Source organism: Drosophila miranda, chromosome 3 (genome assembly GCF_003369915.1).
Source record: "Drosophila miranda strain MSH22 chromosome 3, D.miranda_PacBio2.1, whole genome shotgun sequence".
In the NCBI taxonomy this organism is placed as follows: Eukaryota; Metazoa; Arthropoda; class Insecta; order Diptera; family Drosophilidae; genus Drosophila; species Drosophila miranda.
This window is the reverse complement of record NC_046676.1, coordinates 22,430,877-22,555,923: the sequence shown is the minus strand read 5'-3', so window position 1 is coordinate 22,555,923 and position 125,047 is coordinate 22,430,877. Positions and strand designations below refer to the sequence as shown.

Genomic DNA, 125,047 nt, shown 5'->3' with positions numbered 1-125,047 from the left:
TGAGATTCATAAATGGAGGATACTTTACTGATTTGATGGCTAAATTATTTAGTTTCGGCATGGCATTTCACTGAGAGAAAAATGGCATGGTAAAAGAAACACACTCCTATTTAAATTAAATGTTCACTTTTTCACTTTGATTACATCTTGAGGATTTACAATCACATTTTGTAGCAAGCATAAATATATTCATTTTAATTACTATATATATTAAAAAAATATGTATATAAAGACACTTAAATTTAAATTTTTCCACTCTCGTGGCAAATATAATGGCATAAATATTTCAATTCAAGTTTCACTTTTCGAGGCTCAGCGCTGTTTTTCATTCCAGAAACGATTTCCCGTATGCCAATTAAGTTTTAACAATTGTACAATATCTGTAAGCCACTTGATGAATTGTTTCTTGAATGATGTTGGTTGGAGCCATTTCCTCTCTATAGATTTGTATGCAGGCTGAATCAAGGACGTGAACGAGCCCCTCCGGTCACAGATGCTTCCTTCACTGCGTGGCAATCATCTGATGGTGTGACCACCCTCAGACTCAGACTAGGGAGTTCCATTCGCATAAATAAGAGAGAAAGAATCTAGTCTGGAAAATCCAGTGCCCAATTAGTTAAAGCTGTTTCATTAACTACTATATTGTACAGATAGCTTCTCAAAATAACCTATCTATATAGAATATGAGAGCTTTTAAATGTATTCCCTTCCAACTTACTGACTTGTCATTCGCATCAGAATGTAACAATGATGGGGTCGGACGAATACAATCAGCTTACATGGCTTGTTTTCTCCAATATTGCATTTTCATAATCAATGAAACACCATCTGCATCGATACCGGTACCTGTACCCCACCCCAGTGGAGCTCCAATGGCTCTTGAATAAATGTAAATACTTCAGATTTCATGGAACTCAAGTGCAGGTAGCCAGCAAATAAATAAAATTCCTGGTAAGGCACACGGACATAAGAACAATGGGCGCACATGAACCGAAGCTCGCCACAAAATAGGGGCGCGGACGGGGGCGGGGACAGGGGCAGAAGGAGCTGCTGCCACTTGCACAATTGTGTCGCTCTCGAAGGCTCCTTGCTGCCGCAGGCCACCATTTTAATCGATGCGCAGGGCACCTTCGCCTTTTGCCATTAGTTACTTTTTGTAGCCCAAGCGGCGCTTTGGGTTCTTACGCCCCTTCCGTTTTTGAGTTGTATTTTTTTCCGTTTCACTCGTTGCACAGCATACGAGTGGCACACCAACACCCACACCCCATTCGCGCTCTGACCCTCGGTAATGGGGCGAAACTTCTGCCATTCGCACGTATACTTCACACGTCGCCCTCATACCTCATATCCCACATTCCATTTCCCGTCTCCCGTCTCCCGCCCGAGCCTGCCATCGTGTCGTTCCGTCCCGGCAAACGTGTCGCATGCTCGCTCTCATATTCCGATCATTTTTTCACACGCAAATTCTTATGCTTATTCTTTTCCACACGCCGCAAGGACCAATCGCATAATGGGGGCGTGGTGACGACGACAGTCACGGCGCTCGCTCTCAATTTGATGTTGCTGTTTATGTTTCGCTATTGCGCAGCGACAAAACCAGGAGCAGCTGAAGCACGGGGCGGGCATCAAAGTCGGCGTCGGGCGGAAGGCGGCGGAATTTTTCTTAAGCAAAGCATAGTTTTCCCCGTGCCCAAGCGTTCGTTCGTCGTCTTCGTCTGGGCTTTCGTTTTGGCCGCCATTTTCCGTCTGTCTGGCTCCTGGGTTCGGTTCGGCTCTGGTTTCATCTCAGCCGCCGCCATCTGCTCCACTACCTCCAAGGCGCGATGCCAGTGGGGGAAAAAATGTGTTTAACAAAGTAGCGAGCGGGAAAAATCAATGAAGTATCTGAGTCAGGACATTGCGTATACGCATGGAGAACCACTCACAAAGGCCACGCCACTGTGGCGCAGAAAAATCAGACAATGGTCTTAACATTATTAAGCTCCTGTTTTATGTTTTTTGTTTTTAATCTGTCATTTTCTCTGCAGCTGTAAATAGCCCCAAATGCCAAAGCTGTTTAAATGAAAAGCGATGGCAACAAGGCAGTTACATTTCGAAAATTACGCAGTACTTTGAGAGTACAAGGGTATGTTGTGTTCCTGTAGTTGGAAGCACTTACGATCTTGTAAAATTGATATATACATATTTGGATAATACGTATCTGTAATAGGTCATATTTTGATACGAAATTCGTCTGCAACTTAGTTCTAACTACCAGTTCGGCAGTTGAGCTTGATGTAAACTTTGCTCTTGTATGTATGTATGTGCATACATACATATAACCCTCGATATATACATTTACTCATTGGAGTACTCCTTAGAGCTCGTATTTAGGGGAGGCTGCAAAAAGCTACGCCTGTTCCCGGCTTACCCCACAAAAGGCAGGGCGCATTATTTGCCATGGCTGCCGTATTCCCCCGCTCGGTTATCGCTTGACGATTTGCACTATTGGCTACAATGCAACCAAATCCTCCAAATCACACGCACAAACAAACAGTCAGTGCTCGGGCGGCATTCACCGTTGTCGCCCCCCACTTTTGACCTTTCATAGCGGCCATTTTTGATAATCGCTTCGATTGAAGTGCGACAGCCATGGTCTGGGGACCAGGCATGACCAGGACGCGCTTGTATTTGTCCATCGGATTATCCCTTTGCCGTCAGCTGAGGTCGCTCGCTGCTCAGATACACATATTTGCGAGGCGCACTTGTTGGCAATGCGCATAATCATTAACCATGATGAGCACTTGGCTCGTGTTGGGCTTGGCTTGGTCTGGTCTGGTCTGGTCTGGGACCGCGATTTCGTTTGTGCTCGCGGGAGCTTGGACCCCTTGAGTGGTTGGGCCTGCCTGCAACCTGACTGCACGGATGACTTATCCTGCACCTGTCAGGACGTCGCGACGTCGGTGTCGATACGGGGAAACTCCATCCGTAAGAGCACAGACGCCTTTTTAAATGATTTATTTTAATTTAATCAGCTGCCAAACAGAGCAATGATAAGCACCAAGCAACCAAAGGCGCTCCTCCAATTATAGCGTGCAAATCGGCAGCAAGAGCCATGAAGCAAATACAGACATATGTTGCACTCGGTTACAAAGCCGATGCCGATGCCTATGCCGCAGCCGCAGCCGAAGCAAGGGAAAGGCGTGGGCCTGGGCATGGGCAATGGTGGGGCAGAGGCAGAAATGGCCACATAATTGAGGGTTCAAGTAGCGTGGCTCAATTTGTGGGAGCGTTTCGCTTTATTACACACTTTCGACACGGCGACACAGCACTGCAAACCCCGCACAGTACACAGTACTCACTCAACTCAGGCTGTGAGCAAGCCAACCGTACACCATACACCCTCTGTTGCAGTGGCAGTGGCAGTGGCAGTCCCAGCTCGGGCTGCTCGGGCTGCTCCTTCTGCTCTAATGACTGCCTAATAGAAAAATTCGCTCGCTGGCAACCAAGTCTTTGTGGAGGGATGGGGGTTTCGTAGGGACTTTCTTTGACTTGACGTGCGCACGTTTCTTACAGCGGATTGTCGTAATAAACTTGTGTAATAGAATAAACGCCACACGGCACAAACAAACTCCCCGTTGAGCTTGGGCTCGGGTGCGCTCAGCTGCGGTGGGCCTTGCCACGTACGGTGCATACGTCAGCCTGTGTACACGTGCGGCTTGTTCTCATCGGAAAAATCTTTGCTTTGAGCACGTGCACGGGATTTTACATAATCAAGAGCCGAGAACTTCACCAATACTTTGATACCCGTTTGAGGCTATGCGGAATATTTGTCAGGATGTGTGTGTGCTTGGGTACGGGTACTCGTATGTACATTCGTCAGAAACAACATCGACGTCAGTCAGGCTATCATGTTTTGAGCAAGCAGCTTACACTCCACTTCACTACACTCCCACGGAGCACCCCACTGAGCCACCCGAGCTACCCGCTGTGCCTGTGCTCGGCCCACCTGAGCTCGACCTCTGGCCAGAGCTTCTGTTTGCTCAAAAGATGGATTTTGACTTTTACAAATTTTCGCACAAGCAGAGGCCGCGAAACCACCCTTGGGTCCCAGCATGTGACCGTGTAATAGCTCTGGTGGGGTGGGGTTGGGTTGGGTTCGTTCTCGTTGCCAATACCGCCGCAGGTATTTCCACGGATTAAAGCACGCAAGCCGTGTCATTTGACACCACTTGGTAATCCGAAATGCCGCAGCAGTCATCCGGCCGGGGATCTCATCCTGCCGCCACCGCCACTCCCACTCCCAGACTCAGTCCCACGCCCACTTACTCCCAAATCGCAAACATATTTATTTTTAATGACGCAAATCTCAGTAGCAATAAAGTTGAATTTTGTTTAAATTCAAATACAACATCCCCCTCTTAGAGTCTCTGCTGTCGCATTTCCAGTCATCAAATCTGAATGTAGCACATATGTTTTTGTCTTCAAGATATCTAATACAACATTGGTATTCTGGTACAACCACAAAACAAAAACCTAAAGTATTTTCACTTAGATCTAAATATTTACGAAAAACATTTGCAGCTGAGAGTGGAATATGTATTAATACATATTGAAAAATATGTTTTTTCACTTACATTTTTATGATATTTGATCTAAATACATTTAATAAATAAAATAAATGTATTTCATATTTAAATTAAACACATTTCCGTAAAGTTTAGACTTAATATGGGCCGTAATGAAAAGACTTTTTTAACCATTTATATAGTATAATATTTCAGCTGTGTTCTTATTTTCCGGCCAGAGCATTTGCTCCTCTGATTACTTTATATTCCTTGTCGTCTGCTACAGGAACAATCTTGTTGGACTTTTTCCAACAGACCCCGATTTCGTAGATCATTCCAAGCGAAAGTACACAATTTGTTGTTCGCCTAAAAATGAACATCCAGCAGCAGCATCCGGCCCCCACCTCATTTGGTCCTCGGCGCAATCAAAGTGCCATCCGTTATGTGAGTCCATCGTTTTTGCCAAATATGGCTGGCAATTTTTCTGCAACTGGCCATAAAATGACGCATGCAACGACCATTACTGGACAAGTAATGCCCCTTGAAACGAATTCACGAATAAGGCCCATCTTCTGCCCATTTTGGTCGTGGCCTATCGTTTCTGCGGCCTTTCTTTTTTTTAAATAATTTGATCCCCTGGGTCCTAATTTGTGACTACTGTGTTATGTTGTTGAACACGATGTCCATGCCGATGCCGATTGCCAGCTCAGCGGTTGCTGGCGGCAGATTGACTCTGTGTCCTCGTGGCACGGGATCCGTGTACGCAGCGACAGCATAGAAACAACAACTGATTTTATGTGTCCCCAAGGCTTGCTCATATTTCTTGCGGTGCTGTCATAAAAAATTATTGCTGCACACGTCAGTCGGCGAGGACGAGGGCGATGGCGATGGCGATGGCGAGGGTCCTATGTCCCAGGATATACTCGTAGTTTTTTTTATGCACTCGTGCCGAATTTGGCCAAGTTTTTGGCGGACATATGCTCACCTACTTGATTAGTTGATTTAACCCACTCCGAGCTCATCGCCAAGTCAACGAGTTGCTTTGTTAACAATTTTCCATAACATAATGAAGTGGTCAACACTTGATTTGCTTCATTACGGGTTCGGGGTGCGACCCGTCCATGCCCATGTCCTCTGGGATCCCAGAGCATCACATCAAATAGAGTTATGACGGCGATAATGCGCTCTAAAGCGTGCCGAGACCGCCCATGCGATGAATGCGTCGGGTGGTTGGGGTAAGTTAGAATCAGAGTTCAGGATTGAGAGACCGAACAACCCTAATTGAAATTATGCGGTGTGTCTCTGCAGCGATTGCTCGTTTAGGCTGGTATTCCGAAGGGAGTACTGCAGGATTTCATCGGGCCGAAAGCGAACCTTTTGCGGCGGAACTGATTAGCAGACAATATGTCAAAGCTCGTCCTGGGAGAGGGTGGAATCGTGGAAGCATAGCTTCAGCCCTTGGCTCCGTCGAGACTGGGACGGGGACTGGGACGGGGACGGGGACCGGCTTCGAGGGTCGGTCGATAAGGGAAAAGTCATGACAAATAAACGGATACATGTGTCGGCAATAGTTTTGCTCATTGCCGCGATAATAATCGACATGAACAACAATGGCCTTTGTCCTGGTTCTGCTGCTGCTCCTGCCACTGCTTGGGTGCCCATAAAGGACATTCGCGAGCGCGCGCCCAACAAAATTACAGGATCGCTTTTGCTGCGAGGGCAGGCGTTCGTACACGTACACAGGTCTCTTGGTAGCAACAGCCCGGAAACAACCCTGAGGCGATTATCTCAAGTGCTTGCCGGGCGGCATACGGGTACGTACGTACGTATTAGTATGTTGCCACAGTGTACCCGTGTACCCCTGTTGCTGTTGTTGCTGGTGTTTGTTGGTGCTGTTTTTGTTTGCCTGCAGATGCTTATCGATTACACGGCGCGCGATGAAATCATTACTCCGAATTAAATAAACGTCATACTTGCTTTTCGTCAAGCCGTCTTTGACATCTCAATAAACGTCGGTGGCGCGGGAGGCGGGATGGGGGGCGTGCATTTGCATTTTGGATTTGTTTGGTGCCAACAAGCTGTAATTAGTTGGCTTAAACGAGTGCCACCACAACACCCGCTGGCTATCTGCTGTCTGCTGTCCACCGCTCCAGTTCCAGATGACATCACTCGGCGAAGGTACTTTCTAGCTAGCCGGATGGGTGATGGGAGACAGCAGCTGCCTGCAAAGGCCCAACTCTCGCTCTCATTGTCCGAACCGTACTCGTATTTGTATTTGTATTTGTAGTGTGACTTTGTTGTGATTACGGGCGATAAAGCGCTTCAAAGAAAAGTAAATCACAATAAACTGAGGCCCGGCCAAGTCCGACCGAAAGGTTCGAAAGAAAGTGTGAATAAAGTCGCGGACAATACACAATAACAATGGGGCACCCCGACCAACAATGATGCACGTACATACATATGTACATATTTCTGTAAGTACACATCATGGATGTACGAGTACTCGCTTGTGCATGGCCATAAAAAAGTTATAAGCCATAGAAACAATAATTGTGGCCGCGTCATGGGCACGTCAGGCCCAACCAAGCAACAATTGTATGACACTTTCTTGGGTGTCGCCCCACGCTTCCACTGCCACTGCCACTGCCACAGCCACAGCCACTGCTGCCACTGCTGCTGCTGGTGTAAATTAAGTTACTTTGTAGCTGAGGCGGAGTGGTCGGGACGGGCCTTCTTCCGTTTGCTACTGGTCTTAGGCCCTCAAACCAGTTCCAGCTCCAGTTTCTGGCCTTTGTCCATCATCGGTTTGTGGGCTGCTGGGTCTTTGCATGCGTCAGCGTTAAATTAAATCGTCAACATATCATTGATTGTTCGAACTTCGAATACAAATTCTGCACGATCACTGCCGGCTTTTGGATCCGTGGCCATTTCCTATTCTCAAATTCGTGGGATTTGGTGGAGCCCCCGACCCAGCACACGGAGATGCCATCACGTATGAGGGGAGGTTGGGTTCGTTCCCCTTGCGTTCCTCAAAAATTATGGAAGAGCATGGGCTCCAAGGAAATCCTTTTCATCGTAATGACATTGATGCGTTAGTCAAATTGCCCGCCAAATTATAGGAGACATGAAATCGAATTACCTGTCGGGGGCAGGAAATGCGAAATTCGGTAGCCCGTTTATTAAATACAAAAATATTTCACTCGAATGTGTTGGCAGGACTTGGGAAGCGAGACACAGACGCTCCAGCCAGGTCCTGCTACCTGCTACATGCCACATGCAGGCCGGGATGGGTTCTGTCCCGAGATCACACGAAATAGGCGTAGCCATAAATTAGATGCTTATCGCGCTGCTGTAGGGATACGAAAACAAAAACCTAACGTGTGTCTCAAGCTCTGGGTGGTTGTCGTTGTCCCATTTGGGGGCGATCCAATTAAGTGGTAATTTTTAACATTTTGGCGTCGCTTGGCCGGCCTGGGCCTGAGCCTGGGTCCAGCGCCGATCCGCAGCAATACTGCGGAATATTGCCTGACAAACGGAAGCGATATGTTGACATTGTTCTGCGTAAAAATTCCTGGGTCTTCTATCTGGAACTGGGAGTGAGACTCGGTTTGCGAACACTTTTACCTTGCCGTCTTTGAGGAACGTTTCTGTATCCTATTCCCATGTGTTTGGTTGACTTTTTTGTTTTGACGGTGAGTTCATAAAAAGTATTTAAGACTGTGCTGTTAATCAGTATAGCATATAAATCGAGCCCTTTTGTTTGCATTGATTATATGCATACTACGGAAGCACCATGGTGTAGGCAGGGAGGCAGAGTCTTCAAGGCGTAGGTGAGAGTTTTGTTCATTGCAACACACACATTGTTTGCCAATGGCGTCTGCCCCGTCCCGTCTCTTTGTTCGTGGCTGGTGTAGGCGAAACGCCAACGCAGCGTGATACTGCGGCAAGACTGGCGGCCCGACCGCCTCCATGGCCTCATCATTTGGAGGCGTACTTTTTGGGTATGCTCGAGCTTTGCCCAAGGCATTAGCAGCCCTGGAATCGGTATTAGGTGTGAAATACTTTGATCATATTCTTTAGGGTAAGTACACAGACACAGAAACCCAAGACCCTATAAGTCGGTGGTAGCACTCGATTATTGAAAGAATAAAATTACTTTAAATATTTTGTATTCGGTTTTTCTATACTGCATTGATTAAGGTACACCATTGGATCCCAAATAGCATTTTTCTAACTGATCGCTTTTATGAGCGAGTAATTCAAAATAAGAATACTCTTCTGCTTTCCGATGCAATCAGGGCTTGTTACTCTAGATCTTTTAGTTTTCCAAAATCCAGCTTATTAAAATAGTCCTATGAATGTTAGATATTTTTATTCTCTACAAATGTTAGATCACGACTTTTATTAATTTTCATTAGACTCAGATTAAAGAGAATTGAAACTTTCAAATTCATTATCAGTACTACTAGTATTGTATATTTTGAATACTCGCAGTGAATATTATATTAAGTATTCTAGTAAGCCGATATGTACATACATATATCATATCCATTTTTCTACAATGCGCAACCATTTATCTGTTATTAAATATTGCATTACTCAGTATAATTCGGTGAAAATTTTTAAATTGGGACGATTCATCTGCGAGAGAATCAAAAGTCCTCAATTGCCATAGTGCGATGTCTGCTTGGATGTTTTAGTAGAATTAAAGAGGCTTTCCTACTTAGATGTTTGCATCGATTTCAAAGTCCTCGTGCTACCAACACAATACTACAAAGAGAATATTTTGCATAATACGTATACAAATATATGTATTGTATTAATGCACTCAACCACTCGACTATGTTTTCCACCACGTGCCATAATTGATAATCTTCAGAGAGTCGATGGCTTGCCGCCAAGGGGTGGAGCGGGTGGTCGGGTCTCGGGGCATTTCAAAGGTTAAAGCAACAAACAGCGATACCACTCGACTTCAACTCTGCACCACCCACCAATGACAGAGGTCCCTGATTACGAAACTGATAATTACAATACGCTTATGAGCGTTAAATCAGGGCCAGGATCAGGATGAAGGCGAACACGGCAATTCTCCCCTCTGCTCTCCTACCTCGCTTCACCTCACCTCAGCACAGAAACCGCAAAGCCCGTTGCGCCACAAAGCTGCATTGTAGTCGGTATCAGGCGGAGGTGCACGCGCATCCCCAACCTCGACCGCATCCACATCCACATCTACACGGTGACCGCCGGGGAGTGGAAGTTTAACGAGACTGACACGTGCACGCCTTTAATTTGTTTACAAATCACTTCAGATGCGTTACACGCACGGGTACGCAGCGGGGCAGTTGCCAAGGACGGGAAGGGGGTGCTCTCTCAGCCTTTCTCCATGTCGGTTTCGGTTCGCACGCACACCGCGGCCATAGATGTAATTTTTTGACCATTTACAGAAGCTTAACCCGGAATGGAATACAGCGCACGCTCGTTAAACTTTACCTATTATAGCCGGGTCTAGGGCGGAGACTGTCGGCATCGGATTTGATTTGGTTTTGTCAGAACTAAGGGCAACATATCGCGTTTCACGATCTTCCTTGTTATGATCTATGAGCAGCTTACGTGGATTTAAAAAGAAGGCCTCGGTCACGGGTTTCTAGGATATTATGTACTAATTAATATTTACAGTCCTTAGTGATTTAAAATATATTTAATTTAATAAATTTAAGCTTATTCGTGGGACGACACTCTCAGGTTCCACAGCAAGTCAGTAAAGACACCTGGATAAAGCTGTAATTAGTACTAGACTGTTAAAGTCTGACAAGTGACTTTGTGAGAATACTTTTTTTTTAACATTTTTGGAGCTAATCTAAGATATGTGGGTAGATATGTAGAAACAAAATAGCTTAATATTTATATTTCTTAGGATATTGCCACTAAACTCAAACAGCTGTCATTTTATTGGTTATTTATTCTTGTCTAAAAATCGGACTTCATTGCCATATACCGACTTGCAAGCTTTAGCTATGGCCTTTTATTCTTGTTTCTTGATATTCTAATCGTTCAAAAACTGATTGGATATACCGCTTATAATTGATATACATACATACATATATACATAAAAATGCATATTCATAGATTCATAAGCATGTTGGCTACAAAGGGCCTTGCGGATTTATCGAATACCGCGATTCCAGCCGTAGTACATAATATTGTGTATACGACCAGTCGGAAGAATTTCGTAGTAGAATGTAAATATAAATAATCTGAAACAGCTTTAGCCGTCTCTTAGAATCGAATACCCAAAATAGCAACAACCACATAGCTTTAAATTATTTTTCAAAAGTCTTAATGAGTTTTTGAGAGATATGAGATGGAATAATCTGTATTAGTTTATTACGAGCTAATATTATTAATATGACCGACAGCCTTTGGCAAATTTAGCCTCGCATTCTCTTCGCGCCTCCCCATTTCAGATCGGATCCATCAACCACCGAATATTACGTTATTATTGGGTCTACAGAAACAGAACCCCCTCTGCGGCGTCATGTGTTTCCCCTCTTCGATGATTGTGGACCAAGCACTTGGGACCGGGACCGGGAACGGGACCGGGACAGGGACCTGGACCGAAGGCCTCGCCTTTCATCGCACACTTGTGCGGGCTCAAAGACACACGCTCTTTGCCTTTCAGTCGCTCAGTCAATGATTCTAGGCAACGAATTGAAAAATCCGGGCTCAGAAAATTGTACACAATTTTCTGTCTATTTAACTTTGATGGCTCTGCAGGCAGTTGGAGGTGGTGAAGAAGAGTCGAGATGCAGGGCGTCGGTAGAGGGGAGCGTGAGTTGGAAATCCTTTTGCCAGCGCCCACATAAAGAAACATAAAAACCTTTTCGCTTTGAAGCTCGGCAAAAACACAACGTTAGCGCGCAGTGCTTCTCTTCTAGTCTTGCTCTGTGCCGTGCCTGTCTCTGTCTCCCCCATAAGCCCCCACAGCACCAGCCCCCTGACGATGCACACCGCTGTGTAGGATGGCCTTCGGGCTGGCTGGAAGACGGAGATTGGCGAGGACCTGCTCAAACCCTCACTCCCTTCGGCCACCCGCCCCTACCGCATCGGCATGGCTGTCAAAGTTTACGTTTCACTTCGAGTGCGGTGTGCTGTTTTATTTGTTGTTGCAGCAGCTGCTTTGTGTGCGTAACGGAGCAAGGGGTCGTTGGACAGGAGAGGAGTGGAGCTGAGCGGAGCGGAGCGGAGCGAAGGATCACAGGGCAGGACTACCACAGTACGAGTCTGTGTGTATGGATGTTGGTATTGGTGTGGGTGTGGGTGCGGGTGTGTCCCACAAAGCAACCTTTTGGCATTCCAAAGTACACAGAAGAGCAACAAAAACTACTGCGATGGCAATGGCGACTTGTCGGCTGGGCGTGAGGTGGAACCACAGTTGCGTAAATACGAAAATCCGATATTACGTTTCCATTCGTCGGGCTGTATGTATGTTCATGTGAGTGCAAGTGTGAGAGTGTGTGAGTGTGTGTGTGTGTATCTTGTGTGGGTGTGTTTGCTTGTTACACAAGTGCTGCGCTTTGGCACTGCACTCAAATACTCGTAGCAGCAGCGGGACAGCAGGAGGATGAGGAGGAGGAGCGGCAACAGAGACTCTTTGCACGCAAAACTAGAGCCCTCGCTCCCGAAAGCCTTTTAAAAACAGCACAACCCGAAAACCCAAACGTGAGGAGCGCTACTAAACAAAAAGTTGAAATGGCAAATTCAACGCAAAAGACAAGTAAACTCAAGTCTCGGCCTCGTTGTTCCTCGTATGGGTGTATGTGTGTGTGTGTGAGGGGGAGGATAGCGATGGGCCAGGATGGTTGTGGGTTCATCCAGCTGCCACACCCAATACAAAACGGGCCAGGAAGCTGCTGCTACTGAATGCCAGAATGCCAGAAGCTCGTTCCCCAGAAACAAATCAAATCTGTGCCTGAGAACCCGACTGCTTGATACCCAGTTGTTAGCTCTTAATTTTGTAGTCTTTCAGATATTCGAAAAAGTCAAATAAAATAGAAAATATCCCTAAAAGGAGGTAACTTCCGATATACTTGTTACATTCTTTGTATTTTGCTTCAATAAGTATGACTGTAGATTGTTCAAAATCCTCACTAATAGATCATACTCCGAATACCCTGTTATGCAGGGGGTATGGGCAATAAAAAATGCAGACTTCATGTACAGCAGCGCGGCACAGAAAATATTGAAGAGCGTGTCCCGGGGCCAGCCAGTCAGCAATGGCGACGGCGGTGGAGAGGCTGAATGCTGGGATGGATGGGGATGGGGATGTGGATGTGGACGTGGACGTGGATGTAGATGTGCATGCCGAAGGGCCGGACGGGACAACGGCAACGTCGCCGACAACACCACCTTTGTATCTTTCCGCAGACATTCAACACTTTTAAGCTGCAAGAAAAATGTAAAAAGCAACTGCGAGTACGAGTACGAGTACTAGTACGAGTATCTGAAAGAAAAGGAAAACAGAGAGAGAGAGAGAGAGAGAGAAGGAGGGAGCAGGAAGAGAGCTTGCAAAGGATTTCAGCACATTGTTTTTGTAGGATGTGTGTGTTGTTGTACTCGACAATTGCCGGATTGAATGCACACGGCACAGGGGCGATCTGAAAGTTCTCCAAATGTCATATAAGACCCCTCCTATATACATATTTACATATTTATACCAGTCCATAGCACGCAAATTATTAAAAATTATATAAAATAGGTGTATAAAACTTCAATGTACTCGTATAAGTACAGGTGAACCAAAAAAACCCTGTAAAACATATTGTCGCTGTGAAGATTTCATTTAAAGTCCACTAACAGGAACAATGCATCAGTGTTTAATTTTCCATGAAAGTTTCCAGATGTTGGTACCTGAAAAACTACATTCAGAGCTCCCAAATTTATAACTCTAGATTTCCTAGATTGCCTAATGAAGGACAATCTTCGAAATTGTGTATTTTTATGGATATTTTTCCATCACATAGTAATGTTCAATGTAAGACGGATTCAATTGTGTGCAGGGATTCATTAGAATATAATGAATAGTTTATTCTTCTATGAAACATAGATTATATTAAATCAAAAATTGAACTAAGCAACTTTTAATGAAATATAAAATTACCAAGAACAGCTCCAATTTGTGGCTTTCCATTTTAACAGATTCCACTATAATATGAACATACATTGTTTACACAAATGAATCAGCTAGCTAGGATAGAATTACAATACATATATGTATAAATAGTTGCGTTTTCCCCTGGATACGAGTATACACATATGTATGTACATATGTACATACAGTGAGGCGGCAACATGGTCATATGGATACACAAACACACGAACCAGGTGCCCCTTTTCCTGCTCACCACTCATTCCCTCATTCCGCGAGGCATCTTCAGCAAACATCCACAACACATCGAGCACTTTACTTTTGAATTTTTATTCTGAAATGCGAAACTCAATGACAGCCAACGAGAACGATGCCAGAGGCAGACAAGGCGCACCATCCATATCCATCCCACCTCCCTCCCCAGCGACAACTCAAGCTTTCGCTGCAGCGGTGCCATTGTGGCATAAAAATCACATTGTCAACTTGAAAGCATCTATCAACTCGTTTAATTGATTTTCTTCCCTTTGTTGCTGCTTCGGTAAGACAATGACGGGGACCAGGCCTCAGATGCATTCAGTCCATATGAAAATATGAAATATGAAGAGCACTCTCATACTACATACATATATGTATACTTGTAAGTGGTCTCCACACACACACAATTAGTTTATAATTTAAACGTTTTCACCTTGTGGCCGATAGGAGGTCCATCCGCCCTTCCATGCATCACAACCATGGACATTACAAGAAAATCGGACAGAGTGAATCGGTCAACTATATCGCAAAAAAAAAAATCAAAAAAAGAAAAGAACCAATGCACATGCTTCCTCTCCAACCTTGCGCGTTTTTTGTTAGCCTTCTTAAAGCAACGACAATGAAGAACAGGCAGAAACGACTTTAAGGCCAAAAAGAAAAATAAACACATAAGTACAAACAATAAAAAAAGCAAAAGCGCTCAGAAAAAATCTAAATAAATAAGACCTGCTCGATTTTCTTAAAACTTTCTGCCGTTTACAGCAGTGGCGGCGGGAGAAATAGGAAGGTGGGGCTATGGGGAAGCCTCCGGAGACCCCAAGGCACGCACACACAAGCCCCAACAACATTAACAAGTACAACAAAAGACACAGCAGCTTGTATATACATACATACATATGTATGTATATAAATATAATATATATATTTATGTATATACTATAGATGAGTGTGAGTGTGTGTGTGTGCAGAGTATGTTTGGATGTAGCAGTCGAAGGAACATCTTTTGCGAGCGCAAAATTGCTGTCATGGGTCCGGGTCCCAGATCCAGGTCCAAGTCGAGGTCCAAAAAAGTGATGGTGCTGCCGATGCCTTCAGCCTTTACCATGCCACTTCCAACGTCTCACAGTGGGGACTTTACCCTCCCAAAATCATAAAACCTACGGTATTAAAGGTATAATTTATTGTTTCATTTCGTTTGCCACATGTCCGTTGAATTTCGGTTTAATGTTTTTTAAAAATATGCTTCAATAAAATTGGATATTTGTAGATCGGTAGCTAATTGAGGAGAGATTACAAGAATACATTTTCGAATTATTCGAAATAATCGGGAGAAAAATCCCACTGTACGCCACCGACACCGTCACCGCCACCGTTTGTTGCTTCTGCTTCAGCTTCAGCTTCTGCTGACTGCTGTTGCATTATTCATGTTTGGCAGCCAGCCATCGTGCCCCAAACACCGTCGCAGGCCCACTGCGCAGAGTGTGGGGGGAACGTTGACAACACACCACGCCCTCTCAGGCAGCGGCAAATCACAAATCAGCTGAGAGCGCCGCCATTTGCTGCAGAGAGAGCCGCTTCCGTCGAGAGGGAGTGCGAGCGAGCAGGCACTACTCGCACACAGGCCACCGCACACACACACACACACACACAGAGACGAACGCAAACGTCTCTCGCACACATACGCGCGCACATTCATGGGGAGGTTTTTGAAAAGCAGTTTTCCTGCTGTTTCAGTTCTGAACAAACATTCCCAGTTACGCAGCTCCGTTGACTGGTTGTATATTTTGTATTCGCGCGAGTTAGCTGTGCTGTGAGCTGTGAGCGCACCGCACCGGATTGAGTGTTCGAGTCGAGTCTGATTCGATTCCGAGTCGAGTTTTATTTCGTCGCTTCGCGTAAGCGGCACCACACTTTAAAACTGTTCCGGCCGCGGAACGCGGTTTTCTTTTTGGTTTGAATTCATTTTGCGGCTAAACATTGCTTTGGGGCCTGCTCCACAAGACGTACAGACCCATCGGGATCGAGCCGCCGGAGCAGCTTCTTGTTTTGTTATCAATCTACAACCACAGCAGCAGCAGGAGCAGCAGCAACAGAACAACGACAAAAAACAGAGAAAGAAACTAACAAAAACTAACATTCGATCGGGGATTGCCCGGCAGTAAAGAGCAAAGCAGAGAAGCCGAACGAGCGCATCCGCCTCTTGAATGCCTTATCAGTAGCACGGATCTAGAACTGCCGTAGGAACACACAGGAGAAGGTCCGACCCCGACCCCGACCCCAAACCAGGCCCAGGCCCAGGGCAAGACCCAGACCCAGGGCAAAAACCGACCACTACCACTCAATTTGGATTTGGAGTGCCATTCTCGCGCTGTCTCGTAAATTAATGTCATAAATTAATTTGGAACTCTGCCCGTCGTTGACATTGCAACCGGTGTCGGCATCTCGTTGCCGCTGTCGTCCCAACATCTACATTTCGGTTACGCCTGTGCGGCCAGGAACGCGTCCGTTTGGAAGCCATCGTCGTGTCTCCCAATCATCCTACCTGCCGAAAAGTCAAGTGTGAGTGTGTTGTGCGTGCTCGTGTGTGACCCTAATGTTCCTTAAATTACCTTCATGCTGAAAAAAATAGATAAATTAAATAAATAATACCTACAAATATAAAAAGAAACGTATTTAAGGTTTTAAATTCGTCATAGTAGATGCATACTCTTGAAGCAGCCTCCTTGCTGACGACGACGCCAACGGCTTGCTTACGGATATGAATAATATGCAGGCAAGGTTTTCTTAAGTGGTTGAACCTTTGGGTGAACAACACAACGTTCACAGTGTTCTCGACTGCCAAACCGATCGTAAATAAATGCCAACAACAATCACCCACGTCTATGCGACAAGTGTCCAGTGTTCTATCAAGTTCATGTGAATCATAAATACCGTAAATAGCTAAGCGCAGAGGACTACCCAGGACCAACGTAGCATCGAAACTTCCTCCGTCGGATTGCCACCAGATAGCAGCGACAGAAGGCGGAAGCAGAAGCAGAAGCCAACGGACTACGAACATACAGTAACAGCAACATACCACGCCAGACAGAAATCATCCTTGGAAATAGACCTCGTGTCATTCCAAAAGACGCACATGGGCGTCTGCACCGAGGAGCGCCCTGTGATGCATTGGGTAAGTTCTCAGCTCGGACCACGATAAGGACCATTGGACTGCACTGCAGGTTCACTGCGGCTCAACGATAAGCCTGACAAATTTACGAAGCATTCGGTTCCAACTCATCCTAAGTTTCTTTGAAGTATTTACTTCAGTCAGGTCTTGGGAGCGCTGATTAATTTTTGATTTATCGCGATTCGATCCCGGGTTACTAGGAGTTATCAATGCCAGACCCGACTGAAAGCTAGCTGGGCAGACGGCTTCGGAGACAACGGAAAACAGACGACAGCAAAGGCCAAAGCCATAGCCATAGCCATAGCCACAGCCGTTCTATGGCGATAAGAAACCCCTTGCCTTGTGCACTTCGCTTTAAAATATATGTACATATTTCACAGAATTCTCGATCTGTGGGTAGTTTTGTTGTTTTGCAGTTGCTGTCATAGCGATATGGGAGATCAGATTCGATGAGCTTTACATACCCTCCGACTAGGGCACACTTGGGCATATTTGGTACCTACAGCGAATGATATGGTGCACTTTTCATTGTAGCTAATAGTTTGTTCCTTTTGATAACAAAAATATGTACATATATACTTTTGTTGATCTATCTTCTAACCAATTCAAATCTAACTGAAAGCGCACAATCTATAATTCACATAGTTTCATCGGTTTTATTATTGATTCCAATCTTGATGGGATGGCAGCTCTTTAATATGATTTTAGTGATGATCTAATTTCCCGTGTTAATGTACACATGCATCTGCAAATTATTTCAATAATCTCAAGTAGAAACAAACAAGTTTTCTCACAAGGACTTATATGGATTAATTAGTATGTTGTAGTTTAATAGCTACGAATATGATATGGTGATATGATCTAGGTGGTTTCGAAAATTTTGTAGACAGTTAGCATCAAAACTGATGAAGTTGTTTGCATACAGCCGGACTGGATCAAGCTGATCAAGAGAATATATTCATTATTTATACGGTCGGAAATGCTTCAAAGTTGCATGCAACTCGCCAACATCGTAATACCCTCTGCCAAAGAAAAAAAAGAAGACAAATATTGCTACTATCTCTAGGATTATGGACCTATTTTTAGAACGACACATAGTCACCTAAAGGATTATCAGTATCATGTTGTGACTCATGCGGGGTGCCAGTCCAATCTGAATTCTTTGCTGTAGCAAAAATGCTGATGATGGCACTACGAAAATTAAGTTAAATCTGTTGATTTTTACTCCCAGCTTGATGTTTTTTCTTCCGTTTTATATACATAAAATATCTGCACTACCTTCGGGAACTGTCAAATCCTACAAACGTTTGAGAGGACATACCGGGTTGCCTAGCTAATATCTCGATCCAATAAATCTCAATCATTATTTTGGAAAATTTTTTATCGTTAGAATCGTTAAGATGTGGCTTTCAAAATTTTATTTCTCTTTCAATTGCGAAGTTACTTACATCATTTTTGGGGAAACCTTAAAACAATTTTTTAAATGAAAAATTAATAATATACTTACGACTGCAATCTAGATTAGCGACGCCATTTATGGGGATACCAAATATATCCATACCACAACTATTACAACTATTGCAGGCATAGTTCTAAGATGCAGCCGCTGACGTTAGCTCTCATACAGTTTTGTATAGGTATTCATGTTTCGTTATGGATCATAATCCGTTTTAAAAGACAACTTAAAAACTCCCTGCATACTCTTTAGATTAGGTTTAAATTGCTTCAAATATTTGAAACTTCTCCTTCCATTAAAATCGAAAATTCCTTCAGCACCAATAAAGAAATCAAATCAAATAGCAACTTCCGTCGGTCTATGGGATCTCCTGGATTTCAAAAGAACCAAATTTCCTGTTCAATGGCTGATGCTTAATATGGATGGGCAATCGCGATATTATATTTTGAATATTCTACGGCAGAGCGATCCTACGACTGTGTTTCTGGGGGTTCCCAAAAAACGTCATAAACTCTGAGAAAAGTGGATAAAATGTATTTTTAATATAGAATGGAATATATGTATGTACATGTACTTTTATAAACTTCATTGGGAAGGAAATGCTTTCTTCCCAAGAACATATTTAAAATTCCTTTATTTGTGCGCCACCTTTAAAATTCAGCTTTCAAATTAATGTTTTTGATCACCGAATACTCTAATTAGAATATGAGTTTGGCTCAAGGTTTGTGAAGAGTATGAAATCGGCCTCAAAGAAAACGATTCTTAATAAGAAATATTGTAAGAATGCAGGAGTCGGATACATCAAAAAAAGCTGTGATTGCAATCTGTAATATAAAAACGCATCTTCCCAAAAGGATCATTGGATTTCTGTTACGTGCAACGAAGTATTGCACATCTGTTAAACTATATAGTAAGGCCATGCCAGGGATAGTTGTATCAGTACATATATTTTGTTACGTAATTATTACGAGCCCGATTGGCAAAAAATCGAGCCAAAATGGCAATCCGAATCGAGCACAGTGCATGTGAGTTTTCGCATGGGCATCGTTTTCCCCTAAAGGTAACAACGTGTTCCTAAGCAGTGCACAGCAAAATGTTTGTAAATTTCTAAAGAAAAACAAATATCTAGAGGGAAACGCGTTGAGGAAAAATGTGATTCGTATATGCTGCAAGGAAACCTGTCATCCTTCTAACTCTCACTGCGGCGACACCAACAGAGAGAGAGAGAGAGGCAAAGAGGGAGAGAGAGGGGCAGTGAAAGAGGGGCGTACGGTCGCATCTATTTTCAACTAATTAATCAAAAATAAGTAAACTGGAGCATCGATGAGTCGTGGCGGGGCTAGGCGAGGCGAGGCGATAAGAGGTGCGATGGGGCGGGACGTGGACGTGGACGTGAGCACAACAGAGTTGCCTGTATGAAATCTTTTGCTTGGCAGAGTGCGACACGATGTCTGATGTCTGATGTCTGGCCTCCGCTCGCGTTCGGTACTTGAGAAATGTTGTACGAGTATGTTTTTCAATGAAAGCACTGCCATCTCACTTGGTTGTCCTCAACGTTAGCTCGGGGACGGGGTGGGAAGAGATGGAATGGGATGGGATGGGATGGGAGCTGACTTGGGTTTCCCTCACATGTTAGGGACTCCCAAATGTGCCGCAACGTTTTCTGCGAATAAAGCGGAGAGTCTTTCTTTTTAATTGAAACGATCTTTGGCTTTGCCTTTGCCTTTGGCTTTGCCGCAATTCCCATTGAAAATTAAATGCTTCATTTATAAGCCAGCACATCCTTTAATAATTATTTAGTATTTTAGAGCTGGTCCGCCATTCTGAATCCCTTTTCTCCACTGTGCAGCAAACCCATTAACATGTGCATAAATGTGTGTTTATTTTCCTGCAAATTACAGCAGCAGAGCGCAAGATTTCTTGGGCCCGGCGCAAGGGAGAAAAGTCCAACACCACCTGTAGCACATCAGGGGAGCAATCAATGTGGCAGTGCTGCAGGTGCAAATAACAATCACCCATTGTTTCGCACATGCTCCTCATCCTCGTGTCCAGATATTTGTGATCACAGTACAAAGCCATTCGGCAATGCATACGGCACCGAGTCATTTAGAAGGTAAGTCCCATTCAGCCATATCCAATCCGTCCAATCGAAGTCATTGTAAGCCTCTTTGCCAGCTATGAAACCGCCGATCGTGCCACCTTCGAGGACTCCACGGCCAAGTTCTCGATTAGTCGCAGTCGCACGGACTGCACTGAGGTCAGCGACGAGACCACATCGGGCATTTCATTCAAAACGGAACCATTCGGACCACCCAGCAGTCCGGAGTCCACGAACGATAGCAAAAACACGCGCAATCTCGATGATTGTGCAGGCTGTGGGCGGCAAATACAGGTAAGATAATGGTGCTCTAATCTACTAGCTATCAATCAAGCCTCGTTAAGGCCTAGTACTCTTTTCGTGGCCACCAATCAAAAGATAGTTTATAGATGCATTTATAGGGATCCGACATTTAATTAATTTCTAAAATAATAACAGAGACAGATAAATTTAAAATGCCTATCTGTCAATTATTACACAGTTAATGAAGAAAGCTAGTCGATATGACTTTGTCCGTCTGGATTTTCATATACATGGGAACCTAGAACTTGGAAACTGTAAAATCATTATAAAAAATCATTCAAATTCGAAAGCAATTATACGAGTAAATGTAGAAATCTTCTAAATAAAAGCAAAGTGGCTTTAGAGATACGGATCATTTCAGACAAACTGCACCATAAATATCTATCTATAAATAACTATTTATGTTTATAATTTATAACCCCCCCTGTAAAACACTACAATAATGCATCATTTTATTCGAAATATGTCATTTATGGAATGTGCCCTGACCTTTCTCCGCAGGATCGTTTCTACCTCTCCGCTGTGGAAAAACGCTGGCACGCCAGCTGCTTGCAGTGCTACGCCTGTCGGCAGCCGCTGGAACGGGAATCCTCATGTTACTCACGTGATGGCAACATTTATTGCAAAAACGATTATTATAGGTAAGTCCGTGGGCCAAAGCCAAAGCCAAAGCCAAAGCAGTTCAGTCCATTCAGAGAAGTACTGGCTGGGCACAATTACTACGGGAGAAGCAGAAGCTCCTGGGAATCGAGTGGCGGGCTGGGCTGTGCTGGGGCTGGGGCATGGGTCTGATGAATCAGATAAAGCCCCGACTGCATGCCAAGACATTGACTAGAAAATGATTTCCAAACACGCGAATGAAATATTTATGCATGCAGCTTTTCCGAAAGCCGCCAAGCCCGTCATTGTTTTGCTCCACTGTGCGAAGGCTGAGCGAGTGCCAACGCGAACGCGAACGCGAATTCGAATGCGAGAAGAAGCAGACCGCATCGGAGATCCGATACCAGCGGACCGGGCGGCTCCGCTCCTCCGCCTGACCTGGCTGGATGGGCCTGCGTGTGTTCTGCTGCTTGCATTCCGCCGCATTCTCAAGAACGCTCGCTCACCTCGCTGCGGCGCACGCTAGCCTTAGACCAAGACCACGATGAAGACGAAGACGTCGACGTCGACGTAGACGTGGACGTGGACGTGGATCGAGGCGGATTGGGTTGACAATCTTCGCTTGGGTGGGTTCCGGTGTCGCCCCCTTCGCACTGCCTAAAAAAGGAAGCTGCAATGGAGCTATTTCACGCGCCGCAACCATCACGCGAGAACGGTGCATGTGCATCAACAAAATGAAACAGAAACAGGTTATAATTATTCCAAAATTCAACCTGCACTTGCATATCTCATACTCAGTGCGAGTTTACAAAAGATTCTTCAACTGTGTGGCAGATGGAGAGGGACAGAAGGCCTCGCAACACCTGCTTGCCACAGCGTAAATCAAAAAGTTTATCATTCACGCCGCGCGGAGATGAGCAGCGAAAATGTTCAATTTTGCCTTCTTCCCAGGCGCAAACATAAATCCAATGCAAGTCACGCTCGTCACTCGTATTTCCTCTCAAATGATTCTTGTGACATTTATTACCGCTCCATATTTCAAAATACCCAGCATCGTAGTCGGATTGGGAGTCGCAGGCGGAGCCAGTGTCAGTGTCACTCTGTTGGCAAGTGCGGCTGGTCCCTACGGCAACGCCATCGATGGTGCGGGGTCTGGGTCTGGATCTGGATCTGGATCGGGGGTCTGGTCTGCTGTAGCCCTGCTCATGTCCGGGTATTCGGATCTGTGTCGGTGTCGGTATCGGTGTGTTTGTGTCTGTGTCTGTGTCAGTGTCTGTGGCTGATCCCCCCATTGCAATCAGCGCAACGGAGCCGCCGCGCTCCGCTGGCACGCACACAGGCACGGCACTCTAGCACACAAACCGATGCGGGTCGGATCTGTCAGCTTGTGTTCCGTGAATGCCGGGAGTGGGAGGATGGGGATGCGCTTGGCGGTCGCCATGTCATGTCGTACACAATCCATTCCGCCGTAATGTTTCATTTCGTTTCATTCCGGCGGCTTTTGCCGCCACTGCCGATGCCACAAACTGCCGTCGCTTCTGCTGCTGCTGCTGCTGCTGCTGCTGCTGCTGCTGCTGCTAGTCATTATCAATCAAATCGAATACCGCGCTCGCAGCCCCTCCTCTGCAATCTACAAGCGCACACTCGCTCTTGATTTATACTGCAGATGTCAAATATGACAACGGTGGCTCCCGGATGGAGGGGACGAGTGGCGGGGAAGGGCGACAGAAGCGAATTTATGCCCTATGCACCGTTAACTCTACGTAAATCTTGTGGGTGTTTGAGTTTCGGGTCGCGAGCCTGTCGGGTGAGTCGGGCGTGTCGGGCTGTGAATCGAAACTCTAACAAAAAAGAGATCCGGCGCATCCAATGAAATAAATTCATGTTTGGTCGCAATGAAAAGCAAATATTTTCCACCAAAAATACGACGGCTGGATGAGAGGAAATAAAATATCCGCTACAAATGGACGTGTGTGCTTCCAACCTTTCAAAACGATATATATTTACACACATCATTTAAATTACATCGAAGGCACATCAATTGACTTGTAACAAGCTGTTTACCTCATCGGTGTGCCTCCTGTGAATGGTTTTTAATTAGAGATGATGGGCTTTGGCCTTTGAAAAGGACTTACAAGTCATTTCCATAAGGTTTATTTCCTTATATGAAAATATACAAAACAAGAATATATTCGTGAATGGGCCAAAACGTTTTTATCCAATAATTTTGTATTTCTTCTCGCGAAAATAGGTATTTTTCCCATCGAGTTTTGTGACTTTTTTCAGCACTTGTGGACAGTACAGGTCGTCAGCAAAAATGTAGAATAATTTATTGATTCAATGACTACAAATATTCAGCAAAACGAACTTTGAAGCGTCGATGATTGCGCACCCTTGAAGTTCGAAGACTAGAATATGTTAGTTTACCTCATATTCTCTTCATTAGATGATATAGAATCGATTTGTGTGTTTCCCAAAAAATCTGGTTCTAACTGAAACCACTTTTTGGACAAGAACTTGGCCATTAAGGAAGTCTCAACTATCGATATCACACAACATTTTGAAAACTATAAAAAACAATACAAAGCATGATATATTTTTTATTTCCCCGAACCTAATCAAAACAGTGCAAACATCAAACCCCGTCATTCATCTTGTAGATTTGCGAATTATCTTAGTCTTCCAGTGAATTTCCCGCCCCCATCCACAGGCTTTGGGGCGTTTGTTTCGGTGCCAATTTTCGGAAAGCCCCCGGTGTGGACTTACAAAAATATCCGATAAGCCCGAAACATATGTTAACCCAGCTACTGGTTACTTAGAGTCGTTCGACGACTGCGCTAGATCATAGCAAGGGGATACTCGTGCATATAAAAGACATATATACATACACACGGGGAACTAATGTTTTTGTATCTCACTAATCTCGTCATCAAAACACATGTTTGCCACTGGTTCCGCCTCCTCGGCCAGCACTCCAACTGCCGAACTGGCGCACTGCCGGCACTAGGATGGGATTCTGACTGGGCCTGAGAGCCGTTCATAATTCTGTTGCTTATGTTTTAAGCTCTCAAGCAAAGCAAATAATTGGATTGTTGTGGATTATACGACACCGTTGGCTTCTGAAGCTGCTGCTGTCTTGTGACTGTGGCCATGGTAGGCCATGTAGGTTCCACCATTGTCCCAGACCAGAGCCCCTCTCAGGGGTGACATTTTACAATCGGGCAATGTACCTGTTTGGCTTGGCAATTCTCGTTTTTCCGCCAGTCGGTAGAAGCGGGACGAAGGAGTGCAAAGTGTATGCTGTCACCTCATTTCTGCATATTTCTTATCCCTGGCTGTGGCTGCTGCTGCTGCTGCTGCTGCTGCTGCTGCGACTGTCTATCGTGATAATGTTGTGCTGATGGTACAACGGATAAGACCAGGCGAGCCAGCGAGTGGGTATCAGATTGGGTCGCTTAGTACGGGCCGACCAGGAGGCTTCTTGGGCAGCCATAAACAGTGTTTCGGACCGGGTGTACAGTGTCATAATTTTAATTTTATGTGGCCCGTCGGAAGAGCAGGAGAGCAGGAGAGCAGGAAAGAGACTGGAATTGGCTTCGTTATCACTGAAAGTGTGTGTCAAAAGGCTTTGCTTCAGTGAAATTTCTGTGGCCAGGGAAATGTCTTAATCAGCGACCAGGGATGCGCCCTGCTCCGGCCACCCCACTGGTGACCACAAAAGTAGGCAAGTGGAAGAAAAAGTTTGGCATAAAATGTTTACAGTTTTAAAAGTCAGCGAAGCGCGACCATTTAATTGTGGCCAGTGAGCAAGAGTCTGACTCGAGCACCGAATTTATGGCCCCTCTGAAATCGCGGGTTATGCAATAAAATAATTTCTTCTCTCAGCTCTGCCTGCCAGTCAGTCAGCCAGGCAGCTGGAGCTCCAAGCTAGAATCATAGAAAGTATAACGAATATATTAAACGAAAGCGTACCAGGGAAGCCTCATAAAAAAACCATCTGCGTGATGGAAACTAAAATCTACAAGAAACCAAAAACTCCGGACCAGAACCGGCCTGAAGAAACCAACATTCAAGGGATTGGATTCAATCTCACGTTGGGTTTTTATGTTCTAGTCGCCGCCCCCAACGGTAGGCATCGCTTCGGCCCTGCCCTGCCTCAGTGTCTGTCTGTGGCCTCATCAAAGAGTTGAGCAAAAGTTTAATTTGATGACGGTGGAAAGAGCATGCAACCAGTTCAGACCCACGGAAAAGGCTGAGAAAGAGCGCAGTATTTATTTTTTATGAGCACTTGTCAGCGACCTCATGTAGCGCCACTCTGTCGTTCGGGAACCACCAAACCACCGTGGGCACACAACCAGTGAAACTGTCCGATCAGAAAAGCCGCAACAAAACAGTATCTGGGGGGGAAAACTTGACAGATATGTAGTTTCATAAAGGTACATTATTTACATAATTTTTAAATGAAATATATTCAGTTTTGGTTTTCAGATTTGTAGTTGGTTGTAGTGTCTCTCGATTAGGATTGCAGCTTTTCATTTGCAAGCGAAATCTTTAAATTCACCCACTGTGCTCTCGGCTGGTTCTGGAAGGTGCCTGCACTCCTCCATGTCTGATCCGGAGGTCGCTCGCTCTGCTGCACAATGCTCTAAGTTTCAGTTACCGCCTGGACCCTCGGTCGACAAGGTGTAGAGGGCTTAGAAGAAGAGCTGATATAAGCACAGGGGCAGCGCGATAATTAAAATGTTTAATGGGCATCTTAAAAAATCATTTTACGCCGAATTTATGCGACGGAGAGCCCAGACCCCGACAGACAGACCTATAGGCAGAAGGGGGGGGAGGCACCAGCGGTCCGTTCCAGCGGCAGCCGACTAACAATGGGGCGCTAATCTAATCTGCTTACCTATAAAATTATAGACAGAATCCCATTGAGCATGGGCTTGCGTTTCTTGGAAGCCGGAAGAGTCCTATTAAAGAACGCTTAGAAATGCAAATGTAAATGTTAATGAAACTATTAAGAGCGGCGTTGGAGTTGGGCTAAGTTGTGGTCTTAAAAAGGGGTAGTTGGTGGTCGGCACTGGTAGCCGTATCGGCTTGTGGTCTAAGCGGCAGCCTACCGTACGCACAGTCCAATAGACAGCAATCCAAACTAATTTTCCAGCGCATTTAACACGTAAAAAACACAAATCATCCACAGAAAACTCGTCGATCGGCTGATACGAATGGTGTGTAGTCACAACAAAACCAAACCCCAAAATAAAAATAAAAATGCAAATACTCGTAATTATTGTATACGTTTAGGCAGACGCCGGACGAGGGCCTAGAATCGAATTATCACCATGGGACGTCATCGCCGGCAAAGCCCAGAGTGAGAGGCAGAGGAAGACACAGGGGGAGAGGCATTGGCAGAGGTAGGAGCTGCTCGTTGCGCTCTCACGAAACCCGGCAGCGAAAATTTTGCGAATTCCGTGAACGGGGAAGGTTGGGTCGGGCTGATGTTGCTCCTGAAGCTGGTGGTGGCGTCTGGGAAATCCGCTGCAGCACAGTTGTTTCTATTGTTGTTGTCATTGTTGTTGTTTCGGTATACTCGAACATACACTCGTACACGTGTAATCGGAAGAGCCAGACCCAGCGGGTGGCACTTGAGACTTCATCGCGCAATCCCGATCCCTGTGCGCGTTACAAATGCTCTCACGTTACAAAACGTGGCCAGGGGGACGGGAACGCCCTGCCTGTCCTCGTTTTCAGCCGTGTCCCGGCCTTCTCTCAGCGTCCAGTCGGACCACACGTCGGTTTACACTTCGGTGTGCACAGCGCTCCGCTCTGTAAGCATGTATGGATTTCCGCCCTCCAAACAGAGCCCGCCCGATCCGTCTCTTTAGGGTTTCAGCCCATCCATCGCTATCATGGGGTCGAGTCGTCAGGGCATCGAGTGGCCGCGAGTGGCCCGAGTGGCCCGAGTGCAACGCTGCGCCACTTGGCCACGATTCCATTCAGCTGTTATCATGGCAGCCTCCAGTAGCCCATCTCCTCCCTGCGCGATTTAATCTATTTGCGTAATCAAAGGAAAGACTTGACTTTTTACTGTTTGCCGTGCAACAACATTAAATATGAGCCCCAGCCAGCAAGAGCTACATATGCTGGTGACGCGGACGTGGCTATCGTGTTGTATCAGCGTTGATGATCAGCAGTTCCCGCACATGCACACATGTCCATACGAGTACGAGGCGACACAAGCAGGGCTACGCCTTCTTTACACTCTTTTCGGGGCAGAGCGAAACAAGTGCAGCGTCACCAGGATGCTGAACGAAGCGATGCAATGCGATGCGATGCGGTTATCTCGCAGAGGTAGGACACAGGGCCTTGTCGGGGATTGATGGGCGCCGTGTGGTGGGACACAGTAGTGTTTTGCCAGAAGCCGAAGCGGAGACAAGTGCATATCCGCATCACAAAGCTTTCGATGCGGTTGTGTTTGAGGTTGGTGGTTAGCTAGTTTTGGCTAGAGAGCGAGGCTAAAACTGGAACTGGGAACGATAGCGGGACCGGAGCGGAGCGACCATAGTGTTGTCCGCATCCAGAATGTGTGTGAGAGTATCAGATTTCGAGCCCTCGAAAACATAATCATATATTAGGCGTTGTCACTTTGACATTTCGCCTGCTCTTTTACATGGCAATAATCATAATTCATTTTTCTCTCGCTCCCCAGCCGGCCGGTCTCTCGGCTTTAGGGCGCAGGAGGGCGTGTCAGGACGGTGGAGCCCATGAAATAAAATGCTGTGGAATGAACTCTGCTGAAGCTGACGCTGACGCTGAAGCTGTACGGGTAGTCTGAAACAGTTTTATGAGTTGGTAGCAGGGACTCCGCCGCGCCGCGCCGCGTCTCGTCGCCGTCCCCGTAGTCTGCCGTAGCTGCCTGCATCCATGTTTAATATTATTTATGGGGCTCGCGTCTCCCGCAGCAGTACAAGGTACACACATATACGTATGTACATCTGCATACATGTACATACGTACATACGGCCTGAAGAACGAATCCGAGTGAAAGATCGGGTGAGAGTCGCCGTCGTCGCGACTCGTGTAGCGACAAGATGTGCGACAAGGCGAAATGACAAAAATCTCGGCGTCACATCCCAAATAATATTCAAGAAAATGAAAACACAGATGGAGAGTGGGAACTGGAACGGGAACGGGAACGGGAATGGAGACGGAGACGGAGACGGGAAAGGGAACAGGAACGGGAACGGGAATGGGAGCGAGGGCCTGTCTTGAAGTACGCTCTACGAGCATATGAGTATGATAAATTTATATGGAATTGTTTTGGTGTCTACATTGGGTGTTTTATTTTTGCCAGGAGCCATCTAGCACTCCAAAATGTGAGAATGAGTATGTTGAGCGAAGTTGAAACTGAAGTGAAATGCGCCAATTATTTTGATTAATGTCAAAGAAATCGCGTGTCTTGCGCATTTGATGTTGCATTTCCTTTCCCCTCTGCTGCCAGGAAAAAGGCTGCCTGCCACAGTCATCCGTAATGCGGGCACTCCGCTCGTCAATTTTGGCACGAAACCAGGAACTCCCCAATGATTATGGTGTTGCTGGTAATCTTTGATCTGTCATTTGCGAAAGTGAAAACAGTAGCCAGGCCACAGATCGAAGCCCAAAAACGAAAACGAAAATGAAGACGAAGACGAAGACGAAGACGCAGGCGTACACGATGACGATGTCGATGATGAGTAGGCGTTTGAGTTTGAGTTCGAGTTTGAGGGCCACTCATTGTTGGGACTTGGTCTGATCCGTCTGGGTGCCCGTGTCCGTGATTACGGGGACAGCAGACAGTAGCCGCAGCTTCCTGCCAAACATATTATTAGTTATGAAATTATAATTCTGTTGGGGAAGCCGACACAAATATACTTAGCATGATTTTTATAAATATCATGCCGAATAATTGTATCGAGTTGCCGGGTCGGGGTGTGCGGAGGAGTACAATATACATACAATACGTTGGTAACTTTCGTGGTTTTGCCAATTCCCATAGAATATAGAGGATTAATTCTAACAAATATGTATGAATATATTATTTTCTTACAGTTTTTTCGGTACTCGCCGTTGCTCCCGCTGTCTGGCTTCCATCAGCTCCAATGAGCTAGTGATGCGCGCACGGAACCTGGTCTTTCATGTGAATTGCTTCTGCTGCACGGTCTGCCACACGCCCCTCACCAAGGGCGACCAGTACGGCATCATCGATGCACTCATATACTGCAGGTAAGCTTCACTTCGCCGCTAGACCGCCTTGCTTTATACGCCAATAACACTTGATTGTCCAACAGAACCCACTACAGCATAGCGAGGGAGGGAGACGCCGCATCGTCCAGCATGAGTGCCACGTATCCATACAGCTCGCAGTTCGGCTCGCCGCACAATGACTCGTCGAGCCCACACTCGGATCCAAGTCGGAGTATTGTTCCTACGGGCATCTTTGTGCCCACATCACATGTCATCACCGGGTTGCCGCAGCCGGCGCGACAGAAGGGCAGGCCGCGCAAGCGCAAGCCCAAGGACATCGAGGCGTTCACCGCGAATATAGGTATGTTGGCTATGGTAGGCCATAGGTTGTAAATTCCGAACTGTTTCGAGGTACGAGTGGGGGCCATAAAAGTAGCAGCATGCAGCGTGCAACATGCAGTCCCGGTCTTTATGGCCACTGGAGCTGGATATTGGCGCCATTGAGGCATTAGCAATGGCAGAAGCAGCTTTTATGGGTCTTCGTCATAAAACTCGGAAGGAGCTGTAAAAGTCTACAAGAGTTTCTCGATTGATTGCAGATCTCAACACAGAATACGTGGACTTTGGCCGAGGATCGCACATGGGCTCCTCGTCGCGCACCAAGCGCATGCGCACCTCGTTCAAGCACCACCAGCTGCGCACCATGAAGTCCTACTTTGCCATCAATCACAATCCCGATGCCAAGGATCTGAAGCAGTTGTCGCAGAAAACGGGTTTACCAAAGAGAGTCCTACAGGTGAGTTGGCGCAGCACCACCTGATGACAGTTTCACATTTGCAACGCTTCCCATTCCTAGGTCTGGTTTCAAAATGCCCGGGCCAAATGGCGCCGCATGATGATGAAGCAGGATGGCAGTGGCATGCTAGAGAAAGGAGATGGCACCCTGGACCTGGACAGCATCTCGGTTCATAGTCCAACATCGTTTATAATGGGCGGACCCAATAGTACGCCGCCCCACAACATGGACTAACATCTGCTCAGGGAAAATGGGAACGATGCTACCTTCAACATGGAGCTCGTGGGCCTCCGCCAAAGCTGCCCCTGTCCCTGTCCCTATCCCTGTCCCTGTGCCGGTTCCTTCCGGGAACAAAGCCTATTGGTGGACCTGTTGAGTGGCAGTGACAATTAGATCGTGTGGGACCCGAATCGGAAAAGTCCACGCATGCATGCATGGACATACCATATTCAAAACTTCAAATATACTACCCCTAGAGAATGTTGTTAGACAAGCTAGCTAGCTGCCTGCATAGCTGTTGAAAAGCGTATAACTTATGTATTTTTGTAGTCGCTTCTAGCTCGTTGCCAGCACTAAATATTGACTGGGTTTCAGACGACAGCTCTCAGCTCTCAGCTCTCAGCCATGACATGACTGCTCCAAGGCTTAAGGCTTTCGGTAGTTGGTATTTTTGCGCTGCAGGTCATCCCCGTGTTGTTTCTGTTTCTATCGTTCATTTGTAAATATGTACTGAAACCTTATAGCATATGTACTGGCTTAGACACCGGATATTGTTAATATATTAATATTATTTATAGCGTACACTTCATCACATATGTATATAAAATGCATATATCTATATACATATGCCCACAAATACGCATAATATATATTTATATGTATTTAATATTTATTGCCCAAATTTAAATAGTTAGAGATGAATTTAGTTTAGCGAGAAGCGGTCTATAAAATATAGTGCATATATCGTACCAGTAGAATAACTGTACTATATTGTACTTTACAAGCTTCAAACGCGATGAAAGTTATGAAAGCAATGACATATAACCGAAGCAAAGTGAGCAACAAGAGATTTGTACTTACAAATAGTTAACCATAAGTCGTACCATAGAAGCCAAATAAAAATTATTAAAACAATCGAAGATACATATACACTTGTTTAATCTAATCTAATATCTAACACTGGATCACTACTTTGATGGAAAATTTTTTGAATGGAAGATCATTTGGCCTAACTACATATATGACCAGATATTTTTTTTTTGTGTGCTAAGGGTTTTAACGATTAAATGGCCATATAAAACCACCGTGACAGGCAAGTACTCATAAAATGTATTTCTTCTTATTTATGTATGTACCACGTACTTGAAGAGTAATTGAAGTGAGCTTTAGCAAATCGAAATTTTCCAATCAATACCGACCCACAAAAAATGGAAATATTGGTCCGGACAAGGTGGGAGTCGAACTAGTACGTACATGTATTTTATGTCGCTGAATCCGAGGTTCATTTTTGCAGAATAAAGCTGATCATCTGGTATTGAACAATTGGAATACCCATCTTTATCCTTATCTATGGGCTCAAAATCCAACAGACATTTTTAAACTAGAGATTAAATCACAGCAATGTGAATTCAATTTGTTACCACATGTGAAAAATAATTTATTACAAAACATTACAACTTAATTGAGAGTGAGATTGAGAGTGCTTTCTTACTTGCAGCTTCACTTCACAACTTCAACACTAGAATAATCAATCTCAGTTCATGCAGCTGTTAATATGCCAGAAAAATATATATGCGTGTATAATTTAGATTCGTTACATTCAAAAAATTAGTATAAAAGATCGATTTGTCTAATACAAGGGGTTTGTTAGCGTTTTTTTTTTTGTTGTCTTTTTTTGTACTTATTTCTTGTGTTATAACACAAGAAAAAATGTCTTTTATAACTGTCATGAACAATTTCAAGTAGCTTAGAATGCGTACAGCTAAGTTTCTTAACGAGCGCAGATAAGGCAAATTTTATAAGCAATTCAAGGCGCTAAAAATCCTTCAACGTCGCTATCGATGATGTTGCGCTCGCTCTATCGACCCTGCTTTTGGTCTCTACGTTTGTGACACTTTGTAAAACACAGATGTAACAGCTCTATGGTTAAGAAGTCCAGCTCCACTATGTGCATTTTAGTTGGGACTAGTTAAGGATTAATTCAACTAGGAATTTCTAAGCATATGTAGTATGTTCTTGTTATGTTTGTGTGTACGAGTATGGGTGTGGTTTACATTTGTGAGTGTTAAGTGTGTTAAGATTAAATACATTTATACCTAGAGAGCATGTATTGCCGGTTGCAATGAGCACTATTTAGCTGCTGTTCTTGACGCCCAAAAAGGCAGAACTATCCCCGCCGATTCCTTCCCCCTGCTGCCCTGCGCCGTCATCACAGGCAGTTGGACTATTTGTCACAGCGGCCATGGCCTCACGGCGCTGACGCTTCATCTCCAGTAATTGCTTCCTCTGGGCTTCTCGTCGCAGTGCTGCCATCGAATTCGCAGCAGCGGATTTCGATCCATTCGCACTCGCGATTTTTGTCGATCCGGCAGTTTTCGCTTTAAAAAGTCCCGTTTTCGTCGATTTTATCGTTTTAGACACCGTCTCCACCGCGGGCGGTTCAGCTGTGGCCTGGAATAACCCATACAAACGGTTATAGTGAATAAGGTGCTAATTTTGTAGTACCCACCTTCCAATCATTCATTTTAAGCTGATCAATATCGGCAAAAATGGAATCAACCTGGGTCACCTGCAAATAAACCATGTCCCAGAATCCTTGCAAATCGTCGACTGTTGTGGGGAACGCATCCTCTGGTGAGGGATTCAAATTGTTGTGACATAGGCCTGTAAACCAGAAATAAGCGAAATGAATTGCACACCAAGGAGTAAGTAGCTGTTGATCACGCACCCTCAAATTGTTTCATTTTCTTCGAGGCCAGAAGACGGGCCTTCCCAGAGGCAGCCCGCAGCAATCCAAAGGTGTCCTCTGTGATATCAGGATTATTCTGCGGAAATTTATGTTTCATATTGTTAACAAACGAACAACTCCATTAAATATCAGGTAGGTCTCTTACAGCTAAGGCATCTATGTACTTTTCAGCAAGAGCGGCCAGCGCTAACAGACGATCCTGTTCGCCTTTGAGTATTTTAAGAAAATGATTTCCATCCTTTTCCATTTGGGGGGCAGTAATAATTTTGGTGATCCCAATATACTGCTCAGAATCCAATTGGGCATTTTTTACGGGCTCGTGGTCAACAACATCTATTGGAGCTGGTGCCGACTGTGATTCCTCTGTGGCCAGATTCACCTCTGAGGCACCTAAGGACCGAGGTACACTTCGCTTCGGCGATACCGTGGGTAACTGGGCACGGAACTCATGACTTAGGTGCCTGAATACAGGCAAGTCCACTTCACCGTTTTTGCCTGACAAAGGCTCTATCTTTCTCGGCGATACAGCCTGGGAGCAATTATTGTGCAGCTTTTTCCGAAATTCTCCGTAGTCCTTGCTGGGAGAAAGCTGTTTAAATTTTCGCGCCAACTCCGAGTTTTGCGGGCACTCCACTTCAAGCTGATACTTCGACGTCCACGCTGAAGATGGTGAATTGGCCCGGCCATGCTTCTTGGGGCTGTACAATACTTGGGTCAAAGCATTTGCGCCGTATAGGCGCTCAACACGCGACTTTATGAAGCTGCTAGTTGAGCCATTCGTGCCGCTGCTGCTTCCATTGGCACTGCCATTACATTGGGCGATACCAGAATCTGCTCCATTCTCCGGACCGTGCCCCTTATTATTGTTGCTCGCCTCGACCAGGCTATACTTGCTGGGCGTGCAGGGCTGAGTGATGAGCGGCATGCTATTGAGAACTGGGGCCGCCAGGGAATTATTGCGCTTGCAATACTGCAGACTACTGGTGGAGGGGCGGATGGGCGAGACCTCACGCGACTTATTTATGTCTTGACGAATCTTCGAGTCGTAGGTGGTTAGATTGGAGTATCCGTTGACGCTGCAGGCCAAGTTCAAGTAGCTAGGCTTTTTCTCAGCTGCGGCGGTGGCGGTGACAATGGAAGAGGCTTCAGCGCAAGCATCGATGTCAACATCGACGCCTGCAGCGTTCGGCTCATTGGCGGGTTCGACGCCAACAGGTGACAGCACCATACGCACCAAGCCCGTCCCGGGATCTACAAAGGCGGTCGTAGTGTACTGTAACTGCTGCGGCGATCGCAGAATGCAGCGTTCACGTAAGTTAGCAGTGAACTCGCGTGTTATGTCCTTCACAGAAAGCGGCGTTGGAAAGTTCAGGCTGCCACTGGTATCTGCAATGTGTCATAGAAAGAAGATTCAGAGTTAGTCTCTTTTGGCCAGTCAAGTCGCGAACGAACGCAAGCAAAGAAACATAAAAATACAGCAAAGAACAGGCAGAAGTAGCTGAAACGCAAAACAAAAGGAAAACCAATAAATAAATTCGAGGCAGCATTCAGATTGAGGTTAGGTTCGGCAGCAACCCACATACCATATACCATATACCATATACCTGATATATCGGAAGAGTCCGCATCTACATCGAGTGAACAGCTGCCAATGGAGTCCAAGCTGCGATCCATGGGAACTTTGGCTTTGAGTTATGGAATATGTGTGCTGTGGGAGCCTTCACAATTCTAAAATTTGTGGGGAATAATATAACAGATTGACTTCCGGAAGCCGGGCTACACAGACCAGGCAAACGCTCGCTATCTTGCTCACAACCAAATTAACGCCCATTTCTAATTTACTGTGCTGTGCACTCGGAACAGCGCTGCGCCCCGAAGAGAAATGCAATTATTTGTGTAATCGTTAAAACAAAGCACAAGCACTTGGTTGGTGTTGGTGGTTGGCCGAGACACAGCACGGGCACCGCGAACGAGGGCGGTGGCAATTATTTGCCATTTATGCAAAGCGGAAACTCGACGGACTACTGATCGTTGCGATCGCTCTTTTTGGGCACCAGACTGCTGCGACAAATGACCGAGCTGTGACTGTGTTGGGGTCTCGAGGGCAACAATATCAAGCTGAAGATCAATGGAAACGACTCTTGGTTTAGCTGCTCTCCAGTTTCGTGCCGTCCATATGCACGTATGGATGTATGCATGCACACATTGTTGCGTTGCTGCCGCGATCGACAGCTTAGAAGATGGGAGCAGCTCTAACGGCACTGTCATCTACAATTCCAGTTCTGCTTTGCTAACTTTTTGTTACCACATGTGAAAAATAATTTATTACAAAACATTACAACTTAATTGAGAGTGAGATTGAGAGTGCTTTCTTACTTGCAGCTTCACTTCACAACTTCAACACTAGAATAATCAATCTCAGTTCATGCAGCTGTTAATATGCCAGAAAAATATATATGCGTGTATAATTTAGATTCGTTACATTCAAAAAATTAGTATAAAAGATCGATTTGTCTAATACAAGGGGTTTGTTAGCGTTTTTTTTGTTGTTTTTTTTTGTACTTATTTCTTGTGTTATAACACAAGAAAAAATGTCTTTTATAACTGTCATGAACAATTTCAAGTAGCTTAGAATGCGTACAGCTAAGTTGCTTAACGAGCGCAGATAAGGCAAATTTTATAAGTAATTCAAGGCGCTAAAAATCCTTCAACGTCGCTATCGATGATGTTGCGCTCGCTCTATCGACCCTGCTTTTGGTCTCTACGTTTGTGACACTTTGTAAAACACAGATGTAACAGCTCTATGGTTAAGCAGTCCAGCTCCACTATGTGCATTTTAGTTGGGACTAGTTAAGGATTAATTCAACTAGGAATTTCTAAGCATATGTAGTATGTTCTTGTTATGTTTGTGTGTACGAGTATGGGTGTGGTTTACATTTGTGAGTGTTAAGTGTGTTAAGATTAAATACATTTATACCTAGAGAGCATGTATTGCCGGTTGCAATGAGCACTATTTAGCTGCTGTTCTTGACGCCCAAAAAGGCAGAACTATCCCCGCCGATTCCTTCCCCCTGCTGCCCTGCGCCGTCATCACAGGCAGTTGGACTATTTGTCACAGCGGCCATGGCCTCACGGCGCTGACGCTTCATCTCCAGTAATTGCTTCCTCTGGGCTTCTCGTCGCAGTGCTGCCATCGAATTCGCAGCAGCGGATTTCGATCCATTCGCACTCGCGATTTTTGTCGATCCGGCAGTTTTCGCTTTAAAAAGTCCCGTTTTCGTCGATTTTATCGTTTTAGACACCGTCTCCACCGCGGGCGGTTCAGCTGTGGCCTGGAATAACCCATACAAACGGTTATAGTGAATAAGATGCTAATTTTTTAGTACCCACCTTCCAATCATTCATTTTAAGCTGATCAATATCGGCAAAAATGGAATCAACCTGGGTCACCTGCAAATAAACCATGTCCCAGAATCCTTGCAAATCGTCGACTGTTGTGGGGAACGCATCCTCTGGTGAGGGATTCAAATTGTTGTGACATAGGCCTGTAAACCAGAAATAAGCGAAATGAATTGCACACCAAGGAGTAAGTAGCTGTTGATCACGCACCCTCAAATTGTTTCATTTTCTTCGAGGCCAGAAGACGGGCCTTCCCAGAGGCAGCCCGCAGCAATCCAAAGGTGTCCTCTGTGATATCAGGATTATTCTGCGGAAATTTATGTTTCATATTGTTAACAAACGAACAACTCCATTAAATATCAGGTAGGTCTCTTACAGCTAAGGCATCTATGTACTTTTCAGCAAGAGCGGCCAGCGCTAACAGACGATCCTGTTCGCCTTTGAGTATTTTAAGAAAATGATTTCCATCCTTTTCCATTTGGGGGGCTGTAATAATTTTGGTGATCCCAATATACTGCTCAGAATCCAATTGGGCAATTTTTACGGGCTCGTGGTCAACAACATCTATTGGAGCTGGTGCCGACTGTGATTCCTCTGTGGCCAGATTCACCTCTGAGGCACCTAAGGACCGAGGTACACTTCGCTTCGGCGATACCGTGGGTAACTGGGCACGGAACTCATGACTTAGGTGCCTGAATACAGGCAAGTCCACTTCACCGTTTTTGCCTGACAAAGGCTCTATCTTTCTCGGCGATACAGCCTGGGAGCAATTATTGTGCAGCTTTTTCCGAAATTCTCCGTAGTCCTTGCTGGGAGAAAGCTGTTTAAATTTTCGCGCCAACTCCGAGTTTTGCGGGCACTCCACTTCAAGCTGATACTTCGACGTCCACGCTGAAGATGGTGAATTGGCCCGGCCATGCTTCTTGGGGCTGTACAATACTTGGGTCAAAGCATTTGCGCCGTATAGGCGCTCAACACGCGACTTTATGAAGCTGCTAGTTGAGCCATTCGTGCCGCTGCTGCTTCCATTGGCACTGCCATTACATTGGGCGATACCAGAATCTGCTCCATTCTCCGGACCGTGCCCCTTATTATTGTTGCTCGCCTCGACCAGGCTATACTTGCTGGGCGTGCAGGGCTGAGTGATGAGCGGCATGCTATTGAGAACTGGGGCCGCCAGGGAATTATTGCGCTTGCAATACTGCAGACTACTGGTGGAGGGGCGGATGGGCGAGACCTCACGCGACTTATTTATGTCTTGACGAATCTTCGAGTCGTAGGTGGTTAGATTGGAGTATCCGTTGACGCTGCAGGCCAAGTTCAAGTAGCTAGGCTTTTTCTCAGCTGCGGCGGTGGCGGTGACAATGGAAGAGGCTTCAGCGCAAGCATCGATGTCAACATCGACGCCTGCAGCGTTCGGCTCATTGGCGGGTTCGACGCCAACAGGTGACAGCACCATACGCACCAAGCCCGTCCCGGGATCTACAAAGGCGGTCGTAGTGTACTGTAACTGCTGCGGCGATCGCAGAATGCAGCGTTCACGTAAGTTAGCAGTGAACTCGCGTGTTATGTCCTTCACAGAAAGCGGCGTTGGAAAGTTCAGGCTGCCACTGGTATCTGCAATGTGTCATAGAAAGAAGATTCAGAGTTAGTCTCTTTTGGCCAGTCAAGTCGCGAACGAACGCAAGCAAAGAAACATAAAAATACAGCAAAGAACAGGCAGAAGTAGCTGAAACGCAAAACAAAAGGAAAACCAATAAATAAATTCGAGGCAGCATTCAGATTGAGGTTAGGTTCGGCAGCAACCCACATACCATATACCATATACCATATACCTGATATATCGGAAGAGTCCGCATCTACATCGAGTGAACAGCTGCCAATGGAGTCCAAGCTGCGATCCATGGGAACTTTGGCTTTGAGTTATGAAATCTGTGTGCTGTGGGAGCCTTCACAATTCTAAAATTTGTGGGGAATAATATAACAGATTGACTTCCGGAAGCCGGGCTACACAGACCAGGCAAACGCTCGCTATCTTGCTCACAACCAAATTAACGCCCATTTCTAATTTACTGTGCTGTGCACTCGGAACAGCGCTGCGCCCCGAAGAGAAATGCAATTATTTGTGTAATCGTTAAAACAAAGCACAAGCACTTGGTTGGTGTTGGTGGTTGGCCGAGACACAGCACGGGCACCGCGAACGAGGGCGGTGGCAATTATTTGCCATTTATGCAAAGCGGAAACTCGACGGACTACTGATCGTTGCGATCGCTCTTTTTGGGCACCAGACTGCTGCGACAAATGACCGAGCTGTGACTGTGTTGGGGTCTCGAGGGCAACAATATCAAGCTGAAGATCAATGGAAACGACTCTTGGTTTAGCTGCTCTCCAGTTTCGTGCCGTCCATATGCACGTATGGATGTATGCATGCACACATTGTTGCGTTGCTGCCGCGATCGACAGCTTAGAAGATGGGAGCAGCTCTAACGGCACTGTCATCTACAATTCCAGTTCCGCTTTGCTAACTTTTTGCCGTTGCTTCGACACTCCGTTCCGTGTTCTTGTTGTTGGAACTGAACTAATAATTGGCACCGAAAATCAACTCGGCCTCAAACCGACACAGACGCAGACGGAGTAATGTACATACAACGGACATACTCACACAACTATTTATAATCCGGCACAACGGAGAAGACGGGAAAGGCGAACGCAACAGAAAACATGACGATGATGATGTCGCCTGGTATTTGGAGTTTGCAACCAACACAAGGCGACAGAAACAAAAATGAGACAGACGGAGCACTCACACGCAATATGTTCTATTTTAGTCGCTAATATGTATTATAATGACCTTACAAAGCCAACGCAGTGGAAGCTCCTGGTGTAGAAGTCAATTCCCTCCAGTTGAATTTATTGGAAAAATATGGAAAATTGCGGATGAAAACACTTTCGTACAGTGTGACCGCGGATTTGTTAATAAAGTATGCCCGTCCGACCCGAACTTAGCCCACTTGTCCCCCCTCTATTTAAACAGTGTTTCCACTGTGTTTCCTTGAGCTAAATCGCGAAATAAAATATTTTTGTAAATGCTCCTTCCTATCCTTCCTCATTAATTACAAAAACCTCACGATATCTCTCACCTCTTAAAGGTTAATTATTTTCGTGGAGCGTATTTTAATACCCACTGGTCGACAATGGGTTAATTGTTCTCTGGCCATGATCAAGTCATATTCGTCGATTTTGATATTCGATTTGATAATGCAGGCCCCTCAACCTGAACGCAAATTTTCATTCGATTGATGAATTAATTTTCTATAAGATTAGCTACTTATAGAAATCCCTTTTGTTAAATTGTGTCTAAAATAAGGTTTAACAAATAAGGGGAAAGCGCGTAGGAATATAGGGACATTGCTGCAATGAAAAATGCCACCACGAAAAGATCCCACAAAATTTGAGCATATATTTGAGATATATTTATCTAGGACACTGTTAAATATAGCTGGCGCTAAAATTCAACTTACAAAGACGATGAATTTATTTTAAACTCTGATTTGAATTTTCTCCATTAAAATAACTCAACAAAATTGAAATGCAACCGAAATGCATATCACATGAAACCTCCAAACAGTACCGCCATTCTTTAGAAATATATACGCGATATTACCGATTAAGACATTCAATTGGTATTAACATCAAAGAATATCCAGATAATTTTCTACTCCTTTCAATTATGTGTATTTTTCCTCTGAAAAGGTTAGTTGGGGTTGTTTAGGGCCAATCATTTGATCAGGATTTTAATTCGTTTTAATAAATGATAGGAAAAGCCTGATAAAAAGTTAGGAATTCTATCCATATTTCTCTATACAACTTCACTTAAACATAGAAGTTAACCTACTTGCCGGTCGCATTTTGTAACACTATATCAACTACAACTACATTATTCTTGGCCTCTTTGTGTCGCCACCAACGACCCAGTCGATGCTCCTGCCCGACGCCCACATAAAGTTTAGTGCCATCGGCATTAAAGGTAAGGCCATTAATGAAGCCAGTTATGGGTATGCTTTGAATCTGTTGCAACTTGCGGGCATTTGGATTCGTTTGCCAGAGTTTCACAAAGCCATCAAAGGAGCCTGAATATGATAGAGAACGTAAGAGAAGGCGGAAATAGAAATTAAAGAATCTATCCAACCTGTTGCCACTAAATCCGTATTGACCACCACAGCAATTGCTGTTATCCAGTTGGCGACGCCGTTTTCTCCTACACCATGGGCCAGCTGTGTGGTGCAAATGGGTTTCTTCTTTAGGGCGCTCCACAAACTGATAGCACTGCAAATGTTACGAAATTTTAGTATCTATCAGTGCGCGATATTTACGCTATATTTTACCCATCCACACCACCTGACACAAAGTGTTCATCGTTCATTAACTTGACACACTCAATGCTGTCCTTGTGTCCATTGTAGATCAGCTGCGATTCTTCTGTAATCTTCCAAATGCGCAAGGAACAATCTGAACCGCCTGCGGTAATGGCTCGCTCTCGACTCAGGGCATCTATGCTGGTGACTCCTGTTTGATGACCAAATCTGGAGATAAAACGGTTCAAAAAATGTTTGCATGTTTACACTGTTTTAAACTTACAAACTCTCCACATAGGCCATCTCGTCCAGCGACCAAATCTTCACAGAACGATCCTTAGCTGCGGAGTACAAGTCGTGCGTTCCTTTTCGAAAGACCAGGCCTGCAACGCAATCTCTGTGACCCTTCAGTGTCTTTACATGCTTCATCGTTTGTGGGCACCAGATTTGTATATGAGGACCGCCCTCGGCCAGAGCCATGTACTTCATGTCCGTGGACAGGCAGATGGCTATGACATGGGAGCGTCTCTTCTTGCCAGTTTCGGGCTCTTCTCGGTGTGGCAAAACATCGCATTTGTCCAAGACCTTTCCATTCTGCGTGGACCATTTCAGGACGAACTGAGACTTGGCTCCCGCATAGAGGAATTTGCCGTCTGGACTGAGAGCCAGTGCACAGATTGGCATGTGGTGGAGCTTGTGTTTGAGAACACTTGTCACTTCATTGGTTTTCAGGTTGCCGGCAATGTTCCGTCGCAGTTTACCCACGCTATCCAAGTAGTCAGTCTGTAGGCGCTGCTCAACACTCTGGCCCAGCTCCCGATCTTCGGCACGCTCCGACTCCTGCTTCTCAATCTCCGATAGATACTGCTTAGCCAGACGCAGACGTTTGTCTTGTGCAGTCTCCTCCTCGCCCTCGTCGGAAGAGAAGGCTAAAGTGTTGTGGCCTCCGTCTCCCAGGTCACTGTTGTACTCCTCATCATCACTTTCAATTTCCTCATCCTTTTCCTTGGGACGGCGTTGCTTCTTCGGCACTGGCCCTTCTGCACGGGCATTCTGGAAACCCGATTTCCCCGATTTCGCTGCTGTTTTGACGCCCTTACCTTTTGTTGCTGCGGGATTCTTTTTCAAACATTACAGGTACGTTTCTTTTTGGGCGGCTTCTGTCTTACCTTCCGTTTTTTGTTGGCCTTGGCGCCTGCTTTGAGAAAAAAGGACGATGACATCTTGATAACTGACCAGTGCTTGGGCTTTAATTCAATATATTTATTATAAAAACTTAGTTTAAAAGCCGAAATAGGCCCACGTGCATACTTTAAAGCGGTATGGATTTTTTAGTACATAGAAACAGCTGTTTCAAAAGTGGCCATTTCTGAGGTCAGGCAACACTGGTTTTGGCGCGCACTTAAACATAAGTGGCACTATGTACATATATACATTCGCAAGTAATTTTAACTGCAATTAATTGAAAATTTCAAATAACACTTTTATTTATGATTAAATTGAAATGCTTTATTCAGAATATTTTATGGATATAATTTAAATATGGGTAACAATAACTATACGATTGAAAAGTTATCAAGTAATTTGGTTAATTCAGTTTTTCTATTTATTCCTTCAATTTAGCATATACAAAACATTAGCAATGATAGAAAAGCATGTGGATGTGACGCTTGTAGGGTATTGTAATTCGTTTTCCTGTGTTATAAAATTATCACAAAGTATGTTATTCAGTTGTAATTGTTTTTTATTAAATTTGGCCGTTGTTTTTTCCGAAATAACTGATGATGACGAATGTGTATGGGCTAGAGCTCCTGGTGGGAAGGAGAGCTCGGCCCCTAGTGCGTAATGGGTACCTACAAAGAACAAAGAACGCTCCGCGATGGAGAACGTTTCCATAATTTTCTAAAACTAAGTAACGTGTAAAAATAATTGCAAAAAAATTAAATAGGAATATCTGTGTTCACGCGTTACATGATCGAGCAGAGACCCGATGTTTCGGTGCCATTCTGGACCTTTTTCGTTCGTTTGAGCGTCACATTCCGCAACGCTGGCTTCAGTTCAACCACCGGCTCCGGATCGGCATCGACAGCAGGCGGGGGTGTGGCTGGTTTCTGGGCAACGGCAGAAGATGATCCCGCTCCAACAACCGCCGAGACTGTCGCCGAAGTTGGTGCCGTTGTGGTCGCGATTGAGTTGCTGTTGCGGCTGTTGGTGCCGTAGCTGCTGCCAATGACCGAGATGGAACTGATATTGGCTGGAGCACTGGTTGCAATCTTGGGGACGAATGTGTTACCGCCGCACAGAACTGGAATGGTGGAAATGGTTTGAATTGCGTTCACCTGCTGCGAGGTCTCCATAGAACTGCAGTTTCCGGATCCGCCTATGACACTGATGGCCGAGACTTGCGTATCCGCTGCCGATCCCATCGTTGCTGCTGCCGGCGTCGATGTGGCGGCCATTGATGAGCCGTTGGAGGCACTATTACTTGCTATACTACTTGTATTCTTAGTAATATTTATTTTGATTCTATTAACTAAGTTAGTCAAAGGTAACGCCGGTGCCGGTCCTGCTGCGCTCAGGTTATGCGTCGACTCCTGCGGCTCTCCATTCAGTTCTGTTTCCGCGTTGGCCACCGTCGCCACCGTGTCCGCGGCCTCCAGCTCATCGTCGTTGGCTGGAAGAGTGAGCGAGGCCACCGAAGCTGGTCGCTCTATAGTAGCCGGCGAGGGCGAGGATCCAATCGTTTGGGTTTGTGTTTCTGACATGATACCAAAAGTATGAGCAACGCGTTGAATAACTGTTGTCTGGACACACTTACCGCTGCTGTTGATGGATATCTCATCCTCGGGCAACGGCAGCAGTGGCACTACCGTGCCCACATCTTCGAAGCCATCGTCTTCGTCCTCATCGTACTCGTCCTTGGGCTCCTCTTTGATCTTTACATTTAGCAGGGCCAACCGCGTCTCATCATCCATCTCCTTCTCCACATACGTGTCCAGATCGGTGAAGGGAATGTTTGGCTCTTGGATCTCCACATCAGACTCGTTGGCTGATTCATTCTGTGGCTGCTGGCTGCTTTTCTGCTTCTCCCCATCATGCTCGCAGCCAGAGCTGGGTTCCACCTTGTCCTCCGTTTCGTTGCCCATTTCGGCGCGCGTCACATTGGCGGGGACATACTCATCTTCATCGTCGTCGACAATTTCAGTGACGCTGGGCTCTTCGTTGGGCAACACAATTACATCATCGTCATCATCATCGAACAGGTTCGGCGCACGCTTAGCGGCGTCTGTTCACCAAAAAGAGAAGAAAGACCATGAACTCAAGAACCCAAGAAGAAAAGCACAGCAGAAATCTCATGCAACTTACCATCTTCCTTACCCCCATCCTCCAGCTTAAGTAACGTGTCCATTGCGTTGTCATCGGTGTTGTTCATGTCCACATCTTTGGAGTCTTTTTGCTCTGCGGGCGGGTTCAACGAAGTCTTGTAGTCCTCATAGCACAATGGATGGTAGATCTTATCCTCGACGCGAATGGCACTGCGCAAGTGCCATTCCTCCAGCTCCTCGTTGTAGAACTGCTCGAACTTCTCGTGGCACATGTCGCAGGAACGGTCCACATCATCGTTACCGGCTGCGCAGGTGGGCACAGGCGAGTCCAGCGATCGTTGCTGGGAGAGATCATCGATTGCATCGGGGCCGCCTGGCTGGCCCTGCGTATCCAGGAAATTCTTCTCCCGCTCTTCCACATCCTCGATCTCTTCGTACTGCCGCCAGTCATTCAGGTCATAGTACCAGCGCCTGGAGGTGGCCTTGCGGGTCGAGTCACGCTCGCGTCGGTTCTGACGGAAGTGCCAGTCTAGATGCTGACTGTACTTAATGGTCTGCTCTGGCGGGAAACGCACACCACAGCTGCTGCACTGCATGCCCAGGTAGAGCGTGGCCACCACCGCCGACTGCCGGGTCTTAATAGTCTCTGGCCTCTGTAGGTTGATGCGTTTGATGGGCTCCGTTGGCGGCGAAACGTACACCGGTGGGGCGGCTGTGGCTTGGGCATCAGCTGGAGCGGCAGCTGCGGGCGCTTCTTTGGTTGAGGTTGATTCGCCAGACGATATCCCCGGAATAGAGGTTCCACCAATTATTCCAGACGAGACGAGCTTTTGGAACAAATCATTGATATTCAGATTGCCAAGAGCATTGGATGCAGCTGGCAGGGATACGGCTGGTACATGTGCTGCTGCCGCTGGCTGCTGCTCCACTACGGGCAGGGGCTGGACAATCATCGGTGGGGGCTGGGGTGGCTCTGCCGGAGCTTCTGTCTTAATGTAGACCATATCAGCCACGTGCGTCTTGCCGGCCACAACGCCCTTTGGCAGGGTTCCGAATCGGATAAAGCAGCTGCGTCCGCCATTCAGCTTCATGCCCTTGGGCAGGCCGCCATATTCGATCTTCTGGAGCTGGCCATCGAGGAGAGCATATTGGAAGCTGTCCACAAACTGTATCGAATGCTGCTCGGCTCCCATCTGGAAGGTCTGCTGTCTGGCATCCAGGAAGAGTGGAACAATCGTGTGGGCATCCACAATCATGTTTATTTTGCCAACCACCAGGTCACGACGCACTCGGCCAATGTCCACATTGGGCGGAGGACCCTCCGCCTTGAGTACGTGCAGGCTGTTGCCAATGGGCAGGGAGACTGGCGGTCCACCAAAGTAGATCTCATACCAATGATCGTCGATATAGAGCTCGCGGGAGGGAAACCCAAAGCGGATGCGATGTAGGGCCCCATCTAGATGGAACGGCTTGTAGTCATCGTTGAAGCTCAGCGGCAGAGGCTCATTGTGATCGATCAGGATCACGCGCTGGCCATGCTGGAAGCCAATCTCGTGCGGCTCGTCGCCATCCATAAATATGATGGCCACCTGGTTGTAGAAGCGAATCTCTTTGGATCCGCCATCGATGGCGATGCTGCGCACCACATCCGCCATGGGGTTGTCCAGCGAATTGATGGCCTTGGTCATTGTTACGGGCGGAACTGGTGGCAGACCCATCATCGAGGGCGGCTGTGGTGGTGGCGGGACGATCGTTTGTGGCATCACAATCGCAGGCGGCTGTTGCCAGGGCATTCCCCGGAACCCGGGTGGTACGACAGGAAGCGAACCCCCCGCTCCTCCAGCTCCACATCTCTTATTATTGTTATTGCTGTTGTTGTTGTTGTTATTGACATTGGCCAACTGCCAGGCGGCCCTTTGAGCAGCCGCAGGATCCACCTGTTCGCCCCATTTGCTGGGCTTTCGTCTCTTGTTCTCTCTCTTGGACTTCTCCCGTTTATTTTGCGTCGGCTTTTCGGTGGACGTCGATCCCTGTATTGGCTGATCCTCATATCTAGGGGAGCCGTCGCTGCGTGGCGAGCCAGAGGAATGATTCTCGTTGCTCTTGAGCTTGGGTATCCGCTTGCGCAGAACAGCATCTCGGGCTGCATTACGCTCCACTTCCGCACCATCAGGTCGGCGACGGGACTCCTTCATCTTGCTGTTCTCGTTAATGGCCACAACCTTCTGGACCAGGTCCTTGTACTGCTCTTGGTTCATATTGTGGTTCTCGTACATCTCCTGAGCCTGGCTGAGGATCGTGCGCATCTTCTCGTCGTGCGCCTCCTGCGAATCATCGTTGGCCTTCAGCTCGGCCAGCTGCTTGAGACGCTGCACCACAGACTGATCTCTGACTTTGTCTGGAGGGATGAGAGATTCATTAGTTCATTAGTTGGCTGTTGTTGTTGGTGGTGTGATGTCTACTTACCGGACTTACCGGATAGCTTGTTGTGGAGACGCGCAGACTTGGCCAGCTTGGCGCGCAGCTCCTCGAGTGATGGCCTCTTGAGCTGCGAATTTGTTTTGGATTGTGGCTACAGAAAACAACAAAATAAAAGGCAATGTAAAATGGTTTCAGAAAACTAAACGGAGCTCCGTCTCGAAATGTACCTTTTCCACATCACAGTTGTCCATTGAGTCGTCTTCCACCACGATGACTGCATTGGCACTTCCAGGCTTTACCACAGCGGGAATCTCGCGACGCAGATCAACATCCTCGCTGCCGAAGAGACTAAGGGGTATATGGGAGTTATTGATGAGCTGCCACGGTTAACCAAGTACTTCTAGAATATCAGATCACTCACGCGTCCAGTTTAGTTGATTTGCTGCGTTTCTGCTGCGGTGGCTGCTCATCCTCGTCGATCTCTAAGGGTAGCGAATCTGCGGAGCGCTTCTCCCCAGTGATGCCTTGTACCTGCAGCAGTTTGTTGATGGATTGCTGCAGTACCTCCGATACATTACCCTGCGGCGAGCTCTGATTGACTAGTGGTGCGGATGCGGCGGCTAATGCAGATGCTGATGCTGATGTTGATGGGCTTATCAGTAATGCTGTTGATAGATTCGCTGTAGATTTATCTAATTTATTAAACTGTTTTTGTATTTTGAACGACACTTTTGCGGGCAATTTTGAAGAAGACGTAGTACTAGTAGATGATGGCGATGATGCGTTGGAGGCGCTACTAGCAATTTTTGTTGTGCTGCTGATGCTGTTGTTGTTGGATGTGAATGTTGTTGTGGTCGTGTTGGTGGTGCTTCTGCTGTTGCTCTGGTCGAGTGGTTTGGTTTTGGCTATGGCGAATGCTGGCGGAGGCGGCGTCTGGGGCCGCCTCAAGTCAATGTCCATACTGGATGCCACCATAATCGGTGGACTTGAAGCTGCAGGAGCTGGAGGGCCTGGTTCAAGTATTTGAAATGTATCTAGAAAATTGATTTTGCTTTTGGGCACACATTTTTGTTCTTACGGAGAGGGGAGAGTGAGATGGAAGCAAGAGAACGACCAAAGTAAAATGGAAATAAAAGCAGAAGATGTGCTAAGCAAATTAAATCTGGGCGAGCACCAAATATGAGAAAATCATAATGAAAAAATCATACAGAGAAGAGGGGACCAGGCCCAGGCCTTGGCCTTCAATCACCATCAGGCACAACAGCCAGGCTAGTGTCGAATTAGTGAGAAATTTAATTAAATAATGCAACAAAATCGTGGAGTGCAAGTGCAGTTCCACGGGGCTGGGGGCTCCGTTTGTGGAAGCAATGAGGCGCAATGTTAGGTTAGACTATTAAAAAAAATCATAATAGGCGGGATTCAAATAGTATAAATACTAGGGGGAGGGAAGGTAAAGGGGAAAAGTGCCGTTCTACTAATACAAAAATAAGATAGATGTACAAATAGTAGAAATACAAAATACAACTAGCTGCTCTGCTGGCTGGCTCGCAAATACAATACATACATAAGCCAACTACAAAATTACGCTTCAAACAATTATAAAATAAATATGATATGTAATATAAGTATGTAAGTAGGTCTCGCTTGTCGATACTCCAGTGTTTATATATTAGTATTTTATGTTCGCTTTGGATTTACACGGGTTGTGTTCACAACAAATTAAAACTGCAGTCTTTATTTTATTTTAGTTTCTCTTTCATCTAAATCAATCAATGTTTTATCAATAGGCGGTTTAAGTACAAAAATTACTTGACAGCTATCATTATTTGTTTTCTTTTGTTCTTTTTTGTTCTGTTTTTTTTTTTTGCTCGTTTCAATTTAGTTTTGTGCTTTTTTTGGTTTCGTATAAATAAACTACAAATCACAACAAAAGGCGGCACCCTGGCTTCGTTTTGCATCAATTAAAACAACTGGGAATGCAAAAGGTTTTCAAACACATTTTATTTACACTTTAGTTTACGATTTGATTTGATTTTCAAAAGGTTTTGGTTTTGTTTTTGCTAGGGTTCTTTTTTGATAGCACTCTTAATTATTAAAAAAAAATTCCATAAATATACTAAGTGAGATCATATGTGGGCAGGCTGCGTTCGTTCTATTCCCCACCAAAAAAAATGGACCAGAAAACAACGAAGGAACGAAGGAGCCGAACAAGTTCGAGTATGCTCGTGTAGAGGAAGATTTGAACAAAATTATGAAGGGATGCGCACTGTAACGATCCTCTATTCAGAACGAAGGGCAGACGAGGACACGACCAAGGAAAGTTCATCTCGTTTAACCTGTCATTTTCTTGGATAAATCCACAAGATCTCTACTCCAATATAATTCGTTTAACGTTTAACTTTTGCTATTTCCTGGGAAGATTACTTTTACTCTAGATCAGTGGTGTGCACCTGGACCTAGATATTCCACAGACTTTGGAACTTTGCCCGAAAAGCGGAAACCAAATAAGACACACGGTGTACATTCTACGTGTAGCTGCAGCTCTAGATAAATTAGCAAGATCTTAAATTCAAAATAATGCTATAATCTTTCAAATAAATGACTAGCTAAAACGTGATGAACTTTCCGTCTTGAGGTATCGTCTTTAGGATGAATATCACAATTTATCACAGCTTTCACAGCTTGGGTTGCGGGAGGAAGGTAGACAGGTAGAGCAAAAAACCTTACGATGGGTCAACAACACACGCCCACAAGAGCCCGCCATTCCACCTGCCTAAGCCAGAGAGTGCCGCCAATTTGGTTTGTAATTTCAGCTTTCTCAACTACTTTGCCCGTACGGCCATGAGCTTCGAGGTCGACTTGCTTGTTGGCTAACAAATGTGAGATTATAATTAAAAGTTGTTTCTTACGTTTCTCTAAATCATTCGTGCTGATTGTCATTTTTGCTGCTACTGCCGCTGCTAATGCTGAGGCTGAGGATGATGCTGATGCTGATGCTGCCACTTGAGATAGGGATTCTGGAGCTGCTGTTTTCTGTTCGGGAGACTTTCCACCACCGCTGCGCAGGTCAACGTCCATGAAGATGGGCGAGCGACTGCGTGATCGGGTCGAGGACGACTTTCCGCGCATGGACGATGACGATTTGTGTGCAGCATTACGCTTAGATTTTAATGGCGAGGTGGTTGGAGAGGTGCTTTTACGCTTCAAATTTGACGGTGATCCATTTCGGTCATGTCGGTCGGAATGCTCCTTTGCCGATGGTTTAGATGAGCGTTTGGCAGGCGATAGTGTCGAGGAGCTACTGCTAGCGCCACCTCCACTTTTGTGTCGTGCATCAGATCCCGATGAAGATGTTGAGCTCTTGGATTCGCTGCGCTTGCGATTCGATGAGCTGTTTGGATGGGAGCTGCTGCCATTGTTGCTCTTGGTGGAGCGACTGCTGTTGCGTACCGGTGACTTGCTGCGCGATCGACTAGATTTATGCGAAGATGAGGAGGATTTTCCCTCCAGACGGGGATCAGAGGATCGCGAGGGAGCCGCCTCCACTTGAGATTGCATTTGCCGCGCCAAACGTGGATCCCGCTGACGCACAGAGTTCAGTAGAGCCGGATTGACTGGATTAACCCTTGACTTCGCGGAAAAGGGCTGTGTGGGGAAAAACCATGTTAGCTTTGATCAATGTTAATCCTCTATGCCTTTTGGATTACCTGTTGGGCAGCTGGCGTGTTTGGTATCCCAGGATTCCCAGCGTTTCGAGAATTTCGAACGACTGGTTCCATAATAGGTGGACGAAGAGCAGCAACAGAAGCGGGTGGCGCTGGCATAGCGACATTGGGTGCGACAGCAATAGCATCCGTCGCCTGGTTCAGCTGACGCTCTTGCTCCTCTAAATGCTTCTTGGTTTGCTCTAGCTCAAGCTCCAGTTTGCGTTTCTTGAGCTCCAGAAGCTCGCGGGTCTTAGCCTGGAGTATCTCCTCCATGTCGCTGGGCAGTGTGGAGTTAACCGGCATCCCAGGAACCAAACCCTGTGCGAGAGTACCAAGAAGGAACAACGTTAGCCAGTCTATTTGCGATGAGGAGAGACAATTGCCAGCAGACTGCTTACCGTTTTGAGAAAGTCCGGATTAACATGAATGGCGGGATTAACATGTATTTTGTTGGTGGGGTTCTTGGCCGTAATGGGCCAGTTATTATCAAGACGCTTCACCTTTACGTCTAGGGCATACATTTTGGAAGGTGGGAACACCTCGTTCCAGGTCTGTCGCAGGGCATACATCCGTTCGCGGACCTTCTCCAGCAACTGCGACTGGGAATGCTGCACCTAAAAGGTGAAGTTGGTTAATGCCAGCGAAAGGTAAACACTTAAGTGAGATGGATGACTTACCGATTCAAACGCGTTGAGGAATATGTTCACTATACATTGTGCGAACAACTGCACGTAGCTGCTTCTCACATTCTTAATTATCGAATCAATTAAATATAGTATGGGCAATTTAAACTCGGGCGGCACCTGTTTAAAGTTTGGTAAAATAGGTAAGAATATAGAACAATAAGTTTCTACAGAACGTCGCTAGCAGTCAGTCAGACAGAGGGGCAAAGAGAGAGTAAGAGAGAAGTGGGGGACCGACAGACGGACAGACAGACCATACATCAAATATCTTCCATCGGCGACATCATCAACGGCAGCGGCGGCATCTGGGCACAAGTTAAATCTGCACAAAGCCAGACAAAGGGAAGGATCTGTACAATCCAGTATGAGACTCGTAGAACAGGGGACTGAACAATCTCTAGGTATCCGAGCGAGCGGCTGATGAATTTTTGTGTTATTTTTTTACCAATGCGATTACATGGGTTCGAGCAAATGAATTTGTTACGACTGTTTGTATGTCCTTTTCCCCCGGTGTTTGGTGAGAGATGTGTTTGGAAAATGTTCTTTTTCTACACGTTTATGATTCAAAGTAGATTTTCTTTAGGATTAGATACGAACATAAGCAAGGTACTACAGGGCTGAAGTATTTCCGTTTAGCGTCTGGTTTACTTTTACCGAAGAGTGCGTTTTCTTCATTTCGCAATAACATGGAAATGGAATTTTTCTTTCATGGAATATTTTAGAAGCAGTAAACGTTTTTGTATAAAATAAAAGACAACTTGATGACGATTGTTTAAGTATTTTCTGTTTTTATTGTATTTTTCAGTTTACTTGATGTTTTTTTTTGTTTTTTGTTTCTTTTGTTGTTTTGTAAGCTTTTAACTCTGCGATCAAAAGTTGAAAGAAAGTAAAATAGAAGAGGAAATCAAACTTCTTACCTTTGTAGAGGATAAAATCAGTCGCGGCTTAAAACCCAAATTATGTGATAAATATTAAGATATAGAACCTAACTAGGGCTATAGGGGATCTGATATGCCTATTTCCAAACGACACCAACGAAAGCCCAGAGAAAATCATCACATTTCAAAATATACAAAAGGAGGCTGCTGTCCTTCGTTGGATCCCTTTGGAAAAAGACAAACAGATCAAGAGGGTTTATAGAGAGAGAGAGAGAGAAAGAGTAACCAAAGTTCCTATCACATATCGAAATGGAGATTCACTGTTCTCGTCACAGCCAGCTGCCGAGTACGACGACGGGGGCTTACTAGTCACTGTTTGGTGTGATTTGGTTGGGTGTCTTGGTTGAAATAAATATGCGTGTTATGTTAACCTGGCTGATGTAGTACTCCACCACGCGGACTATGACGTGGGCATAGTTAATGTTCTCCTCCGCCAGCATTGTGAGCATGTTGATGAGCGGTTTGCTATTGCAGTTCAAGTCCTGTAGACTCGACAGATACTCCTCACCAATACGTCGCTCATCATCGCGGTATGACTGAAATAATTGATCCATCTTTGCCCTTCCTTCCTAGGTGGCAATCCTCTACTGGGTTATTGATCAAATTTATGTTTAGAAGAAACACGCAGTTGTTAGGGAGAACGCTACAAGGGAGAAAGACAAATTTTTATTAGTACCAGCCAGGCAACAGTACTCAATTTGCTAGGCAACAGCATTTAATTTATTTTAACAAATATGCGAATTTTTCTAAAACGATAAGGGACGGGGAGTGAGGTTCATGGTGCAGCGGCAAGGTAAACAATCACGCGCGTCTGAAAACAAACCACAAATACACCCACATATGTGCCAACAAAATTCAATATGGCGTCCATCAGACACATTGCCTCGAAGGCTGCAATTTGCAAATTGCATCCTGCCAACGTTTGAGGAATATTTTATCACCCAAACTTCTTTTCACTTTATTGTCTTGACGTTCAGCACAGCAGTTTTTAATAGTTTTGCACACAGCGTTTATGTTTATGTGTCTTTTCGAAAAATTTTCGCAGACAAAGCCACGTTTATATTACCAACACATGCACACGCGTTTTTCACAGTTTTCAAACCGAGTTTTAATGCTTATAGCGTTTACATAGACATACCTTTTGTTATTAATACATTTGTACAATCAGTTAAAGACACTTTCGTGAACTGAAAATAAAATTAAATCACTTCAAAATAACAAAACTAATCTTTGAAAACTCTCACGTAACAAACTGCGATGTATTTTTTTGATGAGTGTGTGTCATACAGTGTGACCGCGGATTTATCTTTAAAATATACCGTCCGACCCTCAGAAATATACCGAAACATACCGCCTCATTTTCAAAATATACCGTAAATATACTTACGAATTCAAGTTATATTTTACATATTCCTCGTTTTTGATATTCCGTCGAATATTACTAGCTTTATAGAACATTTAGCTTTTTAGAACATTTACCATCATAATTTTATACGATTGATGAATCAATTTTCTACTTGACTGGCCTATTCTAAATACATGCTTTTATTGGATTTCTATATACCGTTGAAAATTAAATTTAATATTGATATACCGTAAATATACCGCCGGTTCAATTTTGACCTAAAAAATACCGAAAAGCAAAAACTCCGTATCTAAGCTGCAGTGTGACCGCGGTTAAAGTATGACCCCCAGAAATATACCGTCTCATTTCTCTGCTCTGTTTATTTATACTCTTATTTCGTAATTAAATGCCATATATCATCAATGATTTAAGATAAGATCTTGAGCTCACTCAACTCAAATGACTTCGCAAATCTACAGCCAGAAGAAGTTCATACCGACGCCGCCGGAGAAGGGCTCCTTTCCACTGGATCACGAAGGCCTCTGCAAGAAGCAATTTCTTCTATACGCCAGCTGCCTGCGGCGTAACGCCCAGGACACGAGTCAGTGCCGCGAAGACGCCCAAAACTATCTTGCTTGTCGCATGGACAACAATCTTATGGAAAAAACCGAATGGTCAAAGTTGGGCTTTCACGATAAGAAACCGGCGCCAGAGGAAGACAAGCAATAGTAGTCCACAATGAAACCAGAACGTAATGTGATTATAGCAGCCACAGGTAGCGTGGCAACCATTAAGTTAACGCAAATGATAGAAGAACTCTCCGATGAACGGCTGCCGTACAAATTTCACCTTAAAATAATTATTACCGAGGCAGCCAAACACTTCTTTGAGCTGGAGCAAATACCCGAGAACGGTGGGTGGTTTGTAAGATAAGTGGTCCGGCTTATGCCTTGAGTAATCCTCCTTTTCAGTGCCCATTCTCCATAATCGCGATGAGTGGTTGGGTTGGAACCACCGCGGCGATCCCGTGCTGCACATTGAACTGGGAAAGTGGGCCGATCTGATGGTGATTGCTCCACTTAGCGCTAATTCTCTCTCCAAAATGGCCACTGTAAGATGAACTAAACCAGATTCCCCAGTAATCTTCTGTAAACATGCATATCTGCGTTTCTATTGCAGGGGATTTGCGACAACCTTGTGATGTGCGTCGTGCGTGCTTGGGACCTGGAGAAGCCCCTACTCTTTGCGCCAGCCATGAATACGCGCATGTATGATCATCCCATCACAAAGGAGCAGATCGAAAAGCTGGTGAGCTGGGGCTATAAGGAGATTCCCTGCATTTCAAAAAAACTAATGTGCGGCGACACGGGCAATGGGGCTATGGCAGAAGTGCCCACAATTGTTGAAGCGGTGGTGGCTGCCTTTCGGTTGGACAACTAATTGTTAAATATTTATAATTAAGGTCGGGCGACAGGAGAGAGTAAACGCCCAAATTGTTATACACACAATGTTTATATATCGCAGAATATTATGTTACAACAATTAGACATTTATAATTGGCCACGCCTTACAGATCCACCACCTTCATGTTCTCCATGGAGTTGTTGGCCGAGTGGTTGATCAGAGCTTTCTCCGAGTCGGTGAGATTGATGAACTTGTGCTTGGACTTCAGTTCCTGCTGTATAGAGGAAAGCAAATCTGGTGAACAGCGCCCTGTCCTTGTGCTCCTATTCTCTCCGTTCCCGCTCTTCTGTCCTGACAATTCAGGATCGCCTGTTACCTCAAGCTTCGGCTCCACTATGGTCTCCATTTGAAGGGACTGACCCTTGCGACGCATTCGCTTCGAGCCCCGTGTGATGAGCACCACGGCAGGCGATTCAAACGGCAAAGCCTGTATGACAGTCTGGAGAAGTTTTGGTGGTGTCTCTGGAGTCTTGGGATTGCCAATGACCACATCCGCTTGCAGGGCACTCTGGGCACGCTCTCGCTCCTCCTCGCGTTCCCGGGCTGCATTCTTTCGCATCAGCTGACGGGCTCGCTTCTTCAGGATGGCCTGCGCGTTGGGATAGTATGCAATTACCTCGTTCAAGTCCGACTTGGACAGCACAAACAAATTGGAGTAGCCCTTGGATCGCACATCGGCCGTGCGACGATCGGCTCCGTTGATGCCCAGCAAGCTGATCTCTCCAAACACTGAGCCTTCGGTGAGGGTGGCCAGAACCACGTCGCTGTTAGGACCGCCCATTACCTGGACTTGGCCCAGCTTTACAATGTACATCTCGCGGCCGACCTCCCCTTTGCGACAGACAAAGTCTTTGGGCAGAAAGGTGACCGCCCGCAGCTTCAACACCAGATCCCTCAGCAACGCCTCCTCGCAATCGGCAAAAAGCTGAACCTTGGACAGAGTCTGAATGTGTACGGAGATGGCGATGTCAGTTTTGAGATTGATGGGCAGCGCATCAAGTATATTGGATTCATCTGAGAGGAAAGAAGAGAATCAGAAAGCTGGATCACGTTGGGGGAGCATGTACCTACCCAAAGTACGCTGCTGCTCCCAGGTGAACTGGAACCACATCTTGACCCTTGACTGCACCTCTTGGGATAGATTCAAACGTCGCATGTACTCCAGCGTCTCGTCCTCCAGCTGACGGTACTCGTGCTTGTTCCTGGTGGCCGTGGATATGATGTCCCGTATCTGTCCGATCAGCAGGGCGAACACAAAGACGCCCATTAGCCAGGCTACCGTCATGAAAACGTACTCCCCCTGGCGTTCCGGCTTCGGATTTTTTCCTATCGATGTGGCCGTCTTGGTGGCAAAGGCAAAGCACCGCACATAAGGGTGTCCCTTGCCACTGAAGACCCAGCGGTTCTTGCCCAAGCCCTGATAGTCACTGTAGGCGTAGTACAGGGCAGCTGTGATGTGGATCATATAGAGCATATAGGTGAGGGTTTTGGCCACGCGAACCTATTTGGATAAAAGCAATCCAAAGATAAGTGAATAAAAAAAGGATTCAAATGGAAACTTACAAAATGCGGCGATGATATCACCCGATCCAGCAGACGGAACACTTCCCAGAAGCTTTGTATCTTAAAGAAGCGAGGGAAGCGCAACCAGACTGCGCCCGTTCCCAGCTTCAGGTAGAACAGCTCCAAGGGCAGCAAAGCCAGAAGATCCAACTGTTTAAGAGTTCTATAAGGCTGGGTTTGGCATGAGTGGAGGGACTAAAACGCACCTTAAACTGTAGCTTCCGCATGTAGTTTTTCCTCGTGAGGTTCTTGTTCTTCACCCAAAAGCCCTCGAAGAGGTACATAACTCGGTGCTTAAAGAAGACAACATCCAGCAGATAGACGATGTCCGCACAGAAGTCGCAGGCCAGCCAGATGTTGGTGTTCTCCTTCGTCTGAAAGGGAAATGAGGCGCGCAACGGTATGACCCAGGCGTTGTAGAGGAAGGATAGCGACACCACACACAGCCAGGAGATGTAGATCTTCCCCTGTGGATCCAGCGTCCTTTCGTCGTTGTTGGCGCCGCACAGGCTGGAGCAGAGCCAGACATTGGAGCGAGGAGTGTCCGCCTCAAAGAGGCGTCCGCGATGAGGCGAAGAACCCGCCGGCACCAGACGCACCTTGTGCTCCGGCGAGGGATGCAAGCTCTTGGTGCTCGCATGCAGGGCCGTCGGCGGAGGCGAGGGCGAGCTGGCGTTGCTGGACGAGGGCGTGGGCGGCAGCTCGATACGGGACTTGACCTTGTTGGCGCGGGCCGTAAAGCGTCGCACCAGGTGGCGGACCTGGTCGCGTAGGAACTGCTGGCCCTGCGAATCCAGGCTGCCGGCGCTGCTCGGCTTGCGATGATGCTCCTGCTCCCGATCCTTTTCAGGTTCCAACACGGCTACGATCTCGCTCTCGTTGATGGAGGGCGAACGCAGGCGACTCACATTGTGATCCTCATTCTGCAGCTCCGGCGACTCGTTGTAGCAGATCTGCACGTCCTGTTCGTCTTCGTCCTCCTCCTGGATGTCCTGGGACTCGTCTGCGGGCTGGTCACACGACTCCGGTGGAAATACCACCTGTCCCGTGGCCGCCGCCAGCTCTTCGGCTCGCTGTACTGCCACCGGATCGGGTACTGGCTTGGGAACCATCCCCGGAAGGGGCGTCATCTCAAAGTTGTCCGGCTGCAGGATGCGTCTCACACTGTCCGGACTTACCAGCGGCTTCTCATGCTTCAGTATGTGCTTGACCAGGGCATGGGTGGCTCCGATATTGCTCTGCTGTTCGGCGGCGTCCACACAGCCAATTCTACCGTTACGGAAGTACAGCCGGGAGTGATAGAACCGGGGACTGTTTGGACGCTGGCGACGCTGCGGGGCCTTGTAGGCATTGATCTTGTAGGTGACCCGCTTGACGGGACTCGGGGTCTTGTTCTCCTTGTCGCCTCGCCGGATCTGCGCTTGGAGCTGCACCTGAACCTGCTCCTTCTCCAACTCGTTCTCGCGCTGCATCATTTGCTCTGTGGCCGTAACAAACTGTTCGATCTCCTTGATGTCCTTGGAGATCTCCTCCAGGCTGCGCCGCACCTGAGCCTCCTTCTCCCCCGGACTCGAGTAGCGGCGCACGCTCTCCGGCTGCCGGTTGATCACATTCCGCATAAAGGCGTGCCGCTCCAGAGTGTCGCAGAACTTGGGCTCTGCCACCTCCTTGGACCTGCCCGATTCGTAGCCGGAGCTGGTGGTAGGCGTGGACATTGGAGAGGTCGCCATCCGCTTGAGGTGCGAGTGTGCCTTCGGTAGTTGGAAATCGTCGTACGAAAAGTTCTCCAAAATGTTGGGCGATGACTTCAGTAGCGATGCATTCGCCTCCAGTTCGAGCTCCTCGCTGCGCTGGTTCAGCTGTGAATGAAGCGAGCACTCGGTCGATTCGATGGCCAACAGCTCGTCTCGAGGCGAACCAGCACGCACATCCAATAAAAACAGCTCCCGGTGCTGCGGCTGAATGTGCCTTGCATGGTAATTGCCCCGAGACGCCCGCACTTTGAATGTTTCCAGTATCAATACCTCATCTATCTAGTATATCTATAGCTCTATCTATGAGTTGTCGGTTATTGGTTTAAGCGCGTGCCATAAGCGAAGGACGCGGGTTCAACCAGCTAAGTATCCCATTACCTTGAACCCTAGTGAACTTTGGTGGCGTTTACAATATCTTTGGGGTCAAAGTTTATAGGCCCCTCACTGAAAAAATTCTAAAACTATAGCTTATTTCGTTGGCCCAATAATGGTAACTAACAGATACAAATATATCCCACTGATAAAGAAATGTTCCAAAGAAACAAATGTCTATTGCGGATACAAAAGTAAAGCTAATTATCCAAATTACCTGAACGATTCGAAAGCATCTTATAGATACATATGTATCTCAAAGAGAACCCTAACAAATGACATGAGCTACCAATAACTGATGAAGGTTCTGTATCTCTGAGGCTCGGAAGGGAAAACCCTTCCCCAATAGTGTATAAAAAACCTCCTCGAACTTCCAAGATTCCTCAGAGTATCTCAAGTTGACCTCTTCGCGCGTGCACGAAAATATCCACGACATTTAGCTTACCATGCGAAAGCGTCCCATGCTGGTCATTATGGTGGATTGTTTTTGGCTCCGAGCAAGTTCAGTGTCAACGCAGGGAGGGGAGGTTCAGGGTCAGTTGCCTTAGTTCTGAAAGGAGAGAGAAATACGTGCTAAACTGCGTGTTGCACACGGCGTATGACTTATTTGCTGAATAGAGTAGACATGACACGCAAACGAAGTGCACCAGGCCCCATCGACTGCTATCTACAGCCCCCACTATCCATATGCCACGCATTATTGATTTTTCCAGCTGTTGCAACTTTTGGTTTTCTTTGCCGATTTGCTTATTCCATTCGTTTGCTGCCCGGAATGGGACTTAAACCCATTTCAACAGGTGGTTTAAATTTATTTGGAAATTTTAGAGTCACACTATTTTCAAGGATTGCGATATTCTGCACGGATTATTCTTGAAGTTCTTACTTCCCTGATTGCACTCAGAATAGATGTTTGCTTGGAAACTCACTTGCCCAAAGGCCCACAGGGATAAGGATTGGCTACTGTGGATGCTTCTCGACCCCAAACAAAGAGTCGCCTGCCGCCGCTGAATGAAAAGATGAACTGGACAACGGAAATGACCTGCACTTTGCCAAACAAAATCAACGCAGGCGCTCTGTACTTCTACGTGAAGTACAGTGGAACTAAGCTCATTTATAAATGAAGCCTATATGTATATAAAATTTCATAATTTGCGGGAATCTTGTGATCTATATCTCGCAATTATCAAAAAATAACTTAGAATTTCCTTTATTTTCATTATTGGCTTACCTTTCGTAATGTTTTTCTTCGTGTTATGTGGAGTTTCCAAAAAGCTCTTAAGCTTAAATAAAACTTTTCGCAGTTAAAGCTATCCCCTCTATTAACCACCGATTCAGGAAATCAAAAAATTGAAACACATATGTACTGATTATTTTTTTTTACAATTTCTTTATATATGTTTTTTGTTGAAATAATATTCCATTCAGCTCTACATTTACAATTACATAATTGTAATATTTTTGTTGTTTTTGTTTTGTTTGTTTTCTCTTTTAAATTACACAATACATACATATATAGGCATATATTTAAATATATACTCATGTAGGCATTTTAAAACGTATACATATATATATGTATAAATAACTTTTTTGCCTTCGAATCTATGGATTCGAAATTCAAATAACTTTGATGCAATCGAAAGTGGCCAAATGGTAGGGGGGTACGGGGTATCCCCCAAAGATCCTCTGGCGTGGGAGACTGTGGCTGTGTGGTTGTGTGGATGTGGAGGTTCTTGATGAAGAATTACATACATATAGGTACATACATCGATACGTACAAACCTAGAATACATATATAAAACAGTTGCTAGTTCTCCGAGTGGAAATTGTGTTTTATCATCGTTTCTTCACTGTAACTTATTTTTTATGGTTTATGCTGTGTTTCTGTGTGTGTGTTTTGTATGGTTTCTAGTGCATATTTAAAGATGTAAGGACTTAATTTTTTTGTTGTGGTTTTTCATATTTTTAGAGTTTTTTTTACTTGGTTTCTTTTTTTATGTTTTGTTTTTTTTATGTCACTTAAAAAATTACATTAATAAAATGTATTTTAAAACTTATGCAAAAAGCTGCCGTTTCGCATCCCTTCTACTCGCTCTCGTCCTCCTCATCCTCCTCGGAGGACTCCTTCTTCTTGATCTTCTTGACGGGCTTGACGGGCATCTTCTTTCGCTTCTTGGGCGCACCGGAATCAGTGCCGCCATTGGCCTCGTACTCCTTAACCGCCCGATTGTACTCCTCCTTCATTTTGATGGCCTTCTGCTCCCATTCCTAGTTTGTGAGACATTCGAAATGATATTATAGCTGGGGATTCTTCAAATATAACTCTGATTTCCTTACCGTCTTGTCCTTCAGTCCGCGCCAGAGCTCACCACCGCGCTTGGCGATGTCTGTAACCTTGCTGCCGGGATTCTCCTTCTTGATGGATTCACGGGTCTCGTTCAGCCATAGCATGTAGGCGGACAGGGGACGCTTCGGGCGATCTCCTGCTGCACTCATATTTGTATTTGGTTTTGGATGGGCTTTTCTCGAGGGACAACTTTGAAGCTCTCAACGAGTTATGGCAATTATGGCTGCAATTGATGAAAGAAACAAGTTAATTATCTACTTCCTCATACCATAGTAATACTTGAGGAAATGTTAAGGGAACAGAGAGAATATGGAATGGTTTTACTTAAAAATATTATTCCTAGTTCCGTTCAAAATATAGTTCATAATTCTCCTTGTAACATACTGTAAATACTTTCAGCTTATTCATCCTGCTTTCCTCTGCCCATTAAATATTTAACGATTGCATTTTGACCTGTACAGTGTACACACAAACGGGCTCCAATTAAATATTCCTATTGAATTACTCCCCCAGCTGCCCACCCAACCATACTTTACACATTCCTTGCTCTAAAGCTCACACACAGAGAACCTATCAGAATGGAATACTTTACTTTTGATACATTATATCCCTGCACATAATCACTATTTATAACTGCAATATTTCGGGTTAATTGTGGGGGCTGATTGATGTATCTGTATACTTTATATACACCATATGCATACACACATAGTTTCCTGTACATAACACAGAGTGCATTGCACTTTTGGGGCTATTGTGTACACAGGTTTTGTTTGTATCCCTGCAGGAAATCAACCCGTCAACTCCTTCCCTCTTATACGTCAGTATTTTGAATCCAAGCCCAATCCACAGATCAGCTGTTTTGGGGTAGGATGACAATGGTCTAACGTCGGAATAGGGTACGCGCCATGCAAATGAAGCGGCGACAACAGGCCCCCCAACGGCCATAAGACATGCACTTGACCCAAATCCCAAATGTTCAACGAGAGGGAGAAGCAGAAAGCAACGTGAATTGGGTTAACAAACGACTCGAAGCGCACTGAAGGAAGCTGTCTGTAGAACCGTGGACCACCAGGAGCCCCCAGGAACCCAACGGGGAGTCGTGTGGGTGGAGGAGGGTAGTGAAGTGTGGCGCATCAATCAGGATGCCGACGCCTCCACACATTGCACAAAATCCTCCATTGGCCAGAACCCTACGGCTCTGTGTGTGCGTGTGTGTGTGTATATGTATTCTGTGACATCGTTGTCCAGGAGCAACAGGAAAACAGCGGCAAATTCTTGCTAGTTAAACGCGACCACGCACAGATACACACCCACACACTGACAGACACGACGACGGAGGAAACTGGAACTCGTAGATGGATGGCGAGGAGGCTTCGCACATTGCCGCAACACGTGATGCAGCCAGGATTTTGCCTGCAGAGCACGAAAGAGAGAGAGAGAGAACGATATAGAAAATCGAAAGCGAAAACTGTTCCCCGTCTGACTCTCCACGTCTGTGTGTGTGTGGGTTGTGGCATGGAGGAGCCGTGTATGTTTCTGCATCTGTCGTTACTGGTTGCAAATTTCATTTTGCTGCCTGCATCACGAGGATTACAAGGAAAACGCTCGGTACCTGGAACATAAGGAATTTCCGCACCGAATGATGCCTAATTCGATGAACTAATAACTCAATCATGGAGTAAAGGTGCAATCAGGTGCAAAGGTATTCCGAACGATAGCAAAAAGTAAGCCGACTCCCAGAAATAGAAACAAGTTCTTTTATTATAATTTTAGTATAAATTCAGCTATCAGATCATTGCAATCCTAAAGTTGTTAGACTCGTGGCGGCTTCATTTCATGTCAGCAAGGAACATCCGCACTCAAATTGAACAAAAATCTGTAAAGTTACGGCTATAACGGGGGCAATTATACAGGTAACAACCTCTACAGCATATCCTTCGAAAGCACTGGCAAATCGCCCTGGCAATCGCCCCACATGAAGCTTTCTTAATGCTTTTCCACTGCATTACGCATACGCGGCGTGAACAGGGCTGGCAACATTACGCATACGCAACTTGTGCGGCAGGAACCCCTGCATAATGAATGCCAGACGGTGGACAAACACAGGGCACACACAAAAGGGACACATAGGACATTAAATGGAATACTAAATAAGGCAACAGAAGCCCTGGCCCCAAGCCTCCACAGAAATGGCCATTTTGTCGATCTAAAATTGAAAAGCAGACGTCGCTGTCGCTGTTACGTCGCCGTCGCTGCTTTCGCTGCTGGCTCTGACGCAGTCAGCGTCAACGTCAGCTTCGGAAAAGTCTCTCGGCCTGGCCAAAAGGCATAAAACTGACAACGCTGCCGCTTATCTATCCGAACGGGTGTTTGTGTGTGTTTATGGTGTTTTTGCCCAGCACCACCCAAAAGCAACCACCTCGAAACAACCAGAACCACCCGGCACCACCTAACCACCGACTGCGAGGCTTGTGCGCAGTAACAGCATTTTAGGGTAGATATTTTTACAGGGATTTGCGCACTGGAAGCCCAGCTGCAACAACCACAGCCATAACAAAAACGAGTACGAGTGCGAGTACTTTATATGCCAGAGAGCGAACGCACAGTGGTGACTTTTAATGGGGGGAATGAATGCTCGTACATAATGCTGATAATGCCCACGCTTAAGGGTCGGTTTTCTCTACCCTTTGTTTCTCCCAGTGTATGGTACAGTCAGGTCACAAAATCAAAGGGAAGGCGGTGGAAATGTGATTGAAAAACTGTAGATGGCGCATTGGTGGTGCTCTGTTTTACATTTGAAACGTTTTTTATAGCTGCTCAAGGGATTTTGTTTATGAAAGTCGTTTAATTAATTATTAGAGCAATTATTAGAGGATTGTACAACTGTAGCAACAATAAGCATATCGTAAAAGGAAGAAAAAAGATAATCTTTTGCAAAATCGCTAAAAAATACATTGTCATCCTAAAAGCACTCACTGATGTAATATCGGGAAAGCTGTTAACAGCTTGGGCTCCCAAAACAATACAGGACTGATCGAAAATACAGCAACATTCACCCCTTGGGTCTTCTTTGGTATATCTTCCCACACAAAAAACCAATATAAGATTAGGAACCAGCACAAAAGTGGCGCGAAAAGAACTTTATATGTAGCTGTAAATCAAGCAAGCTCTCTCAGTACACACCTCTCTTCTTTATTCTTTTGTTTGTGTTTGTGTGTGTGTGTGTGTTTGGGGTCCCGCTATATGACACAACTATTGGCGCCATTTTTAGTTAGCACTCGAGAGTGCAGCACGGGTAAGCGCAAAAAACAAATGGCACGCGCTCGGAAAAAACGGAAATGAACGAACAAACCAAAAGATTGCGCCCAGAGGGTGGATGTGTGCGAAGATCCACAAGGATCCAACATGGTGGCCAACCCCAGGACTCCTTTCAAAAAAGCACTGCAAATAACGGGAACGTGACCAACGACGGGTATTGCGACTAACGGATAGAGTCAACCGTTTGAGGCATGTGCACATGCGGAAGGTCATCAAGGGAGGTGCCGACTGGTCTGTCGGGAGGCGAAACTGAATGCCACTTGGCGACAGGATTATGCCCGTAAAGCCTGGAAATGTTCCTAAACACCAGAGGAAGGCCAAAGGAGAAGCCGCAGCAGATGTCGACAGGTGGGTGGACAGCGGGCGTGCCGTCTGGGGTCTGTCTGGGGTGTGGGGCGACAGCCGATCAGAAATCGAAGAGCCCAGCTGCAGCAGATGCAGAATATACAGCGGGGAATGTACAGTGGAGGGAGGCAATATTGCGGATGGCCCGAGGAGCACATATGCAATAACAGAAGGTTAAAACCAATATAAATTTATCGTGGGAAATAAAATCTTACAAAATACTCTTTTTATATATTACTTAGAAGCAATCACTTCTTAGAATCAAATTCAGAAAATGTTTCTTCCAGTTAAAGTTACTCTATTTAGTACTATAATAAATTTAAATTTCCCAACGTTTCACACGTTTAATGCTTTAAAAATACAATCATTTCGAGGAAAATGAATCAATTTTCCATTTGCTAATTTTCCTCTATCCCACTCAAAACAAAAATCAATTGAGTTAATCGCGAGCACAATTAATATTTCCATGCACTGTCGAGCATTTCGTTTCAATTAAATGCTGATAATACCAAAAATTATCGCAAAAGCGGGGCGGAACAACTAATTTGACGGCGACTGTGACAGCGCTGGTTAGCACTTGGAGCAGGCCAGTGTAAGAGTTGAAGCCCCTACCCTACTAATGAAAAATACTCGTATTCTCATATCTCTACGTACGTTTTGCTGTGCTGCTGCTGTCGCCTGCCTGTGCTGTACACTTCACTCTTGGCCCGGCCTGTTTCTGCTGAATGACTGGCTGGGGAGAGAGACCGAACAACGAAAAACGTACTGCGAACACTGAACTGAACTGAACTGAAAATCAACTGAAGCAGCTGTACCAGGGCCCAGGCAGGCCGCCAGCAAGCGAAACGCAGGCAAAGCAAACGCAGAGGCAGAAGCAGAAGCAAAGGCAAAGCAGAGGCAAACGACGAACGAACGAAACGAGCGCCGTACCCAGCGAGACCATCAAACAGCACGGCACGGCACAGGCAGGCAGCAAAAGTATCTGTATATGAGTATCTGAGAGTAGAGTCGAACGAACCAGGCAGCCAACCAACACACAGAGTCGTTGGAGAGCTGTGTATGTACACAGTGGTGGCAAAACGAGAGTGTACAGCACCGCCTGCTGCTGCGTGCGTGCGAAGAGGGAAATAATTTGCGTTTTTGTGGTGGCCGCACAGAGGCGTCCCGCAAAATCGAGCAGGCTGGCCCTCAAGAGTTCTTACAGCGCATGCACAGTGCAGGCGCTGCACATTGGCAGGGCTGATTTGGTTTTTAAAATTATTATTAATTATTTATGGTGAAATTAATTGGGAAAAAGATAATACGATTCAAGAAAGAAAATAATTTTAAGGTTTTGTTGTACACTTCCTGTTTATGCTCTTGACTAATCATGCCTTGAGTGAGTGCATTTCCCCTACCTCCCATACAATTTGACAAGACGCGCATGTTCCGACTATTTTTGCCGCGACTGTACACGCTTAACCATATAGAAGCATGGAGCGGAGCCGTAAGCTCTGTGTGGAACGAAATGCTAGTAGTATTTGGCGGCGCCGCCGTCAACGCTTACCCCTCTGGCACACACATACCCCTCTGCTGCGAAAACCCCTCTCTACCCGCAATCGCCACTACATGTTAAATCGAAACGCTGCCCACTGCCGCCCACCTGCCTCCCCCTCACCTTCCCGCAAAAAAAACCCCTCTTCCACAAGCTCTCCCCCTTAATACTTCCCCTACATCTCCATCACCTCTCCCAGCATTTCGCTCTCATAGAAATTTTTACAACTTTACAAAAAATCAAAAGATGAAAAAAAAAATGTTTTTCGTTTTTTTCCAAGAAATGAATGCATAAATATTTAACCTACAATATTGATTTGACATTTACAAGCGTAATCGATTGGGTAATCACCGAATGGGGCATAGATTCTTCATAGCTGCACTTGTGGTTCGATATAAATTTTCAAAAAATAACCGTCAATATTTCGCGCGCGCCCTCCATTCAAAATTTCAATCCCATGCAAGCAACAACGATGTCGACGATGACGACGACTACAACGCGGCCCGACCAAGAGCCACCTAACCAAAGGCCCAAGCAAAACCCCAGTGTAGAGAATGCCCACGCCAGAAATTGGGTCGTTTAGTTTATTTAGCAAATTTTATATAATAAATGGCCACGATGGCTGCGCATTTTGGCCAGACCACACAGATGGAATAGTTAGAAATCAATCGTAGTGGAACACTTAGCACTCACCCGTACGAAAATGTCGCGTAATTTGCCTTTTAATTGCACCTCCACCGAATCTTCTGTATCTTGCACCAACGTTCAGTACTGGCCTGCTGTTTGTTCACTTTATAAATTTTCTTCTACTAAAAACTCAAGTCTGTTCGGTTTGGTTCGGTTCGGTTTGTTCAGCGTACGTAGTACAGCCTTGCCTTTGGAATATCAAATACACTGAGTGAATGCCAGCCAACGAGCCACAGCCACAGAGCCAGAGCCAGAGCCATGAGAGGCCACAGGCAGAGCAGAGCAAAGCAAAGCAGCAGTACGAAGCACGGGTACGACGCAAACTCAGGCACTACCGAGTGTATCTGTATCTGTGTCTGCAGTATCCGTGCACACCGTTTGCTGTATCTGTGTGTGTGTGCGGTGCTCAGAGCAGTTTTCGTCGCTCTATGTGCGAGGCAATCGACAAACACACACAGATACGGCACTACAGCGTACGTGTGTATCTGGCCTGGCTGGTCGACTACCGTTGTATGGGTGGGTGTATGTCTGTAGTAGAGCTGAAATTCGTTCGTTATATGAACAGGCGGCAGATGGATGGAAGCCGGGTGCCCGGGACAGAGGCAGAGGCATCAGCAGCAGCACCACCAACAGAGCCACAGAGCGCAGAGTCAGAGCATTGAATATGGCCGCCTGCTTTTGCTTTGCCTTTGCCTTGCTTTCGTATCGTTTTGTATGGTATGTATGGCATGGCATGGTCTGCTTTGTACTACAAAATTGGATAGTTTAAGCCCTGGCATAAGGTGTACCAAGTATGAGAATATGTTGGTTAATGGATAATCTATCAGACCTCATTTCAAATTGGGGTACATTTTGATGGATTTTAATGAAATTTGAGTGAAACAGATGGGATATCCCTAAATATCACAATTATAACCATTTATATATCAAATGAAATCTGCAAATATTAAGAAATACATGTTATGGGGTGGTTTGCCAAATAGCTTCATCCCAAGCTAAATCAAAAAGATTTAAAAATGTTTGCCAAAAACATTTCCATATTTTAAGTTGTACGAAAACTTCCAATCTAGACATTAAATCTTCTAATGCTAAAACCACAATTCGTAGATAAAAATACGACATTTGATTGGGCATCATTCAATCTGTACCTTATCAAACAAAATCCCAAGATATCTCAATGATTCGTTTCAACCAAAGAATAGCGCACTTCCAGGTGCGACCAGAATCGCATGTTTTTCGTCTCCGTATGGACTCTATCTCGCTGTATAGAGGCCCGCAGTACAGCTACAGTCAGAGCCCAGTAGCAGAGGCCGCAGCGAAAATACGAACCGAGAAAAGCACCGAACGAACGAGAGTGTGTGGAGTGGATGTGGATTGGGGGGTAGCGGGGCCGAGAGGCAAACAGACGGCGGCGACGGGCGGCCGTTGTACGTGTCGACACTGCTGTCGTACTATGTACGGGACTGAGTGTATGCATGTATCATTGTGTGTGCGACTGTATCTGTATCTACGCGAACAGACAGCCACAGAGCGCACATAGCATGAAATCAACGTTCCCCACTCGTTCGCCTGTAGGGTATATAAGGCAATGGGATATTGTGGACCTGAATGCGACAGACCAGACCCGGTCTGTCTCATGTTGCCTGCCGGTTGGTGGTGCATTTGTTTTGGATAAGTGCCGGGCTGAACTGCTCATCGGATTAACCAGATTCCTTGTGCAACTTTAAATGACAAAACCGATCTTTAGCTAAACATAATGTTGCAATTCGAACCCTACGGATTTCTATCATCTCGTATAGAATAGAAAACACATTGAATCTGTCATAAAATTATCATGATCTTCAATATATTATATTCATTACCGTTCACTTATCAAAGTATGTTATTGTATCTTTAATCTTTTACCATGGAAAAATTGTACTCATATTAAATGTTGTATCAACAATCAAATAAATCAAGTCGAATATGAATAGATAATGATCTACACTTAGAAACATGGTAATAACTTCAACTTCCAGTAGTAAACAGGAGAATCTTTTCTGAAATTTTAATCTTAAAGATTAATTTTATTGATCTGCTACACTAAATGCGATAAAAGATCCCATTTTGAAGATCATTGACCTCTGCAAAAACAACCATTGAGGGGTTGCTTTCATTTAGAAAACACCTTTGAAATCCCTGCCAATGTTTCAGGATCCATTTGGCATAGCATAGCTAATCTGTTGCTTTTGCGTTGCTTGGACGTCTATTTTTTTGACAGTATAACTTTTTGCATGGGGCTTTGGCCCACAGTGCCAGTGGGTCGGTCGATTATTATGGTTGTTTGTCGTCTCATTTCAGTCTTGTCTGTGTAGCAGCACACAGAGAGCCTTCCACTGCCGTAAAGCTAACGATGATATCGTGGTATGGTGGGGATGGTGGTGTGGCATGGGAGATGCATGGGTTGCCTTTGGTGTTGGGTTCTACTGGGTTCGGGCTGACTGTGCGACTCTGTCTCTGGCCTTAGCTCTGCCTCTGTTCCTGTGAGGAGGTGAGGGATACGGATGGGCTGCAGTCAGCAGTCGGGTCGACTGCCGACGCTGCTACTGGCAGCGGCTTTCGGTGGTGGCAATTGTCGGGCATAGACGAAACGGAGCGGATGATGACGACGATGATGTTGATGGCAGCAGCGAAGGGGTGTTCTCCGAGGGGTGGCATGAGGTCCCATACGCGTGGAGAGGAGTATGCAAAAACGAACAACCTAACGAGACCGAGCCATCCAGCCGGAGAGCAGGCGAACGCTTCATCGAAATGGGGACGCATGAGGCGTACTTTTCACAGGATGTGGATATAACGAGCCTGCATACGTTCGTATGTACTGCATGGAGTGTGTGCGTCAGCGACAGAGAGTATAGAAACAAAGTACAAGAGTGTAATGGGGCAACAATCAGATCGAGACATAAATGCTCTATTGGGAGCTAAATTTTGAGCTGAAAAGTTATGTATAGAGTATACGGCCAGAAGTATCCTGCAGATGATCCTTTAAACATACTGCCAGTATATACGTATACGGATCCTTTCATTAAATCATTCAGTCATATAATTTAGATGGTACATTATTATATCTCCCAATCATTCAGTGGAAACTCATAAGACATTCCATTCTGCCCGCCCCCCACTGGGATGCTCCATAATTTTTATCTCCGTTTGGTCTTCAGAGTATAGACAAGTATAGACGGTCTAAGCTGGGTTGTGCATTCCTCAAACCATATCCTGTGCCTTTCCCTATCCTTTTTGTCGCATACTCTTGCGTACCCAGCGTAGTTTCTGTTTTTGCCTGGACCTGGACCTGGACATGGTCTGAATCTGGCACTTGGGCTTCATTTTGCCTGCAAATACATGGTTGCGTACGAGTACGAGTACGAGTACGAGTATGTATGTTGATGGGATGGTCGAGTAGTTTGTACCTTTCATGGAACTGGATGGCTTGCCTTGGGTAAGTGAATGCTGCAGCTTACAGGGACACACACAGGCACAGCCGTGAAGTAGTACTCACAGCAGGATGCAGGCACAGGCAGAGACCGCGGACAGGGGACAGGGGCACTTGTTGTTGTCGGTTCCTTAACGTTGCATCTTTGCCGTCTGCCATTTGCCATTTGCCATTGGCGTCGTCTACTCAAATCAATATGCTTGCCATATGGGATCCAATGTACTTGGTTTTGTGCGTTTACCGTTATGTTTTATTGGGTGTATTCTATAGCGTACATATGTTTATCGTTTTATCGAGTCTCTTTTTTGGATCGTGTCACAGTCCATGCGACAAGGATTCAGCGCGGAATCGTTTTTTCTACGGCTGGAAATTATTTGGTTTTAGAAACCTTTTAGAAACCACAAGGAATTTTCATATACCAAAAACAGGTGGGGGTCGTGACCGACCACCTGCGAACCGAAAGCTAAGGCCTGTACTTATCATGCGTTCCGTTCAATTTCTGTTTATATCTCGTCTCTACCTTCGTCTCTCCATCCTCCTTGTTCGGTTCTCCCGAACAGCTGATGGCGATGGCAACGGTGATGATGTATAGGGAGGTGTGGAAGAGTTGTGTGCTCGCTAAATATTGTTGGATGGACGTGGACGGGTGGTGGGGGGTGAGGGTAGTGTTGCTATAGCTTCGGCGACTGACCAGCCAGCCCGCAGCAGTCGAGTGTCCCCCCCTTTTGGCTCCACGAAAACCCCCACAAGCCCTCTCAAAGGCCAAGTTCAGTATCTTAAACACATTTCATGGGACCCATTGTTGTGCAGCATGTGGAGGCGGGTGCCGATGCGATGCTGATTCTGGATGCTGACGAGGCGCGACTTGCAACAAGAGCAGCAAAAGCAACCAAAACACCAGGACGGACTTCTGCTGCCTATGTGACCCAATTTCAAAGGGAGACGCGAAAGTGATGTCCCGCTTTAAAGACGTGTGTGTTTGTGGGGGTGTGCCCATGTGATTGTTGCAGATCCCATGGGTTAAAGGATAGGTTAGTGCTGCAGAGATGCAATCGCTGGAAGGATTGATCAAATCTGGTTATTGATAAAGAAGCGCACATGCAGGGTATACAACTGTTCGGCTTCACCTTTAGTGAATCCCATTCTCTCTGTTAGGGTATACAAATGTTGCTAAAACCGCAAAAGATGATAAGCATGTGCTGGGCCATAAAATAACAGCAACTACAACAGGAGCAAAAACAACAACAACAACAGCTATGCGTTTCGCAGTCAGCAGTTCGTTGTCGCCTTGTCGTCCGGTTTCTCTCTTTTTTGAGAATTTAATGAGCATATACAGAACGAACGCACACACTGAAACGCAAGTACTGCATATGTGTGTGTGTTAGTGTAGTTTGTATTTGATTCATGCTTGTTGAAAGATTACAAAAATCTATCATAAACATTGGAAAAACATAAAAACATGGTTTTAGCATGAATTTTGATTTCCATTTCATTCACATATGTAATTTCTACATGTATTTTACATTCATTTTACATAAGGCACTCATACACGCACACACACAGAGCGTGGAGCGAGAAGGAAATGGACGACCACCGACTCTCTCTATATTTGCTGGCAGCGACGCCGACAGCGCAGCTGCGCTCTCAGTATTATATGCTTTTGCTTTTGCTGTGCTGTCTCTGCTTTTGCTTTCTCCCACTTGAGTTGTTTTTGCTTTTTCTGATTTTTGCCCCCGCAGCAGTAATCGCTCGTAAATGGGAAGCAGTTAGAGCCGAGGGGACTGGAATCCGATTCTTCGGGGCTGCCAAATATGAAAGAATTAACCGCCCTTCCAAGATTTGGATGCCGCTAATGTAAACAGCTGTTTATGAGAAGCGATTTCAATACGGGAGAAAAGGGGCCGGAACTTTTTATACCCTTTCCATACGATATCGCGATATATTTCTTTACCGATCGTTTTGTGACAGATGCAAAACTCATTAAATAATGAAGTACACAGAATTTTATTCAATAAAGAAGGTAAAACTTCCAAGAGTTCACGGAATTGTATTCAGTGGTAGACGTACATATGTAATAGTAAAACCTAAAACGAAATCACAACCTAAGTAGTAAATTATATTTAAGAAGTACCATAGATAACGATCTTATGATCATTCGAATATTTTGAAAGGGTGGTCGCATTAGTTAAAAATATTCATATCGCCTGCATGTCCGTTGATCTTGCGACGTTCCATGGAGAGTATGTACTGGATCTTGGACTGCATGATCATGGAATTGGAGATTGGCATATTACGGAGCTGGGCCGCCACGCTCAAACCAAAGAACGTAAACTCGTCTTCGCCACGGATCTCGCTGCGGTCAGTGTGTGAGGATGGCATTATGCTGACCACTGGGACCTTCGGAAGAGACGGCGGTGGAGTGGGTGGCTGTTCAATTGGCATGGTCACGGGAAGAACGGTGAACAGCGACGGCGCTGTTGTAATGTCTGGCTCTGTGGTGACGATCTCCTCAGGCTCCAGCTTGACCACTTCCTGCAGCTTAATGGGCTTCAGACGGTGAAGACGAACGGACAGTCGCTTCAGTTGCGGCACATCCCTAGTATCGTGCTCGCTCTAACGGTAAAAGAAAGAGATTCTGGGTTAGGATACGGCTCTGCAGATCGAGTGATCTGCAGGATCTATAAATGTACCGTGTCTACGAACTCTGCCAGGAACTTGTGCAGTGGGGCGAACCAGGGTATCTTGGGCTGGTAGCGTCTAGGGTTCGATTTTATCTTCTTGAGCTCCTGATGATATCCGGTTCTTAGGTTCTTGATCTTTATTTTAACCCCCTGGATGGAAAGTCCGTTTTCCCCCCGATCGATATTGGCATTGATCCCGGCCATGATCCGCTTGTAGGCTGCGTTCCTCGCCCCTCTCAGGTAGGGCCTCTTGTTCCACAAGCAGGGCTCCCGACCGTAGAGCTCCACAAACTTGATGGTACGCTCATCGGTGAATCGGAAGGGAAGTCCGCCCGTCGTCGCCACCGCCTGGCTGGTCATCTCTCTGTGGTTTCACTGTATGCGCTATGCCGCCCCGTCGCCCCAACGAGCGCAAAACCTGATAACCTCTCTGGCGAAGCGCACTCGGCCAACTGTACAGCTTTTCAATTTTTCTCGCTCTCTTGCGCTCTTGCGAAGTCAAGTTTCATGCTCTGTGCTAGCTTGCTTCTTCGTTTTGCTCTGGGTTCGGAATGCTGCAGTTAAAGCAAAAGCAAAAATAATTCACGTGAGGTTTAAAGTTATATTGAACACACGTTTAAAACCGCTATTCGTAATTCAATTAAAGTGCCACTAACAAACTGTATATTTTAAATCAGTCGAGCAGCTTTGAAACTTTTTGTTCCCACATTTGATCGTACAAAAAGTTCCTAAAGTTTGTAAATTACTGTAAACAATAAATAAGGAAATACAAATTTGGAATTTAAAAATATATAAATTGCAGTAGTAGATGAGGAAAGCGAAAGTTACCCTTTTGAAAATGTTCCACTCTGATTAACTATTTTACCCTCCTTTGTTAAATATCAAAGCATATAACATAGTTTTTGACAAGCTGTTGAATTTTTTCGACCGCTGTGCTTTTTGCTTTTTGCTGTCGCTGCGAGAGAGAGGCCATGCGCAAGAAGGAAGCTCTCCCAGAAGACGAGTCGTATTTGGCGTCTCTGCTAGTGCAATGCGGTTTCGGGTTCTCCACTACACCACAAATATGTACATACATACATATGTATGTATCTAGTATATGCAACAATGGACTATTCTCCAAAAATTGTCGGTCCTAATAAACTAGTGAGAACTACTAAAAAATTATGCCTCTCCTACTCTTTCAAGAAGATCGCTCATGTTCGTATAACAGAGGAATAACAGTAGCTGAAAAAAGTTAACAGTTCCATAAGTTTGCAAAACATTTTCTTGGCCGCATTCAATAAATTATAATGCCGTTTTTTCGAAACGAACCCAGCTGCGTACACAATTTTCCCCTAATTTGACGTCATGCAATCTGGGTGCATCGGAATGCAGTCGACCATCCTTCCATCCCGTCTCATTCCATGCTTTGCCAGGTACTCGAGGAATAGTTTGTATTTCTTTCCCTTGCCACGTCCTATTCCTTTTCGATCCCGACCGTGGACCCCCGACTATTGTGAACTTTCAACGGCGCGTGACATCGTTATCCTTTGTGCGCGAGGGACACACAAGGAAAAACTGCAGCGACAGTTTCAGCATCCATTTTCCTTCTTGTCTTTTGTTGCGCCTTCTTTATGTTCTTTATGATTTTATGGTGGGAAAATGCCTCCCAGCATTTGCCGATGGCTGGCTGAAATCTGGAGTCAGGCCCTTGCACCTATAAACGGTGAATGTGTTAGCTAATCTGATTTTTCCGATAAGATATAGTCGAGCACTTATTCGATCTAGATTGGAAGTCACGTAAAACACTAGAAGAGTTTTTGATGCCTGACTTTAAGCTGGCTGCTATGACATGCGAAAATCAAAAAAAAGGACCGTACCAAAATAATAAATTTTTTTTAAAAATTGTATTTATATATTGAATGCATATAAATTTTTGGCGCCATTTTTTAAAAACGACCCTCGGCCGTATCTCTTCTGTGTGTGTACCAGAGAGAGCGACCGAAGCAAGGCTATGTATGGGACGACGACTAATCCAAACGGCTGAGTGTATGTGTAGAAGAAAATAATTGAGATTGGTTATAATTTCGGCATGATTTTATGGGAAAAATGCTCTCTGCTTTGCATTTTCACTGGGATTTGCCATATTACGTATCTTAACGCATCTATCGCGTTTTATTTGTTTTTACATTGCCATTTATCATGTTCCCTTTTGCGTTTGAAGTTCTCCACTACTCTCTCACCAACACAAACGCACTTTCACATGCAGCCGGTGAGCACACGTCGCTGCCAGCGTCGCTGTCGCTACCAGCGTCGCCGCCAGCGCCAACATTTAATTTGTGCCGAGAAATCGAGCCAAATTCCGCATACCCTGGAAAAATTGATATTATAGAATTGAGAAAATGTTTGCCATCTAAGGCGCCAATATATGCAGAAATTATTTTTATATTCATATTTAATATTTTCATTCTAAATAAACGAAACAGGGTATACAAATGCCCATACTGCGGTTGAAAGCAACAAGTCTTCAAATACCAGCAGCATGTAAGAAATGAGGTGACAATCACTACACACTTTGTTTTATTTAAACCTTGTTTTAGTCAAAATACAATAAAAGCAAGGACTAAAAACTAACCAATTGTGTAGAAAATTTATTCATCAATGGGCTAAAATTATGTGGGCATGGCTAAATGTTCTATATAGTTAGTAATAGCCCACGGAATATCAAAATCGAGGAATAGAACTTGAATTCGTCAGTATTTTTGCGGTATATACTTTTAATGAGAAATACGGTGTATTTCTGTAAATTTCTGAGCAAGCCAACTAGAGCGGATGTGTTTATTTGTTTATTTTTATTTGAAAAAATAGAAACAGTGCAATTGTTGATAATAGAGAAGTACAAATATATAGAGGTGTTCCCTTTGTGAAGAAGTGAAGTTTCGCTGACATTTTGTAAACCCCTGAAGCAAAGCTAGTGAGAATTTTAAAGTGTCTGCAGAAAAATAACTAAAAAGAAAAACCGTCTCAGACCGACGCTGTATCACTCCACAGAAAATTGAGTCTTGAACGAGAGAAAGCGTTGCCATTTTGCCTTTAGGCTGGTGGCGAGTCAAAATGGCTGCCGCTGAAATTTGTTTGGAAATGTTTTTTTTTGTTGTGTATTATTCCTATAGGAAAACTTATCGAATTGTTTATTACAACGCCACGCTGGTGAAATGCGCGCCTTTTCCATATTTCATGCATTTTCCTTTTGTTTTTACTTGGCATTTGCGCTTCCCTTTTCATTCGCCGGTTGCAGAGCGTGCGAGAGCGAGAGAGCAACAGCACAAAAAAGAGAGCGCGTTTCTCTCTTAATCTCTGATTTCCTTGCACATACATACATATGTACATACATATGTTTGTTTTGTTTTTTCTCAACAAATCAAATAAAATTCAATAGTTTCAAAAGGTTGTATTAAAATGTGAATTTTTGTTCAACGCCGTCACAAATCCAGCGACGCGAACGACGGCGTCCCCTCTCTTTGTCTCTCAGACCATCTGCTGCCGCATATATTTTTGCACCTCTGCCAACGTCTACGTCGACTGAGGCAGCGCCTGCTGCTTCGGCGGCCGCCTTCGCCCTGACTGGCGCGACGCCACCTCGTTCAGTTCGAAAGAAACGACAGAGGTTGGTAAACGTTGTCTGAAGGAAAAATATTAAATAATTTAAAGAGAAACACAAGAGAAATAGTGTCGGTTAAAGTTTACCCCAAGTGCCTGATACAGTTGTGCATTAAAACTCGTCAGTATTCTGTTTGCTAAAGCAAACCCTTAGACGCGCTTTGCAGTTATTTTTTTGGTTTATCATTCCGCTCTGCCCTAAAGTTAATACCTTAACGCTTTACACGCTTTGTCTGAAGGAAAATATTAAATAATTTAAAGAGAAATTCATAAATAGTGCGGTTAAAGATACCGAAAGTGCCTGATACAGTTGTGCATTAAAATACGTCTGTATTCTGCCTGAAAAAGCAAAGGCCTCAAGAGACGCGCTTCCCAGCTATTTTTTTGCTTTATTATTAGTCTCTGCCCTAAAGTTTATACCAAATAGATTTTCGTTTTCGGTTTGCCAATCACTTTTATTGCTCTTTTCCTAGAAAAAATGCTTATTTTCATAAAAAAATGTATCACACTTTGCCCAGGTTTTCCCTTTGCCAATCGTCTTCGTTGCGTTGCTTTGGTGAGCCTGTACCGGGCCCTCGCTATGGCATACAGAAAAAGCAAAGTGTTGCCATTCCGTTCCGTTTTGTACTCGCTGTTTCGCAGATTGCTCTCTGGCTATCTTTGCGGGGGGGGGAAAATAATATCAAGAGTCTGAAAATTGCCTAGGCTTGGAAACATCTTTAATATTGTAAAACTTCAATTAATATTCGTATTAATTATTAAGTGGCGCGCGTTGTATAAACAGAAACATGCTAGCCAAACATGTCAGAGCGCGCGCGCGCATTTTTTCTCAGCGTCAGCGTTGACGCGGGCAGAAGCAGCAGGAGTATTGCCGTCTCTTTTGGGTCGCCATTGCTTGGGTCTCTCTGTGCTGGTGGTGGCTACGCTCTCTGCTCTCGCCTTAGCGTTTCGGTACAATAACATGGCGCGCGCTTGGAAAAAATGTGCTGTTTCGAAGAACATTTCAAATTGCATTTTTACTACAGTCTTAGTTCCTTTTATTTATCCTTTTATTTCTTTTGTATACTTACTTTTTGTTCTCTTCTTTTCAGCTTGAAGCAAGCATAAAATAGTTGTATTACTTCTTACTAAATAGTAACAGAAAAAACACAAAATTATTATGGCCGATAAACCAAAACGTCCCCTCTCCGCCTACATGCTGTGGCTGAATAGTGCCCGCGAAGGCATTAAGCGCGAGAGTCCCGGCATCAAGGTCACCGAGGTAGCCAAGCGCGGTGGAGAATTATGGAGAGCCATGAAGGACAAGTCGGTGAGTACACCGAAAGCTAAAAGATCATTTGGGAATCGGTAATAAAATATTCTTCTTTGATTTCTGCAGGAGTGGGAGGCCAAGGCTGCCAAGGCTAAGGATGATTATGATCGTGCCGTCAAGGACTTTGAGGCCAATGGTGGCAATAACTCTGCCAATGGCAATGCCAAGAAACGCTCGAAGCCCGCGAAAAAACCCGCCAAGAAGACCAAGAAGGACGACTCTGACGATGATGATGATGACGAGAGCGAGTAGGATGGCTCTTTCGAGGACCGTCTTGCATTCACCATCAGTTATCCATCACCAGTCACACAACAAAACACTACAGCATCAGTGGATCGAAGATTTTACCTGCAAAACGAACACCACACATTATGCAGTCGCTTCACTAACATTATAATAGAGCAAAAACACACAAAAATCGATACATCAGAAAACCAACACCAAACTGCATCGACTGTTGCAGTTGCCGGCATCGGCAGGATGGAGAGCCAATCAATCAGAAATAAGAACAATGTATACATATGAATTTAAGTTTTAGTAGTCGTTTCTTTTATAATGGTCTATACACAAAGAGAGATAGATGAAACGAAAAGTAGGGGGAAGCACAGCACCTTAAAGATGTTTCTCCCAAGCGATCTCTTCTGCAGCGAGGAGAAGGAAATTATCTTGCGTATGAAAATTGTAAAGAAAAAAGATCAAATAATTCCATTAAAAATAAAAATATGAAAACAAGTTATACAAGTGTTCCCCCGGTGGATGTTTTCGATTAGATGCAGGGCTCCAGAGAGTTAAGATTAGAGATCCACACTACACACACAAAGAACACGCCGCAAATGAAACAAACGAAATATCGCTCAGGTCTTTTCGTCATTTTGCATTAAACTTTAATAATGTTTAAACGTCTTGTTATGTAAAAAGATGTGTAGTCGAAGAAGCAGAGGGTAGAGGATGAGTTTTGTGGAGAAAGCAGATGTAATTGCATTTAATCGGTAGATTTAATTGATAATTATACATATAATTTAATGAGAAACGAAACCAACAAAATAAAGCAAGAAATACATTTTTTAAATGCGTTAAATATGGGCTCGTGCCCCTCGACTCTTTCTTTTTTGGCTGGCCTGGCCTGGCTGGGTCTTCCACATCCGCTTCTTCCCCCCCCATCAAAATAACTAGACAAAAAGTGAGCAAGCCATTTGTATTAACCTCTTGTTTATTTTAAATATCAATACGAATTCAATGGATTTGCTCCGTTTTGAGTTGGGATTTAGTTCTATATATTTATCTATATATATCGAATGGGTTAGCACCCCAAATACCTTTAGAGTTCTTGTCTTCACTTTGGGATTATCAATGGTTAACAAATCTAAAACACAACCCTACAAACAATATCTATCAACTCAGTGCAATGGATGATGGTGCACTGCTGGGTTGGGTTTGGTGAAACATACACAGATTAAAGCTTAAATTTATTATGGTGTATATTGATTGGGCGGGCACTCTCCTTTCTCCTTTCTCCAGATATTGGTAATTAAGTTAAGGAGTCCTTTGTTTTTTTTTTTCAGTTTTCCACGGTGGACAAACAGAGAAGGTGTTGCGCTTATTTTATTTTAGAGCTTAAACTACGAATTATGGCGACCAAAAAAAAAAAATCTCTCTCAGAGCCAATCCACAAAAAGTGAAACAAATAGGGTATGAACGAAAGAAGCTGTTCCAAGGGGTGTCCAGTGGGTGAGTCTGTGCCATTTTCCACATTTTTCTTGTGGTCCGAAGCACCATACGGAGAGCGGCATTGAGAGCAGCCCTGCCCCCGCCTTGTCCCTTTAATTGCGATTCAGCCAGAATATTGTCTTCAGCACAAAGTAGGCCAGGCCCAGGCAATAGACGATCTTCTCCCGCTGCATACGCTGCTCGTTGTTGATCTCAATGTTGAGCACCCGGCGATTCAGCTTGGCCAGCTGGCGGCGCAGATACAGGATCTCTTCGTGGGGCGTCAGCTCGCCCATTGGCGTGCCCTCGCGCTGGGCCAGCATCGAGGCATCCAGATTGTTGTGCTGCTGCTGCTGGTTCAGCTGAGAACGCTTGCTGGCACTGCCCGTGGTTAGCTGTGGGCAGAGAAGGATTCGGGCGTTAATGCGGTTCATCAGTTGGTCAGACTGCGGGGCAACCCACAGATATCTTTTGATATACCATTTCAAATCGGAAAGTAAAAAATATATCATATAGATTCTCGTGTCTCGCGTCCAGTGACAGTTCGGGTCAAGCATTACAAACAACTAACGAAAATTTGTTGTTTAAGAAAATTTGTGTAGTAAACCGTATTTTTGGCCAGTACAATGTCACATCAGCCCTTTCCCCACGCCAACGATGAGGAGGAGCCGCCCAAGCTGGAGCCCATCATCAGTGCGATGAAGTGCGAGCAGACCGGACACATAATGGAGGCCATCCTGTTGTACGAGGAGGGCATCTATAAGCTGAATCAGATGAGCGAGGCGGAGCCCAACAAAAAACACCTGTGCGGCAAGCATATAAAGATATACGAGACCCGCGCCAAGCAGCTGAGGGAGCAGGTGAAGAGCCACTTGCAAAGCAGTCGGGTACTGGACCACATCAGCATCGAGCGCGATTCGCGCGGCAAGAGCTACCAGCGCCTGTTCGGTGCCTATCTGGACGACAATGTCAAGGAGGCCCACATCAATGAGCCGCACCTGACGGACCAGAATCACATTCGGAACCTACTGAACTTCCTGGAAGTACTGGTCAAGAACTGTCGCTATCTAAAGTACATTCGTCTCACCACCCGTCCGGATCCCGTTATGCCCAAGAACCAGCAGCTTATCCTAGAACAGATACGCTCCGATCTGGCCACAGGCAACATTCAGCTGCACTACCAAATGGACGACACCCTTCACGACCGCAAGATCGTGCTCAGCTCTGGGGTGGTAATCAAGATTGGTCGCGGTCTGCACTACTTTGAGGCCAGTGATAATAGCCATACTCTGGGCTTGTGCGACTTCGATTTTCGCAAGTGCCAGGCCACCGAGGTGGACATCTGGAAGTGTCGGGCCTTTGCCAAGAAGCCCAAGGACCCGGGCGAACCACAGCACGACGTGGATGAGGCGAGCGCCGAGGCTGAACCAAACGGCTACTCCAGTGACTAGGGAGAGGGCTACTTATCATCCGAAATAGTACTAGAAATCAATAAAAGCAGCAGTCGTTAATCTCTAACACACGGTCTGAGTGTTGAGCGGGGCGTACTATTACCATAGTCGTCGATCACATTTCGTCATGGCCTGCATGCGTTTGCTGATAAGTCGAGTGGCTTAACCCCAATTGCTTACCTGCGAATCGGACTCCACAGAGTTGGCATCGTTGGTGTGGAAGCCCATGCGGGCTGTGCCATTGGCGCGCACGTATTGAGTGGCATTCCCCTGCTCGTCCTCGTCCTGATCCTGCCCATACAGGTGATAGCCGTTGGCCCTGATGGGGGAACTCTCCTCGGAGGCCGATGGGAAGTGATGGTCGGTGAGTGTGATGACGCGCGGCGGCGTCTGGACGCGTGCATAGCTCGCCGAGGGATTCTTGGGTAGAATGGAGTTCTCCAGCTGTATTTCGCGCGGTGCCGAGCGCGTTTCCAGATGCTGATTGTGCCCGAGCACCACAATGCGGTCGGGCACATTCATGTCGATCTTGTCGTGATAGTTCCAAGAGCTGATGAACTGATTTCCGTTCTGGTTGGACAGCAGTAGATCCTCGTCAGAGTACTCGCCCGTGGCCTTGATGCGCTTGGGTACGCGCATTTTGTCGTTGATTTCGTGTGCGAATTTGGCCTCGTTATAGAGATCGTCATCCAGCCCATTGAACATAGGTGTGGGCGATTGGGGGGTCACCATTGTGCTTTGCATCTGGCGGGTTCGCTCGGGGGGTCTGGGCCTCTTCTTGGGGGATTTAACAGCAATCGATGTTTTTTTTTGTTCAGTTTTGAGGAGGCGGTGAGAGAGACGTTTTCAGAACAAATTAGGACATGGAATTTTGGTTGTGCAACATTTTGCAATGCGAGTTCGTTGCTCCTGTCTTGTGCGTGTGTCTGTGTCTACTTACATTGTTCTTGAATGACAGGAAAATATTCGCAAATTCTGTATTAATTTAAATTTTTTTCCTGTCTTTTGTTATGTGTATGAGGGTGGCCAGAATGTGCTAAAAAATACAGAAAAGTCTGGTACAATGCTGTTAAGAAGTGTTCTAGAGCTGTTGGTATCTGTACTATTCGATAGACTTGATAACTATTGGCGCGTTTTTAAATAAGAATCTTGCATACCACAGAATGATATTTGGTTCACGGGGTTATACCTTGAACAAAAATAAAAAATATTCATGCTTTTAACTGATTTGAATTGCATTTATGTGAAATAAAACCGCTGACCAACATTCGATTGCTAAAAAAACATTCTGTGCTGTTAAACGCGAAGGCGGCGAACACCACAAAATGCCAGAACACGATAATCGCAACGCGAGCTTTCCGCGCTCTTTTACAACAGAACCTTCGGCCGCACATAAAAAGGGAGTATTTAAAACAAGCCAGTCAAGTAGGGCAGGGCTGAAAGTCCTATCTAGCTAGTAATATTCGACGGAATTTCAAAAACAGGGAATATGTATAGTATAACTTGAATTCGTTGGTATATTTTAATAATGAGACGGTGTATTTTGGTATATTTCTGAGGGTCATACGGTCATATATTGCAAATCAAGGGTCACACTGTTTACAACAACGCCGCAGACGCGCGTCTTTTTTTTCGAGTGGCTTTTTGCAGCATTATATGTGAACGTATCCATAAATCAATTAAAAATTAAAGGAAAAAGTAAGTAGAACAATTATTTGAAGATTAGAAGCAGAAGGATCAGAGCGATACGGCGATACGACGAAGAGAGCGTCCAGCCCTTGCGCAGCTTTGCCGCGGTTGCCGGGTACAGTCGCTCTGAGACGGGGCTCGTTTTCAGCGCGCCAAACTGCAGACACAAATAAATAGTTTTCTCCGCCCTCTGCGGCTGTGTGTGTGTGTACGATAACTATAAATAAAATATAGCACTCGCCTTTATACATATATTAATGCATACACAAATATCGGTACTTTGTTACAGCACGTTTTTGGCCAGAAATCATATAAATCTGATATGGAGCGACGCCTGAGACGCCCGCGTCGCGAGGAGGCTGCAGCGGCACCTCTCGCCTCCACACAGCCTAGCCTTCTGCCCGTTACCAGGCGGGCTGGCTCAGTGGCAGCTGCAGCAGCCGCCACTGGCCCTGCGACCCGGACACGTGTCTCGCCCTCGCGCAACAAGGTCGTTCAACCGATCTCTGAAGTGGAACTGGCACCGCGCACAAGGCGCTCCAGCCGTCCTCGCTCCTCGGTCGGACCGATGACTTCCTCTCTGCCCGTCAAGACATCGGTCAAGTCGCCAACACCCATCAGAGAGGTCCCAGAGGTGAGTGTAAATCCGTTTTAACAGTCAATAAAGTCGCTATCAAGACTCTCAATCGCTATCGGTGGGCCCTTATCTTAGCGAGGGTCAGCCCTGCCTGGAATTCTGAGAATTATTAGGAAAAGAATGTGCTTTAGCTTCGATAAGCGATATTATCCATGAGAAGCTCTATTCACGGTCCATTCTTTGCAGGTATCGTCGCCTGTGCGTCAAGCGACCAGCAATTTGCCCATGACCCTTACCACCAACACCGCTAGCCGTGCACCCAACAAATCCTTCAACACCAGCTCCGTGAACAGCAGCAGCGCGGTGAAAACCTACAGCAGCAGCAGCACAACCACTGAACACATTGAGATACGCACCGAAGGCGGGGGCGAAGTGGACATCGACGCCATACGCAAACGCATCACAGAGAGATTACGGCGATCCGTGTCGAAGACCTTTTCTAGTTTGGGCGGAACCAAAGCCACCAACACAGACGATGGCAGTCGCTATAGTAGAAGTTTGTCGCGATCGGTGTACGAAGACGAGAAGTCGTCGAAGCAGAGCTACTCAACGGGGGAGGAGGACCTGTACGAAGAGGATGAACTGGAGGAAGATGAGTTCCGTAGCTTCAATGCCACACTTCAGTCTGCCAATCAGGGAGAGACCTCGTGTCGCCAGATGAAGTCTCCTAAGGAGTTTGGCGGCTGGCTGGGAGCCTTCCTCCTATTGGTTGCGGTGCCCTTTTGTGTCTACTATCTCACCTGGAGCTGCGCGGCGCGCAACAATTGCCAATTCAAGAACGTTAATTTAGCGGTTCTGGTGGACTGGAACTATCTGGCGCGCCAGGTTTTCCAAATCCGAGTAGTAGGCGCCTTTGTGGCATACCAAGTGGCTGTCTTCCTGCTAGTGGCCCTGTTGCCGGGACGGCGCGTACATCTCACCCGGGAGACCTACAAATTCAACTCTTTGGCAGTGGCTATGGTCCTGATCATAGCCGGTGGCTATGCCGAGTATAAGAAGTATCCCGTCGTGAGCTTTATACTGCGTCACTATCTGCGATTCTGCATCTTTGGGATAGTGAGTGCTTTCGTTGCGGCCGCCTGGAGCTATTGGCGCGTGGACACCGCCAAGTACAATGTGCTCAGGCACAATGTGTCGAACGAATACGGTCGCACCGGCAACTTTGTAGTGGACTTTGCCCTCGGCAGGCAGCTGAACCCCAAGTGGATGGGACGAGTGGACTGGAAGCAATACTACTACCGTCTGTCCATGGTTAGCACCCTTCTGTATGCGACATGCTACATCTACCAGACCCTGCAGTGGCCAAAGCCACATCCGATGACGGACGGGATCACCTTGGCGCGCTATTACATTAACAATACCCACTACGATCCGGCCACATTGCTCTCGGCCAGCTGCCTGCTGCTCTACGTCCTCGACGCGATTGTCTTTGAGCACCATTTGAGCTCGTCCTTCGAACTGCAGTACGAGGGCTACGGCTGCCTCCTGCTGCTGCGCTATGCCGCCACTCCCTACCTGCTGACCGCCGTCACGAAATACTTCTACGATCAGCGTGTGCCCATCACCTGTTGGTATGCCCCCATCGGAGTCGTCGCCCTGCTGTTGCTCGGCCTCTGCGTGAAGCGCTTCAGCAGCGCCTACAAGTACAAGTACAGGCTTAACTCTCAGAACCCCATATTTTCCAACATCGAGACGATTCACACCTTCCAGGGCAACCGCATCCTGCTGACAGGCCTCTGGGGCCATGTGCGTCAGCCCAACTACTTGGGCGACATCATTGCCTTGGTGGCTCTGGCAGCACCCATGTCGCTGCGTCTGGCTTGGCCCCCAGTGCTGGGGCTGGTACTGCTAGTCTTGGTGCTTCTGCATCGCACCACGCGCTCGAATGCCCGCAACCATGCGCGCTACCACTCTGCATGGAATCGCTACTGCGCCCGGGTGCGGTACTCCATTCTGCCGAGAGTCTTCTAAGAGATAACACTATTATTTATGAATTTTTCAGTTCAGTTTTGTTTTTTTATTTCTGTGACAATTTCGTCTTTAGTTCTGTATTGATTTACATTGTGTTTCGAATTGTATATATCAATACTCGTGCATCCATTACACACAACACCATCTCTCATTGATTTTAGTACAAAATTTGATTTTATTCTCACCAACGTACAACCGACAGACACTTAACACTTAAATAAGCTTAGTTAAACCCACACACTTGTAGCTCTATGAAAATCTGTCTGTTTAATGGGCTAATATACGCTTACGATTTAAAAGCCATAAATATTCATTACTCTCTGTATAATACACGTACGAATAGGAACTAATTTTTATATTTAAATATCAATTAAATAAATTCGTAGTTTCTATACTATAAAGGAACGCACAACGAAGGTTGTCATTATTCTATATCTGGATGATATCGTCAAGGATATTTTTATTTTGAGTGGTTGCTTATCTGAAATATCTGGATAATGGGTTAATTGTTTGCTGAAATGGAACCAAAAAGAGAAAATCAATTAGAGACTAATGTAGGCATTATATCTGTAAAAATTAAAAAGGAGAATTTGAATATAACTTAGTCGATTATTTAAAGATGAAGCTTAAACTAAAGTGCAGACTTTGCATGTCTATAAGGTCAAGATCGCCCTTAACTTGATTTCAAGTTGAATCCAAATATAAAGTATGATGGAGCATATTTCATGCCTTTTGCCACAAAATGTGGTTGATGATGATGATGAATGTCAGCCAACGAATAAAAGAAGTAATTTTGTGTAAAAATGCCCCTGCTCACTGCCACCCCTCGCTGCTGCCACACCGCACAAAGTTCTGTGGTGTGGGCGTGCCCCAAAGCCGTTACAACTGTTAATGACATTTACGAATGTTTGCAAGAGACCAAAGTTGCTGGAACCACCCGTCTCTCCCCTCCATCTAGCACACACATAATGCCAAAATAATGACGAAGTCTGGCTTGCACCTCCGTCCCCCAATGCCCGCCCCAATCCCACTTCGGCGTGATTCTCTCCCTCTGCCCTGCAATAGAAAAATGACGCGGAAACTGTCAAAAAAGAAAGCAACAGAAAATATAGAAAGAGGCAAGCAAACGCCAGCGCCGGGCCGACATTTGCGGTTTGCTATACAAATGACCGACCACCGCCGCCGCCGCCGCCGCCGTTGCCGACTGCCCCGCCCACTTGACGAAAATTATACAATAATGGCGTCAACATTAGCAAATTGTAGAGCTTGTCGAGCCAGTTGCCATTCAGGCAGGGAAACAGCTCCCTGCTCCCTGCTCCCTGCTCCCAGTCCCCGTCCGGTAGGTTGTCCTTTAATGAGCGTTTAAATTGGCGGATCCTGGTCCTGCAACTGCGCATGGGGTGAGATTTTGCTTTTTCTGTTTTTTTTTCTTGATTGATTGCTCTTTGTGGTGGTTAGTTTTTGGGTCGGGTGAGGGGGAACAAAGCGCATAAATGATTACAACAAATATGCAAATTTAACCCAACAGTCATGGGGACAAGCACTGGAAAACTATGTACTTGGTTGCTTCAAATATTTGTACAACTTTCTCACATGCTAAGTATCGAAGCGAAGGAAAGATCTTGTGACCGCGATCTACAATTGAGCTTCCATCTACTGGAACTGGAATTGAGCCTGGAAATAAGTTTGCTTAAAAAGTTTCGAAAGAGAAAAACAAAGAAAAGAGAAAACCTCAGCTCTCTCACCTGGACACACACACACACACACACGCACTAACGCATAAATCACGCCTTTTGTCAGCATCAGATAACGTTTGGCATAAATTTAGTTTTAATTGACTTAATGCTTGTAGTTTTATCAAATAATTAATTACAAAGCAGACTGTGGGCAACACCCAGAGAGACAGTTTAAGGAGCTTCGTGTGGGAGCAAAGTTGGGTCAAGCAGGGATCTCCCGTTCCAGGTACAGTCTGTCCAGCTCTATCTGGCACTTTTCTGTGGGCGGCACTCAGCGGACTGTCTCTGCAGTTAGTTGGCGCACCAGTTGGCCAGCAACTGCAGTGTTTGCTTTGCGTGGGCCCCTCCACTCGCTTTCAATTATCTAGTTTTCTATAAATTTTCTTGGTCGCAGTGGTCGTTGTCAATGCATTTTGTTGGTCTGTAATTGCCCCTTGTCAACAAGTCGGGGCGCAACCAGTCCAGAGATCGATATCGTGGTCGTTTGCCACAATTTTTGTTCTGTTGGGAGAGCAATAAAACTGTTATTGAATGTAATTAGCTTCGTAATGGGGTTATTTATGTATGCCATTTCTTGTTTATGAAGTGCAGTGCAGTGCACTGCAGTGAACTGCAGTTTGTCAACGCTCTGTTTTGATTGATTGATTAATGGATGTTCTGCAAAATGACTGGAATGGAATAACAAATTGAAACTCGAAAGTGGAATTGAACTTTCCTTGGGAGGGTTTCCAGAACTCCTTTAGCCTTGAACCAACTTCAATGGCAAACCAAGTGAAAAATGAGAGGCAAGAACATTAGCCATTCGCCTACGAGTATCACTGGCCCGCCCCAGAAACGCTCCAATGCCAACTTTGGAAGGGACCTTGAAAAAAGCGTCAAGCAGAAAGCTCTTGACAAGTTTTGTCAGCCAACAATGGGACACGTAGCCTTTGTTCGCCAGTGTCAGGACCTGCACATTCATCTTCGTCAGGAAGCGGGCTAAGTTTGCATTTAAATTGGTAATTAACACGAAATGAAAGCGAAAGCCAGAAAGAAGAAAAATGCGATGCGAAATAAACAGGAATACAAAAGAACTAAGCGAAGGACTGTGGAAGCAGTGAAACGGAAACAATCAACTAGCCCAACGATAACAAATGTGGGCTAAAGAAACAGTAGGACAGTCACACATTGAAGAAATGGTAATGCCAAGGGCAGGATATCATTTTCGATTGCAAAATTGATTGTCAAAGAGAGGGCGTATTGGCTACACTGAGTGAAATGGGAAATCAACCTTACACATACATATGTAAAATATGTACCTACTATATTTAACTTAATTTTACTCTTGGTTTTAAGTGAAGTTGTGCAAGTCAATCGATCAATTCTTCCAGTGTAATTGTCTGTAAAAACTCACCCAGTGTAATAATCCCGTTGCTTCTGCCAGCTGCACTTGCTGCTGCTTCTGGTTCTGCTTCTGCTTCTGCTTCTCCGACGTTATCATTTCATTAAATCAGAAAACGGGAACAAAACAATAAAACGGTACAACAACAAGGAGAACGAACGATTGCCAAAAGACAAAGCGAGAAAAACGTTTCGTTTGGGTTCTTCCTCCTCCTTCTCTCCCACAAACACGACTCTCTCTCCTCCAATGAACGCTGCCAATTGAATGTAAATGAGAGAATGGGTGGCGCTGTCAGCTAAACGGATAGGAACGGATTGAGAGTGGACAGCGCAGTGGCAGAGGCAGAGGCAGAGGCAGAGAGGTAGAAGCTGGCTTTTGTTGAGCAGGTCATCAATGACAATCGAAGAACCTGACGACTTACTAGACGGAAATTGTGAATGGAAAACCTGAGCTCTTACTAGGCGAAAACTGTGTACGGAGGACCCATTGTCAGATGCAATTGCCTTTATTAGCCATCAATCCAGTGAAGAAATAGAGAGGAAATGCGAGTGAGAACTATGGATTTGATGGGGTACAATCTTTGATCTCCTGCTTTCTGTCAGCTTATGAGATTATGGTAATTATCGCCGCTGATGTTGGTTCTGTTAATCGAAAGGATCATTGAGTATCGATTTGGTCCCTAAAACAAACCCTAAAAATTGAACTAAAATTAAGTTTCCCATCCAGGAAAAAGTCAATTGCATGCATATCCTGTAACAGCAATTAGTAAAATTTCTTGGCCAGAAACAGAGCAAAGCATACCTGACCGAAACCCATTACCCGCTCGACTTGGCCATAACCGTAACGTAGAATTGGATTGTGGGGGGTAGTCGGAGCGAGGGACATAGTGTGGAACGAGTGAAAAAGAATGAGCACAGGCAAAACAAACTTAATTGTCTGCACAGTTTTATTTACTCCGTAGAGGGACGGACAGGACTTACCATGTCCTTGCCCTGCCGGAGACAGATAGATATGCCATAGAGGATGAGATGCGGCTGCGTCTGCTTGTAATTACTGTGCAACGACGAGTACTGGGAGCAAGCAGTCCTTCGCCTCCTGCACCCACTTAACGAACATGACCAAGACTGGCCAAACAATAGGCCTCTGTCTCTGTCTCTGGGTCTGACTCTGAGCACTGGGCACTGGGCACTGGCCACTGGTTTCAACATGCACGGCTCGTTGCATGGATAAGTGATGCAAAGCCAGCCCCCTGCCATCCATTGTGCCCTGGGTCTTGTTTAATGCCAACACAATAAACTTGGCCAAAAGGTTGTTGTCAATGCTATTACTGCTGGTGCTCTACGGGCAGCCGAGGGGAATGGATTCCTGTCTATGGTTGGCCAGGCACCGACTACAAGTCTGTGGCCATGTAGTAGGTGTTGTTATCATATTTGCATCGTCCTGGCTCTGGTGCTGGTGCGGTCCTGGTGCGGTCCTGGTCCCCCGGTCCCCCGGTACCGGTTCCTCCTGCCAATAACTCAATCACCGACGCACTGCAGTTGCCCGGGACCCATTCATCATCGGTAGACAAAATATTAATCGCTCCTGCCCTTGCACTTGCACTTGCACGTGGCTAAATTGGATTCGAGCGCGATTATGTCACGGCAGCAAGGTTACAATTTATAATTGTCAAACGTACGAGCGATGTGCGGATGCATGCCAACTGCCCAGACAAATGGTATACGAGCATGGCGAGCCCCAGTCCCCAGGATCCCCAAAGCAAATTTTCACTATACCCGTGATTTATGGCCAGAGGAAATTGACTTGTGATATATGATTCCCGGTGCAGCCAAGACCTTGAAAAAGCTGCAACAAAGGCAGTAAGTTTTATGGAATGGAAAGTGTTTCCCATTCACGTGGATATACCCATGATAGTATCAGTGATTTGTTTCCTAAAAGTGGTTTGTTCCAAGCATAACTACGAGTATAAAAGAGTTTAGATCTACAGGATAGATGTCTCAAAGAACACTAATAGTCAGATATCTCTGGTGCCCAAAAGAAGCCAAAATGTTCTGGGAATAAATGTTGTAATATCAAAAATATTAGAAACCTGAAGCAATAGAAAACGAAAAGACATCCAGGGCAGAACCATTGAAATCGTTGCTCAATAGACAACTCATTGAACATGAATAAAGTTCTACTGTAATCCGACATCTTGGCACCACCACAAAAGGTCCTCGAGGGCGTAAGTGAATTGGCCGAGCCATGAGGACTCGCTTGAGACAAGGTTTTGGCCCTGACTGTCTTTAAAGAGCAAAAGTCAAAGCCATCAACCGTCTTCCATTTCAATTATGAAATTGCTCTATCTAATCCGCGCTTTAATAAAAGCTCCAGAAGTTCAGCCACAACCCCAACTATGAGGGAAGCAGCTCTTAACAAGCCTTTGCCAGCGACCCTTAAGCCACCTCACCTTTTAATGAGTCAGAAAGTTGATGCCACATAACGATGTCATAATGGGCATTGTGTGGGCAAGACAGGGCAGGACAGGATGCTGGAGGAGAGGAGAGGACAGCGGGAGATGGAGTCGCGGCTTAGCGCCTGACGCTTTTCACTCTTTACTCTTCACTTTTCAATCCTCGCTAAGCAAAGCGGGGGGTCAGTCAGGAGCCAGGACAATGGCAAAGACAGGAAAGCATCTCTATTGTGATTTTAATTAGAAAAACTTTTGCCCCACACTTCAATTAGTGGGCTCGGGGGATCGGCCACAGAGCCACAAGACCACAACCGAAAAACGACGACGGACAGCATGCAACAATTTCTGGCATTAAAACGAAAACTATTCCTTAGCTTAGCATAATATTTACCAGAAGCCAAAAGCGTTGAATATCGGAGAGTTTCCGAGGAAAAAATGGCAGGAAATATTGGTAGAAAAACTAGTTGAAAAAGCAGTGGACAGAGGAAGAAGGAGCAGACGGAGAGCCACAACAATTCAGGATGCAGAGCGGAGAAGAGTTCGAGTTGAGTTCAGGTCGAGGAAAAAGTATGCAACACTCCCCAGAGTTACCTGAGCACAACAAAGGCGCTTACCAGGTGTTGGTGCATGCCAGGAGTGGCAAAAGGATTGCGGAGGGAAGTGGACAGACCGCAAGCCGAGCCCAGGACCAGGCCCAGGACCAAAGTAGCAAGTTTGCTGGAGGAGAGCAGGGGCTTGGGCTTGGGTTTGGGCTTGGGGAGCCATATGCGAAATTGTTTTATAGCTGCCCGGGAATGGTCAGTCTGTAGTCCAGAGTCTCTACTACAGTCGAGTCGAGGAGAGCGTTGAGTTTGTTTATGGCCAGCCAGGCAACTTGGGCCAGAACGGATGTTGCCTTTAACGTGTACATCCGCTGGTCCGAGCCCCTCTGTTTGCCCGTTCCTCCCTATAGCACGTGTACGACTATCTGTGCAAGGGAGCATTCTGAGCGTTCAGTTTCATGTTGAAGCGTTTAACAAAGCGCCGTAAATTGCATCAGGCGTGCAACCACAATCTAAGGGTATCCCACCCCGATCCGCCCTCCGAGTATACCGTGACCGGTAGGTTTTCCAGAGTTTCTTATTCCCAGTTAAGAGCGTATCCCTTTTGCGGTTCAGGTAAACTTTTATTACCCCGAAAAAAACAATTTAAACATCGGAGGATGGCCTGGAGCAGGCTTTTAGCCAGACCAGGAATTAGATTATTGGCCTTGAGGTAAATGTTTCTCGGTCCGAACTGATGCTAATGGAATGCGGTCTTACTCGGCAGACGTCATCTTCAATTTGTGGCCCTTTCCCGTTTTAAATTGATTCGAGCTTCCCGGCCCAACTGCAAGCACAATTAAAACGTTTGCTGAGTTCTCGGTTAAAGTTAGCTCCTCATTTGCCTGGGGCACGGGGACACACATCTGCGATCGAACAATTATTAGTTGCTGTAATCAAAGCCCCAGCTGCGGACACAATTGGTATATTGCCAATGTTTATTAGAGTCGGTCCCAAAGCCTCGCCAAATTGCCAAACACATCCCAGGGGATGGGGACCGGGACCCACCCGGTCCCAACATGCGACAGCCGGGGGCAGCGGTGGCAGCAACGACGGTGGCAAGTGCAGCAAGGCGTTGCTTTTTTAATAGAGTCATAACTTGCTGCCAACTAATGGGATTCGAACCAAAACACGCTGCACTGAAAGAAATAAAGGGCACTGCTGCTTCCTATTGCCGTAGTGGTTCTCTGTAAGTACGAGTTCTTCTGCAACTCGTGCAATCATAGATTTTGTAATAAAACCTTGCATACAATGAAATTCTTTGTTGAAAAAGGAATGCCCAATAGAGAGCTCAGTAGAGCTCTTCCTGTGTTTGAATACAATTTCTAGATTTTCCAGACCAATAGATTGCTCAAAGATTTTACTGTACACCTACGTATTATTTTTTTTTCTCTCGGTGGACTTTTGGTCAGTCCTTGCTTAGCCATAACCTACGCCCCTCGAGTTTTCATACACCGCTTCTATATACTATTTTTTTTTTTGCTACGTTCGTTACTTTCTGTGTCCTCTATCGTGGCTCGACTTTGGTTACAATTCAATTTGCAGTGGGCGCTTTTTTCCTGGACATATTTTCTTTTTTTTTTTGTGTGCGGTCGCCTGGCGCTTTGGAAATTTGTGTCCGTACTCCGCCGTACCTGGGCAGTGTCGTAAATGTGTGGAAATTGTTGGGTGTTATGCCTCGTAGGTATGACTGCCAGTTAAGCAACGGGCGGTCCCGAGCTAAGAACTCTTCTCCACCTCCACCTGTACCCCCATACCCTGCCTGGCTCCATCTCCATTCCCGAGTGTGTGGCATGTGGCCAACAAATCTCCACCTCTCCCTGGCGGCTCTCGCTGTCGTTTTATTGTCTTGGCATAATGTTGACGTTGGACTTGTTCTAGATGGTTGCTGGGCTCGTTACTTCTCCTGGCCGGGCGCCCCAAGAGCAGGGCATGTGGTCCTCATAATTGTCTTGCGCAAATGGTCGTGTAAAATTTTAATTGCTTTTTAGTGCAAACTCTTGGAAAATTTGTAGTTTCCGAAGAGGCCAAGACCGGGGCTAAGCTCATATGTCCCACGCTCACTTTTGAAGGGTCAAAACCTGTCGACTCTGGGGCTGATTAGGAAATGTTTATGTCGTAGGTGTTTTTCCTGAATGGCTTTATTTTGAAGAGCTTTCAAAGATTTCAATATGGTCATTGGAGGCGGAAGAATCGTAGGACTACTGCTTGTCAGCTGGTGTATTCCCTTGACTGTCTTTAGCTCCCAAAACCAAGCCGCATCTTAACTGAAATCAGCAGACACTCATTAAAATCCAAAGTAATTTTCCGCACCATATCACCGTGCATGACACATATATCAAAAATGTATGTGCGAAACGTCAAAAAGTTTAAACACGGCCGCCATAAAAACAATTTGAATACATTTTTGATTACATTTATGGAGAGGAGCGGGGTTGTGGGGCCAAAAGGAAACCAAGTCAAGCTGAAAACAACTTTCGAACAACACTTGACATAGAAAATTTTGTGTGTGTTCTCCACAGCATATGCAAACCATGAAGAACCCAACCCCAATCTCAATTTCAGGTCCTGTCATGGGAGGAAGTGATATGGGATATGGGATATGGGATGTGCGTCCAAATATTTGTACTACCAAACCGAATCGCTTCATAACTTTAAGAGTCCCTCATCATTCTTTATATTTTTTCTTCCGGTTTTCCGGTTTACGGGTTTTCTTTTTCTGCTGGACGATATTTTCTATTACGAGAATTTCTCATTCGGCTCGTTAGCATTTTTCCGGTTATCTTGCTCCAGATTTATAGTGCTCATTGCCCCAATGGCTGGGGCCCGTCATTTATGGTCACCGTTTTTGACATTCATTGGCCTTTTTTCTCTCCGTTTCCCCTCGTCCTTGGCCGCTGCCCAGCGAGGACCTGCCTCGATGGGACACAAGACACGACACTCCACTCAAACTTAAATAGAAATGAGCGCATCAAGCGTGAAATTAAATTTGATAAATTCTATTTACGTAAAGAGATGGAAGATTTGTGGGGACACTTTTTGGGGTCACCGTCGAGGGAAGCGAGGATGTGCTGGGTACGGGGTGCTAAGGGTAGCTGGTCCTAGGTCATAATTTAAGTGTATCGAATGGGTTTTTTAACGCTCGGTTGTGCAGTGTAAGCATGATGGGGAAATAATCAAAAGGGCGGTAAATGAAGGTATTTTTTTTCTCACATATGAAGGCATTAACGATCCTACATATAATCTTTGTAGTCTTGATCACCATTAGAAGGCATTTATGAAACAGGCGTATCCATTTGTGATTTGATCTCAATCGGGTGGCTATTAGACGATGGATTTTAAAGGTATCATCCGTTCAGAAATAAACTCTTTTTTTCTTGTAAGTTAAGCTTAAACTCAGATCGGGGCTACGAACAACAGCAGATATGCAGAACCCCAGTAAATTGTTATATGGAAAAGAATAACGTAAGCATCAGAAAGGCGGGGAGCGGGAGTGCCCACACACAAACAGAACCGCAGTGGAAACAACCGCGGGAGCGGCAGGCCCCATCAAAAGGTACAGGCCGGAGAAAACATTGAGAACTTTTAATATTCACTCTTGTCGGCTGCATAAATTAAGGCCCTCAAAGGGCTGTGGGAGAGAAGCCGAGCGTGAGGGGCAGTCGAAACTGCAATAGCGAAACAACAAAAGTGGCGCGAAAGAGTGGGAGTGGAAAGGGGTAGAGGCTGCTGATGGAGCAGATAACATGCAAACCAATGGCAGAAGCAAAGGCACTCAACTGAAGAGCGCAGAAAGAGAGAGAGAGAGAGAGAGAGGAAACTCAAGAGCGGCTTGCAGAAAAAGACCAACAAAAAGAAACCAAAGATGATAATCGAGGCGCTGATACCCATCGTTTCTATATTGTTTAAGGATCCAATCCAACTAACATTTTTTTGGTTGAAAGATCTTCATAGAAAGTAAAGTTTTTCGAAGACTTGGTTCAACAGATCGAAAGGAAATCATGTACATATTCGTATATTGCTATTTGTTTTGATAGTATACCATTTAAACAGCTGTTTCTGGATTCTGATGATGCTAAAATGGATTCCGAAATCAAAATACTTCTTACAAGTGTATACCAAGTGATTCACAGACAAGGTTGATGTCGGGCGGACAGTGAAAGAAAGAATAACTACAGCTACAGAATATGTACAAAGCGAATGAAGTATGAAAGCGGATGGACAGGGGAGGGCAAGGGCTGCCAACTTGTGGCGCCTTTTGTTGGTGCTGGCCCTGCTGCTGCTGCTGCTGCTGCTGCTGCTGGTTCCTGTTTGTTATTGCACTTTTGCGTGCCGCTCTCGAACCCCAATGCATAAGAGACTGAAGAGCAGGCCCAAAACCCCGGTTCAAACCGAGAAACAGAGCAGGACACAGAACCCCGCAGAACCCAGACCCAGACCCAGATACAGTTGGGCCACTCAAACTCACTTCAATGAATACTTTATGGGTTAATAATCGTAAAACCATTCAGCGCAAGAGCCTCGCCAGCCCTTTGGGCCTTTTGCCCTGCTCTTCCCTGCTCTCTCCCCTTTCCATCTTCTCTCGGCCAAAGTTTTTGTGCGCGAGAATTCATAAACAATGTGCATAAAGCGCAAAATGTAGCGCTTCTGTTCGTTGGCGAAGACGGGGTGGCACGGGGTGTTGGAGCCTCGCCACGAGAAGGATGTCCCACTGCAGTGGCAAATTGTTGTTGTTTCGTTTGCCCGTTATTGTTGCAGGCTTGAGCGGCAGGCCCTGCCTTTTGGGGTTTGCCAGGTGGTACGGATGGATGGTTGGAACATCGTTTATGCAAGTTTTCCCGTTTAGCTGTTGATTTTCTATGTTCTGTGGGTGTTTCCAGAGTTTTCGTTGTTGTCAGGGTGTTCGCTGTTGTTGAAGTCAGTCGCTGTCATTCTTGATGAGGATGTTATTGTTGTTGAAGATGTTATTGCTGTGCAGGTGCTTATGCGATGGACAGGTGTGGGCGCTGTCGACAAAGAAGATTAGGGAAGAGTTGAAGCTTAGGATATTCAAGGTTGATGGGACACAAACTTCAAGCGGGTGGAAGCTTGGTAAAAGTCATGTTTACTTATAGTTTTGAGCCCCAGAAGTCTAGGGTCTTCGAATCAGCTATGAAACGGAATTGGCTATTAATCTAAGCTTTCATATATCGTTATTGAGCAGATCTGAAACGGTTATGCATTTTTAATGAATCGCTGATGGTTGCCAAGGAGTTGCCAACGATCTCCCTGCAAACCATTAATCTCTTTGCCCAATTTTAAATACACCCCAAAATGGGAATCATTTATCAACAATTGGTAGGGCTAACGTCCTTTTCCCCTGCTGCCAGGCTCAACCCACAAAACCAAAAGCCGAGGGCACGTTCATCCCCAGCCGTTGAGCCTCTTGCAAAGTTTCAAATGCCAATAATTCAAAAATAAATAACTCATACGCCGCATGGCCCTTTGAGTGGAGCCAGTGACTGGAGAGCAACAAAAGAGCAGAGTGAACGAAAACAATGAAACAAAGGCAAAGTCACGCCTGCCAAACGCTGAAAATGTTTCAGAGTCAATTGTAAATATTTCCTCCATTGAGTTTTATTTGAAAAGTTGCTTTCGGGGACTGGGACTGTAAAAATGCCACCACCTAATGAAAAGCAACCCCCAAAAAGCTGCTTGCCGCTGGGGCGCGGAGGTGTAAGCCATCCTACCTGGGGCCCCCCGTCAGGTTTTACACGCTCGTTACGTTTGATTTATAAAAGTTGATGTTTCTTCGTGTTGTTGCCGGCGCTGTAACGCGAACGCACAAATTAATTGCCGTTGTTATGCGTTGATAAATTGCGTATACGCCGCACTGTACGCCGGAGAGTTCTTTAACAATTTGTGAAGAGGGAGCAGTAAAATATTTAAGCAATAAATAAAATACCGAAGTGAAGTAAAGTTTAGTTTTCTTTCTGCTGCAAATATCATTCTGTGCGATGCTCGAATTGATTAACGCTTTCGTGGGAGTCTGTGGAGGTGGGGTCAAAAGTTTTCCGGCAATTTAGCAGATGAAAAGATATTTTAACAGGGATTCCTTACATTTAATTAATTGCCTCGGATTCCTTCTCAGGTGGGGTTTAGCAATGGCAGTTTAAGAGTGCTGTAGATCATGTTGGGCAAGGGCTCCAGGGTTTAAATGATTAACTTTCGAAATTGGTTTGCCAGAGGTGGAAAGATAATTTCGTTGGAGTTTTCTGGATCGGAAGATTATACTTTACATACTGTAAACATATGTATAGTGAACTGTGTTTTCATTAGGATTTGTCCGGCTGGCAGGTTATTAAGCACTTCCCTTCATTAGGTGACAGCACTCACCTGGTCCATATTCCCGCTGTCTTCATAATTTATTTTCCCTAATGTTTCCCTTTCTTGGAGTTTTTTTCTTTTCCTTTCGGCTGGACGACCCCTTGCCGCTAAATCCACATTGAGTCCGACTTTGGAGCCCTGTCGGCACTTTGTTTTAGCATTTCTCTTAATTTGTTTTGGCAATAGCTGAGGAGCAACCCGTCCCACGCCCACGCTCCTCCAAGTCCGAGGCTAAGCCAAGACTCTTTCAGCAGAGGAAGTGCAAAAAAAGAAACAATATTTCTTTTCCAGCTTCATTTTTGCGTGGATATTTCACTCGGACACGGACACCGACCCGGAGCCACAGCCATAGCCGGGTCCGGAGCCAGAGCCGAGTGCGGCGCCAGCGGAAATGAAAACTTAACGCTTATTTGAACCTTCAACAGTGCACATAAATCACCAGACTGATGTTGCCACCGCTGTTCGCTCTGTGGCACCGCTGGGGCCTGGCCCTGGGCCTCAGTCCCCCCTCAGTTCCCAGTGCTGCTTAGCAGAAAGCAGCTTAAATGCCATTTTGGTAGTCAGCTTTTGTGGCCTTTAGCAATCGCATTTGGACTCTGTTTGCTCTGCACTTTGTTCTGTCTGCGTTTTGTCTTTGGGCCCCGTCATAATTCTGTCTCTAAATATTTTTTTTCGGCCGCATTATGCTGATGACGATGATGATGATTGGGGGCATATGTGCGTGAAAAGCATTCCGTTCCTGTGTCGGCTCTACGTTCCGTGCCACGCTTTGCGGCGTGTGCAACTTCCGTTTCCGTTTGACGCAGCGGAAGCGACCGACGCCTGTGGCAGGCACTTTCACTGATTGCTCTGGCCCCCCGAAATCAACCCCCAAAAGAATATCCCCCCCCCCTCATTGTGATGTTCAGTTATTAGCAGAACAAATGCAACCCTCCTTCGGATCGGGCCCCCAAACATCAGTCAGCAATAAAAAGAATTTCAGTGGGGCGCCAGGACTGCATTTGATTGCCTCCTGCTAAATGAGCTTCGTCTCCGGGCGTACATTTTGAAGTAATCTCAAAATTTTTGCCCATTTGATTCAATTACACCTTTGGGTGTTGTAACTTTATTTTTGCTTCAACGTTGGAGCATATCGGGGAAACAAATGGCACGAAGCAGGAAGAGCCCAAAGAGGACCGATAGCTGTAGAAGGCGAACGGGAGGAAAAACCAAATTAGGGACACAACAAATGAGTGCAGCAGGGTGGGAGTAGCAGTGGCAGTTAGTGTTGGTGTTGGGTATGGGATGCGTTTTCGTTTGCTTCAGCTCTCCAGGCGGAGGTTAAAGGCGTATCATTCGGTGCACTTGGAGAAATCAAAGCGTGGATGAGTAGAAGGAGTAGGGGATTGGGCTGGAAGCGGATAGAAGCCACTAATTATGGGCGATACAATCTGTAGTTTTGTGGCAACATCAAGTGGAATTTCCAATTTCCCCCATATACAATTTCTTCATAACTTTCCATCTAATTTTGCTTCCTCCTTTCTAATTATCCACTGCTTTTCGCACAGTGTATCCAACTTGGGGTCATTTGAGCTCTTTTTCGCATCTTTGACCAAACAACAATGGGCGAAAAATGGGATTTTCGCGCTACTTTTTATTCAACGTGCCAGCTAATTTGCTGCAACAACAATGCAGGATTGCTACCCAGCACCCCTCACCCTTCACCAAGCTCGACCCTGACAAAGCGCCAACCACACGCTTATGGAAGCCACGCGCGTCCATCAGGGCTGCAAGTCGAGCTTTTCGGCTGGGCTTTAATTTCATGCTTACTTTAATGCGAACAAGAGCGAGCCCCACGCTATGGGATCTCCCCCATCCTATCGTTGACTTTGTGCTGTAGTTAACGGCTTTCGGGGTGGCAGAGGCAGCGGCAGCGGCAGAGGCAGGGGCAGGGGCAGGGGCCAAAGGGATGCCAAGCCTGTGTGGCCGGGGGTTGGCTTTGGAGGTTAACTACTTTTCATGAGCTTAATTTTAAATTGAGGCTGCAGCGCAGTGGTGGCGGTGGCGATGGCGGCGGTGGCGGCTTCATTTACTTTGTGCCTCGCCAACTTTGTTGCAAGCAAACTTTTACGCGGACTGTTTAGCAAAAGGCAAAGTTAAGTTGATGCTGCACCACACTCACGCTCACACTATCCCCCCAGACCCAACTGGTGGAAAAATTCTATTAGGCAATGCCAGCCGGTTGCAGGCCCATTGAGTTATTAAGCCAGCTAATTGCTTATTTGCACTGGAAAAAGGAAAACTGCTCAACGATCCGCACACCGATCCTCCCCCTCCCCCCTCCCTCTCCAGGCACTCGCAATTTGCACTCAACGCGAAAAATTGCCACAAACGCCCCTCGATTCCGATGGGCGGGGCAGCACTGATAGCAAATCTCGCCGCTCCATTCCCGGCTATTCACACAGAAACGCCTCCATCTGTCTCTCCATCTCTCTGCGGAGCAGGCGAAGTGATTTTTCCAGCCTTGATTTTTTTAATTGCTCACAAAATTGCACATGATCGTGAGTTTAATTAAAGTCTGGCTTCGGACCCCGTCCGTTCGTTGCGTGTTGATGACTCTATCGAGTGGGGCAAGCCATATCTATTAGATCTATTGAATTTATATATTTGTGCTATTAAAGCATCTTTGGAAATTAATATTTCATACAGAAATGCTCGATATTACAAGCTTACAGACCGTATCTTGCTGCTTTTTATAACGGTTACTCGTTATATCAGGGGTATATCAGTTTTGTGGTGGATGTGGATATGAGTAGCACCCAGAAAGAACCTTTTATCCTATTTCTTATAACAAGTGCTAGCAAAATTGCGAAAGAATGCGGACATACGTCCTCTTTACGAACACCGATACCAAGAGAGGGAGAGAGATAGAGAGAGATATGCGGCAGTTATCGGTTTCCGTACCACATCGGGCGCTTACGATAAAATATCTTGTATAAGTTACATCAATCATAAGCTCACATATGTATATATTTAATGGCTATACAAGTTCCCGATAACGTTCCCGCTTGTTTTTTTTATTTCACAGAATTTGTCATACATACACACTCGTACTCGTATCTTGTCAGTTTGTAAAAGTATAGTCGGATTCCAATTTTGCATAGTCGGAACAATGGTTTTAATCGGAATACTCGACTCGAAGACTGGTCTTGAATTGTTTATATCATCTTCATACATATACGCTTACATATATTTTGACGAATTAAATATACGGTTTGATCGCTGGAAACATATGCACGTTGTCTGTTTGAACATGTACATATGTATTGTATGTACATGGGTAAATAAATTAAATCGTACCGATTTGAGTAAAAGTTCGGATTATCAAAATAAAACCGAAGACCATTTCTATTACCTTTTGGAATCAGTAATTTCGAATTATACATCCCTCACTGTACTTGCATTGCTGTAATGCGATTTGGAATAATGAATATGCTTAGACCCACTGGACTAAGAATAGTCAGAAGTATAAATATAAATGGAAAGACTTGCTGGGCCCTCCTCAATTGATAAGGTGTGTCGCGTCTGTAGCATACAGCAGGATTAGATTTTCGCCACGCAAAATGGACACTGAAATACAACGTTTTTATATGGACAAGACTGTGTTTGTAACAGGCGGCACTGGGTTTTTAGGAAAAGGTACAAGGACTTTGTTATTATCCTTATTATTATCCTGGATATTTCCAGGATAAGTGAAAGCAAAAGATAAATTTTACCGTTCGGTTTTCAGTGATCATTGAAAAGATCCTACGAGCTACAGATCCGAAACACATATATTTTCTGGTCAGGTCTAAGAAAAACGAGGATGTCAAGACGCGCGTTGCAAAATGGATGAGCCAGCCGGTGAGTACCCCACGACTGTCACGCTGAAAACTCTCGCTCTCACGCCCTCCTGTTACAGATTTTCGAGGCACTACTAAGGACAAAACCAAGGGCCTTGGAGCTGATGACACCCATAGCAGGGGATTGTCTGGAGCCGGACCTAGGTATTAGTGATGCGGATCGTAAGCTACTGGCAAAAGAGGTGCAGATTGTTATTCACGGAGCAGCCACCGTCCGCTTCAACGAGCCCATGCATACGGCGCTGGCCATCAACACGCGGGCCACGCGCCTCATGCTGCAGCTGGCCAGGGAAATGCATCGCTTGGAGGCCTTCGTCCAGATCTCCACAGCCTACTCCAACTGCGTGCTGGAACACATTCACGAGCAGTTCTATCCTGAGAATTTTACCTGCTCCGTGGATACGGCGCTGCAGCTAAAAGAGACACTGAGCGCCGAGCTTTTGGACAATATGACGCCTGCCTTACTGGGAAAATTCCCCAACACATACAGCTATACGAAGGGCCTGGCAGAGCAAGTGATCCAAGGTGAGGCGGGTGACCTTCCGGTGTGTATCTTTCGGCCTGCCATTAGTAAGTGACTCCTCTTAGCCCAGTGGCGCTTCGATAACCTCCAATCTTCCCAACGATAGTATTTGCCAACTACAAGGAGCCTTCTTCCGGATGGATTGACAACCCGTATGGACTCATCGCCTTAATATACGGCATTACCTACGGTGTCCTGCACCTATTGCTTTGCAATTACAAGGCTCACGCCCCTGTAGTTCCTGGCGATTATTGCGGCAACATGGTCGTGGCGAGCGCATGGGAAACGGCAAGGAACGCAAAGAAACGTGCAACTCCAGCGATAAAGCCAGTGCCCACCATTTATAATTTCTCACCTAGCAACACAAATATTATCACCTTTGGGGATCTGAAAGATAAGGGCATGTACAGTGGCAAGCTGGTTCCGATGACCAAAATGATCTGGTACCCGTTCGTACATGCCACCACATGTCCTTGGCTGTTTAGTCTGGGCTGCATCTTTTACCACTATGTGCCCGGCTTTTTATTCGATATCCTCCTGCGGCTGAGTGGCGAAAAACCCCGTCTAGTGAAAGCCTACCGCAAAGTCCACGAAAATGTGGTGGCACTGTTCCCCTTCAATAAGAAAACATTTTGGTTTAGCAGGGATAATACTGAGGCATTATGGAACCATATGTCCACGGAAGATCAAAGCGTGTTCAACTTTAATATGGAGAATATGAACTGGGACGACTATTTCAAGTCTACCTTGAATGGTATGCGACTACATTTGTTCAAGGAACCACCGACGACAGCTTCTTTGGATCATGGACGTAGGATTCTATCTCGGTAAGTAGACTTCCGTAATACTCTTGTCGTTCTTGAGACTATCTTGGCTCTGTGCTTGCAGGTATTTTGTTCTACATTGCGCTGTTCAAGGTCTTCTTGTCTCTGCTGCCGCATACTTGATTTGGTTAGTTTTGAGCGTCTTTATATAAATAAGAGTTTAAATTTAACAGGTAAAATGGTGTCTCGGTTGAAAATTGGAAACAATAAATGCCATTGATAATAAAATAATGACACAACGGAGCACCTTATATGCCAGTTTCTAAGCAGAGTATCGAAGAAAATGCTGAATAGGTGTTAGTTATGCGTTGGGAAAAAAATATATTCATGGGATGGTATTTAGTCATTCTATTTCCTGTCGATCAGAATATTTTCGAAGCTAGTGATTGGCAATTTCAGACGGTTGTAAATAAATTCGTTCAAGTTGACTTTTGGCCTGTCAGACAGTGCAAATGTGCAGCAATATTTAAATAAATGCAACATTTGCTCTGTGGACTGTGCAATTTTCTGTTTTTAATTTACATATCAATCCGATGAAGGCGTGTTTCTCATAGTCAGATAAAAGTGGGGAATGATATTTATAGATAGAATGGATCTTCTGGATTGTAGTTTAAAGTTTTCTATCTCTCTCGTTCACGGTTATGATCAAAGAGCACTCTGCTACGGCTGTTTCTTCTACCATTACTTTTTTAATTTGAGTTTATTTCAACTCTTTGGGCCCTCTCTTCACAGCCCACACAATTGCGGATTCCCATTATATCCGCGTAATTAATAACTCGTTGCAACTTTTCAGACATTTTCGTGGTAAATATGAATTTAAGTTGTCTTCTCCGTCTACCACTAAGCATTATGCACGCTTCCCTTGCTCTCTGCTCCTCCTCCAGATGTGCAGGAGGCTGCGAGGATGCCAGTAGATACATGCACATGTGTGTATGCGGAAAGGGCACAACTTTGGCCAAAAGCAAACCACTTAAATTCATTTTAATTCAAGCGGCAAGCACACGAGTGTGCATAGCCAGACCGACTAACTCATAATATTTTCACATCGCACACACTTGCCGTAAAACAATTTTCATACATTTTTGCTTTGTTATTTCTTCTGCGCCGCCCACTGTATCACATCCCTCGGTCCAGTGGTATGTATATATACTCTACAGGAAGGGTTTGGCGATTCCAGAGTCATGTGTACAAAGTGTTCCCTCACCGCTAAAGTTATCCGACTAAACCTTTGAGCACTACTTTTACTACAACTCTTAGTAGTAAGTCGGATCAAATCACTATACCTCATCGCTTTCGCTATGGCTTTCTAGAGAACTCATCTCTCTCATTCGACCTCGAAGGGTATCAACGGCTTCGTTGCCCAATGCTCTGCTTTCGTTTTTGTATCTTTTTTTCCTTTGGCTTTTTTTATGTTTTTTGGGAATGGAATGTCTAGTGCGTCTCAAAGGGTTTCACACTTTGTGTGTTTGCACCGGAAGCCAAAGGCTGCATATGAAAATATTTGTGAAGCCTTCCTTCTGCAATGGTGCGGCCCTTCATGGATCCGCGGGGTCTGAAAGCAGACGCACTATAAATATTTGAAGCTCATTTTGGTTTCAACAAATTTGATTGCACTGCTTTAAGAGGGGCCTTTCTTTCAGCTGTCAGGTGTTTCTACTTAATAAATTAAGAAATATTTAATATTGCCCCCAGCTGCATTTCTTGTGAAATCTATGCTGTTTTTTTGAGTGCATTCCATTTTAATTGCCAGCTGAATGGATAGTCATCAATTTGGTGAATTGCACTTGTGCAAACACCTTAAAATGCCATAAATTCTCAAAAACTATTTATTGTTTTTATCGCATGACCCGAATTTGCAGACAGAACAGAACCGAACCACACAGAACTGAAGAGAGCTGAACTGAAACCCTGGTGGAAAATGGATGACCCTACACATCATTCATTGCCATATCCTTCAATGCCTAAGCCATTGTTTTTTTGGCCATTGGTAAACAATACGACAAATTGGTATTGCATTGTATCGTATCCCTCTGCATCGGTCCTCTCTTTCACTCTCCGTCTAGCGTTTCGGTTTTTGCAATTTTCGCAAATTGTTTTTATGCAAAATATTATCGTTTAACTGCTGTTTCGATTGCAATTATACATACACACATATAGTATTGTGTGTACGTATTTCTGCCATTTATATAGGCCATTAATATTGTATTTCGGTTGTCTGCCGAATCGATCCGATCCATAGAGGGCTATACTATGGGTTTTTGTCCCGTCGCATAGATGAAATTCCGTGCATTCTCTACAGCGATTCTGATTTGGCTGCTGTTTGCATTTTTGCAGTTTTGCAGCGAAATTAATTTGCGTAAATTGTATTAAATGCATGGCCATGCCCAGCAAACTGTGCAAATTTTAATTGAATGCCTTTTGTTTGCCTCTGAATTATTTTGCCATGTTTTCTTTGGCCATTCCCATTCCCATTCCCCTTACCGTTCCCGTTGCTGTTGCGGTTATTGCCGGTCTTGTTAAATCGTTTGCCAATGCAATTTGATTGGCAATCCACAAAAAAACCGGCGCGGATTGCTCTCGAAATGATAACTGGATAAAGCGGAAAAACCCGCCAAAGCCCAGACACATCGTTGCCATTCGACGCTAATTGCTTTATGGATTGTATTATGTTTTAATTATATCACCAAAAGGGAATCGAAATGCTTTTGTTATTCCGTAAATAGGGTTTGTACAGGGAGATTAGTTTCAGCTAATCATACTGAACGGTAGGATTTTCTTAAAGTTTAGTTTTGGGATATGGGTTGCACCCATGCACCGACAGCTCATTGGATTCGCATCTCCATTCATTTTAAAGACCCGATTCTCCTTGAACTCCCTTCAAAGTTCCCCAATCAACTCCTACAACGGGCATTCCCGTCCAGACATTAATCAATCAGTTCCCGCGGAAGCATGGCCAGCATCCATAACTAAATTATGGGATAAATTACAATTTAGCCAGTGGCCAGAGGAGGTGGCCTTAATTAAAAGCCAGCGAGGCGGGGATTGTTGCACTTGCAATTTCGCAAATAAATCTTTTAGCACAACCGCAAGACACGAGACGCGTTCAAAATGCTAAATTAGTAAAATGTCACTTTCGCTTTCAAGTCGAGAGGGAAAATTCCTGGGGAACTGGCTGGGCGCATTGTTGTCGGCACGGATCAAAGTGTCGGAGCGGCTGCGACGATGGGGACAGAGATGCGGCAGCCACATAAATTATCACGGCCTAAGCAGGCGCAGACACTTGCCAAAACTGGCGGCCCTTACGGGGGGGACAGAGGCTACGGAATTGGAGCTGGTGTCGTGCGAAATGTTCCACATGTGGCTGGCAATGCATTGACATACTTCAAAGGCTTCTGTGGCGCAACCAAATGGAGAGCAAGAGAGTGAGTGTCTGCTTTAATTTTTCGGCTTTAGACTATAAATACTTTCCAGGGATTACATTTGGGGACAATGCATGCTCTCCCACTCAAGACACTGAAGAAACTTTCCAACAATCTACACCATACAGAAAATGGTTTGAATGCAGTTTCAGTGATTTGTAGATGTTCCACCGAAGGCTAAAACAAGTTTGGCACACTTATCGAATCACGTTTAATAAAATTAAACAATTTATAGACCCTTTAAGCTATGAAAAGCGCTGGACACAACTCATGTGAACCCCCTAGGCTTAAGGACTGACCTGACTAGCCAGGAAACCTCATATCTCTGTTGGCACACATTTGTGAGAACTGGATTCTTTTAGTGCTCCGATACCAATTCCGTTTCAAATTGCTTACTGCAGTTGGGGCGCCCCCGGACATGGCTGGGAACTGGATTTGGGCCAATAAAACGCTTGCATGCATAAATCTTGAGCTGTTTATTGGGCAGCCGTCCCTGCGGAGACCGTATACACCGAGACCGAGTATCTCATGAATCGTGTTGTATGGCCAACCGACGGCTTCCTGTGGAACTGCCTGCTAATGTTTGTCAATTACGTTTATCATGAGTGTCCGTTCAACGCAGAGAGACAGGAAATTAGTCAGATGTGATGTACGAGGAAGTAGGAATTTCCCTCCCTATGGAAGAGCAAATCTAATAAAGATCTGGAGTTCCGATGTCGCATCTCAGGGGCAATTTCAGATTGAATTTCATTGGATCTCATGGGGTCAGGCCAACGACATCTTTATTCCATCGCTTGTGAACGTGACTTACCCACTTTCCGATGTCCATCAGACAAAGTTTGAGGCCGAGTAGTAGCTTGCAACATTTCCATATGTTAACTGCCGTTCTGGCACTTTCCAACACATGTCACGCACTTCTCGAACAACTTGGAAAAGCTGGAAAAGCCCACGCCGGAGCAATTTCAACTGCACTTCACAGCTGGCCAGAAAAGACCAGACCAGAGCAGACCAGACCAGAGCAGACCATGCCAAAGCCCACGCTGAAGAGCGTCCCCGTCTCTGAGCAATCTGTAAGTGGAGCGAACAAAATAATCAAAATGAGAATAAAATCAAAACATTGCGGCCCAGGCAATTTGCATGCGGAGAACCGGCAGCCAATGCCTAGCCAGTGCTGAGCAAGCAGTGAACGGAAAGCCAACAACACTTAAACTCCCAAGGGAGATCGGTAACAGCTTATTGCTAACTAGTGTACTTTCTTCAAAAATGTGGCCAAAGTCATAAATATGGGCTCAAAGTTAAGGCGGAAGGTGGTCCCCAAATTGGCCAACTCTTCGACGTTATATAGCAACTGCTGCATTTAGCTAGTTCAGCTATTTTTCTTAACTACCAAGACCAGCTATATGCTCATCACGGTTATGCAAGCCACTTGAAGACAACGCCGGCGGCGCCTGTGCAGCTGGCAAGAAGTGTGTTTGAAGACACTTGTTGGCTGCCTGCCAGGGGGCACGGAATGGGATGGGGCTGTGGCATGGCAGATGATGATTATGGCTGCGATGATGATGATCACGGCCGACGACAGCATAACAAATGAACATTTAGATGAAGTTGCAGGCAATGCCAGCGGCCTCCACGGACGCCTCTTTTAATTCTTTCTTTCCCACTCAGACGACAGGCAAGAGGGAGTGCGAGTGCCGGAGCCAGTGCGAGTGGGAGTGGCGGAGGGGGACGGGCGAAAGGAGTTGCATGCAGCTTTAATCAAGCATCAAGAGCGTGTATACGCGTCGTGTCTCTGAGAAAAGTTTGTCTTTGGCTGGAGCGACGGACTTGGTTAACTGGCGGACAACGTCATCGTGTTATTCATCATACAGAAGCGACTACGACTGTGGCTCCTCGTGGCTCGAACCTCGAACTCCATGTTCAGCTACCACTCTTCCTGCAACTCCAACTACAGCACCGTCCCCAGCTCGCATTGCCTTTATTAAACGTTAGCCTGTCAGGCTCAGATTGGGCTTTTTTCATACCCCGGTAGTCGTTGAGTTCTGGGGGTATATTGTCGACGTGCTCAGAGAAAAGTATGTAGTATTTTTGAACATTAGCATCTAGACCGGATCCTCATGGATTTGGGGAACTATTCATAGTATTCTATTAATTGGCCGCTTATTTTCACAGGATTCCTCAAAGCGGGTATCCTTTAGTCGATATATATAGTAATATTTGTGTTTTTCTTTTGTTGTTGTTGGTGCCTATGGCAGCTGCTGTCGGCTCTCGGCTGTCGCTGCTGCAGTGCGATGAGTTGTTGAAAAGTTAAAATGGATTTTACGCAAAAGTTTTTAATTTGCTGCTGTTATCCCACAAATCGTTGACCGTTGAAGAAAATTTCTATTCTCTTTTTCCCGCTTGTAATTATAATCTTGCTGCTCCTGCTCCCGCTCCCGCTCCCGCTCCCGTTCCCGCTCCCCCCTTAACTCCTTTGCGAGCGAGAAAAACTTATTAATGGCGGCTTAAGAAGATTCCACCATTTCGTTTTAGTGTGACCAAAGGCGGCGCTCGTTATGGCCCAAATGACAATCATCGATAGTCTTAAGAAAATTTGAATACCGATCTGAATTTGAAAACAAACTCATTACAAACTTTCCGCTTGTACAACTCTCATTGTTCCTTGAACTTTTTACTGTTGGTATGAAACACTTTCAAAACCAGTTCCCTTTCAACTTTATCAGCCACAAACAATTTTTGCATTAAAACTTACACAATGCCCTTTAAGGACCAACCAACCCACGCACAATCTCTCAGTCTTTCAGTCTCTCAGGCTTTCGAGCCAAGTCACCATCAACGTCTAGACATTGGTAAACAGAGTACAAAAGACTGTGTTGTGCCACTATTGAGGCGGAACAAAAGATCTCAGGCGAAAAGTGCGTTGGAAGTTTTTCAGTTTTTCTTATGCCACTTCCTCTGTGGCGATTAAACTGTCTTCGAAATGCATAATTGGGAGGGCCAGATATGAAGAGTTCTCTGGAGAAACGGAATGTTTGGAATAGAGTAGACTCTGGTTTTTACAATTATAAGATTCGGTGTACTCGCAGAAAACCAGTCTCCACATGGGATGCACACAATCTTCTGCCAACTGTGCCGCTTGTCTCGGCTGCATCTCTCCGGCCTCTCAAGCATTCACCAGGCAATTTGCAATTTATATTTGGTTAGCCAAGTTGTCAAGGAAGCGGCTGCACTTGCAACGTGAGACAATTGCAACAGGCTGCACACACAGACACGAATACAGACACATGGGCATACACAAATTAGTTAAATTACAGGCGCTTCTCTTTTGGCTTAGTTGATTAGAAAAAGTGGCATCCAGGCGAGTTGGAGTTGGCGAGTTGGCTCCTGCAACATCTTGGCATCTTAAGCACTCGATGCGATGTCGCCCTCTCTCTTTCTTTGCGTGGCTCCTATCTCTGGCTCACTCAGCCAGCAGTGGGGCTCGTTTTCTTTGGCAGCTTTTGCCGCTAACGAAGCTCAATTCGAGCGCCAAATTGAAATTGATTGTGACATTTGATCATGCGTTCGCCTCTGCCTCCGCTTCTGGCCTTGGCTTTTCTTTGGTAAGAGGCATGAACGGAGCCTGTGACTGGAGACTGACAGCGGTGGCTGGTTGTTGTCTATGGAATTTGTGCGGAAAATTGCTAAAACAGTAGGCGCGCAGGTGTGCCTCTGTCTCCTCCTGGCCCTTGCCATTTCCCTCTTTCAATTTTCTTCTCTTCGTTTTCCACCTTGTCACTCTCCGCCTCCTTCAGATACGCACCGGATTAATTGGACGGATGTGCATTGGGCTGATGAGTTGAGCCGCAACTGGAGAGGACTGAAATGCAGCAAGCCGGTGGGCCTCTCTGTCAGAGATTAACTTGAGTTTCACTTTAAAGTCCACAACAGAATGAGAAAAAGTTAAAATTGCTTGGGCGAATGGGAAAAATGCCAAGACTCGGGCAGGAAAATGGGAATATGTGACTGCTACGAAAAGGGTAAGGTAAGCGAAGGAAATGGATAGGTAGTGAGAGGAATTGAACTACCATATGCACATGGAATACCACCTCAGATGGAATTAATTGGAGATGGCTACCTCTTGTAATTTGGATAAAAACTTTGGACCGCCTCCCTAACCCATAGATCAAAATATGACCAGCTATGTTCAGAACTCAACGCGCCTCGTCCCAATTAAACTTTGTGGCAACTGTACCTCAACAATTACCCTCTCGTTGCCCCAGAGAATTCGACGATTTTCATGCTTCACCTGAGCAACAATTTACACAGTCTCAACTATCTCAAGAACTATGCAAAGCGACTCGAGACTTGGGGAGGCGCCACTCTACGGCTAAGCTCATCTCGCTGAGCATTTCGCTGGCAAACGAAAACGCGAACGCGAACCGAGAAATCCCCACATGAATAATTACCGCGCACGCAGTTCATTTAATTTCGCTTTCGGTGGGTGGGGCGGAAGAACCCTTTCGCTGGAGCTCAGCGAAATGCGGCAGGCACATGAATGGAAATATTTAATGAAGAAATTTATAACAAAGTTTTACAAATGGCGGCAGACTGTACGGAATGGCTGCAGATGCGTATCGGGGGTGAAAAACAGAGGGTTGGGCCATTAAAAAAATTATGAACATTAAATGTAAATTAAGCTAATCAATTAAGACGAAATTGTGCTGAAGATTGGCGACGCCTTCGAGTATGCCATGGCCTTAAAGAACGAGTACGCACAAAGAGGGAGAGCGAGAGTCAGCTTCTGGCCCATTTGCTGCCCAACCCAATTAGCCATTAGAAAGGGGACTCCCCCCGACAAATGACCGACATTTAAATGGGGCTGGAGCGGAGAGGGCAGCGATCAATTGAGGAATCTTTCACACCCCGCAACCCGCATAACCCTTTGCTGTGCTGTGTAGTGCAGTGCATAGCTGAGTTAATGATTGGAAATTAATTTATCAGTGGGTGAATGGCACGGGGACAGGCCAGGCCATTGGGATTAGGCCATTGCGTTGACAAATTGGTGGCAATTAGCTGGGAGGACAACGACCGACGACTTCTCCAGTGGAAGAACAGAGACAAAGCCATTGTTCGTGAGGCGCGTACAGGTACAGGTGGAGGCGGACAGCTCCACTTAACGGACAAGGGCTATCGATCTCATGGAGTTGAGTTATTGATACGAATCGTCGATGCGTTGAGTGGATGTAGAGAGAAAGGGATAGAGCTCCCATTGAGAATTAGATGAAGAAAAGAATAGATAGAAGAAGTAAGCAAGGATAATACTACTCCCGATGAATATACCAAAGAAGTATCGCCGAGTGTTATAGATATCCATTCAAAGCTCCATTAGAAGTGAGTCTTTGAACAAAATATACATATGTATAAGTATGTAAATATTCCAGTATAATCGTCGTTCAGTGGCATTCGACTATAACCACCAGTCGACCGACCCACTATGGTAAACAGTCGGTTACCCCTTTCAATGAAATTCTTTAACGACCGCCACTAACGAACTGAAAAATTCAAGCCAAACAATAAAAAGGCGTCACCAGAGCCGGGTAGCAACTGCCGACTTGAATGGGCCTAATCAAATTAAGTACTAATCCTTGGGAAAAACCGCGAACAATTTAAAATGATTGTTAAGTAAATTTCCCAAAACAATTACGATGCAGCAACGATTCTTAGAGAGCGAGGAGTCCCAGGCGCAGGCGCCAGAAAGCGCGATTTTCTCTAGCATGGGAGAATGTTATTTGTAGCATGAGAAAAGTGCAGGGATACGAACTTCAGACGAAGGACTGGCGCTTTACATATGTGTAAATTGTTAGCGAGCAGATGGCCATTGAACAAGACAAGACGACAATAATGAGTTGGCGTTTTTCGACTGGAAGTTGGTGGAAAGTGGTGCCCCAACTTTTTGGAGTAACTGAAGGAAGGATAATCCACTTAGGAGCGACTCCAAAGGCGGACTCCAAAGGCAGTCCTGGGGACGACAACGTTGCACATATGGCTGTGGGGGGGAAATTGTTTTATTACCCAAGCGAAGCCGTTGAGTGTGTGTTGACTGAAAACAAAGGTGCGCACAATAAATTACATTGTTACACGGAAACTTACGACCAGGACACGGACACGGACACACACATGGAGCCAGACACAGAGGGGAACACAGATATGGACACAGACACGGACATAGACAAAAACACAGACACAGACTTAGACACAGACAGGGGGTCCTCCTGGCAGGAAGTCAGCAACAAGCGTCGCGTTAATGAAAAGGATTTCTCTGCCATCTCCACATGTCTGCAGCTAGTTCTCCATCTCCATCCACTCCCTGAACTTGAAGTGACTTTCCGCTTTTGGGTTATTTAATATTTAAACTCTGGCCAGACTGTGGATGTCCTGAAGAAGGTGTCCCTTCTTTGATGTCCTCGACCCATTAGTGGAGGTCTCAACTGCTGCATAAATAAACGCCTCAGTTCATTAGTGAGTCTCGCCCCCAACATCGCTCGATTCTCAATTCGGAAAAGGGTTTACGGGTCTCTGCGGTTCTCTATTCCAACAGTTGCTGCGGTCGCCTTTGAGGCATGAAAGTGCGTGAAAGTGTCATAAGCCAGGGAAGCGGGAAGCAGAGGTAATGGGTTTTATGACAGACCACAGTAATGCGGCTTCAGAAACGACTGCAGTGCCATTTGGGGCATAGTTGGGTTGCTATTTGTGGGTTTTGCTTAAAAATTAATGATCTTTTAATCGATTTTGAAGAGAACTTTGAAGAGATTCCCTAGAGAAGCAGTGGATAATGAACTGAAACTGAAACCCTATTAAAAGTAGGCTTTGGAAACTCCCAAACATAATCGAGTCCCAGTAACCCCTGAAAACGTCACTCAAATTCAGTCACAAATCACAGATCAAAATTCAACAAACGCTCTTTTCATTAGCAATATTTTCCTTGGACTGTGTGCCCAGTGTTTGTGCCAACAGAAGTGGCATCCTGTTAGATTAATGGGTTCAGTCGTCAGTCAACTGCAGCCCCCTGCTCTGTACGTGAACATGAACAGTCCCCAGGCGGAGTTTGTGCGCGAGACGATCAGCAATCACAAGGTGGTGATCTTCAGCAAGAGCTATTGCCCCTACTGCAGCATGGCCAAGGAGCAGTTCCGCAAACTGAATGTGAACGCGACGGTGATCGAGCTGGACCAGCGCGACGACGGCAACGAGATTCAGGCAGTGCTCGGCGAGATGACGGGGGCACGTACTGTGCCGCGCTGCTTCATCGATGGCAAGTTCGTGGGAGGCGGTACCGATGTGAAGCGCCTCTACGATCAGGGCATACTCCAGAAGTACTTCCAGTGATCCACTTTCAAGGATACTGCTGCTTTTTCAACACTTAAACTACGTTTCATCGAATAAATACTCCAAGTTTTTCGCTTCTTCAAATGCATGTATCCCTTTAAAGAGTGCCTTTGCTATATCTTCTTGGTACACAACAAAAGAACAACAAGGCATGAGGTAGGTGGGGGGTAGGCAGGAGATGGGTAAAAATGCCTTTTATCTGCTCAATATGGCGCTCAAGTTGTTCCTGAAAGGGATCACAACGAATCGGGGGGGTGGTCTGGGGCAGGGAGACAATTATGCAGTGAATGCTGAAAGGCAAAGAAGGACTCCGGACTCGGGCTGACTGCGCTTTCTTTGCAGCTGCACACCTGCCTGCAGTCGGGGCATTATTTCGTTCCCCATTGTTGTCCCGGATGAGTTTTAATACCCATTTGCATATGAAAAATTGAAAGCATCAGCCCAGGAGGCGGCATCCAGAGGTCAAGGCTCTGAGCAATACTCTCAGAACAGTAAATTTCAAAGGAAAAGGATGTGGAATGGAAGATGGGGATTTATGTGTATGGATTGACTGGATTGACTTAGAATCCAGCCACGTCTTTAGAAAAATATCTCATTCTTTGCGTGGCAAATATCTGGGTCAAATTGAAATACTTGTAGTCCCCAAAAGCAAAGAGAAATCCCTCAATTGATTGCATTTTATATACGAGTATTCTGCCTTTCTTAAAGACGACATAAAATTGCTAGCAATTTGTTTTGTCGTTTTCGTAAATGGTTTTCCCTATATCTACTATTTGAAAATTACCTAACAATGTTAAATTACTGACACACACATGAAAGTTGCTCAGGAATATCGCCTGGGCAGGTGCAGATAAACGGGTAAAAAACGCCAGAGTACACGTGTCGTATGCGTAATTTGGCTCATCGATTGTTTTTTTGGTTCGTTCTTTGGGGTTAAATCGCGCGTAAAACCAGCAGCAAGGATTGATTGTGGAAATTGGTGAGCAATCAGGGTTAAACCTCATGCCAGAGTCATGCCATTGAATTCGTAAAAAGCAAACGGGCTTGCAATTGTAATTGGAATAAGATTCCTTGAATTGATGGGTGAAAGGTATTAATGAAAAAATCAACTAAATTTGTACATATGTATGCATCTACTATCAATATTTGATCAATCGCTTTACGACTTACCGCACCTATGATCTCATTATTGTATTTCTTGGCCACTGCTCCTTAAGTTTTCCGTCTCTTTCCTGTTTTCATAGCCATGGCTTTCCCCCACATTTTGGACACTCCCTCGAAAGTGTTCACTCTCCCTCTCGAGCACAGTTAACTTTATATGCAACTAACCTTCGCCAGAGCCAAAAGTCCCTACAATGTTGCTTGCATATATTACATTTCCCTGTGATGTCCCTCAACTTAGTAAGGGAGTGATACGTTTTGGCAGTAAAACTAACACATTGATAAGTGCCTGATACCGGTTACTAATAGATGGGATTTTTAAACGATACTCTAATCATATGATAGCTATAACTTTGAAAATAATGTTTCCAACCGATTAATTTTAGGTTTCATTCAAGCTTTTCCTTAAAATGCTTGGTAAACCTGTTCCTGCTCAGTTCTTGAGGGGATTTCCGCAACTGAAGATCCTTCTAATTTTGTTTTATTAGGTATTCTACTCTTCGGCTAGCCCGCTTTTGCATCTAAAATTCTGTAGTTGTTGGACTTATCCAGCGTGAAAGCTTGTTATGGCCACCAACACGAAGAGCATTTACAACTGCAATGGAATGGAAATTTTTTTATGATCCCCAGGCGCTTGGCCATAATTTTGTTCCTTTTTTTCTGCTGTGGGAGAAGGGGCACTCAAAAAAAAAAATGTTTAACAGTGGCATATAACTTTGTTTTAATTTGTTGAAGGATGAGTGCAATTGCCACTGACGGACTGACGAAGCGAGCGGTTGGACGTGGGGGTCTCCCGTATCTGTGTGCCCCAATAAAAAATGCATTTGGCAGTTTGATTGCGTTATTATCTACTTGGCAGATCCGTCCACGCCGGAGCAACATTGTCGCTCCGACTTTAATGTCCAAAGATTTAATGCAGAGAAATTTTGTAATGGCTAATTTAACAGGGCGTGGCCGCACAATGTATCTCCAGAGGGAGACCATTCAATCTCCCAATTATCAGAGCGTTAGGTTTTCTATTGTACTAAGAAAATATCAAAAAATTTATTAGAATTCCCTCCTGGCAGACAAGTTGCCCGTTTGGATAGTTTTCGTGGCATCTCTCCCGCCTTTGGCCTCCTGCCACCTAAGTTTTGTGGCAACCAGACCCTGGCTAGACCAGCCATATATCATATAGTTGCCCTCCGAACGCTGTCTGCCTCGATGCATGCGCATGTGTGCATCTGTGTCTGTGTGTTTGAGTATCTCTGCGTGTGTGTATCTGTGTGCAATGCAGCTCCTCCTTCGCCTGTGATAGACGATTTATTAAGCGTTTTATTATTAGTTTTCTCGCTTGGTGGCTTTTGTGGCATTTTTGATTACAAATTCCGGGCATCAAGTGTTGTAATTATCAAAAAAGAAAAAAGACCAACCGAGTGGAGCGGATATTCCATTGTTGGAGATTCTTTTTGCGGTTTCCGAGAGATAGAGATTGAGGGTTTAATAAATTTGCTTCACATCTGCTTCTGGTTTGGGCGACTTTAAATGGTATCTAATTTTGGCTTTGAATAATTATTGAATGTGTTCCCAAAACTCGTTCAATCATCCATCTAATGACATCCCATCAAGCTGAACGACTCTTCCCTGTAAGAGCGGCTTGAAATGTGTTAAAATTTCCCAAAACGACACTCGCACGTAACATGTCATGCCAACATATAATTATATTAGTGCCTGTATTTCTTTGTTTTACACATGCCATCCCCATACCATCCCCACATAGCCCTCATCCTGTGGATTGCTCATGGAATCGGACCTCCAGCCAGCGCTGACTTTGAGCTTGTCCAGGCCATGCTTTGGCCATGGCCATGCAACGGAGATCTTTTCAGGTTGATAAAATACAGCGGGCGGGTCACCAACAACAATCGGGGGAGGCAACGCACGTGTTAACAAGGATGCGATACATAAAATAAAGGAGAAGTAGAGCCAAGTGAGGAAATAAACCCTAGAATGACAGGAAATATGTGTGCGTGACATTGTTACTGTGGGCCTGGAACCGGAAGCAGCAGTGGGTGCCTCCTATTGTTGCTATTTCTGTGAACACGAAAGCAACAGGATATACAGAAAATATGCTACCTGGCTAAGGAATGCATGACAGCATTAATATGAAATAGAAAACCCCAGAGAACGACAGACAACGGGAGAGAGGATTCCGTTGCCGAACTGCAATTACACCAATTAAGTTAACAGCCGTACCAAAGAGTGGTATCCCTTGATGTTGTAATAATTGCATTAGGTGAATATTAAAGACATATCACTGGGTATCTATTTGGGGATTCTCTCACAAAACCTGAACCATAAATATTGTATTAAAATCATAGAATGGGGGAGTAGGTGTTGCCACAAAACTTTGGCCTTAACTTTGAGCCTCGAACCCCTAACAATTGGCAGTTGCAATTCCCTTTGGGATGATCACCCCCGTAATTTGATACCTTGCGATAGCGTTTTAGCTAAACTTTCAACTTTTGGGGCCATTAATCAATTAATTATGTATTTTATGAATATTATAGGAGGGAGATGCAGACGGGGGATACTTTGCCATCATCGGGGCGTTCCGAACGGAGCTTACCTTAACGCGACCGCATGAATATTTTAGCTAAATGTTTGGGGAAAGAGTTTTCCTGCGCCTTCAGCATGGAGCTGCCGTTGACGCAGATAATAAGTCGAGACGAGGGCCTTTTCCCAGAGAAAAAGGGATAATGAGTTTGCTTCCAGGGAGTTGTTCATCAACTTTCTAAGGAATAAGCAATAAGAGCATAAAGCAGTAGAAAGGAAAAAAGGAACCAACTTTCCGACTAATTAATTAAATGCGCTATAAAAATGTTTGCTGCTGTTGGCGCTGGAAAAGTTTCAGCGCGATTTTACGGGGCTTGAAAAATGAGCGCCAAGAATGTTCCAGCACCACAGAGTGCAGGACGGGCAAGTGCTCAAGTTATTCGAAAATGTTTTCCCAAAAAAATTATGCAGGTGTTTGCCGGTTGGGGGGCAGGGGATCCCCATTGCCAAAGAGAGTCTTCTCCCCACTGTATTGACAATTTTTTTGTTCTGTCACGATAAGGAAAAGTTTTTAATGAGTTTGCCAAATGCCGCGAAGTGCCGCGGATAACTGGAGATGATTTGTCGGCACTCGAAAGTTTCGACTCATGCGAACCTTAGTCACGATTAATTCCTTTTTTGTATTCGGAAATTTTATTTCAGGAAAAACTTGCTCATGCATGTTTTCTTATCGAAATGTTCTTTTGATAAAGCTATGTCCTCAAACGCAGCTGAATTTACGGTCGCATTCATAAGGACCGGCATGGGTACAGTCGTCTCTTGAAAAGTCTTCCTTCTTTGTGCAGTATCAACAGTGGATGATGCACAGGACGCGAGTACTACTATGGGCCTCTGCATACTCCATGTAACCCCTGTAACTGACACCATTTCGGTTGATTTCGGATTGGATCAGGTTGTAAGCAGTCTTCAACTGATTCATATGTCCAGTGCAGTTCCAGTTTCAGATCCATCATCTTCCCTCCCTCTTTACAAGTCGCTCATTTGTCAGCATCATTCACAATAGCTGTCAATGTCCAGGAACTCTGACCCTTAGAATCCCCCCACGTCATTCAATGCGTTCGCCATCCGAACTCCACCATACTCCGCATCCGACTCCCCGTAGATGTACGCACTCCATCACATACCTGCCCCACACATTAATGGTCAATTTCATTTCGATTTGATTGTGTGCTCCTGGGTCGGACGAAACCAGACCTACGAACAGGCTCTTGCAAATTACCGCCGCCTCCTGTGGTGCGCGTTCGTGGCGCTCATTGAATTTCCACCCCAACCCCTTTTCGAAGGACCTCATGTGGGTTTGTCAAATTAGCGCATCGTTTGTTGTGTGCTCCTTTCCGGGGAGAAGGCATGCCACAAAACGAATTCCAGGAGAAAAACTTGTTCACTTTAAACCAAGTGCCTCACAGGCCATTTCCTTGCCACTTGTAAGTCGCAGCGGGTGCGGAGGGCCCCATGCAAATCACAAATTCACAATATTTCAAAGATTTCTATGCAAATTAAATATTGGCCCACGAATTTATTGTGTCAAGGGATAACTCAACCATAAGACTCCAATTACCAATGCCTCTATACATGCTATACCATCAATTCCATTCTGCTATCCAATCCAATCCAATCTCCTATCCAATCCCTCCCTGGGCACACATCAATGGCATCCACTTTGGTATCGTTATTTGATGGCATCGCACAGCCTTTGCCATTCATCAAACAAGCGAATGGATATTACTTCATCGAGTACAATATTAAATACTTGAACGGAACGAACATCGAAATTGTCAACGGACAACCATCGAAACGACCTCAAAGTGGGGTCCGCTGTTTGGTGGGGTTGGGGTTGGGGTTGGGGATGGGTATGGTGTTGGTGTTGGTGTGCAGGTTGGCAGAGGGAGCTTGAAACAAAAGTAAATTGCAATAAAAGTTTTGTAATTGACAAACGGACAACAAACAAAACTCCACTTCAGTTGTCGTTTTGCTGGACAGCAGGAAGAGCAGCATCGAGAGAGGCAGCAGGGGGACAGCGGGAGGACAGCAGGAGGAGCACCAGAAACAGCAGGAACACCAGAGCCCAGCAACGGATGGTATGTGGTTTGGCCTGGAGGAGGATGGCAGTCTGTTTTTGTCCTAAACAACTGGCGCTCAAATCAACAAAAACCGATTTTGCCCCCGAAAAACAGGAAGCGGCAACAGCAGCGACAGCGTTGACAAAAACTGTAGGAGGCCCAGTTCGTTCCCTGCTCCAGTGGCTGGCCTGGTTGTCTCATCATTTCGTACATTTGCGCCCGCATATTGACTTTGAGTGGGGGGCGCACAAACGATTCACAGATTTAAGAAATAAAAGTTTAGTGCCCCAACAGGCAAAGCTGCCACCAATGCCAAACGGCTAACCCACACAGACGTAGACTCTGAGCACACACACACACCGAGACCCAGGAACAACAGGGAGTTGTACCCTCTGTCAAAGCAAACAAAAGACGCGTCTGTGGTTGCACCTCCCGTCCCGATTCGAGCCCGCTAGTTGTCGAACGCAAAATGTCGACGGTGGTTAGGACTTTGACTTGTTTGGTGCCAGCGACAGGATAGAATCAGAATCGGAATCAGGATCGGGATAGTTGAATGGCGGGGATGGTACTCGTAGGATGGTTGGATGCTTGACTGGGCTGCAGGGCTCATTGGGTACGAGTAAATAGACTCACTCGATCCGTGCACCAGAGGAGGGAAATCTGAGTTGAAACCATAGCAAAACAAGAGCAATCTGCTTAAGGTGTTGACTAAAGTTAGCCTTCGACTAAGTTACGTTAAGAGACTTACGTACTTACATGTCATGCATGCCTCTTCCTATACTTGTTTTTCTCTGTTCTGTTTGCAAAATGCAATTTAAAACAATTTGTCAAGGAGAAAGGAAACCAAAGAGAAAGCCAAAGAGAAACTTAAGCCGAAAATGTGAAAATGAAAATAATAATGAAAGAATGAATTATGAACTTCTATATACTCTACAGAGGTCCCCGAAGGACCTTACCACTTCCGCTCTCGCCCCGCCACAATCTCTCTTACAGTGTGGTACGTGAGTGGAAAGCGAAAATTGTGTGGCATAAAAATGATTGTGTGTATGTTAAGTTTGGCACGCGGCACGCCTACAATAAACCGCAAAAGTCATAAGAGTGGGAGATGGCGATAGAGATATATAGTACATACATACTTACATACATACATATATACATAGTTCCCCCGTTGCCCGCAAAAGTATGCAGCATATTTCACAGTTCGAGGCAGATGGCAGCAAAACAGAAAAGGACAAAACAGACCCCAGGGACGACAGTGTGCCCCAACTGTCAGCACACGCCTAGACTCATAGCGTTACTGTTAGTCACAGTACGCTCCCATCCACATCCCCATGCCCGTCCCATCCTTTCAAATAGGGAGAGAATTTTGACTTATGAGCGCTCTGGGCGTAAGTTATACTTAACTACATGCCGCAAAAGTTGCCACAACTTTATTGCCATTTCATGTGCCATTAAACACAGCAGAGGGAAAGAGAAGGAATGAGTGCGTGCGAGTGAGATGACAGGCGACACCGAAACGGCCTGCTAATCTGTTGATAAATAAACAAAATGCACAACTTGATGGCTTCATTCCCCCACGTCCCGAAAACCACCAGGAATACGAGTGAGTGTAAGAGTCGTTGATAAATGTCATGGCATTTTTACCTGTGCCAACAATGGCCACACTTTTTCACCATCCTCCTGCTCCAGCTTCTCCTCTTCAGTCATGCTGCTCACGTCGCTAGCACGCAAATGTGACCAGAGCCATTGAGAACGCGCTCTGTGGTTGTAGCTATTGTCATCCATCAGAGTCAGACAGAGATAGTAAGGGAGAGTGAGAGAGTGGCGTAATATTCAAATAAAGAATTGTCACCTTGACACGTCTGAGGCGTGCCCAAATGGTTACCAATTTACCCAAACTCCACGCTTACACTGTCCTCAACGCACTTTCGCTTCCAATATCTATTTGAATATCCGATATCTTATTTATTCATTGCTCAATTCCATTCATTGCCCGAATTGAAGGCGGCAGAATAGATTCATTGATCATCAGATGGGCTACGATGTTAGGCCTTAAGGCCTTTCGGTTTATTAGCAACGGTTAAAAAGCACAACTGTAGCGGCTCGATCGTTCTAGAGAGGGCTATTGCTCTAAAGCTTGGAAATTAGTCAGGGCTTACCAGATCCAATTGGAATTGACCAGCGTCAATAGGAAACTGTCTAGAATGAGTTTAAATAGATTCAAGCCTTTGCAAAGAATGGGTCGTGTGTGGGTCTTGGTGGCATCACTCCTGTTCGAATCTGCAGAGGTGCTATGTGAACCTGTACTGCGGATGCCGTACTTCAATTGCATTCCGCCATATGTTGCCGTACAGGGACGATGTGCTTTGCCTACTTCAACGCAGCCCAGCCTCTATCTATATTTAACTAACGTGCCAACAAATATGCCTAAACAGACAACGCAGACATTCCAGATGACGATTATTACCACAGCCTCATCGGCACACACTATTACCACCCCAAAGGTATGATATGGAATGTTATATTGTATTCAGATTTCCACTGTGTTACATCCGATATATGTGTATATACCTTTCACAGACTACGAAAGCGACATCATACATCGACACCATGCCGGATGTTTTCAGGACAATTGTTCCGGAGGATATAAGCCTACCAACTATATCAACAAATTATCTTCCTCAAACACACATTCCTCAACCAGTTATTTCACATATTTCTAGACCAGGTGTTCCTGAAAAAGAAATCCCAAGTAGACCATCAATAGTCGCTCCTAAAAAAAATATTCCTCAACTAGTGGCTCCAAATATTTCTATGCCAGTGAACCATTTCATAAAGTACCAAAATTTACCAAATTTATTTCTTCCCAATATTTCTATGCCAGTTATTCCTTATATAAACTACCCAAAAATCCCAAAAATCACCCTCCCTAGAAGCCCTCAGCGCTTCCCAAATAATTATCTATTTCCCAGTACATTTTTCCCCTAGTATTCCCTAGTAGCCTTCCATGGGAGTTCTTTATTTAGCATGGTATGAAATACAATATTTGTTGCTGCGCGGGTAGTCCTCGTCCGTAGTCCTTATATCATGGCGTGTTTCTCTGTGCAAGGGGTCTCTGATTTGGTCATGGAAATTCATGTTTTAATTTAATGCAAATTGTACACTGATTATGCTGTCAGCCTCGATAGAGGCCCCACATACACATTTTAATGATATACATTTTAATACCGACTGTTCTGGGGAATGTTGGCTACAGCTTAATCATTTATAATTTAAAATTGACATGTTAATATTTTATACGCCTGCTTTTGAAATGGCAATGCTTGCTCAATTACGAAATAGTTCACAATGCAATTAGATTGCCTCCCTTTAGGCCTCCCCAGCACGACTTTCAGCAACTTGTATCGATTGGCTTTGATTTGTTATAAGTTGAGAAAATGACTTTGTTGCATTTCAAATTTCATTTTGATGTTGATGTGGCACTTCCGATCAAAGTAAAATCCTTACAAATATATTGAGATATTCTTTGCTGAAAGGTTTGTTACAGTAAATCTGAGTATAAAATTCATTAAAACAAATTCAATAGCACTCAAATCCATGCAGATTCAGCCGACTTACAGTCAGCAGCAGCCCGAAATTCAATTAATTATACAAACTTAAATGAAACCCCATACACACACCCATGATGGCGTCATTATCAGGCAGTGGCAGCAACAGCAGGCCCTGCCACATCCGACAAATGCAATGCGGGAACATGCTGCAGCAGCAACAACTACGATAATGCTGTGGAATAGTCAAAATCTCTAACACACAACAGCTGGAAGACAATACGAAGGCGCAAACCCAAATCAACGGCAACATCCGTGGGGGATGCGAGAATGTTTATGCACATTATGAACAAGCATCGGTTGTACGGGACCCGCAGAGAGGGGTAGAGAGACATATATATCCACATATGTATATATAGAGGGGCATACCTATCACATAAACGTTTTGTGCATTGCAAATCTGTTTCCCTGCTGCTGCCGCTATTGCCCCTGCTGGTGGCAGACAGCGCCCAGAATCCGGATGCGACCCCATTTCAAATCCATCCAAATTATGCACGAAAATTATGTGTGCGAAAGCGAAAATTTCCACAGACAAAATTATGGTTTTCCCAGTTGTTCCCTGGTTCTGCTTCTGCGACTACGACTGGCTTTGTATGGCGTATACGAATATTGCGCATACGACATGTGTTTGGCATATTTAAATGGGGCACAAGCCCAGAAGCGGAAAGAAGGGGTAGAATGGTGCACTGCCATTAGCCCAATTTGGGCATCACTTTAAGAGAGACACAATTCAATTGTTTGCCTTTCGTCCAATCATTTGTCAAATGAGTTTTCAGAAAATGTCACGCAATGCAATTTTCTCTTCGCAGTGAAAGCAGGAGAAAGCCCCATGAAATAAATGATGCCGGAGCTTGCACTGCTCCTGCTGGGAGTTTTAGTGTCATATAAGTAAATCCCAGTGGGAGATAGAAAAATGACTGAGAACCGACTGCGAAAGTTAAAGTCCTGCAGACTATATAGACTCCATGCTCTCCCCGCCATTATTACATTGTTGCATAAGACAGCCATCGTGGGGGGCTAAGGGGGTCGAGTGACTTAGAGAGGCAGATGCGTGTGCGTCCTGCAGCCAATAAGTTGCAAGCAGCCGTTGCCACTGCAGCACAAATATCCTTGTCACATGACATTTATGCACATTCGTGTGTGTGTCCTTCCTACTGCTGCACGTTGGCTGCAACTACAACTTAAAGCTTTTAATAAAAATGTCAAGTGCATTGAAGTGCATAGGGGGAAACGCCAAAGGAATGCGAATCAGCGAACGAGCGAACAAAGGTCAGCTGTGGCACCATTTAAAGCATGTTGGGAGACCTTTTCATCATTTTGAAGCATGGCATTTAACGTCATTGGACTTCAACTGTCCGACTTCAAATTTATTGCAAGATCTGATGGTTAAGACTCCATTAAAAATAAAAAAAAAAACAATTCTCTTTTTG

General features: G+C 45.3%; 16 protein-coding genes and 1 long non-coding RNA gene across 32 annotated transcripts; 8 read left to right on the top strand and 9 right to left on the bottom strand.

The window, feature by feature from the left end:
• The first annotated feature begins 15,709 nt into the window (after positions 1-15,709).
• On the top strand, positions 15,710-31,722 carry LOC117185774 (protein apterous). Of its 2 annotated transcripts, none has more exons than XM_033392500.1 (8): positions 15,710-17,119; positions 20,474-20,685; positions 20,736-20,964; positions 21,475-21,614; positions 29,656-29,829; positions 29,895-30,151; positions 30,390-30,586; positions 30,647-31,722. In XM_033392500.1, exons 1-8 carry the CDS (start codon positions 17,081-17,083, stop codon positions 30,818-30,820), a joined length of 1,422 nt encoding a protein of 473 aa, XP_033248391.1. In that variant the 5' UTR covers positions 15,710-17,080; the 3' UTR covers positions 30,821-31,722. The 2 variants fall into 2 exon arrangements, with proteins under 2 accessions (XP_033248391.1, XP_033248392.1); XM_033392501.1 differs by having other exon boundaries at positions 15,712-17,119; positions 20,748-20,964.
• A 491-nt stretch (positions 31,723-32,213) lies between these two features.
• Positions 32,214-35,752, bottom strand: LOC108159774 (disks large-associated protein 4). 2 transcript variants are annotated; one of them, XM_033392499.1, is made up of 5 exons: positions 35,145-35,169; positions 33,700-34,940; positions 33,534-33,630; positions 33,315-33,469; positions 32,214-33,256 (listed from the first exon to the last, which is right to left on the bottom strand). In XM_033392499.1, exons 1-5 carry the CDS (start codon positions 35,152-35,154, stop codon positions 32,939-32,941), a joined length of 1,821 nt encoding a protein of 606 aa, XP_033248390.1. In that variant the 5' UTR covers positions 35,155-35,169; the 3' UTR covers positions 32,214-32,938. The 2 variants fall into 2 exon arrangements, with proteins under 2 accessions (XP_033248390.1, XP_017148822.2); XM_017293333.2 differs by having other exon boundaries at positions 32,223-33,256; positions 35,159-35,752.
• Positions 35,753-35,970: 218 nt separating this feature from the next.
• LOC117188508 (disks large-associated protein 4-like) lies at positions 35,971-39,928 on the bottom strand. 5 transcript variants are annotated; one of them, XM_033392496.1, is made up of 5 exons: positions 39,805-39,928; positions 37,330-38,570; positions 37,164-37,260; positions 36,945-37,099; positions 35,971-36,886 (listed from the first exon to the last, which is right to left on the bottom strand). In XM_033392496.1, the coding sequence occupies exons 2-5, from the start codon at positions 38,410-38,412 to the stop codon at positions 36,569-36,571; spliced, it is 1,653 nt and encodes a 550-aa protein (XP_033248387.1). In that variant the 5' UTR covers positions 38,413-38,570; positions 39,805-39,928; the 3' UTR covers positions 35,971-36,568. The 5 variants fall into 5 exon arrangements, with proteins under 5 accessions (XP_033248387.1, XP_033248388.1, XP_033248389.1 ...); XM_033392497.1 differs by having other exon boundaries at positions 39,810-39,928; XM_033392498.1 differs by lacking the exon at positions 39,805-39,928 and adding an exon at positions 39,616-39,743.
• Positions 39,929-40,464: 536 nt separating this feature from the next.
• On the bottom strand, positions 40,465-42,638 carry LOC108160544 (U3 small nucleolar RNA-interacting protein 2). The gene is made up of 5 exons (XM_017294607.2): positions 42,478-42,638; positions 41,592-42,427; positions 41,339-41,536; positions 41,143-41,279; positions 40,465-41,083 (listed from the first exon to the last, which is right to left on the bottom strand). Exons 1-5 carry the CDS (start codon positions 42,529-42,531, stop codon positions 40,845-40,847), a joined length of 1,464 nt encoding a protein of 487 aa, XP_017150096.1. The 5' UTR covers positions 42,532-42,638; the 3' UTR covers positions 40,465-40,844.
• A 250-nt stretch (positions 42,639-42,888) lies between these two features.
• On the bottom strand, positions 42,889-53,683 carry LOC108159343. 7 transcript variants are annotated; one of them, XM_017292542.2, is made up of 13 exons: positions 53,628-53,683; positions 53,522-53,570; positions 52,755-53,026; positions 51,440-51,565; positions 51,161-51,376; positions 50,763-51,080; positions 49,965-50,700; positions 47,477-48,089; positions 47,283-47,403; positions 47,101-47,206; positions 44,675-47,032; positions 44,127-44,594; positions 42,889-44,066 (listed from the first exon to the last, which is right to left on the bottom strand). In XM_017292542.2, the coding sequence occupies exons 3-13, from the start codon at positions 52,935-52,937 to the stop codon at positions 43,276-43,278; spliced, it is 6,036 nt and encodes a 2,011-aa protein (XP_017148031.1). In that variant the 5' UTR covers positions 52,938-53,026; positions 53,522-53,570; positions 53,628-53,683; the 3' UTR covers positions 42,889-43,275. The 7 variants fall into 7 exon arrangements, with proteins under 7 accessions (XP_017148031.1, XP_017148033.1, XP_017148032.1 ...); XM_017292544.2 differs by having other exon boundaries at positions 44,687-47,032; positions 53,522-53,672; XM_017292543.2 differs by having other exon boundaries at positions 47,110-47,206; positions 53,522-53,672.
• Positions 53,684-54,063: 380 nt separating this feature from the next.
• On the top strand, positions 54,064-54,526 carry LOC108160016 (cytochrome c oxidase assembly protein COX19). The gene has a single exon (XM_017293751.2). It carries the CDS (start codon positions 54,188-54,190, stop codon positions 54,455-54,457), a length of 270 nt encoding a protein of 89 aa, XP_017149240.1. The 5' UTR covers positions 54,064-54,187; the 3' UTR covers positions 54,458-54,526.
• LOC108160014 (phosphopantothenoylcysteine decarboxylase) lies at positions 54,467-55,238 on the top strand. The gene is made up of 3 exons (XM_017293747.2): positions 54,467-54,641; positions 54,700-54,839; positions 54,908-55,238. Exons 1-3 carry the CDS (start codon positions 54,467-54,469, stop codon positions 55,166-55,168), a joined length of 576 nt encoding a protein of 191 aa, XP_017149236.1. The 3' UTR covers positions 55,169-55,238.
• LOC108160013 (cyclic nucleotide-gated cation channel beta-1) lies at positions 55,222-60,584 on the bottom strand. The gene is made up of 6 exons (XM_017293745.2): positions 59,808-60,584; positions 59,327-59,431; positions 56,962-58,614; positions 56,756-56,905; positions 56,264-56,693; positions 55,222-56,206 (listed from the first exon to the last, which is right to left on the bottom strand). The coding sequence occupies exons 2-6, from the start codon at positions 59,351-59,353 to the stop codon at positions 55,296-55,298; spliced, it is 3,171 nt and encodes a 1,056-aa protein (XP_017149234.1). The 5' UTR covers positions 59,354-59,431; positions 59,808-60,584; the 3' UTR covers positions 55,222-55,295.
• A 298-nt stretch (positions 60,585-60,882) lies between these two features.
• Positions 60,883-67,300, bottom strand: LOC108160015 (high mobility group protein Z). 2 transcript variants are annotated; one of them, XM_017293748.2, is made up of 3 exons: positions 67,119-67,300; positions 61,216-61,448; positions 60,883-61,146 (listed from the first exon to the last, which is right to left on the bottom strand). In XM_017293748.2, the coding sequence occupies exons 2-3, from the start codon at positions 61,372-61,374 to the stop codon at positions 60,964-60,966; spliced, it is 342 nt and encodes a 113-aa protein (XP_017149237.1). In that variant the 5' UTR covers positions 61,375-61,448; positions 67,119-67,300; the 3' UTR covers positions 60,883-60,963. The 2 variants fall into 2 exon arrangements, with proteins under 2 accessions (XP_017149237.1, XP_017149238.1); XM_017293749.2 differs by lacking the exon at positions 67,119-67,300 and adding an exon at positions 65,546-65,666.
• Positions 67,301-72,566: 5,266 nt separating this feature from the next.
• On the bottom strand, positions 72,567-73,729 carry LOC108160906. Its single transcript, XM_017295179.2, has 2 exons — positions 73,272-73,729; positions 72,567-73,194 (listed from the first exon to the last, which is right to left on the bottom strand). The coding sequence occupies exons 1-2, from the start codon at positions 73,620-73,622 to the stop codon at positions 72,763-72,765; spliced, it is 783 nt and encodes a 260-aa protein (XP_017150668.1). The 5' UTR covers positions 73,623-73,729; the 3' UTR covers positions 72,567-72,762.
• A 4,263-nt stretch (positions 73,730-77,992) lies between these two features.
• On the top strand, positions 77,993-79,273 carry LOC108159910 (high mobility group protein D). The gene is made up of 2 exons (XM_017293541.2): positions 77,993-78,210; positions 78,280-79,273. Exons 1-2 carry the CDS (start codon positions 78,061-78,063, stop codon positions 78,463-78,465), a joined length of 336 nt encoding a protein of 111 aa, XP_017149030.1. The 5' UTR covers positions 77,993-78,060; the 3' UTR covers positions 78,466-79,273.
• A 129-nt stretch (positions 79,274-79,402) lies between these two features.
• Positions 79,403-82,407, bottom strand: LOC108159908 (transport and Golgi organization protein 11). 3 transcript variants are annotated; one of them, XM_017293538.2, is made up of 3 exons: positions 82,312-82,407; positions 81,552-82,148; positions 79,403-80,315 (listed from the first exon to the last, which is right to left on the bottom strand). In XM_017293538.2, the coding sequence occupies exons 2-3, from the start codon at positions 82,113-82,115 to the stop codon at positions 80,034-80,036; spliced, it is 846 nt and encodes a 281-aa protein (XP_017149027.1). In that variant the 5' UTR covers positions 82,116-82,148; positions 82,312-82,407; the 3' UTR covers positions 79,403-80,033. The 3 variants fall into 3 exon arrangements, with proteins under 3 accessions (XP_017149027.1, XP_017149028.1, XP_033246369.1); XM_017293539.2 differs by having other exon boundaries at positions 81,552-82,145; XM_033390478.1 differs by lacking the exons at positions 81,552-82,148; positions 82,312-82,407 and adding an exon at positions 80,401-80,422.
• Positions 80,469-81,440, top strand: LOC108159909 (MIT domain-containing protein 1). Its single transcript, XM_017293540.2, has one exon. The coding sequence runs from the start codon at positions 80,547-80,549 to the stop codon at positions 81,369-81,371; it is 825 nt and encodes a 274-aa protein (XP_017149029.1). The 5' UTR covers positions 80,469-80,546; the 3' UTR covers positions 81,372-81,440.
• Positions 82,408-82,958: 551 nt separating the features above from the next.
• On the top strand, positions 82,959-86,077 carry LOC108159763 (lamin-B receptor). The gene is made up of 3 exons (XM_017293322.2): positions 82,959-83,069; positions 83,350-83,694; positions 83,884-86,077. The coding sequence occupies exons 2-3, from the start codon at positions 83,383-83,385 to the stop codon at positions 85,666-85,668; spliced, it is 2,097 nt and encodes a 698-aa protein (XP_017148811.1). The 5' UTR covers positions 82,959-83,069; positions 83,350-83,382; the 3' UTR covers positions 85,669-86,077.
• LOC108159770 lies at positions 85,753-89,041 on the bottom strand. The gene is made up of 2 exons (XR_001775353.2): positions 88,798-89,041; positions 85,753-86,181 (listed from the first exon to the last, which is right to left on the bottom strand). It is a non-coding gene; the product is annotated as an uncharacterized LOC108159770 (long non-coding RNA).
• Positions 89,042-101,718: 12,677 nt separating this feature from the next.
• Positions 101,719-103,655, top strand: LOC108159764 (fatty acyl-CoA reductase wat). Its single transcript, XM_017293323.2, has 5 exons — positions 101,719-101,862; positions 101,954-102,066; positions 102,125-102,635; positions 102,695-103,415; positions 103,477-103,655. The coding sequence occupies exons 1-5, from the start codon at positions 101,787-101,789 to the stop codon at positions 103,562-103,564; spliced, it is 1,509 nt and encodes a 502-aa protein (XP_017148812.1). The 5' UTR covers positions 101,719-101,786; the 3' UTR covers positions 103,565-103,655.
• Positions 103,656-113,717: 10,062 nt separating this feature from the next.
• On the top strand, positions 113,718-114,280 carry LOC108159772 (glutaredoxin-C4). The gene has a single exon (XM_017293331.2). It carries the CDS (start codon positions 113,846-113,848, stop codon positions 114,194-114,196), a length of 351 nt encoding a protein of 116 aa, XP_017148820.1. The 5' UTR covers positions 113,718-113,845; the 3' UTR covers positions 114,197-114,280.
• Positions 114,281-125,047: the final 10,767 nt, after the last annotated feature.

Coding starts and splice junctions, on each gene's coding strand:
- LOC108160013 (XM_017293745.2), bottom strand. CDS start 59,353: ATGACCAGCATGGGACGCTTTCGCATG. Junction 56,694..56,755: donor TGATATCATCGCCGCATTTT/GTAAGTTTCCAT, acceptor TTATCCAAATAG/GTTCGCGTGGCCAAAACCCT. Junction 56,207..56,263: donor GGAGCAGCAGCGTACTTTGG/GTAGGTACATGC, acceptor CTTTCCTCTCAG/ATGAATCCAATATACTTGAT.
- LOC108159910 (XM_017293541.2), top strand. CDS start 78,061: ATGGCCGATAAACCAAAACGTCCCCTCTCCGCCTACATGCTGTGGCTG. Junction 78,211..78,279: donor GAGCCATGAAGGACAAGTCG/GTGAGTACACCG, acceptor TGATTTCTGCAG/GAGTGGGAGGCCAAGGCTGC.
- LOC108160015 (XM_017293748.2), bottom strand. CDS start 61,374: ATGAGTGCAGCAGGAGATCGCCCGAAGCGTCCCCTGTCCGCCTACATG. Junction 61,147..61,215: donor GCGGACTGAAGGACAAGACG/GTAAGGAAATCA, acceptor CTCACAAACTAG/GAATGGGAGCAGAAGGCCAT.
- LOC108159764 (XM_017293323.2), top strand. CDS start 101,787: ATGGACACTGAAATACAACGTTTTTATATGGACAAGACTGTGTTTGTA. Junction 101,863..101,953: donor CACTGGGTTTTTAGGAAAAG/GTACAAGGACTT, acceptor TTCGGTTTTCAG/TGATCATTGAAAAGATCCTA. Junction 103,416..103,476: donor GGACGTAGGATTCTATCTCG/GTAAGTAGACTT, acceptor CTGTGCTTGCAG/GTATTTTGTTCTACATTGCG.
- LOC117188508 (XM_033392494.1), bottom strand. CDS start 38,858: ATGGATCGCAGCTTGGACTCCATTGGCAGCTGTTCACTCGATGTAGAT. Junction 38,571..38,788: donor GGACTCTTCCGATATATCAG/GTATATGGTATA, acceptor GACACATTGCAG/ATACCAGTGGCAGCCTGAAC. Junction 36,887..36,944: donor TTAAAATGAATGATTGGAAG/GTGGGTACTAAA, acceptor GGGTTATTCCAG/GCCACAGCTGAACCGCCCGC.
- LOC108160544 (XM_017294607.2), bottom strand. CDS start 42,531: ATGTCATCGTCCTTTTTTCTCAAAGCAGGCGCCAAGGCCAACAAAAAA. Junction 41,280..41,338: donor GTGTCAGGTGGTGTGGATGG/GTAAAATATAGC, acceptor TAACATTTGCAG/TGCTATCAGTTTGTGGAGCG. Junction 41,084..41,142: donor TACGGATTTAGTGGCAACAG/GTTGGATAGATT, acceptor TATCATATTCAG/GCTCCTTTGATGGCTTTGTG.
- LOC108159772 (XM_017293331.2), top strand. CDS start 113,846: ATGGGTTCAGTCGTCAGTCAACTGCAGCCCCCTGCTCTGTACGTGAAC.
- LOC108159909 (XM_017293540.2), top strand. CDS start 80,547: ATGTCACATCAGCCCTTTCCCCACGCCAACGATGAGGAGGAGCCGCCC.
- LOC108160016 (XM_017293751.2), top strand. CDS start 54,188: ATGACTTCGCAAATCTACAGCCAGAAGAAGTTCATACCGACGCCGCCG.
- LOC108160014 (XM_017293747.2), top strand. CDS start 54,467: ATGAAACCAGAACGTAATGTGATTATAGCAGCCACAGGTAGCGTGGCA. Junction 54,642..54,699: donor GGAGCAAATACCCGAGAACG/GTGGGTGGTTTG, acceptor CCTCCTTTTCAG/TGCCCATTCTCCATAATCGC. Junction 54,840..54,907: donor CTCTCTCCAAAATGGCCACT/GTAAGATGAACT, acceptor TTTCTATTGCAG/GGGATTTGCGACAACCTTGT.
- LOC117185774 (XM_033392500.1), top strand. CDS start 17,081: ATGGGCGTCTGCACCGAGGAGCGCCCTGTGATGCATTGG. Junction 17,120..20,473: donor AGCGCCCTGTGATGCATTGG/GTAAGTTCTCAG, acceptor TGCAAATTACAG/CAGCAGAGCGCAAGATTTCT. Junction 29,830..29,894: donor GATGCACTCATATACTGCAG/GTAAGCTTCACT, acceptor ATTGTCCAACAG/AACCCACTACAGCATAGCGA.
- LOC108160906 (XM_017295179.2), bottom strand. CDS start 73,622: ATGACCAGCCAGGCGGTGGCGACGACGGGCGGACTTCCCTTCCGATTC. Junction 73,195..73,271: donor TGGCAGAGTTCGTAGACACG/GTACATTTATAG, acceptor TTTTACCGTTAG/AGCGAGCACGATACTAGGGA.
- LOC108159343 (XM_017292542.2), bottom strand. CDS start 52,937: ATGGATCAATTATTTCAGTCATACCGCGATGATGAGCGACGTATTGGT. Junction 47,404..47,476: donor AAATCAACTAAACTGGACGC/GTGAGTGATCTG, acceptor TATACCCCTTAG/TCTCTTCGGCAGCGAGGATG. Junction 47,207..47,282: donor ACAACTGTGATGTGGAAAAG/GTACATTTCGAG, acceptor TGTTTTCTGTAG/CCACAATCCAAAACAAATTC.
- LOC108159908 (XM_017293538.2), bottom strand. CDS start 82,115: ATGCAAAGCACAATGGTGACCCCCCAATCGCCCACACCTATGTTCAAT. Junction 80,316..81,551: donor CTGTGGAGTCCGATTCGCAG/GTAAGCAATTGG, acceptor CTCTGCCCACAG/CTAACCACGGGCAGTGCCAG.
- LOC108159774 (XM_017293333.2), bottom strand. CDS start 35,228: ATGGATCGCAGCTTGGACTCCATTGGCAGCTGTTCACTCGATGTAGAT. Junction 34,941..35,158: donor GGACTCTTCCGATATATCAG/GTATATGGTATA, acceptor GACACATTGCAG/ATACCAGTGGCAGCCTGAAC. Junction 33,631..33,699: donor AGTACATAGATGCCTTAGCT/GTAAGAGACCTA, acceptor AAATTTCCGCAG/AATAATCCTGATATCACAGA.
- LOC108159763 (XM_017293322.2), top strand. CDS start 83,383: ATGGAGCGACGCCTGAGACGCCCGCGTCGCGAGGAGGCTGCAGCGGCA. Junction 83,695..83,883: donor CCATCAGAGAGGTCCCAGAG/GTGAGTGTAAAT, acceptor CATTCTTTGCAG/GTATCGTCGCCTGTGCGTCA.